At 58.6% G+C, this 139,459-nt stretch overlaps 1 protein-coding gene across 1 annotated transcript; it reads left to right on the top strand.

Annotated features, from left to right (window-relative positions):
• The first annotated feature begins 49,737 nt into the window (after window positions 1-49,737).
• Window positions 49,738-122,172, top strand: TMEM132B (transmembrane protein 132B). The gene is made up of 9 exons (XM_037052597.1): window positions 49,738-49,747; window positions 50,090-50,981; window positions 60,911-61,057; window positions 97,270-97,456; window positions 112,977-113,120; window positions 115,858-116,063; window positions 117,405-117,675; window positions 119,209-119,400; window positions 120,217-122,172. The coding sequence occupies exons 1-9, from the start codon at window positions 49,738-49,740 to the stop codon at window positions 121,363-121,365; spliced, it is 3,198 nt and encodes a 1,065-aa protein (XP_036908492.1). The 3' UTR covers window positions 121,366-122,172.
• Window positions 122,173-139,459: the final 17,287 nt, after the last annotated feature.

Genomic DNA, 139,459 nt, shown 5'->3' with positions numbered 1-139,459 from the left:
ATGGCCAGGGGGCAAGGTCCCACAGAACGAAGGTGGCTCCTGCCCACATCTGGCCAAGCCCATGGGTGGATCCTTCCGGTGACTCCCAGAATGCCACAGGGGTTGAAGGCTCACGTAGCTGCTTTGCAGGATGGCCAGAAGCCCCAGAAGGTGTCCGCACGACTCCACAGAGCTGGCCTCTGTTTCGGGGTGACCTTGGGCCTGCCTCCCACCCAGAGGAGCACCCAGAGGTACGCCTGCCCTCTCTCTTTGTGACCCTTTGTGGCTGAGAGGCAAGGTGAGGGCAAGGTGAGGGCGGGGGGAAGACAGATGGGTCGCAGCCCGCAGAGCTGACTGTGAGTGTGTGCGCACGCCCGCGTGGGTTGGGAGCTGCGCTTGCCCACGGGGGTGGCATGGCTGAGTGGTACGCTCTAGGCCATTACTAGCTCTCCCTCTAATGCTGTTCAAAGTGACTGTCAAAAGCCCACGGAAGGCTCCCCTAATGAGGAGGCAGGGTGGCAGATTCACCCTCCTGCACGCTGACACCTTTTCTTCTTGTCTCCTGGTAACTGTTCCCTGAGGTTCTGTTTCATGGTTTTTAAGGGTCTTTCCTTGTGAGGCAATTAAGTCAAAACAGTCCATGTCATGTGTCCGCTGGGGTCCGGCCATGGGAGTGGGGGCTCTGCCCCCTTCCTTCACCCCCTTTTTGTTTTATTTGGTTTTATCTCAGTGATTTGCTTTTACCCCGCAGGGGCAGTTTGCATGCAGAGGAAATGAGGTCTTCCTGAGAGCAGGTGTGTCTGAGGGGAAAAGAGCAAGTCAGGATGACAGGGTGTGGCCCTGGGAGATCTTGCTCTGGTTGGAGTTGTCACAGTGACTGATGGTGGCCTCGATGAAGCCAGCATCTCCTGCTGGGGGACAATTACGAGAGTCGCCGGCATCCTCTTTCAGGTCCCCGATCACCGCGTTTTAATTCTCTGCTTTTGTGTGTGCGTGTGTGAGCGTGTGCGTGTGTTATGGAAACTGCGGTAGAATCTCTCAGATTGCACAGACGCGATTCTGGGTCATTCGGTTCCTTCCCGGCCTGTCACCTGTCATCAAAGTCCGCAGGCCCCGCCGAAGCTGGAAAACGGTTAGCTGCCGCTGCAGGGAGGTAGAGACTGGCGTTGGGGGTCTGCCGCGCTTTCCTCTGGGGTCAGGTGCAGAAACGGGGAGGTCATTGGGAGATCATAATTGGGTCCCTACAAGAGGCACCTGTCCGTCCCAGGATTCGTGTATTTTTAATACCGCCTCCCCAACGGACAGGGAAACACATAAGCTATGCTTTAGGGAAGGCTGGGCCTGTGGGGTGCGCTGCAGAGCTCCCACGAGCTTGTAGGTTTTACGGCCGGTAAGGTTGGCAGCCCAAAGCCTTGACTTGGAGCTGAGGTTGGCATACTGAGACGCACGAGCCAAATCCGGCCCCCAGCCCGTGTTTGTAAATAAAGTTTTATCAGGACACAGCCACGTCCCTCCACGTACGCATTATTTGCAGCTGCCGTTGGAGCTCCCGAGGAGGAGCTGAATAGATGTGTCACCTGAGACTTATAAGCCAACCTTGTATGCCCGCCCCTGTGGTGGGGACGGTGCTGTATTCCCTTCGCAGACGTGGGGATGAGGAGCGAGGTGACCGGGTCCTGCTCTCGGTTCGTGGCCGCTGCTCGTTTGCTGGGGGGGTGACCCTCCCCTCTCCGAAGGGGAGCAGGTGAGAAGACAGGCTGTTTTTGCGGGACTTTCTGCTTCTCGGCAGCAGTTCTGACAAGACGGCTTTGGGGGCAGAAGTCGGAGATCTTTGTCATCGTCAGGCTTGGGACCGATTAGCCGCTGTAGGCTTTGCTGGTAAAAAATCGGTCAAGTAGAAGCGGTTCCACGTGGTTCATCCTTCTTCTCGTGTGTTTTGTGCCTGGGGCCTCCCCGTTTTTGCCAAAGGTCAGTGGGGGGGGGGGAACGAGCAGCCCAGCCGCCCTGTGTTTGTGCCGTTTAATCTCTGCCCTTGCTTCTCTAAATATGCAGGGATTCCACGCCGCTGGGTTGGCAGCTGGGACCCTGGGGGGGAAGCGGGGGGACTTGCGGTGTGGCCAGGGGCTGGAGCTGCATTCTTGGGCGATGAAGTTGGCTGAATAATTACGTTGGCAGGCTCTGCCGGTGGGAGAGCGGATGGATCCCGGTGGGGATGATTCTTTCTGCCCTGTAGTACCTGGGGCCTCGGCCAGGAAGGCTCGAGGCCGGGGCGGGGGACGCGATGGCTGGGGACAGGAATCACTGAAGACCCTCCACACACACACACTCACATGTCTGGCCCTGGGCTGGGGTGACGTGGAGGCCAAGACTGCCGGTCACAGTATCTTCATTTAGCCCTTTACACGCGACTGGGCTTCCTTACAGCATGGTGGTCTCCAGCTTCAGGCCGCGTGACCTCTGGGGACCCAGCCTCTGAGGTCACACCGTGTCTCCGGTGCTGTTTTCTCCTGGTCACAGCAGACAGAGCCCGCCCAGGAAGGGACCTGGATCCCACCCCTCAGGGGAGGCAATGGCGAGATCCCATGCTCTCTACCACGGGGGCGCGTGGGAGGTGGTATTGCCTGCATGTTTGGGAAATGCTACGGAGGTGGCAGAGCAGAAGAGAGTGTGAGTGGCTGGGATTGGGGGGCTGCTTTGGGTTGTGGGGGTCAGCACAGGCCTCTCTCAAAGTGACACTGAACCCGAATTCCGAATGGGGAGAAGGAGCCAGCCGCAGCAGGGTCTAAGGGAGAGGGGAGACACTCGTGTGCTTAGCCACGCATGGCACGATGCTGACCCACGGGGACGAACACCGTGGCCCTGGAGTGTGTGCCGACTGTGTGCATGACCTAGACCGTGCCTGCCGGGGACGTCCCAGGCAGGGGGAAGGCCAAGGGCAAAGTCCCTGAGACGGCAACGAGCTTAGCTTGCCCGGTCCCCTCTCTGATGGCCGCTGGCTGCCAGCTGCTTTCTTGTCTTGCCAGCACTTACTCACTTCCTGAAAGTCACCCCCTTGCCCATCTGCTGCTGCTTCATCTCTCCCACTAGATGAAGCCCCAGGGGGGAACGGGTCCCAGGGGAGAACGGGCCCGTGCTCGTCTCGGAAGCCCGTGTTCCCGTGTGTGTCGCGTGCCTGGCAGGCACCGCGTGTCTGCTAGCCATCTGCTGGGCGACGGAGGCGTTTCAGCAAGGACCTGCCTCCTCGCCCCGGGGCTGTCCGGCACGGAGGCCCCCCTGGGCTTGGACGAGGGCAGCCTCGGTGATTATCCCGGGACTAAGTATGTGGTCAGGGAAGAGCCGCAGAGTGGCGTCCACCTTCTGGACACTGGGATTCATCACTGGGTGGAGCTGAAGCCTACGGGCCACTGGCCTTTTACATGAAATTCGCTGCCCCTGGACGGAAAACTCCCCCACAACCCGGGAGGGAACCGAGCTTTGGGAGCCCGTGTAAATGGTTTCTGAAAGGAATCCCCCCGGGACCTTTGGCGGTGGCGACAGACAGTGCGGCTGTTACTTATGCACAGAAGTGCCGACAAGTGTGGCCGGACCAGGCGCCGGGAAGGCGCACGTCCCACTTGTTGATGGTGGGGGGCAGGGGGAGAGGGTGCAGCACACGGGGCCTGGTCGCGGTCACCTGGGTTCATTTCGGTCTGTGAGCATCACGCCCTGGGAAGGAGCGGAGATGCAGAATCAGAGGTTACGGGAGGGGGTGGGTGTGTCTCTCTGTCCCTGCGATGGCTTCGTGTTCATGTTCGGCACTCACTGCCCTCGGGAAGCGTTTCTCGTCACCCCAGAAATGGCATGTGGTGTTTCAACGAGCTGTGGATGCCGGCCGGCCTGGTGGAAGCTGTCGTTCTCCACGAGAGACCTGGGCGAACCGGGGCGGAGCTCCGGGAGAGCAGAGTGGACGCGTGGTCTGGGGGCAGGTCTCCCCGGGTCCTTTTGCCATCATGCGTTTCCAGTCCGGCCCGTGTTTGTTGAGTTCCTGCTGCGTGCACGCCACGGCGCTGGGGTGTTTGCCAGCTGTGTCCCCGGTGCGTTCTCCCTGGAACTGGTCCCAGTGGTTCCCAGGCCGCTGTTCCCTCCTCGCCACCTGCCGCCAGGTTCTGACTCTATGAGGGCTTTGGTCTTCCTCGGGACCCTCGCTGTTAAACGCAAGTGCCGGGTCTAGCTTTGCCTGTTGTGAGTCTCCCCAGCCCGTTCACCCTGCTTCGCTGTGCCAGTTATATTTATCGGTAGCCCACGTGAAAATACGTGTGTGTGTGTGCACAAACCATTTCCCTGCCGTCCCAGCCTTGCCTCCCACCTTGGACTGTGCGCTGCGCTTGGAGAAGCAAATGTTTGCTTTGGCTGGGTGTCTGACTTGTTTTGGCGACTCTGGGAAGTTTGTAGCTTCTGCCCGTGGACTCCTGTGACGGTTAGTTTCCCATTGCAACTTGCCTGGGACTCGGGGATGCCCGGAGAGCTGGTGAGAGGGTGTTTCTGGGCGAGCTGTACGGCTCAGTGGGCGAACCGAGTAGAGAAGGTGGCCTCCCCCGGGGCCGGGGGGGCTCGCCCAGTCCGTTGGGGGCCTGGACACAATGGGAGGTGGAGGCAGGGTGAATTTGCTGCCTGCTTGAGCTGGGGCATCCGTTTCTTCTGCCCTCCAGTGCAGACACCCCTGGGTGTCAGGCCTTTGGACTTGGACTAGGACCGCACCGTCACCTTTCCGGGGCTCCAGCTCACAGATGGCAGACGGGGGGTGCCTCTCAGCCTCCATCCGTGCGTGCGCCCATCCCTCACCACAGTCTCTTCCTCTCTGCACCTCCTAGTGGTTCTGTTTTTGGGGGGCCCTGGCTGACTGGTCTCCCCTGAGAGTGGCTTCTGGCTCAGGTGTTTTCGGGCAGTGATAGATTCTGTCTTCAGTTTGGTGGCTGTTTTATTGTCCACTTTTTTCCCCCTGAAAATGGATGTAAGGGCATATACGAGAAAGACTTTCTCAGAACACTGTTGACTGGCTTCCAGGAAATTCGGAGAGCGTCTCCCCAGAGTGGCAGGGCACGCCTCTTGGACCCGAGGTGCACAGACTGCTACAAGCTCTTGCTTCTGTCCCAGTGCCTGGAAGGAGACCGGGCAGTGGCAGCCTCGGCGGCTCCCATGTCACTGTCTGATAGAAAGGTCCCCGGGGGATGGACTTCCATGGGCAGGCGGTCGGAAGGCAGAGGGAGCTGCCGCTCCCTGGTGCCGTCTGGCGACCGGCGAGCTCACATACCCTGTGACCGTGTTCCTGGACCCCAGTTGGAACATGTGACCCAAGTTATCAACACGCAGTGCCCCCTGAGTGCAGGGGACCTGAGCTGTCGTTCGATGTGTGGTTGGCCAGTGCACTTTACTGAAAGAAGGACATGACATGACATGTGACAGTTTCAGAACATCGGACTGCGTGGAGCTTGGAGGGACAGCTTCCCGGACCAGCGGGAGGCCAGGGAGAGCGTTGCCCTCCTGGATGCTGGACTTGGCCTCTGTAACCGGTGGCCCTTATGTCTCCGAAGCAAATGATGCCCCTTGGGCTGGGTCTGGCTCACAGATACATTTTGTTTTGCTTAAGGAATGTCTGAAAAAAGACAAGGGGCCAACATATAAAGAAAACCTGAACATAATCTGGACTTTGGTTCTGCCTTGAAGCAGAGGAAGCTCTGGAGACATCAGCCCCACGTTCAGCCTGGGGAACAGACTCCTGGCTCGGAGCGGACGGGGCACACGCCCACTTTAGACAGGGCGTGGGCTCACCCTTTGCCACAGTCGCCACCACGCCCTCCTGTCTGCTTCGCCACCGAGGCTGTCGGTCGTGCTTCCCGACCCTCCAGGAACGAGAGTGCCTCTCACAGCAGACGGGTGCTTCTCTGTTTGGCAGACTCTGGCAGGAACGAGAGGCCATTCCAGAGGGCCGTCTGCTTCCAGAACAACGGGAGAGAACACCTTCGTCGAAATGAAGATTACTCCTGCCTACTTAGTATGCAAGCCAGTGCGCCGGCCGCCTCTGTCCATTTAACATCGCCGTCTGGTCCCTGCAGGCATTTGACTTTCTGACCCCCGGATCCAGCTAAGGGGTCTGGGAGGGGGCCTGAAAGGCCGGCAGTCTAGTGGGGAGTCCGTTGTAGAGGCTGGTGCCCCCAGATGCAGTAAACAGGCCTCCCAGGCCTTAGACATGGAGTGGATTGGAGTCCGTTTCGTCCTTAATGAATGAATTGAATGGCTCACAGCGGGGGAAGCTTTTACCCAGCAGTTTCCCACTTAGAGCTCCTCTTTCCTTCGCTCTTCGTCTCAGCCGCCGCCGCCGCCGAGTTTGCTCTCGCATGTCGTCCTGTGGTGTCGGGGGTGGCGGTTTTACATTTGCGGGGACATGGACCGCCCCCCGGGTTGAGGTCGGCTTTCCTTGTATCATGTCTGTGTGCCCTGCGACTCACCCAGATGCCGTACGGGCGGGTTGGGTGCTGGGCGTGCGCGTGTCCTTCCCTGCCGCACGGGGAGGAGGGCCGAATGGGAGCACAGTGTTGGTGACGCCGTGCCAGCTGTTGGATGTTTCCGGGCCTCAGTTTCCTCACTGGTGTGGCAGGCCTACTGAGCCTATCCCTGCATCCAGGGCGGGGTGCGGCGACTGGCAGTGACTGGTGTGGCGTGTTTAGGCACCGAGCCCCCGCCCGAGCCGTAACTTCAGCACCTTGGACAGACCTCCGTCCGACGTGTGGGGTCAACAAAACAGTTATTGTGAGGAGTGGTTTCTGAAGGGTTTCTGAGGGCGCTGCACATCAGAGTTACAAGTACAAAGACCCCCCCCCCCCGCAGCCGGAAGTCAGGTCCCTGGTGCGACCGAGGAGTTAGGGGGCCCTCTCGGGTGCAGGAGGGGGCCTGGGACATGCGATGTAGACGTGAAAACCAGGTGTTTGCCGTGGCTGTCTCAGGGGGTGCTGGAGGCGGTTTGCTCCTGAGGTTGGTGCGGGGTGCCAGCAGGTTGGGGCACCTCGGGGCCTGGGTATGTGTCTCCTTGGCCATGGCAACCAATGGCCACAAACGGACACACATTTGTTATCCTGCAGCCTGGAGGTCAGGAGTGGGGATGGGCTTAGGGGCACCATCCAGGTGGGCAGGGCTGTGGGCCTCCTGGAGGCCCCAGGGCAGAGTCTGGCCCGGCCTTTGCAGCCCCTGTAGCCCCTGTGTGTTCCTCCGTCCCGCCCTCCCTCTTCATGGTGCCCCCCGCCAAGCTCTGCGTCCCTCCTCACCTCTCTCAGAGTCCGACCTGCCTACTGTGACGACCCCTGTGACGCCGACTCTGACAACCCTGTTGATCCTGGGGGTTCCCTCCACGCCTCTCCTGGTGCTGTTTCATGCCCCTGGCCACGCTCCCACGCTCCCACGCTGTCGGATTTTGCCTCTAGAGACTGTTCAGGAGGACTGCTGCCGTACCGGCTAGCGAGCTGGAGTGTATTTTGCCGATGGAATTAATTCGGTTCGTTGTAGGAGCTGCTCTTTCCTCTGTCCCGGGAGTAACGGCTCTGAGGCCAGAGCTCTCCCGGCGGCCTCGCCGGCAGGGCCCCCTCTGGTTCTGCCTCCTGTCACTTTGCAGCTCGTTGTGCTCACCTGGGCCTGTGTCCCTGCGTATATGTCACCTTGGCAGCTGCTGGGGGGGCCAGGTGCCGCCGTGTGTTGCTGGAATTCCAGGAACTTGGAGGGGCTCCTTGCCTCTCCACCTTTCTCCAGCGGTGCCAGGAGAAACAGTGGTTTCCTGGCTGCAGAAAGCGGGGTGACAGATGCGGAGCCTTGGTGGGGTGAGGCAGGCAGCCTTCCCGGTTCCTGGCAGAGATGCTGTTTAAGTGACATTTTTTCTTGGAGATGAAAGAGACGTTGGGTGCTGTGCAGGGGCTGGAGCCTGCGGTAACGAGCTCTTTCCCCGTGTCCTGGGGATCCTCAGCTGTGTCGCCTGTAAGAGGAGCTGGGGAGAGGACACATGACGCTCTGACCCGCCGTGGACTGGCTCTCTCTCCGTGTCTGAGCAGAACCAGGAGTCCAGGTGCGTGGGGTTGTACGGACACCGTGAACCTCACATTCGCCTCCTGGGCGGGATTCAGCCTGGGGCATGATCGATAGCTCGTGTTGGCCGTGTCAGACACAGTGTGGGTTTGGCCACAGATAACTGGGGCTTTAAATAACAGTGATTATAACAATAAAATAATCAAAAAGCAAAGCAAAACAGTGGTTTAAGCCAAACAGGAGTATATTTCTCTTGTAGAAGAAAGGCATAAATAAGCAGACCCCCAAGGTTCCAGTTCCTTCCAGCTCACTGAATTCCAGCTCCTCTGGCACCTTCTGCCCCTCACACCTCCCCCCGCCCCCTCGCGCCCAGCCCGAGGGCCCCTCCTGGTCCTCCTTCGGTTTCCCGCTGCACGTTAGATCAGCCAGGCCCTCCCCCGGCAGGCTCCGATGGCACCTGCTTCGGCATTACTTCCTGCTCAGTGGCCTTTCCACTCGAATGCGCGGCGTGCTCCGTGCAGGCAGGGACGGAGCTGTGTCCGTCTGTTTGGCGCTGGGTTTCCAGGCCCTGGCGTGCTGTAGATGCCAGCCAGTGTCTGTGGAGGGCAGGGATGGGCAGACGCACAGCCCGGCTCTGATTCCAGGCCACTGCTTCCCAGTGAATCCCTGCGGTTGCAGGGCCCATGCCCAGGCCCCCGCTGTCCCCCCATGGCTGGGTGCTGTTCCAGCTCGCACTTTGGTGCTGGGAGGCTGACTGACCAGGGGTGCAGCTTTGCTTTCGTCCTGCTCTGCCACCTGGAGCTGAACACGGAGAGCCACAGGAGAGGGAGCTCTGTGCACAAATCGGTGGGCACACTGCCTCCTGCTGGACGTTGGGTGTATTGGAGGCCCAGGCACTTTTCCCAATTCTTACTTTCGATTAAAAATGTTCCCAAACTCACGTTGGTTTCCCCCCAGTACAGAACAAACTTAACGAATGTGGAAAGCTAAATGACAGATCCTCCTGTAAACCCTATGAAAGCATCTCCCCCCTCACCCTGACTCTGAAACTCACGTTAAAAATTTAGAGGGTGCAGGAAAATATAAAAAATAAAAGCTATCCAGGAAGCGTCGCTGACGGTTTACTTTCTCTCAATCTTCGTGTAGTGTGTACGAACGCACGTGCACACACCCTCCCCAAGATGGTTACCCTAAATGTAAAGTTTGTGTCTTGATTTTTATTTCTGTACACGATATTTTGAGCATGTTCTTATGTCTTCAGGCATTCTTCAGGAATGATTTTTTGGGGGGCAAAAGGGGAAAATTTGGGCAACTGTAATAGCATAAACAAATTTCAGTAAATAAATATAACATTTTTAAAAAAAGAATGATTTTTGAAGACTGCATAGTACTTCTGTGCCAGGGCATACCTTTTAAAATTTAACCGATTCCTTGTCCTGGCTGGTGTGGCTCAGTGGAATGAGAGCCAACCTGTGAACTGAGAGGTCACCAGTTCGATTCCCAGTCAGGGCGCATGCCTGGGTTGCAGGCTAGGTCCCCCGTTGGGGGCAGGAGAGAGGTAACTTATCAATGTTTCTTTCCCTCCCTTCCCCTCTCTTTAAAAAATGAAAATCTTTAGAAAAATACAACTTAACCAATCCTTTATATTTCTGAGTGATTTTTTTTACTGTCCTAGGCTTATTGAAATGAATTTTCTTGCATCTCTGATGATTTCTTCCTTTCTTTTGGATCTGCAATTTTGTTTTTAATGATCCTAAGCCTTACGATCACATAACTCACCGCTTACTTCTTATGATTCTTAGGAACACAACCCATGGGTTCAGGACATGTTTGTTTTCCAATCTTTCAATCCATGTTGCCAATTAATTTTTAGAAAGATTATCTGTTGGCATCTCTACCAACAATATGTGAGCTCTTTTTCCTTTTTGCACCTCCAGCAGTTGTGGTTACTATAATTTAGAAATGTCCGTTGCAGAGTCTCCAGATTACTTTCCCAACTTCCAGGACAGGCCAGGTTGCTCCGCAGTTCTGATTCCCCTGCAAACAAGGCGGCCTTCTTCCCTTACGGAAGGGTTCACGTGCTGCCTGTCCCCGAGACTGGACGCGCGGCAGCCACGGCAAGAAACGCAGCCGTGGGCAGAGCAGTCAGAACCAGCTGTTTTCACTTCGCCTTTCGCTCGAGCACTTTTGCGTGTCGGAGGCATTGGCATCTGCGTTGCCGTGGCGGGTGACCGGGCTCATGGGGGAGACTTCCGACCCCGACTGGTGATTGCCGTGGGTGTGGCTGGGCAGAGGGGGCGGGGGCTCGTGCTGCGAGGCGGCTACCCCCGAACTCATGTGGTTTGCACACACAGTTCAGCTTCAAGTGAAAGAAATTTGAGAGATTGGTCAGAGAGAAGTGGTGAGACACCCGCTACTGGAAGTGGCTCAGCGCACCTGGAGCCGTACCTCCCGTCTGCTCTCTGGCTCACCTCCCCTTACATTGCCAGTGGTCTTGAACTGCAGACCTACTACGTGCACAGCTAGCATCTGGAAAATAGACCAGAGCAGATGTCTCTGTCTCCTCCACTCGGATCTCTGTTGTAGAACCTTCAGAATTTTTTTTTTTTTTGCCCCATCTGGGATATTTCTTAGCCATTTTAGATTTAATACATCATTTTTAAATCAGCTCGTTGATTTTACTGAAATACGTTTGTTTTCAAAGCATCTCTGTCACTGTCACAAAGGGAAAGCCCGTGTTGCTCGCCGTACGTGGACAGAGACCTTCAAAATGAAGATGGTGGGGACAAAACAACGCCTTCGCTGCCCCTCGGTTCACGGGGGCGACTCGCCAAGCATTGCGAGGCCGTGAGCACGGAACGCAGGCTTCCTCTCTAGGAGGAGGGGCGCCGGAGAAAAGGTGGGAGTAGCTTTCTCATCGGCCTTCCCCCAAACCTTTGGTCTGCGGCCCTCCCTGCTGGCAGGCGGGCCTGGGGGAGGGCAGGTCTGGGAGGGCACTGACTGCCTGGCCGGAAGCGACCGATGCACATTCTGGGGGTTGGGGGTGGCTGAGGGGCACAGTTCATCCCCACAGCACACTGTATTGATGAACAGAGCTCCCATGTCCCCCAGCGGGATATTTCCGTTTGGGCAAAGGCCTCCCCCTCTGGCCCAGGGTTGGTGGCCTGGGGGACCCACGCCTGCCTTCCCCCAGGTGCAGCGGCGTCCGTTCCCCTGCAGGCGTGCTGTGCCGCTTGTGGGCACAGACAGAACCAAGCCGAGCTGGCACCCCACCCAGGCGGCATGTGGTGCGTGCGCGTGCGGTCGGATTATTTTTATTTATGATCGCTGATTCACAGCCGTCTCCATGGCGATGGGGGAGCTGAAGGCGGAAGGAAGAAGTGCGTGGTGGCAGTATTAAGTGACCCGGCAAAAGGAAAAAGCTCTCAAACACATTAAGGATCAATTTAACATTGTGCCCTTGTCTGGCGGGTCACTCTGCGTCCCTGCTGCCGATGCTGGTGGCACTTCCATTTCCGGGGCCTTCTGAGCAGAGTGGGGCCTGTGTGTGTGTGTGTGTGTGTGTGTGAATGTCATGCCCTGCTCAGACGCAGCCAGGTGCTGAGGGTCAGGAGGGCCACCGGCGACCTCCTGGAGAGGTGCTGTCGGCCACTGAGCACTCAGGAGGACGCTGGTTTCAAGGTCAGTGTGTACCTGTGTGTATGCACATGGATACATGTGTTTATGTACAGATTCTTTTTTTAAAAATTCTTTTTTTAAAGATTTTATTTTTATTTATCTTTAGAGGGTAAGGGAAGGAAGGAGAGAGGGAGAGAAACAGCAATGTATGGTTGCCTCTCGTGTGTCCCCTGCTGGGAACTGGCCTGCAACCCAGGCATGTGCCCTGACTGGGAATCGAACCCTGATCCTCTGGTTCGCAGGCCCGCGCTCAATCCACTGAGCTATGCCAGCCAGGGCAATGTACAGATTCTTAAACAGATACATATGTGTCTTAAGAAACAGAATTGGATATATACAAAATCATATACATAATTACTTTTAATGGACTTGGATGCATAGAAATACATGTGTACCCATATGTGTATTCTTTAACGGACTTGGATACATATGAAATCACCTGGGTGAGTTACACGTTAAGAAATACAGCTGTACAGTGAGCACCCATGTATATACCAACCACACAGGGTCAATGGTGGTCACACAGGGTGACGCCATGTCTTGATTTCCCTGGACAGTCCCAGCTTCCTGTTACCCTGGCAACACCCCCAGTCACACCCTTGTCCTTCTCAGTGGCTCGTCTGGGTTTGGGTGGTCATCTGTGTGTCTGCTTTGCTCTAAAGCCCCTCTGGGTTCGTCCTGCCCCACAGAAGGAGCCTCTCCCCAAAGTGTAGCCCCTTCCCCCTCAGCCGCCCCGTGTTGGTGCCCTGAACGGCACCTGACCTTGGCCTGTGGCTGTGGTCTCTGTGTGAGAGAAGCCGGCCGCCCTCTGAGTGGCCTCGTTGCCGAGCGTTGCGTGGGGAGCTCCAACCCCCCGTTGCTCTGCGCCGCTGCGTGCCGCGTGCTGATCCAGGGGAGGAACGCACGTGCTGTGGCTGGTCCATTCTGCTGCCTGCTGACGTTCGGGGGCTTCTGCAGATGTCTGGGGGCTTCTGCGGTTTGCTGGAACAAGCAGGCTGCTCTGCCCACTGTGTGCATGTCCGGACGCACACCTGTGCGCGCGCTCCGGGCTCTGTGTCCGCAGTTGTCAGGTCACACGTTCCATGTGTCTTCAGCTCCACTGGGCGATGCCAGAGTGTGTTTCCTAAGCCGTGGGACAGGCGCGCGCTCCCACCAGCCGCACGGAGTTGCCCTGGTGGCTCTGCATCCGTGCCGACGCTCATGGGGGACTGTAAATTTCGTTGGTCTGGCGGGCGCCCGAGGCGTGTCACTGCCTCAGACTCCGGCGCTGCCCGGGACCGTGGCCAGCCCGCCGATCCTGGGGTCCAGGGGGCAGACTTGGCCCCCGTAAGTCTGAGCCCGGGCCTGCGCACCAGCGTGGCCACCTGGACGGTAGTCAAGTCGGTGTTGGGATGTACGTCCACCTTGCTTCTTCGTCTGTTTTATTTTATTATTATTAAAAAATCTTTTATAGTTCTCCCCTGAGAATGTGGGCATGGACTTTAGAGAGAGGAAGAGGGGAAGGAAGGTGGGGAGAGAAGGAGAAACATCAGTGGGCTTTCTCCTGTACGTGCCGGGACCCAGGATCGAACCTGCAGCCTTTTGGTGCACTGGTGTTCGGGACAACGCTCCAACCACGGAGCCACCTGGCCGGGGCTTCCTTGTCCACTTGAATTGCTGCCCTCACCTAAGGGTGATGAGAAGGGAAACCCCCCGTTTCCTCCAGATTCTCAAGACTCTCGTTCCACGACGCCCATGACACCCACGGGGCCTTCCTCCCACGGAGCAGCCCCGAGGCATTGGCTGGGTGTCCCACCCATGATGGAACTCAGTTCTCACGAGATTCACCCAGAGCCACTGACTGATCTCACAGGTTAAGGGCTCCATCGCAGGACCGCTCCCACATCAGACGCCAACTGCAGGCCCAGGCCGTCACCTCCTGACCTGCTGCCTGTAAATCAGAGGGTCCCGCGACCCCTCCTCGGGGTGGGTTAATTTGCTGCAACTGCTCACAGGCTCAGGAAAACAGTTGTCTTCCCGGATGGCCGCTGGTTTACCAGGAAAGGACAGACCTTGGGAACAGCCAGAGGGGAGGAACGCGTGGGGCGGGCAGCCCTGTGGCTGCCTCGGGGCACCGTCCCCCAGCCCTCCCCGTGCCCACCAGCCCGGTTGGTGACTGATGCCACCTCAGTCCCTCTCTCCTCCCTGAGGGTCGGGTGTGGGGGTGCTGGAATTTCCAAACCCCTCCCATCCCAGCATTGGTTGCCTTGGCGACCAGGCCTCACTGTGTGGTTTTATGGGGTTTTGACATAAATGCACTCAGCTCACTGCCTCCCTCTGTCCTCTGAGTTCACGGGTTCTCTGTGGGCTCAGCTATCTCCCTCTTCATCCCTGTTCTGTGAACACTCTGGGGGGGGGGGCACGGCCTGCCTCCTCTCCGCCTATCTTACGGTTTCCTCGTCTTCACATGGCCCCTGGGGGTCACGGCAATGTTTGGTCCAGGCCCACCCTTCCAGGACGCGTTGGGTGGAGCCCAGTCTGTGCCAGGCCTGACCGTAGGGGCCAGTGGCCATAGGCAATGACCACAAAGACAGGGGAGTCCAGTTGTTTGCCTTTGCCAGGACAAATGCGGTTTTGAAGTGAGAGAAATAAACCGGAGGGGTGTGGGGTGCATGGGGTGCTTGGCGAGGAGGAGGGTCCAGATGACGAAGGAGGCTTTCTGTGCCCGGAGAAGTGGGGTCACGTTTCCCAGGTGAAAGGGAACTCCCAAGTGGGTTTTGAAGAGTGAGTAGGAGCTGAGCAGGTGGCCAGACAGCTCCAGGGATCTGCATTGGTGAGTCAACCATGTCCTGCTTCCCAGCTTTGAGGAGTATTGTACTTCTGTTATTTGGCATCCTTTGTAACCTGTGACTAGAAAGCTCTTCTAAAGGTAAATATTCATGAATCCTGAAAAACGAATGCAGTGGAAATGAGCGAGAAGGCAGTGCTGCTGGGGTGGGGGCGAGTTTGGCTCCACGCTCCCCTTCTATGCGAATGCCTCATCTGCGTCTGTCGGCTGTTGGAATGAACGAGGGAGGGAGACGGGGCTTGCCGCGCGTAGGGCTGACCGCCTCAGCTTCCGTTCTGACCTTGCTGGGGTCAGATGACTCCAGCTGGTGGCCCCAGCTGTCACTGTGTTCTCCGAGTCTTTCTCCGCTGTTGGATCAGAGGCCGGCCTGCTCGCGGCGGCTGGACCAGCAGTGTCGTTTCGGGCATTTGGCTTAATTAGACGAAGCCATCGCGCGAGATGGACTGTTTGTCCCGGGCTGCTCCAGCCTCATCAGGCAGGGTGTCCGGCGCGCTGGCCCTGGGCCGAGCTGGCTCCCTGGCACCTCAGGGCTGTTTGAGGACATTAGTGCAGGCTGGTGGGTGGATGGGCGTGGGGAGCGAGATGTTTTTCCTCAGTGGGGAAAATTTGTGTGGGTGTGAGTCCCTCACGCCCTGGAGGCGGCCTGTCTGTTAAACAGTGCTTCTTTTGTCCTTGGCCTTGACCTGACCCTCAGTGGTGCTGTCAGTCAGATAGACAGAGGGGCTGGCAACTCCTTGACAGCTGGCGCGGGGATGCCATCAGAGGGCTGGGAGTGGGCGTGCCTCCCGAAAGCACGCGCAGCGTTTTAACCTGAAAAGAGGACCGACTGAGGGATGGGGTTGGAGAGAGGCAGGTCCTCCCGAAGGCCCAGCCTGCGCGCCATGCTGGGGTTTTGTAAAGTGGTCTTTCGTCAGTCTGGCTCACTGCGCAGGCTTTAGTGTCGAGGTCGCGAATGCGAGGACCTGGAGCTGGATTGGTGGGTGTCGTGGGCTGAGTTGCATCCCAGCCCTCGCCCCCGGGACCTGGGACTGCAGTGAGCACAGCCACACACTGAGTCCCCGAGCCTGGAGTGAGTCAGCAAATACAGGGATTGTCTTCCGGATCCGGGGGGCTTGCTGTCAGCTTGATTCCAGCGTTAAAAAAAAAAAAGCGGAACGTGTGTGCCTTGATGGTAGTGGTAACGTTCAAGAGTATCAGTGACGCTCTTGGCAAGTGACAGTCACACGGCGCCCACACGTGCCAGGCACTGGTCTAACCCCTCCCCGCGAGTGAGCCGACCTGACGTCCTCATAACCACCCTCAGGGGCAGGATTCCGTTTACCCCCAGTTCACAGACGAGACTGAGGGAGGCACCGGGAGGCTGAATGGCCTGCAGGTCATCACCCAGCTCGTCGGTGGCAGAGCTGAGCCCGGAGCCCCCAGACTGTGGGTGGCTCCTCCTGGGTCACGGGACTCTTCGTGGCCTGGGGACCGTACCCACACCTTCCGGGTCGCTGGCTGTGGCCCTGAGAGGACCCTTGTCGTCTTGCCCTTCCTGACGAAGCATGTATTTGAGAGATCTAGGTGTGATAAGTCATCTCAGAGTCTCAGTGGCTTAAAACAATGTTTATTCCCCGCTCGGTGTGTTTCCCCATCCTGGGGGCCCTGGCAGAGGAGCCTGGACACTCCAGCCCAGCCGCACCACGGGCCTCCCATTGGCCAGAGGCGTCCCATGGCCCCGCCCCTGGGCGCCAGGAAGGGAACCTGCCCTGGACCCAGAGGGCAGAGAGTGCGAGTGTTCGGGGAACAGCTCATGGAGTACCACAGAGGGGTGGGGGGAGGCTTGCTTTCCTCGACTCCAGGCTTGGGTGGGGATTTGCTCGTGGAAGGGGGAGCGGGCGGGGTGGGGGGGCTTGTTACTGAGGAAGGCAGAAGTGAGAAAATAGGGGGCCAGGCAGTCAGTCCTTTCAGAATTAAGTGATTTCCATGACAACAATTCAATGAGAGAGCGGCAGGAAGTTCTCCCGCACGAGGCAGCGCGGAGGAATTCTGCCACTTGCACCCCAGGCCCAGGCAGCAGGCGATTGGCCAGGGGGGGACAGAGAGTGGCCCAGGGGCACCCCAGCAGTTTGGGGGTGTGGACACGCCCCCTTGGTTGGGAGGCCAGGGGGTGCAGAGGGCGGAGGGAAGGGCTTGTGCCAACCTGAGCAAATGCAGGGGAGGCAGGGAGTGGGCGAGCACCCTACCCCCAGGAAGGTGGGCAGCTGAGGAGGCCTGCGCTTTGCTTTGGGGTGCGTGTGGCTTGGGAACACAGGTCGGCTGGGAGGGCTGGGGAACAGGCGGTGAAATGTCTCCCCGCAGGATCGAAATTCAGACTCGGGGAGAAGAGAACGAGGCCGCAGGGTGCCGTGGGAAGATGCCAGGCCTGGAAGTCACACACGCATGGCTTGGAAGTGCTTTTCCCCCTCAGCTTTCTGTGCTTAAACTTCAGCTCCTGAGCCTTCATTTCTGAACTAGCACCGTGCCCGCCGACAGGGTGATGGGCAGTAGCGGTGTGGCCTCGCCACTGGCACCCAGTAGGCCCTCCCTGTCATGTGTCCACTTTTCCCTCTCTTTGATTCTGGGTGAAGGTGCACCCTGAACCCCGGGCCTGGCTCACAGAGCCTGTGTTAAGCAGGGTTCTGAATCGCAGTGACCGCCTCTGTTACCCCTCCCCACTGAGCCCGACCTCCACACCTTCCCAGGCAGCTGCCACATGGGTGCTTTTGTGGGCAGAGTATGGAATGTGCTTCTTAGGGGCCTGGGTGTGGCAGCCAGAGCTTCTGGCTGGGAGTCCCGGCGGAACTGCGCCGCAGGGCTGTGTGACCTTAGGTGAGCCCCTTGACCTCTCTGGGCCTCGGGTTCCCTGTCTGCTCATGCTCAGAGAGTGACTGGGAGGGCCCAGCGCGGTGACATGCCTTCACGCCAGGTCGAGGCTGCAGTCCGCTGCTCCTCGCTCTGGCCTCGTGTTTCCTTCTGGGCCTTGTTCTCACGTACCCATTCAGGGAGACCTTCCCACCCTTCCCCCGTTGGCCCTCCAGGTGTTGATCGGGCCTCCCTGGGCAGGGAGGGCGGGGTGCAGGGGAGAGAGGGTATCTGTCCACTCAGGGGAAACCCCCGTCGCAGGGCGCGGCCCCACGGTGGCCCCGGTTTGACAAATCCTTCGATGACGCGCGGCCCCCAGATTGTTCTGCTTGGTGAGTTCTGGATTCATGGATGTCAGGTTTCCTTGGAGCAGGGGTCACTTCAGCGGCGGAACCCCCTCCTCCCGTTCCAGCCAAGTTTTTGAGCTTCAGCATCAAAACCGGTATTTATTTCAACGCATTGAATATGTATCATGTTCCAGAAAGATATTTCCAACTCATGAAAATTAAGTGAGAAAACCAGAGTCACCAGGGCTTGTCTTCTGTCCCCGCTCCGCACCGACTCTCGCTGGGCGGCGTCGGCGGGTGCTTGGCTGTCCTTGGTGAAGGAACAGGAGTGGCGAGAGCCAGGGAGACGCTGCGGGTGAATAATCTGGTGGAGGAGATGCATAATTGCCTTGAGTGTCAGTCTTCCTAATGAGGCATCTTGGGGGCCAAAGCCAGAGCATGAATTCCCCCGGGGGAGGGCGAGGCAAAGTCCCAGGAACTGATGGAACCTCTGGGCAGCGCCGGCCGAGGCCCAGGGCTGCGCCGTGGCTCCAGTGAGGGTGCGCTGCCTGGAAGTGACTGGAGACCCCCTCTGCCTGCCCCGCCCCCCTGGAGACACTTGAGAGTTTTAGGGAAGGACTTGAGATCGCTGCCCAGCCCTCCCACTGTACAGATGAGAAAACGGAGGCCCGAGGGAGGGGCCTGGGACTCCCAAAGCCTCCCGGAGAGTCAGTCTGCACCACAGGGCGGTGCCCCGAAACCCACCACCCCACACGCTGCCCTGAGGCGGCAGAACAGAGCCCAGGCCGGGCCACCATCCCTGTTTCCTCAGGGTTGCTGATGTCTAGGGAGAGATGAGAGATTTCTCCTTCTACACGTAGATGGCGTTTTGCCTTATTTATTTTATTTATTTATTTTCCTGAACAAGCGTGCATGTTTGAAATCCGAAAGGATACGCTGAAAGTCACATTGCCCGCCCTCACCACTTCTCTCCAACAAGGGTGCCTTCATCCCCACGGATGGTGCGGGGTGATCCCCCCTCGGGAGAAGAATCCCCACGCAGCTTAATCACAGCTGTAGAGTCCCCTTGGGCAGATGAGGCCGCCTCTTCTCTGGGTTCTGGGGATTAGGACGAGGCCGAGTTTGGGGAGGCGGCTTGCTGTCCCCGCACTACTTGTAAGATGATTCAAATTACTTCCCTGTCAGCCACCTGGGTACCGACTTTTAAATGTAGAGGAGAAATCCAGGTGGGGCCTCCCACTCCCCGCCTGAGTGACCCCAAGGGGCGGCGTTTCTGCGTTTGACATTTAAACAGGGAACACAAGCACTGTTAGTAGAAAGATAAAGGATGCAAACCGGGCNGAGCCCAGGCCGGGCCACCATCCCTGTTTCCTTAGGGTTGCTGATGTCTAGGGAGAGATGAGAGATTTCTCCTTCTACACATAGATGGCGTTTTGCCTTATTTATTTTATTTATTTATTTTCCTGAACAAGCGTGCATGTTTGAAATCCGAAAGGGTACGCTGAAAGTCACATTGCCCGCCCTCACCACTTCTCTCCAACAAGGGTGCCTTCATCCCCACGGATGATGCGGGGTGATCCCCCCTCGGGAGAAGAATCCCCACGCAGCTTAATCACAGCTGTAGAGTCCCCTTGGGCAGATAAGGCCGCCTCTTCTCTGGGTTCTGGGGATTAGGACGAGGCCGAGTTTGGGGAGGCGGCTTGCTGTCCCCGCACTACTTGTAAGATGATTCAAATTACTTCCCTGTCAGCCACCTGGGTACCGACTTTTAAATGTAGCAGGAGAAATCCAGGTGGGGCCTCCCACTCCCCGCCTGAGTGACCCCAAGGGGCGGCGTTTCTGCGTTTGACATTTAAACAGGGAACACAAGCACTGTTAGTAGAAAGATAAAGGATGCAAACCGGGCAGGAAGTTAACACCGTTCCCGCAGCCGCCCGCCCAGCCCCCCCGCCCTCCACGCGTCCCCGAAGGTAATGACTCCGGTGTCTCTGCTTCGTAGCAGAAACCGAGTGCGTAAACCAGAATAAATACATGGTCCTACCCTCCCTTCCAACAGGCACTCACGGCCCAGTGTTTGCACCGCCCCCCCAACCCCGTACGCCTGGCTCCTTCCACACCCTTCGCCCCCTTGGGGATGTTTGGGCCCCGGCAGGCCCTGCATTTCATGGTGGGGACGGAGTGGCCCTCCTTTCTCCGTTTTTGTGGCCGGCCCCTCTTGCTGGTTGCGTGGGTCTCGGCTTGATGTCATCACAGACAGCACTGGGCAGGTCTCCTGGAATATCGCATCCGGAAAAGTGTCTGTGACGGTATCGTTAGCGCCTTGGGGTGCCGGACACTGGGCGGCGTGCGACCCCTAGCGACCCCAGAGTCCGCCCACCTGACGCCAGTTGCCCCTCCCCCCAACTGGGACAACCGAGTCTATCTCCTGATGTTGCCACTGTCCCCTGGGGGGACATCCGTCACTTAGGGAGCCATGCTGTCTTCAGGGCGTGGAGTTTGCTTTATGAACCTTCCCCAAGCGGCTGACTGATGGCAGGTGGCCTGGCTGGTCCCGGCTGAGCTCAAAGGACAGGTGGGGTGTCCACGGTGGGCAGGAAGGCTGAAAAAAAAGCTGGTGGCTGGGAGTTGGCAGGTGGGTGACGCTGAGCATCTAAAGGCTCGTTACCGGGACTTGAGCAGCTACAGGCACGTCGCCTGCTCCTGGAGCGTTTGTCCGGCTTGATCTGGAATGTTCTGTGGGTCCTGCAGACCCAGCTCCTCAATCTCTCCCTTTCCTGGCTTGGCTGAGTCCCCTACTCTCTGCGCTGAGCCTGAAGCATTTGTATCTTATTTACAGAAGAAACGGCCCCAAACAAACACGTAACGTCTGGCCCTTGGAGAGTGCTTTTCCTCTTCTTGGATGAAGGTGGACTAGATCGATCGCCCACAGGAGGGCCCAAGGCACCCTTGTGTGGGCGTAGTTTATGTTACTCTACTTAGGCCTCACAATCTGGCCTGCTGTTCGCATCATCCCCATTTTACAGGGCAGTAAACTGAGGCTCGGCAGGGGCGGGGGGCATGTACCTTGTCCCAGGCCACGTGACCCGTGAGTTTGGGATTTGAGCAGGGCGTCTCTGGCCTCTGGCATCAGTGCCCTTAGTCATTGTGTGAGGGCCACACAATTTCACGACGAAACTCAGATGGCTGACATTGATCTTGGAGGCCACATGCTGGGCTCTGTCCCTGGTCCTGAATGCGGGTTACACCTGCCGCCCTCAGAGCAGCCCCGTGACACAGGCACTTTCTTCACCCATACCTTGCAGCCAGAGTTCAAAGCACAGAGAGATCAAGTAACTCAACTGAGGTCACACAGCTAAGGAGCAGCCAGGCGCGGATCCGAACCCAAGTGGCTCCAGGTGACCTGAGTGCAACCCCCAGGCCACTCTGTGGACGGAGGAGAGTGAGATTTCTAAAGCCACAGCAGCCTCGGCCATCGTCACTTTGGATCGACGCCAAGGAACCTGGCACCAAGGGGCCTGGGACATCTGCCTGCCCATCCCCAGCCCCGTTTCATCCCCCCAAATGGACATACCGCCCCCATTAAAGGGAGTTAAAACGAGCGCTGCTTCCAGGGTGGCCCCCGGGAAACGGCAGCTGGCAGCGAATGTGGCCCCCAGAGCTGGGCCGTCCTCCGTGGAAGCGGTTTCACCGAAGCAGCCCCGCTGGCTGGCTTGGGCCCCACGTGTCACCCGTGATCCAGGGAGGGTGGGGACTCGCCCCGTGTGCCTTCCTCCTGCGAGGCCCTCACGTAGGCCGCAATGCCAGGAGGGAAGGGAAATAGTCTCCACCCAGATTAAAGCTTTTACTTCTCCTCCCCTCCCCCGTTACTTGTATAATTTGTTGCTTAGAAACACTCCCCCCATTTTACCTCCTAAGTGGCTGTGGTCGAATGAATGGGAGGGAGAGGTGGGTGTCGGCTTGAAAGGGTCTGTGAGCTGGAACAAATATGAAATGTTTTTCTCTCTCTCGTGTTGGAACCAGTGGCCTGCAGCAAGGGAAGATTTGTTTTGTTTTTTTAAAATTCAAAAATTTTTTTGACCTGGCTGGGTGGCTCAGTTGGGCTGGAGCGTTGTCCTGGGCACCAAGAGTTTGCCGGTTTGGTCCCCAATTGGGGCGCATACAGGAGGCAACTGATTGATGATTCTCCGTCATGGATGTTTCTCCCTCTCTCTCCCTTCCACTCTTCCTAAAATCAATAAGCATGTCCTCGGTGAGGACTTTAAAAAATTACTTATTTTTACTTTATCGATTGCTGTTGCGTAGAAAGATCAAGATGAAGGAAATGACTGTGATGAGAGCCTTGGTGAGGCAGCTAGGACTCTCCTGTTTGCAAGGGACAGACCCTCCACTCAAAACTGACCTGAGGAAAGACTGGCTCACAAAAGGGAGCAACAGCTTCAGGCATGGCTGGATCCAGGGGCTCCCACGACGCCATCAGGACTTGGTGCCTCCCCATCCCTCAGCTCTCTTTTCCCTCTTTCTGAGGCTGCCTCTTCAAGGCGTAGTCTGTGGCATTCCACATTCACGTCATCCTCTCCGAGGGTGACAGAGAGCTTCCCTTCCCCTGTCAGTTCAGCAGAAGTGACAAGGTGGATTCCCACTGGGTTGTCTGGGGTTATGCACCTGCCCATGCACTCATTACTGTGGCCAGGAGTTTGGACGGTGCTGATTGGCTGGGTTTGGGTCATGTGCCTGACCAAACCTAAGGAAAACCGAGGCGTCATTAATGAATGTCTGGGGAATGGTTTCTGGCATAAGGGCAACGGGTATTTAATTCAGCCAGGAGTCCATAGCCAAGGGTGTGGGCTTGGTTCTCTTGTGGGCTGGAGAGCTCGGTGCTGTGGGGCCGGAACCCTGGCTGAGCCCGCGCATGGCCCAGTGATGGGGATGTGGAGCGGATGGTGGTCAGAGCCTTGGCCCCACTTCCCCACCCCCACTGGCAAGTCCTGCCAGGCCCTGCGCCCTCGGCCTGCCCGTGGTGGGTGAGAGGCTGTGTCCCCTACATTCCCTTACCGAGTCAGCTCCGCGTGGACGGCGTGGTAACAGTGCTAAACCTGGCACCGACTGGTGACGCCCTCCCCCAGAAACACGCGGGGTCTGTGCCCCCTCGCCTTGCATCTGGGTGGACTTGTGACCACTCTGACCTCTGCACACGGTGGAAGTGACACTGTGTGACTTCTAAGGCTCGATCCTTCAAGGCCGTGCCTCTTGTTTCTCTTGGAATGTTCCCCCCTGACATACTCAGAGCCCAGTCACCAAGCCACGTGCTGGACCTGTGGCTGAAAGAGCCTCCTGATGGATGGAGTCCTGAGTCTTAGCGTCAGCCCCAACCTTCCAGTCTCCCCAGCTGAGCTCTCCCTCTGTGCCTGGTCTGAATTCCTGACCCACAGAACCCCCGAGCTGTAACAAAACAGCGTTGGTGCACACCATGAGGCGGAGGGGTAGCTTCCTACTCGGTGAAGCCTGGGATGGGCTCGCTCGCATTGCTGGGGACAGGTGTGGGACAGAGGAGGCCAGAAATGGCAGAGATTTGAGTGGGTTCCTTGTACTACTGGACCTTGTGATTCTACCACTGGACATCTATCAAAACAAAATAATCTCAAATGTGAAATATGGATCACACGTTATGCACAGACATTCGTTACAGTGCCGTCCAGTGCTTATGGGCCGTGTGGCCCCGGGAAGGGCATCTCCTGCCTTCATCGTCTTCCTTTGTAAACTGGGGCTCATTGGTCATGGACGATTTAAATGCATATGCACACCGGTACCTGGTGCCTGGAAAATTGTGTGTATGTGATTGCTTTCTTTTGTTTGTTTTAAAGATTATATTTTATTTATTTTTAGAGAGGGGAAGGGAGGGAGCAAGAAAGGGAGAGGAACACCAACGTGTGGTTGCCCCTCTCAAGTGCCCCCCACTGGGGACCTGGCCTGAAGCCCAGACATGTACCCCGAGTGGGAATTGCTTTATTTTTTTATGCTACACAGTATCCAAAGCCATTTCTCCCATATTGCTCATGCAGACGTAGAACCCTTCAGCACCTCGGACGTCGCTGGAACCCTCAGGCCGAGGCCCAGCAGCGCGGAGGGTTGTGCCCGAGCCTGCCCGTGGGTCTGCTTCGTTTGCCATGCTTACTGATTGGCCTACAGAGAACTGGGGGTGGGGGGTGGGGGGGGAGGAGTNAGCCTGCCCGTGGGTCTGCTTCGTTTGCCATGCTTACTGATTGGCCTACAGAGAACTGGGGTGGGGGGGGGTGGGGGGGGGAGGAGTGAGTTGCCAAACTTTAAAAATAGAGGGGTTTCAAAAAAGAATCTGAATCTCTAGTCTCTGTGGAAAAACCATGATGTTTGAGCCGCCCTGGGCTGATCTCGGCAGCTGGCAGCGGCTGGCTGGGGCGGATGAGCCGCCTGCCCTGAGATGGGCGAGCTGAGCCCTCCAGTCCCCACTCCCTGTGGCCTCACCGCTGGCCCGATTCTCCTGTTTGGCTCACCTGCCCGGCTCCGGGCAGCACCGGAGTCGGGAGTCCCAGGGCTCTTGTTTGCTCCTGAAGGTAGGTCCATGAGTCAGGGGATGCTCCAATGTGGAGGTGGCGTTTGCGGCAGAAACTCGGGGCCTTTGGGGTTGAAGCCACTGGTCGGGGCCGTGTCGGAGCCCATAGGACCGTCCGGGAAGGCGCAGGCTCCCCGGCCCTTAGTGGCCCCACATTCTCATCTCCACTGCTGCGGGTTCCACCGTGCCAAAACAGCGGTGCCACCCCCGCTTATCCAGGCCTTTTGCCCCTCATCCTCGTGGCTGAGCCTTCCGGATGTGCCCGAGCTCTGCTGGGTCCTCCCTCCCACCCCAGCTGGCCGCTTTCATCTCTTGTCCTTGGTCTCGTCTCAGCACCGTAGCCAGGGGGCACGTTTTCGCAACAAAATAAATGAACAGACTTCATTTATTAGAGCAGTCTTAAGTTTACGGAAAAGTGATCGGAAAGCCCAGCGTTTCCCTGTACCCCCACCGCCCCTGCTTCTCGCCTGTTTTGAACAGCCTGCCTGCGTGCGGAACATGTGTCACAGTCGATGAGCCAATGGTGACGCACTATTACTAACAAAAGCCCCAGTTGACGCATTCGAGTTCCTGCTCTGCGCTGTGCTTTCTGTGGGTGCTGGCCAACGCGTCCTGTGGCCCTGCCTGTCTGTCCCTCTAGGCCCCCGCGCTGCTGGCCACGGCCTCCTTACTGGCTCTGACCACAGTCTGGTGTGTTTCAGGCGGTCGCGCAGGCCGCGGCCCTCTCGGACTGGCTCCTTTGACCTGGTGATATGGGTTTAAGGCTCCTCCCTGTCTGTGCACGGCCCAACTCCTTTTCATGGGTAAATAGTACTCCATCGCGGGGGCATATTGCAGTTCGCCCGTTCACCCGCTGAAGGCCGATTTGGTTGCCGCCCCAACTCTGCCCTCTCTGCCTTACTGTTTTCTCTTTGTTGCTTTTGTTCATTGCGGTTTGTTTTCGCCTTCCACTCTCCTCCTGCTTCTCCGGTCTGAGTTAAACATTTTATCTAATTTTAGTGTTTCTCCTCTTATAGAGTATCAGTTATACTTCTCCTACACTTCATTTGCTGGTTGCTCTTCCGTTCGAAGTATACTTTGTAGCAAGTACTCCCAGTCCGAGCCAGCCTTTTATAGCCTGAGTCAGATTTCCTTCTTCTGCCCATGACCCACAGGACTCCGGCAGGAGCCCAAGCCCTTAACGGTGGCCTCCAGGCCTTTCCCGCGGCCCTGGGCCTCTCCCTTGCTTTTCCTCAAACCCACAGGGCCCCTCCTACCTCTGAGCTCTGCACCAGCTCTTCCGAGATATCCAGATACCTGTTTGGCAGCACCCTCACCTCCCTCCAGATCCGCCCCCCGCCGTGGCCTTCAGCGACCTCTGTCTTCACACTGAGGCACGGTCTGACCCTCACGTGCCAATCTGTCCTGCCCCTGCCCTGTTTTCCCGTGACTCACAACCCGTCTAACAAACTCCATCCATGACTTACTTGCTGAGCTCATGGTTTACTATCCGTCCCCCTGATGTGGACATCTGCCCTGAGTGGTCAGGGACCCTGTGCGTCTTGTGCTTGGCCACCCCCAAGTGCCTGCCATGGAGCCTGGTCATTAGCTGGCGCTCGTCACGGCTTGCTGAGTAGACGAGTACATGGGTGTGCTGCCTGCGAGGTGTCTTTTCAGACAGATCCTGTGGCGTGGAGCCAAGAGTCACAGAATCAGGACCGGGCTGTTTACTGGGCCCAAGGCTCCCCAGGGCCCTTGGGCGAAACCAGGGATCAGAGTGGAAGGAGCCGAGGAGAGCAGTTCAGCCGGCCAGGCTGGGCCATTTTTACTGTGCCTCTGCCTCAGGACATTTGCACTTGCTGGTTCCTTTTCCTTCTCCCACCCTCACCTCCTCTGCATTTATGTTGGTGGCTCCTGGTCGGAGAAGGTCCCTGGCCATCACATGTGGCGCTGTGACTGCCCTGTGCTGCTCCCGCCAACCTCCTTACTCCGCCCCATCTCAGTTTTGCTTTGCGGCACTTGGTACCGTCTGGCATACTATGCGCGCTCTTCATCTGTTCTAAGGACCGTCTTTCAGCTCCACGAGGCTGGGGATTTCTTCCCAGCGCCCGGAGAGGGCTCATTTGCAAATGAGCGAATGGGCGGTGTAGGTTCAGGAAGGCTTTGTGTATCATTATTACAGACCCGGGGGTTTATGTGTCATTAAAGTGGCTCCGTCTGTAACAGCGGTTGGTCGTTTTGATTTGGGGGAGCCTCTTGACCTCTCCGTGCCGTGGGGTCCTCCCTGGGAGGCGGGGCTGTGGTTGGGTTGCGCAGATCAGCGTGTGATGGGCACCTGGGACAGTGTCCCGTGAGGAGGAGGCTCCGTATACACATCCGAAGCACCCGTGTCGCTGCTCAGTTATTTATCTGTTTGAGATGAAAGCACCCCAGCTGGTGCCAGAGTCTGCCCCGCCCCGCCCTCTCCTCGGAAGCAGCAGCCACAGTTATTAGACGTTTCCTTGACTTCAGACCTTTCCCGCGCAGTTCAGTATGAATATCTGTACTTGTAAAAAAGTGGGGTACTTGAAAAAATAACCGCCACTCGTCACCAAATTTATTTTGCAGCTCGCTCTTGTTTTCCCTCAACAAGTCCAGCGGGAAGACGGTTCCGCACCAGCTCGTAGATGGCGGCCACTGTTCTCGCTGCCGCCGCCGCACGCTGTGCTGGAGTGTGCGGGGTCTGGCCCGGCCCGCGGGTGGATGGTGGAGCTGTCTCCCCATTTCCGCGACTACAGACGGGCGCCTTTCTCCTGGGGAGCGGCAGGGCGTGATCGCTGACCGGACGGTGGACACTGCCGCCGTTTTAACCACCTTTTGCTCTCAGCAATGGTACCGCCCCTCCCAGGCTCACTGCGGGGGTTTGGGAAGTGTTTCCTTTTTGGGGGGTTATAACTTATTATTTTGAGAAATGAAAAAAATACGTAAAGTACAAAGAATGACTAACAAACATCAGTGTACTCAGCCCCTAGATACGTCGGCTGCTGGCATTTCATCACATCGGCGCAAGTCTTTTGTCCTTTTGTTAAAGAAATACCCGAACGTTACGGAGAAACCTCACATCCTTTTTGGCACAGTCTGTCCCCCTTTCCAGAGGCAATTAGAACCCAGAGTTTAACATGCAACCTTGCAAGCCATTTTTCCATTTTACCTACATGAGCAGCAGTTTGCTTTCATGCATTTGAAACTGTCTTCTAAGAGTGTCGTTTTTGGCAGCTTGCTTTTTCCAGCCGACCACATACTCTGTTGGCACCCGCCCCGTCCTTTTCACCTGCTGTGTAATATTCCACGGGGCCAGGTTGGCGTAGCTCATCTCCACCTGACGGGCACTGAGGCCAACCCCAGCGGCCGACTCGTCCGGCCCGTCCGAGAGGAGCGTCCTCGTCAGCAGACGTTCAGACCTCTCGCCGTGTGTTTTGACAGCTTTTGTTCTGCCTGCTTTCTAGACTAAGATGTTGGCTGTGCTTTCCTCGACGCGGACACAGCCGAGGAAAGAACATCATCGTTTCATCTGCCCTTTCCTGCCTGCCTGGCGGTCGTTCTTGCAGGGGTTGAAAGACCCCGTCTCTTACGGGGATGTTGGTCGGCGGTTCGTTTGTTGGGTTGGTCCCCGCCGTTGCCCGTGCCCCCCCCAAGGTGGGAGGTCTCTGCAGTCCGGGGCCTGACTGTTTGAGAGGGTTTCGTGTGGATGTTCTCACTCACACACCCGACGGTAGCCGAGTGCCAGCTGTGTTCCCTGCTCCGTCCGTGCAGGGAGACCAAGGACTGGGCAGGTCTCAGGGTCCCGCCCACTACGGTCACAGGCCCGTGCAGACTCAAGGGGTGGGGCACTGACCCCTGACCCCGCCCAGGTGGTGTGTTGTCCATGTCCATTGTGAGAAGGGAACTGGGGTGAGTCCCCTGCTGTGACCTTCTCTGGAAAATGCCACCCACCTGAGCCCTGTGCACACATGTAGCCCAACAGGCCGGCGGCCAGGGGCCCGGCGGGGGGTGGCCGGGGCGGAGATGGGCCCAGGGGGCATTGCAGCGCACTGTGGGCAGCTCGGTGCATTGGAAGGCCGTCTCTGCCACCCCCCACCACTCTGCCCTCTGTCCCTCCCAGTTTATAGGCGAGTCTGAGGTCCGTTATCAGAGCTGGAACCCAGGCATGGAGGTTGGACTCCTTCCCTCAGGCTGACGGACCCGCCCTGCCTGGGGGGACGGCCTCTCTGTGTGCTCTGAAAGCGCCCAGACATGGGGAGTCTGTGTGTGGGGCTGCCGGCTGCCTCTCGGTGCCCACTTGATCTGGTTTCCATGGAAACAATGGCCAGCCATGCAGAGAGACACTCTGACCTTTGGGCTCCTGCACCCCCCACTCAGGGTTCCGGCTCTCATCGAACAGTGAGAAGCACCGGGCCCCGTCCGCCGACGGGCTTGCTGGTTTGAGAAACAGTCTCCGATGTGTCCCTGACTCGGGGCAGAGCCCCGTGTCACAACGACGGACTAGGGTGTCATGCCCGTGGGCCATTGCCGAGTCTGGCGCCTGAGACTGGTCGGTTACCCATGCCTGTGTCTAGGGCTTCCCGACTCGCCCGGGAAAGGCCTTCTGGGTGGAAGTTCTCCCGCTGCCCGCTGGGCGGTTTGGGGAAGACGGGATGAGACCCCGTTCGTGTGCTCTCCCTCGTGACGGAGCCCGACAGGAGGTGCGTGCGTGAGCGTCGGGGCGTGCAGGAGAATCCAGGAGCTGGAGGACAATTCCCACGTGGGGATGTTCCCTGCTCAGCACTCAGCCCGGGGGGGCGTCCTCTGTTTATTAGTCACAGGGGGCCCTTAGGATCCGGGTTCTGAGGGGTGGCAGCACCACCTAGGAAGGGCGGTATGAAGTCAAGGTCAATTGGGGCGACCACGGATTGAGATGGACGTGACTGTGCTGCATTCGCCGAGCGCTCCGTGCAGGCAGCTCCGCGCTTCCCGTGCGCTCAGGCTGCGTGCGTCATGTCGGCTCCGGCTTCACACGGCCCGGTCTGACCCCGGCTCCCCTCCACCCAGTCCCAGCGCTGTCCTGGAGTCCATCACGATCCTGCCACCCCTTCTGCTCCCTCTTCACCCTCCACTCTGCCAAGGGCCAGACCGGGCCTTGGAACACGTGCGCCGTGCCACGGCCCCTCTGTGTGAACCCCCAGACAGAGGGGGCCAGAGCAGAGGGCGGGGATGCCGGGGGTAGGTCATGAGGCACCAGATACGGCCTGCCTGGCCGGGGGCTGCTGGAGAAGCAGCCTGGAGCAGCTGGAAGGGTGTCTCCTTTCACTGGTCAAGCCAGGTGGGGCTTCCTGGGACGGCTAGATGCGGGCGTGCCAGGGGAGAAGGGCATTTCCGACCCAAGGGACAGGCTCCTGGTGGGAAGAAGTGAGGCACCCTCTCCCTGGTCAGTAACAGAGTGGGGTGGGGAGTGTGGCAAATGTAGAGACCACGTGCTCTGCCTGTAACGCCTGCCTGGCCCCAGCCCGCCGTCCCAGGAGGATGTGAGTCTGATGCCGCCCGATCCTCCCCCCCCATTTTTTAAAGAGAAGCCAGAGGTCCAGCCTGGCGGCCCCCCGGTTCCCGAGTCATTCGCGTGGATGCTCTGTATCACGGCAGCCCTCCTTCGAGCTGCCTCCTGCGTCCTCTGGCGCGTCCCCGTCGTCTTTGGAGCCCTTCCCACTTTCCTGGCAGCAGCGAGCACAGGTTCATCTGCTCCGTTTCCTTCTCCAGATGCGGAAGGAGCCATCGCTCCCAGGAGCCTGGGCTTCGAGCTCTGTGTTCGGCGGTTGGCGCCGAAGCCCCCCACCCTGTTCAGAAGGAGAGGGCCGCCCCAGCCCGGTCTGTTCCTGGGGAGGCCCTGGGGGACGATGCGTGGGTGCCGTTGGGAGGGTGCTGGGCTGAGTGCCGCAGGGGGCTTGGCCTCGGCTCTCGGGGCCGCTGGGCTGACAAAGGGCACCAGGGATACATGGGGCGGTTGCCTTCCGTGGGGGCTGTCGCCCAGAAGGGTCTGAAATGCGCTTTCCCAGACAGCTGTCCCGACAGGCAGTCTGTCCAGACTCCGGTGTGGACTCAGAGGGACAATCCAGCTACACGTCCCTGCGGTTTTGTCCAGCCCCCAGGAGCTGCGGGGTGGACCCAGGACGGGATGGTGTCTGGGATGGGTCGTCCCCAGTGCAATGACCATAACTGACAGCGAGTCTTCCTTCAGGCCGCTGCCCACGCCCCTGCCAGGCCGGCCACGGGGTGCCGTCTGTGGCCCTCTGGGGGCCGCCCACGCCCAGTCCCCATCAGACACGGACACTGCCTGACCTCTCATCACACCTGTGGCACGAGCTGGGGGTCAAGGGCCTGAACCCTGGCTTGGCCCTGGACCAGGCGGGAACTGTGGGCAAGCGCCCCCTTCCCTGCGCCTCCGTTTCCCCGCCCTAAAGTGGAGGCTGTAGAGCGGCTGCCGTCGAGGGTCGTGGAGAGGGGCTGAGTTAGCTCACGCAGATCCACCGGGTCGGGCCCACGCCCCGCAAGGCGCCGACAGCGCCCACGTTTCCAGTCTGCAGACCTCCGTGTCTGACCGGGCAGGCGCAGCCGGTCACAGGTTGTTAGCAAAGACAGTTCGTTTGTTTTCTGCTTCCTCCCCCCACCTTTTATTTGCTTTTCTTCTTTTTCTTGACTTCCCTCCCTCCCTCCCTCCTGTGGTGTGAACCGCGTGCCCACAGTACCAACGCAGTATTTATCAATACAGTATTTGTTTGTCTTTTCTCTGTCACACCCTGAGCCAACCACTTTCCCCGGCTGGCTGGGGAGGTGCAGGAGAAGGAGCACGCAGGCCAGGCACGGGAGAAGGGGCTGTGGCAGGTGGCGGTGCCTCCTTCACGTGGCGTGGGGGGTGAGGAGGGCCCCCGGCCCCTGGGGGACAAAGGCCCGGAGAGGTCCCGCATCAGAGCGGGGTCCCTGGCGCTGACCAGGGGGAGGCCCTCAAACCCAGTCCCGGTTCCAGCCCCAGAGCCTGCTGTCCCCTGCTGCGGCAGCTGCAGCCCCAGTGAACTTGGCCGCTGTGTCGATGTCCCTGGAACTCGCGGGGCTGCCCAGCTGCGGTCAGCATCTCTGCCCCTTCCAGCAGCACCGTGTGCAGTGCCAGCCGGGCAGCCGAGAGGGGCTGCCGCCCGAGGGGGGCGGAGACGGGCTTGGTGTAGGTGGGCATCGCCAGGGGGTGAGCGGCTGTGGCCGGGTCTGTCTTGAAATTCTTCATGGTTTCTGAGCAACGGCTCCTGTGCTCTCCTTTCACACCAGGACTGCGTGCCGAGTGCCCGGCCTACGCACCTGCCTCGGCGCCCGGCCGCCACCCAGACGGCCCGTGTGAGCGTGTGCGATCCTGCCCAGGAGACTCTGTCGGGGCATGTCGGGGGTAGGGGGCCAGGATTCAATGTCGCTCTGTGTCTCAGAGAGTCTCATTCCGATCTGGGCGTCCAGCGGCCGTCCCAGCCTCCAGTCCTTCGGGTACCAGCCTGGACGAATCCGCGGGTGTCCCAGCCCGTGGAGAAGGCCGCGCTTTTCTGGGACCCGGGATGTCGACGTGGGGGAGGGGCCGTGGCTCCTCTGGAGTCTTTGGTTTTGCTAAGTTTGGTGTCACTTCCCCTGTGGGGGGGAAGTGGGGGGCAGCCTCTGCCCTCTGCCCTGGGGGCGGGGGGGCGCCATGGGACAGGTGGCACCAGACGGCCTGACATCGCCTCCCAGAGGTGGGCAGGGCTGCCTGCACTTCCTGGGGCATCCTGCTCCCCGAGGTAGGCGCCCCCTGCACCCCGGCAGGTGGGAGGGGGAGAGTGGGGGTGGGGCGGGGTCCCGCCACTTCTGCCAGGGAGGCCCCGAACCTGCAAATCGTTTAAGCTGGAAACAGCGAGAGGTCATGAGCCCTGGTGAGCGAGGCACAGAGAAGCACAAAGATCTTTTCTTCCTGCCCAAATTAGTGACATTGCCAGAGGCTGGTTGTCGCTTTTCAGCTCAGACCCAGGGGTTAGGAGTTGGGTCCACTACTCTTTCTTTGGTGCTAATGACCAGGCCGCCTGGCTGTTCTTTCACAGATTACAACCGATGTCGGCCTTCTGTGTGCAGAGCAGCTGCCCTTGGCCTTGTGGCTGCTTGGGGGGCCTGTGCCGCCGGCTGCACCGGGGAAGAGACCAGGTCCGCGGGGATGCGGTGGGCACTGGACGTGCAGGTGGGGTTGGGGCCGTTGCATGGGTCGGGTTACTGGGCGCCTTGCTCTGGGCTCTGCCCTCTCTCTGAGGACGGTGTCCCCCTGCGGCTGCCCGGCAGCGGAGCCCAGGCGGGTATGCACACAGAGGGCGAAATTAGGGCCACAGAGGAGCAGCACAGTCACGTGTCATGGCGGGGACAGTGCGAGTCTGTGTGTCTGGTACTGAGGGCCATCAGCAGGCTCCTTGCCAGGCCCTCCCCTGTGCCCCGCCCACTCGCTGTGCTCTGTGCTGTCTGCCTGTCCAGCTCCGCCTGGGGTTCACGGTTCCTGCGTTCCCGTCACTCGGGGAGTTCTTTTCAGCGGTGAGTCCCACAGCCCCTCCCGGACCAACCGCCTCTCTCAGAGGTCAGTAGGAGCAGGCAACCCACAGCCACCCGGGCTCAAGTTAGGGCTCCACCCCCACAGGTCCTGAGGGGGCCTCCGTGTCCCTATCCGGTGGTGCTGCCCGGGGGAACTGCCTTGTAGGGAGGACGGCACTGGGCTACTACACGGCAGGGCTGGGAAGGGCCCCCGGAACAGGGCGAACGGTGGTTGAATACCAAATCCTGCCGCTTAGATTCAAGCAGGGCTCTCCATCACGTTGGGGCATCCACCTGCCACAGGGCGTCCATGCGTGAAAGCCCTGAGCAGCATGTTCCCGGGTTGTCAGCAGCGCAGACCCGAGACCTGGGCAGCAGCGTTCTCTTCCAGCCTCCTGTCCCCACCTCGTCCTGGCTGGGAGCAAGGCGCTGGGTTGCAGACCTGGTCCTGCTGTTTGCCTGCCCGTGGCCACTGACAGATCCCCGCTGCGGCCGCCAGGGGGCGTGGGTGGGCCTCCCCGCTGCCTGGGGGCTCCCAGCGGGTGTCACCCTGGTGTCCCCGTCTGGGCTTCCCCCGCACGACTCAGACACCCACCCCTAGGTAAGCGGAAGTGCACGCACGAGAATTGTTTCCTGAAATGCGGCGGAAACTTGGACCCTGCCCAGCCCCCAGCAGGAGAGGGTCCGTATGGCATTTCCATACGATGCGCCACCCTGGCACTGCGGCGGAGCGAGGGCCTGATGGACGCGGGTTTTGGGAACAGGACGCAGAGGAGGACTGGCGTGTCATACTGCTCGTAGGAAGTCCGAGGTTCTGGAAATGATGCCAGGTAGCATAGCAGAGGTCGGCACTCCCTGCCCTGGTCAAAGTCAACATGGACGCAGCCATGATGAACCCCGGCCGGGTTCAGGACTCCCAAGTCCAGGAAGGAACCTTGGCGCATCGTTGTATCAAACAGCCTCTATAAATCGTCAGTATCACAAGGTGCACTTAAAATATTTTGTTTGAACAAGACTTTGTGTAGCTAAGATAAGCGGTCTGAAGTGTTCTGGGCTGGGGGTCCTCCCAGCACGGACCCTGTAGGATCCCGAGTGTCCCTGAGGCCATCAGTGGGACCTGGGTCTCCCAGGCAGGTCGGGCGGTTCAGTGGTTAGAGAACCCGGCTGAGGCCGCTGGTTGGTCCCAGTGACCTTGGCTAAGAGCCAGGTCCTCTCTGGGTGCCCGTTTCCTCCACTGTAGACGAGACTGGGGAGAATGTAATCCCTGTGGATAAACTTGACCCTTGAACGACCCTGTGGGGTCAGGGGGACTGACCCCAAATGTGGGCAGAAGTCTACATACAACTTTTGACTCCCCAAACTTAGTTTTCTCTTGGTGTCTTGAGGGCCTGGGCCCAGGACCCCCCCCCCAACCCCGCCCCCGCAAATACCAAAGCCCGGATGTTCAAGTTCCCTAAATGAAACAGCGTGCATCGGAGCGTACAGTCGGGCCTAGATCCTGGGTGTGGTGTTCTCATCGGTGAGACCCTGGTTCCTCCAGCCCCTGAGGAAGCAGAGGCCCCGTTACTGTTGTGGAGGGCCCACTTTTCTACGGAATGCTGAGACATGACTGCTTCAGCAAGGGCATTTTGGTTTCTTTTTCTTTTTAAAGATTTTATTTATTTTTAGAGGGAAAGGGAGGGAGAAAGAGAGGGAGAGAAACATCAATATGTGTTGCCTCTCATGTGCCCCCCTGCTGGGAACTGGCCTGCAACCCAGGCGTGTGCCCTGACTGGGAGTCAAACTAATGACCCTTTGGTTCACAGTCTGGCACTCAGTCCACTGAACTACACCAGCCAGGGCTCATTTTTGGTTTCAAGAGACGGAAAACATTAAACAGAAAAAATTGGAATGTATTGGCTCATGTAATTAAAAAGCAGAGGGATACCTACATCTTCAGGTGTGGCTTGATCCAGCAGCTCAAATAGTGTTGCCAGGACCCAAGATCTATCTACGTCTTTAAAAAAATTTTTTTTATTTACTTATTTTTAGAGAGGGGGTGGGAGAAAGAGAGGGAGAGAAACATTGATCTGTTACCTCTCACATGCCCCTAGCCGGGGATCTGGCCCACAACCCAGGCGTGCGCCCTGACTGGGAATCGAACCTGCAGCCTTTCAGTTTGCAGGATGATGCCCAATGCACTGAGTCACGCCAGCCAGGGGAGGACCCAATATCTCCTCTTGTCTTGGATTTCCCCTGAGGATTGGTTTCACTCTGTGCATCCACATGGGGATGAGATGGCCTCTCCGTCAAGCCCAGAGGGAAGAAAGCATTTTCACCAAATACTTCAAACAGGAACCCTGTGCCTCACCATCGCGGACCTGCACCGGGCCTCTGAGTGGCCGGGCCTGGGCCAAGTACGCATTCCCGGATGTGAGAGTGGGGGCTGCCCGAACCAGGGGCGGAGGGAGGAGGCGGCTCCCACAGGAAAGTTCAAGTGCGGTGACCAGGAGGCAGGGGGTCTCCCGGTGGCCGAATAAGCACATGAGTCACAGTTTCCCACAAGGACCAGGCCCCCCTTTGTGATGCCTCTGAGCCCTGAACTCAGTCTCCAGACTCTGGGGCCTCAGCCCTGCTCCTGGCCCTCCTCCCGGGACCCCTCACCGGAGCCGCATCAGCCGTGGCCCAGCTGGCGGGGGAGGGAGGGGTTGGGGTCTGCCCCGGGGCCTCGGTCACACCGGCACCCGAGACGGGGCCACGGAGCAGAGAAATTGCTGGCTGGCGTGAAATGTAGATTTATTCTGTTGGAGTTAATTGTAATCTTTATTTGCTCCCAAGTGATTCATTCTTACCGTTCTTATTATAGCGGAGAAAATTAATTTTTATTCTACCATAAAGGTGGCGGTAATAATCTGGGTCCAGACAGGGGGCTGTTTCAATAAGCTTTGCCGGGGGGCTTTCACAGAGTCAGCTTTCGTCAGGTCACGGAGCCCGCCTGTTGTGCGGGGGAGGGGGGACTGAGGGGGGTCCCCATGGGCCTGCTGAGTGAGCTGGGCCGGGAAGAGGGGCAGGTGTGTTTGCTCCGCAGTGAGTTCAGGTGTGCTTTCCTCCCATCTGGGAGCGCAGGGGAGGCTCTGAGAGTGGGGGGCTGAGCTCCGCGGCTTTACGTGGAAGCAAATCCATTGAAATGGACCCTGAGTCCGCTCAGCTTGGGGACCCTGGGGACTTGGCAAGCCCACACGTCCATCGTTACAAATCCTGAAACTGCTGTGGGCACACCTGTGGGCTCGTTCGGTGGCAGAAGCTCACCCGGCTTCATGTACCACTTTATCCCGCTCAGGGTGGGTGTGCACAGCACGGCCGCTGGGGCCAGTGACGCGTTTGGTTGAAGGGCCTGGCTCCGCCCCCACGGAAGCTGTGATGCTGTTCGCACTGCACCACCCACCTGAGTCAGGAAAAGGGGAAACCAGGAGCTCTGGAGAAACAGACTTTCCTGGTTTTAGGGAGAGAAACCAGAGCTCCTGATTTTCAGGTGAGATTTCTCAGTTCCTGTAGGTTAGTGATGGATGCAAACTTGCACATTTAATTTTTTGAAGACAGAAGAGATCCCCCAAACGTCATTCGTTATCAGGGGACTCACAGTAAGGTTGCAGTGAGATGCCACTGCCCGACTGTGGGGCAGGGGAAGGACAGAGACGGGGGACGTCCGGGGTGGGCGAGGGCGTGGGGGAGCCGGCTGCCGCCTGCAGGGCTGGTGGGGGCGTAGAACTGTGCTGGGGCCCGGGGGCCAGTTGGGCAGTTTCTTAAAAAAGGCAAACCTTGACCTCCCCGGAGACTCAGCTATTGTGCTCTTAGGAATCTACCTGAAAGAAAGGAAGGACTTGGTTGTAAGTGTTCCCAACGGCCCTATTCATTGTCGCCCCAAATTGGGGACAGTCCAGCTGCCCCTCAGCTAGTGGGTGCGTGAAGACAATGTGTCCATAAAGTACCCAGCCATGCACTGTGAAAAATAGAGACATTATTGAAGAAGATACAAGAAGCATTGTATATACAGGACAGTGACGCCTCTGTCCCCTTCAAAGTCAGTACGTTGGGACCTCACACAGTTCTCCCATCTTTGCCAATTGCAGCCCGCGCCTGTTCAGCGGTCTCAGGTGTTCTGCGTGTTGCAGGCCTTGCAGAACGTCGATCGCTGCTTGGGCCACTGAGTTTACTTTGTGGAGTGACGAATGCGATCGTGTCCCCTGCAGGGTCACCAAACCACATCAGACTCTATAAAAGCCTGGTCGTTCGGGTGTTTGTCAACCAAAGAGGTGAGAGGTGGGCTCTCCCCGAGTTGGGGAATCCCTCTCCCCCGACTTTCGTGGGGCACACACAAAATGCCTGGGGCCTCGTTCCTGCCCCGGGCTCATGGCCACGGACCCATCCCCTGCTGGAAATTCGACGCGGGGAGCAAATCTGGGTCCTTTCTGCTGAGACAGCTGGTGACGAGGGAAGACACGGGAGCCTGAGGCACCGGTCCTGTCACAGCTACGGCTTTTGCAAATCGAGTAAGTCACGCCAGGGGCCTCTCAGGATGCAGCCGCCAATGGCGCGTGTGTCCGCGTCCCGGGAGCACATGGGAAAGGAGAAGACACCGCCGCGTGGAACTCCAAGAAGGGCCGACATCCCAGCTGACAAGAAGCCTTTTGAATTCTCATCAGAGCCGGAGCCTTTTGATGCATTGAGCACGTGGCTGTGAGTCGTGCTTTCAAACCAGGCGGGAGGGGCACGAGGTTCGACGCGCCAGCTCCTGGGAACAGAAGCGGTTTTCTGGCTGAGACCGGCTTGCCTGGTCCCCCTGGTGGGAAGAAGCGGACGCTGGGGAGATGATTAGGACATCGTAATCTGTGTGTCAATAGAGCTATTCATTAAGCATCTGAGACATTGTTATTGGAACGCAGGACGGGGCATCCGGAAAGCCGCCCCTCAGAGAGTTGCCATTTCGCAAAGAATCCCGGACACGTGGGGGCCTCCATCGTCTGGCCTGAAGCTGGCTCACGCGGATGATGGTGCGGGAAAGGCATTGACTCCCCGTGTTCTTTCCCGTGTCCTTTATGGTTCCTGTTTGTCTGTTTAAGGGCCTTTCTGGTGTCTGTTCCCGTCTTTTTCAGATGGAACTTTCTGGCTTCCTGTCTTCTGGCGGGAGTTGCTTTTCTATGCGAAGCCAGGGAGCTTCATGGGGGCTGTGCATCCGTCTCTCGTGTGCCTGGTGGAGTGAGTCGCGTGTGCGCAGGACCTGCAAGTGGCCCCGCGGCTCAGACTGTGTCTCCGAGGGCCTGGGGCCTTCTGGGGAGCCATCCACGCCACTGCAGCCCTGAGCTCCCTGCAGGCAGAGAGCTGCCCCGCTGGTCCGGGGCCCTTGTCCTCACAGCAGCCTGTTCCTGGGACGCGGCACCATCTCTCCGACCAGCCTCTGCGCAGGTCCCGAGGTTTTCTTTTCTGTCCCCCCTATGTCCTGAGTGCCCATCCGTGACCACATCGCCGCCGTCCCCCCTGAAGGGAGAGGAGAGGAGTAGATACGGGGGAGGCAGCTGACAAGGGCCTAATAATGAGAACCAGACTCCTGACTGCCCCGCCCTTGGCCTAGCCCTGCGCTTTTGAACCTGGGGAGAGTTGGCCTGTGCTCTGCTGGTGGCCGAGTCCTCGTCCCTTTCCTGGCCGGTCTGGAGCCCGACCGTCTCTGTTTCGGCGTTTCGCATTCTGCTGAAAAAGCTGCCCGCCCTCCTTGTTGACCTGCTTTCAGTGAAGATGGTACGAGCTCAAAATGGAGCACACGCTGACATCCTGTCGTCATAGCAACCCAGGTGGTAAACATCAGCCCGATGCAGTTTGAAGGGGGCGGCAGGGGTGGGGGGGCTGGGGGATCAGAGTGAGGCTGAAGATTCAGTGCCCTGGTCTCAGATCGGTTCTGCCAGGGACCCCGGCTCTGTGCCCCGCAGGGGACACTGGGAGGGGGTGGGTTCAAGCCGCTGGGAGAGGGTTTGGGGCCAGACCGGGGGTGGGGGGGGGGCAGGTCCCCTGCCTTCTACTCGGATCCTCCCTTTGCGGCTGTGCCTGCTGAAAGGTTGTCCGTGCCCCCTGCCCCCTTTCCTAGCGTGCCACTCTCTCTTCACTGCCATCCATGTGCATCTCGAGTGGCCGCCTCTGCCAACTCGGCCCACGGGGGGCGCTGCTGCAGCTCAGGCTCGGCCCCCACCCTCTCAGAAGTCCCCCAGCACTCCACTGGCCTCTACCCTTCTCTGCAGGCTCCTCGTCACCCCCAGCCCCCTACGCATTAGGCCCTCTCTTTCCACTCCGGATGTTTCCCTCTGGGCCACCTGTTCAGTGACTTCACTCCCTGCCTCCCATCTGACGAGGCCCAAACCTCTCTCCCTCCCTGAGGCCCCACGTCCCTCAGGGCTGAGGCCCTCACCCTGGCCACCCACTGGCCCACTGAGGCGGCTGATTCTTCTCCCACCCAAGCTGCCCCCACCCTTGGGGCTGGGGGCTTTGAGGAAGCAGGGTGCCCTGGTGGGGCCCCAGGGACCCTGGCTGGTTGGAGAGCTGGTGATGGGCTGGTTATTTCTTTGGGGACAGTTCCTGAGAGACATCGGAGAGCTGGGTGACTCTGTCCCCACGTCTCTCTCTGTCGCCACACGGGCTGATTTGTCCCTGTTATGACCAGCTTTTTCCAGTCTGCTCCGTGGCCTCTCTGAGAGGGAAGAGTGGGACAGTGTTGCCTCCCTCGGGCGTGGGGGCGGTTCCGTGGAGAGGACGCAGGGAGGACGGGGAAGAGAAGCCAGTTCACACAGAACCTGCAGAGCTCGCGTGGAAGGAGTGAGTGGTTCCGGCAAAAGCCACCTCTCCCCTGTTTGGAGGTTTCTCAGGGTGGCCTGGGCTGCGGGGGGCGGGGGGCTGGCGAGGCTCTGCAGCCTTCGGGGGCTGTGGGTGGGCAGCCTGGGGCTCTCTGCTCAGGACTGGGCCTTCGGGAACTCCGTGTTCCTCCAGGTCCCAGGGGCGGGGCTGCAGCGTGTCCTGTTGTATGGGTGTGCCGCCACGTGCTTCCAGAGTGTGGGAACCTGGTTGTGGTGGCTGCTTCCCCCGCCGCCCTCCACTGCCTGGGCTGAGAGGTCGTGGGAGGTGACACCGGACCCGGGTGGGGCTTCTGTCCCTTGCCATGAAGAATCTGGCCACATGAAGTCATGCTCAGCCTAATGGTTCTCTGTTGGAAACAGCGGTGGGTTTGAGTTAAAGTCCCGAGATCTCCATAAATTGGCCCCCCAAAGCCCAACAAACCACCTGCTTCTCACGCAGTGATGACCTTGGCCACTAGGTGGCAGTGCTGCTGTGCCCCAGGCCCCTGTTCCTGCAGAGGGGACTGGAGGGGACTGGAGTCAGGGGGCAGCTGGGGGTGAGCCCAGTGCCTGGACCGTGTGTCCCAGGCTGGGTTGGGTGCTCACACTGCAGGGCTGCTAGGGATCTGTCTCCACCTCCCAGAATGCCACCCGCCCTCTGTGTCCCTTTGTCCTCCCGTGCGCTCTGCCCCACCCAAGCTGTTCTACGTGACACTGGGGAGAGAAGGGACAGGTGTCCCCTCAGCTGCTGGCGGTGGGGTTCCTGGAATAGCCCTGGGCTGCACGTCCCTCCCTGTGTCCCCAGCGGGTTGTGTTCCGCAGCTGCTGGTCTGTGTGTTGGCTGGGAGCCACCCTGGAGCCCTCCTTCCCTCTGGGTGACAGAGGTGACGGCGTCTGGGGTGGCTGCTGCCACGTGACCACACACGGGACAGTGGGCAGCAGAAGTGTTATAGGTCAGGGGCCAGCGGAGAGTGGTGGTCAGAGGCTGGACTCTGGAGCCCAGTCCTGGCTCCACCCCTGACACGCTGTGTGACCTTGGGCACGTGTCTTGACATCTCTGTGCCTCCGATTTTTAATCTGTCAAGTGGACATAATAACACTGCCTGTATGATTGTATAGTTATGCAGTGACATTGGTACCACCAATGTGATAACCACGTGAGGGTAGCGTCCCCTCTCTCAGTGCTGCGTGGAGCCACCGGAGTGATGGCGGGCACTCCTGAGGCTGAGCCAATCAGCACAGTCCGTTCCCCTGGCCTCGGTGATTGGTCCAGGGGTGGGCATGTGACCCACGAGAGACCGCAAAGACACACGCGGAGCCTTTGCTCTGCAACTTCGGGAGAGAGACCCTCCTGGAGGGACCTGCTGGGTTCCACGGAAGAAGGTGGGAGCCTTGGTGATGGGAATGTCGCTGAGGCGTAGGGACGGAAGGAGGCCGGCCCCGCTGAGGAGAGCGAGCGGAACACAGGGTGAAAATGCGTCTCGAGGAAAACTCACAAAATGTGCTTTCCCTGCAGCGCACTCTTCTGGGCCCGGGGCTCTTTGAACGCTGGTGACTAGGGTCGTGTGGCTCGCGCAGCAGTCGGGGGCTCCCCCACGCTCCCCGCTCCCCCCCTCATACTTTTGGTTGGAACATTCATGGTCGAACCTTCTGCTGCCCCTCGTCCCTGGCAGTGCCCTGTCTGCTGCGAGTGCCTCCGAGTTTGGTTTCTCTGGAACGTCACAGATGCGTGATCGTCCCGGTTTGCCTTCATTCAGCCAGCGTGACATGGCTGAGGTCCATCCACGGGGCTGTAGGGTCCTTCACTGCTTAGCAACGTTCCACTCACGGACACACCACCGAGTGCTTGGCCACCCACGGGTGAAGGACGCCGGCCCAACGCAAAATGAGAGATTTCCCGAAAACCTGATGAGATATTTTTGCGATGCTGTGTCACAATGTATTTAACGTGTGGCCCAGAGACGCCCAAAGGTTGGACACCCCCGGCCACGCTCCGGCCCTGCTGGCTGTCACAGCCCGGTTTGGTTCAGGGTTTCCCGAGACCCGGAAGGGTCATCTCTGGTCTCAGCAATGACACGGGAAGGGAAGGCTGGTCTGGCTCCATGGGGCGCCCAAGGACACGCTCTCCACCTGTGACTCTGCTGTCACTGGGTTCCCTCAGGCGGTGCCCCTGATGGGTGGTCAGGGCTGACCCTGTTGGACACTGGTGGGAGTGGACTCTCGGGCGGATGTGGCCACCTGTCTCCGTCCATAAGCTGAGCTGATGGCCGACCCGGGATGCTGCCCAGGGGTCCCGAGCCTCTTGTCACCGAGGCCAGCTCCCAGTCGGGTGGAGGCCGAGTCGTCCGTCAGGGTTACTCAGTGAGTTCCCCTCTCTATTTAAATGGCCTCCGGGGGGTCCGATTTAGAATAAAAATAAGTGGAAATCAGAACAGGGCCATCAGCGAGCGTCTCCTGCGGTGGAGCAGCCGCCGTGCCCAGGGGGGTCAGAACCGCTGTCACTAACGTCTGCACAATCCATGTAACATGCGCCAAACTTTCTGCGCTGAGCGCCCCCGGCAACCATTCGTCACCCATCGGCCCTCGCTCCTGTGATCCCCGGTGACTCAGCCCACACGCAGGATGGCAGTGCCGTCTGTTTTGACTCTTGGGTGGGAAGAGGGTCCCAGCTGTCCGAGGGGTCGGCCCGCTCACCCTCGCCTTCGCAGGGGTCACCGGCCAAGGTCGTGGGCAGGGACTTCCACACTGAGAGAAGGTTCCCGCTCAGGTCCGTGTGCATGCCACTGGTGTTCATGTTCGCAGGCACCCCTCCTCCGGGTGGAGACTCGGGGCCCCGACTCCTCCCCAGGTGGGACTCTGCCGAGTCCCGGGGGCCTCGGGGTGCCCTGCCCTCGTGGCGGGAAGCGAGGGTGGCGGTGTTTGCTTCCCAGGGACAGGCGATGCTTCTGCGTCTGCTGGCCAGACCTTGTCACACGGCCACACCTGCGGCAGGCGAGGCTGGGACAGTCCCCGGCCCAGCAGCTGTGTGCGGCCCTCTGGGTGGGAAGGCCCTGTTGTATTTCGGCCACGTGTCCCCCCGACCCAGCGCCTTCTTGTCTGGACCCTGTTGCTGCCCCTCATCCTGCGCGCAGGTTCCTGACACCCTGCTCAGGGCCGCCCCCTGGGCGTGGCTAGTTTTGAGTTTGGGCAAAGTGCACTCACCCCCACCATGATACGGGAGTCCCGAGAAAATGACAGGGGACACAGGAGGGGACTGTCACAGAAAGGCGGGCGCCTTCTGCCCCATCGCCAGCCCCGCCCAGCGGCTCCTGCGTTTAGTTCTCCTGGGGCTCCTTTCTAGAACCCTTCCTACGATGCCCGTCTCCACTTTTGGAGTCAACACCTTCAGACAGCGGTGCTTTCTGTCGGGAAGGTGGGGATCGAGTTAATTTATACGCCTTCTAAGTTTCCATCAGTGCCGGTTGCCATTGCGTCTCGCGCGGCAGGCCACAGAGGGCGACATCAGGGCTCAGGGGCCGAGGCTGGCAGGAGCCTCTTTTATTTTATTTATTCTCTAATCCCATCGTGGATAGCTCCTTTGGACTTCCTGCATCCCTTTCTCCGGGTGTGACTTGGGTCGCCATGGTTACACAGTGGCTGTCCCATGTCCATTGTCTCCAGGGTTAAGTCAAGCTCCTCAAGGAGAGTTGAGTTTTGGTGGGGCACAGATAGCAAGCGCTCTGCCTTTTACTCAGTGTGGAGACACAAGGAGGAGGCCTGCCTGGAGGAAGCGTCCCACCTACAGAATCTAGTCACCCCATGGCTTTCAGCCCTACTTTTCACTCCTGTCCTCCCTGGATGTGCCAGCATTGAGTTGAGCCCCTTTGGGGTCCCTGTGGGCAGGGCAGCCCCGGACCCCCTCTGTCTGGCGCAGACGGAATGTTCTAGCCTGAGGTTTCCTCTGCGTCTTACCCATCAGCACACTTTCATGCCCGTTTTCTTCCGTAAACATGTCGAGGCATTTTCTCCTCCATTTCCTTGGATTATAGCTTTATTCCTTTCTGTGCCTCATGCTTTTATTTCCTCGGGGTTCAGCAGGGACGGGAGGAAACTGCATGTACTCCGTCTGCCACTTAAAATCGGATTCCGTGTCTTCCTTCCTAAGGGAAAAGTGCCAGTATTTCTCTTAGACCAAATAAGCCAGACGTGTTTATTCTGGGGAAGCTGAAAACACGTAGGAAACTAGAGCAGAAAGTGGGGAGGCACCTGGAACCTTCGTCCCCAGCGAAGAGTCCAGCTGGGGTTCGGCGCCGTGGGCGACCTGACAAGATGACCGTAAGGCCCACCTGAAGACCAGCAAGGCAACGCGGACAGAGCTCTGACAACAAACGATGGCCTTTCCACGTCAGTTTGCGAGGGTCACGGAGTCCGCAGACAGGGCGACTTCAGCCACAGGGACGTGCTGGCCCATGGTTCCGGAGGCCGGGTGTCCGGGATCCGGGGGCCATTGGTCAGTGTCTCTGGGGGCCTCTCTCCTTGACTTGTGAGTGGCCATCTCCTTCTGTGTCGTCTGTCACAGGGCTGCCCCTGGGTGTGTGTCTGTGTCCTAATCTCTTCTTATAGGGACAGCAGCCACACTGGGTCGGGGCCCACCCCGGCGCCCTCATTTTTGGGTAACCACGTCTTTAAAGACGGTCCCCCAGTACGGTCACGTTTTCTTTCAATAAAAAGTGCCCTAGACTGTGAAGTCAAATAAACCCGTTTTCGCTCCCTGGGGGATGCAGGGTGCCGCCGCGTCATACACCAAAAGAGACCCCAGATGGGTTTAAGAATCCAGGGTGACACTTGAAGTTTGCTAAGAAGGTCTAGTGTTCTCGCTCTGGGAAAAAAAGATCAAGTTTAATTTGCACGGAGTTAATTCGACCGTGAGACCGTTTCACTGTGTGTACGTGTGTCAATCCACACAATTGTCAGTTGTCTAGATACTGAAATGAAAAAGGCGCTCGTGTATCTGGTCTCGGGGTGTTGGGGGAGGACTTTCCCGGCGTGGAAGCAGTGGCGGAGCAGGAGACGGAAGGGCGAGGCTGTTCCGCACGTTTTAAATCCGGGCCTTGGCCTGGGTCGTCCGTGGAGAGCGCCGGGAGCCCCGTCTGGCCGGGGGTCCCCGTCTCCCGAGCTCTCCCTTCAGCTCTGCCTGAGGCCGTGGCTGGTTCCGTGGGAAAGTGCACTGTGTTCGTGGAGGGGGCGTGGGGGCTGCGTTGTATTTCTGTATCTGGCTAGACCTTTCAGTGCCGCCGGCCGCCTGGGCCCACTCTCCTTTGTCCTTATTAGCAGGATGCGCTCGCCGGTTCCTTGTTGCCGCCCGTCCCGCCTTGCAGGGTGGGTGCCCAGGAAGCAGGCCGCCGTGCCCCCCAGGGCCCTGCAGGAGTGCTCACCAGAGGACCCTCCGTCCGAGGCAGGACAAGGGTCTGCATCTAGCATTCGTCTCGTGGACGCTGTCCAGCTGGGGAGCTCACCCTGTGCTTGCAGAGCGGGCCATTCCGAGGCACGTCTGCCCGTGCCTTTGGTCACTGCCGGAGCCCTTACAATAGAGGCTGTGCTGGCGGAGTTTCCCTCCGGCGGCGGTGCCCGCAGCCTGGGGCTGCGCTGCTTGGCTGGAACTCCACACTCGCCTCCTACGAGCCACGGGGTCTGAGGCCATTGCTGAGCCTCCCTGGGCCTGAGTTCATGCCCATCTATGAGTGGTGATGACAGTCAAATCCTCAGAGTCGAGAACAGTGTGGAGATAGAAGAGCTAATACCTACGAAGTGCTTAAAACAGAGCTTGGTGTTCGGGAGGGCTGTACGAGTGACGACGATGAGGGTGGTGATGGAGGTGGCGACGGCGACGGTCCTGTTCTTTCCGTATGTATCACGGCTGGAGAGTGTGGATCACTGGCTGTTTTGGCGGGAGCCGGGCTGAGATGCCCTGGGCCAGCCCTGCCCGATTCCTGGGCCTGTGTGGGAGAGCAGGCGGCACCTGGGCTGGGAGACATGGTCCCCTGTGACCAAAGTGCCGTGGGGACCCTGCTGTCTGCCCCCAGGCTGTGCCTGTAAACCTGGCCCGGGGAGCCTGGAGCTCGCTCCTTGGCCTCCTCGCAGAGCCGTCAGGCCAGCTGGCCTCAGGGGCGCGAAGAGCATGGAGGCTTTGGACCCGCCGGTCTGAACGCTCCCTCGGGCTGTGTTCACATCAGTCAACTTCTCTGCGCCTCCGTTTCACTGTTTTTGGAAAGGGGTGAGGATGGCCCCTCTCACAACTGCTGAACTAACCAGCTGATGCCACCGGGTCACATGCCCAGGTGTGTGACGCCTGGCAGGTGGCTGTGGGTGGTGCACTTCTCCCGGAAGTGGCCTTTCCCCGTCCGGAGCTGGAAGTGCAGCTGTCCCTGGGCAAAGCCACCGCCAGCCAGGGACCGAAGTGATGTGGTGTTTGAGGAGCACGTGAACTGAGCGGTAATGGGATGGGCCTGTGACTTGTTAATATCAATGGCATCTGTGAACAACCCTGGGAGGAAGCCAGAGGAAGACGGACAAGGACCACGGAGAGAGTCATTCTCTGCAGCACAAACCCCGGGCGGTCGGAATGGATGCGCACTTACGCAGCTGATGTTTATAGGGTGTCTTCCCTGGCCCCGGGGGCTTCAGCACTAAACTAGACACGGGGTCTCCGCTCTCACGGACCTGGCACGTTGGTGGAGAAGATGGCCAGTAAGTAAGCAAGCACGTGGAAACACAGAGGCTCCATCTGGCTGGCGACGGTGGCTTTCAGGACGCGTCGCAGGGGTGAAGTGAGTGGTGGCTTGCGTGGATCGAGCCTCAGTCAGTAAGACAGAAGTCGCTTCAGCTGTTCCAGCCGAAGGCATTGAATAGAGGGGCACAGTTCCTGAGGGGGTGGGAGACCGGAGCAGCCAAACTGGGCAGGCCAAGGACCATCGGGCACGGGCGAGTGTTCCAGAAATGAATAAGCAGGATGTGGTTGCCACTTCTTAGGCCAGAGGGACCGAGGAGGGAGGGGACGATGAGGACTCAGATGCTAGAGCTGCTGCCGATGGGGAGCTGTGTCCTTGGTGGGGGACCCCAGAAGAGACAGGGCCTCTATCCTGGTTTTCCCCCTCTTCCCGCCCTCGGGCTTCCACTAGGGCCTCCCTGCCGAGCAAGCAGGGAGTGTGGGGAGCGGAGTTCCCCGTGATGCAGCCAATGGGGGCAGAGCCAGAGGGCCAGGCCAGGACGCCCTCCCTGAGCTGAGGAATTCTGACAGGGGCATCTGTTCTGCGCCCCAGCAAGTGCAAAGGACAAGGAGGAAGACCCCAGGATGGCACTGAGTGACACCGTGGAGACGGATGGGAAAACTCAGTGGTAGAGAGTGTGAACCCCCCCCCCACCCAGTGTATTCCTCCGCCCCAGAGACAACCCCCACCTCATCATCCGGAACGGATCTGAGAGCTGGCCAGGGGCTCCTCCTGGCTCCCGGCCACCGTGACCATGACCTCAGGAGGCGGGCCCAGGTGGTGGTGATTTATTGGCTATTCGTGAGGGTCACACTTGGACAGGACCAGCCAGGAGTTGCTCTTGCTGGTGGCTTTTGAAGACCTGGCCGCCCGGCCCCGTGCAAAGGAGCCTTCCACGCCCAGCTGTGCACACCCGCACTGTCCCCTGTGGGCTAGAAAACGGGCTCAGCTGGGATGTCACTGAAGAGGTTGCCGACTCTGCGGGTGGTGCCAGGCTCAAGGTGACCCACCTTGGAGTTCAGGGCTGCAGGTGCCATGAGTCCCGACCTGGACACCTGCCTGGGAGTGTGTTTTGTGTGCCAAGCACAGCAGGGCTGTCCGTCTGGGCACTGCGGGGCCCAGGGTCCCCGCCAGCACGCTCAGCGCCCCGTGAGTGGTTTCCTTCCGGGAGGTGGTCCGTCCCCCACGAAGCAGCCATTTTTCAGCTGCAGAGCATCTCTCTGGCATGCTCAGGGCTCTTGGGGAACCTCTACCTCGATTTCCTCCCTGGCTCATCGGGAGGTCGGCAGGGAGGAGAAGCCCCCCCAGCTGAGCCTCCCCTGGCCCCTCATTTCCTGCCTCAGGACCCATCTCGCTCAGTCTGGGGGTGAAAAGCCCTTCAGGAAACCAGCCGACTGAGCAGAGTCTCATTTCACATTCACAACTCCGGCCACCTGGTCCACCTGCCAGTGGGGGCGGGTGGAGGGGAGAACGGGGCCGCTTGGTGAGTTTTGCAGACTGAGCCGGGGGTGTGAGCTTCCCAGGCCACGGACACAGTTCTGGAGATGCAGCCTCACGGCTTCATACAATGCGTCTCGGCTCGGATGTCGTATTTTGCCGCAATGTGGTTTGAAGGCAGAATGAGGCCCCGGCCACTGAGATTGACGGCTTCCCATATACGCTCTCAGGCAGAATCTGCACTGCTCTTCACTTGAGTTATGCAGGGACCGGCCGCGAGCCTCACTGTGAGGCCGGGGCCACGGGAAAGGAGAAAGCAGTCGCAGCTCTGAATTTCTCCTAAATCAATTTCCGAGCGGTACAAAGGATCAACGCCAATGATGAGAAAAAATCCGTAATGAAAACAGCACATTACACTCTGCAGTTATTTTAATTTCCTCTTCCGCACCTGTAAATAAGTCAGAACTTAAACCTGGCCTTGGGCTTCCTGTGGACTTTATGAGTAGGTGAACTTGAACTTGTCACTCCCCGGCCTGGCCGGCTGTGGGCCTGCGCCCAGGAGCCGTTTCCCCCGCTGCCGGCTCACCTGGGTCTGGACTGCCTGGTGTGGAGAAGGGGAACAGACCCGACAGGAAAACTAATTTAAGTTCACTCCGGAACAGGGCCTCTGCGTGGCTCGGCTTTGTCAAACGGATCCTCGGTGGCAGCGTGACAGCTAACCCTTTTCTGGGCTGAGGCTAATCCCTCAAAGTCATTTCCCCCTCTGCTGCTGGGAAGTTAATCCTGTACCGTCTGCAGGGTCCATTTGGAAGGAGCCAGGTCCCTGTCAGGAGAGCGAGTCTGTCGTCTGTGTGCTCGTTTGCAGGTGGCACGTGTGTGTCCTACACAGATTGGGGATCGTCCAAGGTCCGAGTCTGTCTTTCACTTGGCGAGTGGCAAGGGTGCCCCCCATGGCCTGATTGTCCAAGTGGGGGTGTGGGCAGCCGCGTGGTCTCCGTCACACAGGACAGCATTCGTCCCTTCTGTCATCGTCTCCCTCTCGATGGGACCGGGGCTTGCCGCCAGTGTGGGGCGTCATAAATCACGCTTTGGCTGTGACGCACATCCTTGGCTGTTAATCTCCTTCCCGGTCTCTTGATTATTTCCTTGGCACAGAACCCCACACTCAGCCTCCTGGGCCTTTTTTGGGGTCTCAACACTCCATTTTGTGATGGCTGAGTGGTGTCATCTTCTCCTTGTGGGGCAAAAGATGCCCCTACATCCTTTTTTTTCTTCTGCTTTATCGAGGTATCATTGCCACCCAGGAGGTGTACACCTACCCATAAGGGGTACAGTGGGTGTGTGGGTATAGACGCACAGTGAAGTGACCGGCACAACCATGCCAGTGAACAGGGTTGTCACCTCCTGTTCGTGGGTGACTTCCGGCAGTGCTGGGTTTGGCCTCCCTGCTCCTTGTCTCTTTCTTGGAGGTTGTCGGTGTGTGGTCATCTGTGTCTCGTCACCCCAGCTGCGGAAGGGCCGTCTGTTTCCGGCCAATGGTCGCCTCCGTGCGGACACACTCCGGAATCACTGCCGTCTTTACATGCCCCTCCGTGCTTCCGTCTGTCCCTAGTCCTTCCTTCCTTCCTTCCTCCCTCGGCGATCTGCTCGTGCGCTTGTCTGCGGTTCAGAGCCGCTGCCGCCAACGATGCGGCCCTGTGTGCTCTCCCTTGTCTGTCTTTCGGAAGCAGAAATGTCTGGAAGGGGGGATGTGAGCCGTGGCTTCCCCCGTTGCAGGAAGGATTGTGGAGAGGCCCCTGTGTCTGAGTAGATGGGACACAGGAGGGACAGGAAGAGGCACATGTCAGTGATGGCGTCGGGTGCGTCCTGTACTGTGGGGCAGTGCGGCTGTCTGGGGGCTGGGTGGCGTGCCAGGTGCTCCGAGCCCTCACAGCAGTGCCCCTCAGCGGGCCTGATCCTTGGGCTCCGGGCCTTGCGAGCACGGGAGGCGGTGGTGTGTCCCCTCTAGGGTGACAGTGGTCCAGCCACAGGCCCTTTGGGTCAGTGGTGAGCGGGGCTCCTGCCCGCTGCCCTTTCCGTCCTGGGGGGATGTGCACTGTGCTGAGACTGGGTGGGGGGCGGTGGGGGATGTGGCCTCACTTGTACCCCACGCCTCTCAGGGCATGGCTTTCATTCTTCCTTTGCTGTCCCTTGTCCCGCAGTGGTGGAGAGCCGCGGAGTGGCCGACAGCCTGCAGAGGTTCTCCTCGCTGCCTGCCTACCTCCCTGCGAGGCTCGACGTCGAAGACGCGGATGCGTCCTTTTTCCTCAAAGAAGCCGACCAGGACGTCACCAGGAACGCCAGCCTGCAGGCCCGCGTGGAACCCTTTTTCGTATACCGGGCCAGGGCGGCCCCGGTGGTCAACACCAGCTACGGCCCGTTCTCGGCCGAGAAGGCCATCCCCGAGGAGCTGCTGCTGACCTCCGCGGCCTTCGCGGGCGTGGAAGCATTCCCGTTCAACTGGAAGCTGAAGTCCCACCTGCTGGACAGCGCCATCTACTCCAACAGGCCCAAGGTGCAGACGCTGTTCTACGTCGCGGGCATGGCCTGGGACGACAGTGACCCTGTGGGGAACCTGCCCTGCGTCAAGATGTTCGCCTTCCCGGAGGCCCGGGAGGTGGCGGCCAGCTGCCGCCTGCGAGGGGCCCCGGGGCTGTGTGTGGCCGAGCTGGAGCTGCTGCCTGAGTGGTTCAGCTCGGGGCTGGACCTGGAGCCGGAGGAGGTGACCCCCGCGCTGCTGGGGGGCACGGCCATGGAGCTGTTTTTCAGCCTCTTCCCGGCGGACCCCGCCGGCCGGTGTTCCCTGGAGGAGGACAGCAAGTGGGCCAACAACATCCACGCGGGCCCGGAGGGGCTGCCGCCGGCGTCGCCGGCCCGGGAGCGCATCGGCAGCGTGGTGGTCTACCCGACCCAGGACGACCTCCGGTGGTCCCTGCTGAGCCTGGATGAGAATGTCGTCGTCTCCGTGCCCCTAAACCTGGTCCGTGAAGGGGACGTGGCCACCTTCTTGGTGTCCCTGACCAGTGGCTCTGTGGCAGAACACTTCACGCTCAGGTGAGCGGCTCCGAGGGCTGGGCCGGGGGAGGACCGAGGTTGTCCGTCCGTGCACAGTCAGCCACCAAGTGGGTGCTGGTGGTGCATGAGTCCAGGGTCGAAGGACATGTACAGATGTGGACTAGAGACCACACGAGACAGCCAGCCAGACACGGCCAGGCAGCCAGTTCGGGGGTGGGCGTCTGTGCCGTCTTAGCCCACAGAGGACCTTCTGTACATGCGCACAGTTACGGTTTGCACTTATTGCATGGGTTTGCCCAGTGGGAGGCGGTAGTGAGCCACTGCAGGTGGGGAAGGATTAGAGAAACCAAGGGAAGCCCCTTCCTCCTGTTCTGCTTCCAGACATGTCACTGGCGGAGGCCACACTTCCTCCTGTGGGAAGCACGTCCCCTCGAGGTGGCTTTGCCAGGCTCTCAGCCCCCATGGGCAGCTCAGTGCTGGACGTTTGCTGCCACCCCTCCTCCCGGCCCTCGTCCCTAGGGGTGGGGGTCGCTTCTTGCTGTTGCTAAGGTCTGGTAGCATCGCCGTCCCCTGCGGAGGCCTCACTTCCGTGCCCTGCGTCAGCGGTCCCCAACATTTCGGCACCAGGGACCAGTTTTATGGAAGACAGTTTTGCCACAGACTGGGGCGGGGTGATGGTTTCGGGACCATCCAAGCGCAGTGCGTTCGAGTTCACCTCCTGCCGTGCGGCCCGGGGCCTGACAGGACGGGACCGGTGCCGGTGCGCAGCCTGGAGACTGGGGACCTTGTCCTGTGTAACCAGTTCTCCGTGTCACGTTCCCTCTGTTGGGGCATAAAGATCGGCTTCTGTGTCCCCGGCTGGCCCCTGTTGCACAGGCTACAGACCTCACCCCCGTCTTGGACGTGCTGGCTTTGTGGCGCCTGTGGGCATTGGATGGGGAGGGGGCCGGGCCGCTGGAGACGGCGTGGGTTGGAAACCCAGAGGTCCAGGCGAGGGTCTTTGGCAGCTTGATGTAACAACCGAAGCCTTGGGAAGGATGGTGTTTCTCGGTAAAAGTCACGCAAAGAAAAGAGGGCCTGTGGGAAGTCTCAGAGCACCCGCGTGGCATTTAACTGCCGGTAAACGGCAGAGGTGAGCGGGGGCAGGGCCGTGAGCCGGGGGAGGACCCAGGAGAACATCGTGACGCCGACGGAGAGAAGAGGCGGGAGAGGCGGAGGCAGAGAGTGCAGTGCCGCTGGGAGGCCAGGCAGGGGGTGCAAATCAGCCCGTCCAGGGTTATGTGGGGGGGCCACGTGCAACTCTTACAAGATGCTTCGCGGGTTTCTGGGGGTAAAAGCCACGATGAAGGGGTTTGGGGGTGAGTGATCTGTAAGGTATACTCGTTAGGGAATTCAGTTCAGCTGCCTGTAGCCAAAGCACCAAGAACACTGGCCTCACCAAGACAGGGGCAGAGTCAGGGAAATGTAAGACTGTCCATAGGTGGGAACTGGGCTGGTGGATCGAGGCTGTCACAGCATCAGGGTTATGTGATTCCATGGGCTCTTCCCTCATCGACACAAGGGGGCTGCTGAGTGGTGGTCATCACGTCTACGTTTCACTTGGAAGGAAAGAGAGAGGCAGAAAGTCACGTGCACCTGTGTCTGCCCCCCTTTAAGGAGCCCTCCCAGAGCGTCCCCCAACGTCTTCCGATGCACGTCCAGTGTTTGGAGCTTTGTCGTGATCAAGTCCACCCAGAGGGAGCGAGCAGGGAGTCACAGGTGTCCCACTGGGCACCGTGCCAAGTCTCCTCGCTCCAGACCAGGGTCCTCGATGAGGAAGAAACGGAGGACACACCTTGTCTGCCACCCTCGATTCGACGGACACGGGGAGGACAGTGCCTCTTGCCGCTCCCACGGGCGGACGGAGAGGAAACTGGGGCGCGAGGTACCAGGAGGGCTCTTTCCTCTAGAGCTGAGGGGGCCTGTGCATGTTCAAATGCCAAAGCAAGTTCAAAGTCCCAGTGGCAGTGTGCGCGGGATTTCCCAGGCCCAAAAGGGCCCCTGCGTGCCCCTCATGGTTTTTTAACACTCATTCTCAGTGCCCACACGGGAGTGGCAGAAACTTTCAGTGAGTGGTCGTGTACACAGTGGGTCTGCCCCCTGGGCTCCATCCATGCAGCGATGGCTCACTTTGCTCTTCCAGGTGTCTGCGGTGACTTGGGCAGGGAGACAGTCTGAGTGAGACTCAAAGGCCAGCGCTGGTCAGAGCTGTGAGCCGCAGACCTGCTGATGGGCGGGGCATTGTTTGTTGCGTGTCAGTTTCACTGGATCTCTGGCAGGAGTGCCGCGTGCCGTGCAGCTCCGCCGGCCCCGTGTGCGGTGGTAACAGGTTCTCCGTCTCCGTTGTGGTCAGACGGACCGTCACTCTCTGTCGTGTGGGCGCATGTCCAGAAGGGAAGACAATAACACCTTGTGTCTTGGAGTGTCGTGACCTATCATTTTAAGGTTAGATAGAGTTTTTAGTTGCGTCTCCTTCTTTCGGGGGGTCTAAATCCACAGACCTTTTTGCAAGAAATTCAACGTCTCCCCCCTCCGTTGTGAGGGTGCTAGGTTCAAACTTCTGGTCCCGCCAGCTTGTTACAAGGCCCGGAATGCGTGCCAGTGTCTTTGGTCTGGAGCCCCTGCCCACGGGGACTGCAGGTTTGGCGGTGTCTGCGTTCTCAGCGAGGACTGGCAGACTATTGGAGCTCATGGAGTCTCTCTGGCGTGGAATTAAATCTGAAAGCCAGAGTAGAAAACTTGCCACCTACCACTCTGCCCAAACAGTGATTTTTCTTCGGTTGCTGCAACAATGTTGCTCCTGCTACTTAATGAGTCTGCCGGCCCTTTCCCCGTCAGCCGGCCATCGGCTCCTTTCCCGGAACGGCTGCCCACTGGGGGTAGCCGGAGGGGCTCTCTGCTTGTCCACTGTGGGGGACCCCTGCATCGACCACTTTCCCAGAGGGACTGGGTTGGCCTGAGGACGCCCGCTCAGCACGGGCTGGGCTCGAAGCTGTGGGGACACACTGTATCCACAGTGTTCTGACTGGGATTCTGACTGGGTCGGAGGTGGCAGCAAGGCAGCTGGAAGGGAGAAGGTCCCTTTGCTGTTGCCGCACATCTGCCATGACCCTGACTGTGACCCAGGGGCAAGGGCATGACACAGGGACACCTAGCCTGGCTCCCGCCTTGTGTCCCTGACACTGCCCTTTGCTCGCCTCGCCTGACGCACCTTTGGACTTCAGCGAGGTCGCTGACGCCCGTGTCCTGCAGACCCTGTGTGGACACTCCCCCTGCCCCCAACACTTCAGAGTGTGGCCTTTATGGGGTCTTTTAAAGAGGCACACAGCAGCGTGGACTCGCGTCCACTGTGACTGGTGGCTTTACAAGAGGAGCAGATGCGGTCCCCGACGCGGTCCCTGACACATCCGGAGGAGGACACCACGTGCGCCCACAGGGCCACGGCGGCCGCCAACCAGCCGAGAGGTCTCCGCAGAAACGCTTTCAGAGCGTGGCTGGCAGTTCTGTCGTTTCTTACTGTCCCCAGCCCTGTCCTCTCCTTTCAGGACTCCCGTTCTCCCTCCTGTTTCAGTTCGAGACCCCCGAGCCCGCAGGTTCTGGTGTTTGGAACGGTGCGGTTCCCTGGGGCCACCGCTCTGCGCATGGACGGTCCACGCGGCTCTTGCTCGGGACTCGGGGGCAGAGAACGGTGCTGGTGTGACAGGAGCGGTGTCGCTGCGACCTTGCTCCTGGAGGCTCCTGCTTCCCGTCTCCTTGGCAAACTCGGGAGGTTCAAGGCCTTCTGCCGGGTTCTCATGAGAGTTTGCACAGTGGTGCCAACTGGCTCCCTCGCTCGCAAACACCAGTCTCCTTGAGATTAGGAGGTGGCAGGTTTTAACCAGTCATCGGTCAGTCCCTGGAGGTGCAGATGGTTCTTGCCAGGGTTGAACTTGACTCCCGCAGGTGCATGGAAGGTCTCCTTCGGGTGTCTCTGGGGCTTCAGCCAAGTCTCCCTAACACCCCCCGTCTATCTCAGACACCCCTGCACCCCTCACCACCCAGGTTCCCCTTCCTTCCTCCCGGGCCCAGGAGCCAGGCCTCCTGCCCAGCCATCGCCCATGTCCGTGAACTTGCACTTGTCGGCGCTTGCCAGCTAATGGCAATGACGTGCCGTCAGAAAAACTGGAGAGAAGAGAGAGGCCACTGTGGTGTGAACGAGATGCCAGAGGGATGGATGTTTCCGACGCTGCATACAGAGGAGGCTCAATTTCCGTAGGTTCACGTGGCGGAAAAATGTCGAGAGCTGAATTTCATTTTGCGGCGGGGCTGCCGTGCGCAGCCAAAACCCATAGGATCGGATAGGACGTTTCCATCCCAGAGCAGGTTAATAAAGCCCCTAATAGGATTTGCGGACCGTCAGAGCCGCGGCCCGAGTGGCAGGGCGCCTTTATTGATTCGCCATCTGTATGTAAATTTTGCCATTATGGAAATTGTGTCACATAGCGGATGGCGGCTGGAGAACACTTGTGTATTGTAGGGTTCGGGCTGAGGTACGCGAGGAGGAGGAGGAAAGCCGCCTCAGTGGGTGTCCGAGCGCGTAGCCGAGCCAGCTCACTGGGGCTTTCTGGAAGACGTTCAGCCTCGGAATCTAACCTGCGGCCACAGTGGGTGGGCTCATTTACATATTTAAATATACAGCAGTCACTCAAAGACGAGAGGCGGGGCCGAGCTGTCCCGGGAAAAGGCAAGCCCACGCCTCGTCGTATTATTAGCTCCCGAATCCGAGGCCAGTCTGTCCTTTCATAGCTCCTTGGGTGACTGACTATAAAGAGACCGTTTCTTGGCTAAAGGACAAATATTCTTGGAGTTAATTATAGCTAGTCAGGGATGAGAGGAACACCTCTTTGCTTTTGATCCTGAAAGAAACTTGGCTGGCACAGAGGAATTAAATGGGGACTCGGGAGTGTGGACGCAGCAACCCGGGCGTCCTGGGGTGGACGAGCAAGTGACTGACAGTGGCCATCTGTCAGGGGCATGCAGTGCCCTCTGGGACACGCCTGGTGAGAAAGTGTGACTGGCCCCCACTCCACGCCATGTTCCCACGGTGATGTATTAGCGTCCGGAGACCGGCTTTGGGGAGCCCTGCACACACAGGCAGTCGCCTTCTCTGTCCCGGCCAGTTGGGTCTCCGGTCACTTTTGCCTTTAAACTTACCTCAGACTCTACGCAGCCGCGGTCTGCGCCTTGCACTTTGGGAGTGACCAGTGTGTGTGTGTGTGTGTGTGGGGGGGGTGGATATGATTTCCCATAACAGTAGCACTCACCTGGAGCCTGGCAATGACACCCCTTTATTTCTCGCAGTTCTCTGGGTCAGGAGCCCTGGCACGGCGTGGCTGGGTCCTCTGCTCGAGGATCCACTGGTTCCCCTCTGTTCCCACCCGACACCTGACCGGGGACGAACGTGCTTCCAGACTCTCCTGTGTACCTGGCGGCCCTTCGCTTGCTGTCGCAGGACTGAGAGCCCTGGGCTGTCGCTGGCTGCTGGCTGGAGGGGCCCTGAGCTCCCGGAGGCCACTGGCAGCGCCCCCCTGCCCCATACGGCCTCGCTACTCACGCCTTCAGAGGAGCCAGGGAGGGGCGGTGTCTGGAGGGGGTCTGCTCTCCGGGTGGAGTCCTGCCAGAGGCGCTGCAACCGCGGAGGGACATCCGGTCACCGTTACCACATCCCGTGGGTGCCGTGCATGTCACAGGTCCTACCCACACTCGGGGAAGTGAGGGTAGGGGCTGTGTGATCACCAGGAGGCGAGTCGTCGTGGACTGTCCTCGAGTGTGTCCGGAGTCAGGGGAAGAGGTTGCGTGGGGAATCCATCCTTTGGTGAGGGGACAACACAGTGACCGTCTCACGGAGGCCCGGGGACAGCAGGCTGGGGACCAGACCAGCATCCTGGGCTGAATGGGGGCTCCCCGCAGAGGGGCACCCGCTGGCAGGTCCGCGCTCAGAGCTGCGCTGGCCCAAGTGGAGAGGAAATTTCTAGAGTTGGAGTAGAAACAACCTCAAAGCTTATTCTTCTCTGTGGCTTCCTGGGGCCTCAAGGGCCCCCTAACTTTGCAAGTAACTCTGCCGTGACTGGCAGTCCCCAGGGCATCAGAACCACGTGCAAACAGCAGCAAGCCCCAGCTGGGCCGGAAACATGGCCGTAACTAGAATGATTTCTTGGTGAAAACATTGAACTTCCGATTTGTCAAAGCGACCCATACAGTCACTGACTTCCTTAGGTAAAGAGGGGACAAGAGGGGCTGGTAGTCCCACAGGACACGGCACATGTTGCTTCCGGAAAGTTCTTCCTTTGTAGAGAAACTCCGGCACGGGCTGCCTGTTCTCGTGGCTCCTGCTCTCTCCGGACTCAGAGACCAAACCGTGTGTCCCCAGTGCCCGGCTCTTCAGCCACCTGGGTGGCAGGGGACCCCCCGTGGCCTCTCGCATGCAGGTCCAGTGCGCCGGCCCCTCTCCGACGCTCCCCTGCCCTGTAACCCCTGACAGTTTCAGTCCCGGTCCGAGGCCGCTCCCAATGCACCTGTTGGTAACTCGCTCTCCCCCGTCCAGTGCAGTGACACAGTTTCCATCTCTCACTCGGTGTTGCCAGTGGGGGCCCCCAAAGGACCAATTTAGCAGAAACGCTTCAGGGCCTCCCCAGCTTCCCAAGGGCCCCCTTAGACTTTGCTCTCCACACCCCTGTCGGCAAGTCCCCGTTCATTGTCAAAAAACCCCTCCCGAGGGCTGGGGTGGCGGTGGAGCCCAGCCGAGTCCCCTTCCTCAGCAGCCTAACTGGCATTTGTCAGCTCTCCCGGGTGACAAGGTTGGCACTGCCCCTGGTAACAGACTTGCACCGCATTCGCGCCATGCTTCCAGCCTGCCAACCCCAACGGCAGAGACGCTGGTGGTGAGTGTGGGGTCGGCCCGGCCGTTGTCCAAGGCCAAGTGTGCGCGGGGAGTCACTTCCAAATGGTCCGTTCACCAACGAGTATTTCTTATTCACACCGGCTGTCTGCCAACGGACCCTGATCTCTGTTCCCCAAACCCCAAGACTTAAGGCAACAAATATTAGCATAATGAAGACCCCATGGGATGATAAGTGTAAGGTCTGTGTGTGTGACTATCAGGAAGTAGTTGTCACGTCAAGGGACCAAAGGTGGCCTGAGTATGTGGCCCCCTCGTCCTTCCCCGCAGGTGGTGCCTGTTAGCTCAGAGGCCCGCCGGTGCCAAACTTAACTTGCTACACATCGGATTGTTCTAATCAGGCCCTCTTTGCACGCTGGGAAATCCGTGCCCAGCTTTTTCAGCCGGGGTGAGGTGCACCCCAGGCTCCAAGGCACCCCCACAGCTGCACTCCGGAGCCCTCTGACCCCCGAGACCGCCCGCTGTGTTGCCGGGTGACAGCTTCCAGACACCGAAGGCCCCCCGGTCCTCTTCTTCCCTGGGGCTCCCTCCCCCTCTGGGTGGTGATCCCCCTTGCCCTACTGTGTGGGGGTCTTACTCCCAGAGGGACTAAGCCAGGGCGCGGAACTATCCAGTCGTCGCTTAGACCGAGCTGGTTGTGGGCCACCGCCACCTCGCGGTCACCTCTCTTTGCTTGACCGGCCCCCCGGGTCCCTCCAGCGCCTCCCAGTGCTGGGACTGTCGGCCGTCTCCACAGAGTTTCAGATGGCAGGGCTTCCAAATAACACGCAGCGAGAATATCACCAGGCCTAAAAATACCTCCCTAAAACACACAATGAATATTCAAGGCATGGATTTTTCTGGGCTTAAATTGTTCTAGCAAATGTGTTCTAAAATTGGGAAGGATTTGGCCAAAGAGCTGGAGTTTAGGAAGAGACTGATTGGGCTTGGTCACGTGGGCACAGCCAACCGCCCCCTCGGCTGACCTCGGGGTCCAGGCCCTGCAGGGGCCAAGTCAGGGCTGCGTGGCCTGAGGCGCCTGGGGGAGCGGGCCCTCCCATCGGCCAGCTCGCTCTGGGGCCTCAGAGGTTGGCTCCCAAGAGCTGAGGGCGGAGACGGAAGTTCTCTTTGTACAAGATGAACCCCTTTCCACGCACCCAACGAGCCAGCAGCGGAACAAACCAGACCCCACGGAGAGGACAGGTTTAGTTCCAAGATGGACAGTAAGGAGTAGAAGACGCGAAGACTCAGGTGCACTGGCCTGGTGCATTTTCTCGTGCCCAGCGAGGCGGTGGCCGCGTGGGTCTGGGAAGACAGCGGGGAACGAGGCGGGGCCTCTGGGGGTCGCTGCCTGGTCTCTGGTCCCCAGCTGCCGGGGGCCAGCCGGCGTCCAGGGCTCTTCCTCGCCGCTCATCCGCGCAGCTGGAACGTCACCTGGTCCGACCGGGAGCGGGGCCCGTCTAGCAGCTCAGCAGCCAGTGGACGAGCGTTGGTGATGTCCGGGGTCCGCAATCCCATCCGAGGGACGCCCTGCGAGGCCTTGGTCTGTCCCCGCCTCGGTTCCTGGGACCGGGCAGGAGGCTGCCATACTGGAGAATGGTGACCCCTGCTGGTTACAGGTCACTGTCCTGAGTCCGTCTCCACCCTCCCAGGGATCCCGGGTCTCTCTCGGATCAGCGAGTACAATGGCAGCGGCGGGCACTCTGGGTGACCTCCTGGCCTGCTCAGGCCCTGTCCCTGCTGTTCAGTGCTTGGCTGTCACTCCCGCTGGTCACCTGGTTCTGAAGCTCCAGGCCGAGCTCACCTGCGATGCTCTCTGGTGGGAAAGACAATGCACAGCAAGGGGGGTACGGGGGCGACTGTGCCCGTCGCCTCAGGAATCGGGGTGGAGAGGCTGCCTGACAGAGTCCCCGAGGATGAGGGGCCTGGCCCGTATCGTCACTGGGGGGAGAGGGTGGGTAGTGAGGGCTCAGTCAGGGAGCTGAGCACGGAGACCTCGGTCGGAGACGTCACCCCTGAGTGTTTGCCGGGCAGCGAACGACGCGAGCGCGGCTCACGAGGAGGCTCTGCGTGGGGAGGGGAGGGCGCGGGTTGGCTCCTGGTCCTGGCTCTGCAGTGACCAGCTCTGTGACCTCCAGCTGGCCACTCGCTGATGGGGCGGGAGGGTCGCGGTTGGTGCAGCTGGATGTTGAGGACCACGGCGACAGCCCTGACCTCGGGCCGCCGATGAAAGCCCTCTGTGAGCAGTCGTGCGGACAGGAAAGCATGTGACAAGATGCTCAAGCAGCAGGTGCGGAGCGCGGTGAGGCCGCGCGGTCCCCGGGGCGGGAGGACTCTGCTCGTCGAGATGTGGGCTCCGAAACTTCTCGCCAAGGGGCCCGTGTGGCAGGCAGCAGGGTGGGATGGCCGAAAGCCGGGGGAGAGGGGGTGCCTGTCTTTGTGATTGGAGTGAGTGAGCTCCTGGGACGTCACGGTGGCGGGCCTGACAGCTTCGAGGAGAAGCAAATGTCGTCGGCAGAACTTCGCAGGAGGGGAGAGCGAGTCGGGGCGAAGGAGGCATCGGGAGTCTCCGGAGGGAGGTCCCGTGGGGGCGGCATCTTCCTCCTCAGTCCCCGGGCCGGGCAGCCTCCTGGGCTCCGGCAACCCCCACGTCCCCCGAGCCTCTTTCCTCCCCCCAGGGACCTCTCTCTGCCTCGGGGGAAGTGCAGGCCCCGCCCAGCCTCTCCATTCCCACCCAAACAATCTTCCCTTCCCGTCATGGGGTCCCTGAAGCAGAACACGCCCGCTTCCCCGCCTGCTGCCCACGGATAGCTACCGCATGTGGCAGGTCTGGCCTCCTGCTCTGGGCACGTGGGAAACTCACAGGACACTTGACTCTCAGAGTAAAGCCGCTTACGGTTAGCGCCCCGGGCGTCTCCCGGAGGTGAGGGCACGTCCGTCCTGGGGGTGTGTTCTTGCTGCTCGTTTCAAACTACAGTGGCTCTGTGTCTCCCCCCCTCTCCTACCCCCACAGGATCAAGGCGGCGGCAGGCGTGAGAATCTCGGCGGTGAGGGTGAGCAGCGAAGACCGCTGGGCCATCCAGGAGGAGATCGACAATGACGGCGTTCAGACCACGGCCGCCCTCACCTGTGTGGGCCAGCGCCTGGACCCCCAGAGCAGGTAGGCACTGAGGGCCTGTTGGGGCCTTGGCAGCGGGTACAGGGGTGGCTGTGGACGCTGACAGCAGATGAACGTGTGTGTGAGTACAGCGGAGGCGCCCCGCCCTCCGGCCGATGTGCGCTCTTGAGCTCAGCCCTCAACCCTGGGTGGCTCTGCGAGGGGTGGACGCCCCGGGGGGCCCTCATTCTTCTTGCGCTCTGTCCTGCCAGGGCCTGATTGGCTTGGCGGCCTCAGACGTGACCTGGGCTCACCTTTGTCACGGTGCGGGGTCTGACAGCCTGCTTTAAGAATCTTGTTATTATTATTGTTATTTGCAGTGGAGAGTCGGAGAACAGAATGGGCAGAATAGAACACCTTCGGCGGCGAGGGGAGACGTCCCTGTTGATGGGCACACTGACGCCGCGGTGGCTGCCGAGGGGCCATCCTGCCAGGACCACACCCGGGTGTCAGCAGGGGGCTTCAGAAAGTTAGCTTGGGGAACGTGGCGTTGATAGCGTGGGCTCCGACTCCAGCCCGGGCTTTATGGGCTGAGCTGGCCGGGGGCGGAGGGAGGGCGGTGCCGATCGCTGTGGGCCAGGGCACCCAACGGGCAGAGAGCTCTCTCACCCTGTGGTGTCTTTGCCTCTTCTGCCAGTTGTCACAACGAGTGGTCTCTTCTTTCTTTTCTGGTATTCACACCCTTTGAGGTCTACCACACTCTTAGCCACAGTAGGAATGAATGAATGAGTGAGTGAACGAATGACTGAGGGAGAGGCCGGGTGGGTGGGAGCATGAGAAGGCAGGAGAGACTGGGTAGGGCTCAGCTTTCCCAGCGGGGTCCCTGCTGGGTGCTGTCCCTAACACGGGGACCCCAGCCTCAGCCAGAAGTCTGTCTGCCTGCTGTCTACGGTCTCGCTCCAGGGGAGGGAAGGGACTCGGGCTGAGCGGCCCAGAGCCTCCCATTGTGGGCAGTGATCAGCGAGGTCGGTGCCCCTCGCTGCAGACTCGGCGTTCCGGTCAGCGCCCTGTGTGCCTCCTGACAGGGGTTTCAGCCTGCACCCGCCTGACCCGCGGTTTCCCCGGGCATCTGCCGGCCGAGCACCTCTCCCACACCCTGGGTGGTCCCAGAGGCAGGCAGCCTCGGACATTTACACGTGCTCTCCACTGCCAGGAGTGGAGCGCCCACCACGAGTGGCTGCCACAGTAGGGGTTGCTATCCTCTCACCAGGCGGGAAATTTAGAGGGAGGGGTTGTGGGGTCAGCGCGTCACCAGGCGGGTTCTGCCTGTCCACTCTGTGGTGCCCAGTTCACTGGCTGTCATCCGCCAGCGTCTTCCCTCATGGTGGCAAGACGGCTGCAGCAGGTCCAGCCATCACAGACTCACCCAGCTGTAGACAAAGACTGGAAGGGAGGGTGGCTTCTCCTCATGGATCTCTTTCTACAGGGGGAAGACCTCTTCCGCTATGCCCCTGGGAGTCTTTTGGGGTCTCATCAGTGAACAGGGGGTTCTGCGCTGTTGCCCATCAAAGCAGGGTTGGCCAGGGAAAATGACCATCTGGTATTGATTCTGGGCTTTGTAGTCGGGGGAGGGGTGGCCTGCTGTCAGGGGAGAAAGGTAAGAACAGTGCTCGGTGGCTGGATTTTGCCACACTCTTCAGAGATGGTCTGTCACAGGTGGAGGATTGATCTCCGTTCTGCGCTGGGACGTGTGGGATGCTGTCCCCACCGGGAGACATCCTCCCGGTGGCCGGGGCGCCCATCAGGCTGGCTTCATCCAGGGGATGCCGTTAGGTCTGTACTCGTGAAGTCCAAGCAGCGAGGGGACCCAGGGTCCTTGGGTACGTGGGAGAGTTGAGGGGTGTCTGGGCCCAGGTGCTCACACAGCACCTCAGCGGCCTGTCTCTCGTCTTTCCTCTGGGTTGGCTTCCCCTCTGGCAGGCTCCTCTTCCAGGTGGCAGGTGGCCCCCCCCACCCCCAGGGCCCCTCATTTCCCTCGGGAGTGAGCTGCCTCTCCCTGTTGGGGCCGCCCCGGGTCACTGCATCTCTGTTCGGTGCAGTGTGGATCTCAAACCCCAGACCGGTCTCTGCAGCCAGCCCTGGGAGCAGGGGCTGTTGGACCCACCTGATAACGCGGGCTTCGAGTGTGGGAGAGGGTCCTGCGGGGGGTGGGTGCAGGGCAGGGGCACAGGGGTGGCCGGCCAGTCGCCCTAGCCTCCTGTTGTGCCGGGGGCGTCCACATGGGCCTCTCGGGGTCATGTCCGTGGACGCCATGGGCCAGGTGCGGTGGCAGTTCCACAGGCCGTGCGCAGTGCAGGAGCTGTGCGGAAACTTTGGACCGACCTGCTGGTGATGTTTGAAGTTCAAGGACGAACACGGGCTGTGGAAATCACTTCTGGTTTTGTGAGCATCGGTTTTGCCTTCTTAGGAGGGACGAAAGGTTACAAGAGCAGAAACGTCGTTACGTGAGCGGCCACATCACCGCCCGACAGCTCACCTTCCAGCGCTTTCTCTGTCCCCTCCGGAGCCCGACCTCTCCGGGCGGAGGGAGTGCACCCAGCTCGTCACCTGTCCCGAGAAAACCCGCTCCCCAACCACAATAAGTACTTGCTCCTGTTTGTACTTTTTGGTGGAATCATGGTACCAAACGAGGTGTGAAATGCAGGCTCACGGGCGTGTTTGCCCGCTAACAAAGGAAACAGGGGAATGTATCAGTAACCGAACCTCCCACGGGAAGCTGCAGTCTCTGAATTGTGACAACCTTGAGTGGAACAGAGTTTCTAATAGAATATAATGTACAAACTGCCTGGAAGTCGGTGATAAGAACTGGACGTGTGTTGTGTGGGCAGAGCCGAGGCACTCAGCCGGCGAGGCTGGGAAGGTCTTCATTTGAAATGTTTTAATGAGCCCTCATTGTGGGGGGGTGTGCGGAGCGTAGATGGAAACCAGCAGATAAAGGCTGGTGCAGAGGAGAAAAGAGATTAGACAAATCAGCACATTTGAAAGCGTTCAGCACAGATAACTCGGGGCCAAAGGGAACGAAAGCGTGGTGATAGGCGGTTCGTTGGAAACCGTGCCAGGCTGGAGGGCTCGAGACGAGGGCGGACCGTGAAGGGTTTGTCCCTGGCCGGTGGGACCCGGACCTCAGAAAGAGGCTGCCACTGCAGATGCCCTCGGCGTCGTCCTCGACACGGAGCTGGCGCGCATGGGAAAACTGGAGCAGAGGTGGGGAGAGGCCGGGTGGCGCCTATGGACGGAGCTCCAGCTTCCCCATCGCCAGAAGGGCTCCTGGGACCTTAATCACGCTTCTCTACAGACGCAGAACAGCCTGCTTCACGGTGGCCCGACTCAAGGTGAAGTCAAGGTCAAAGTCAAATGTTGACCATGCTAGGCAGTCTGGAGCCTAGTACAGGAGCCCAGAAGCTAGGACCCACTGAGCAGAGGAGTTCGTTGTGACCAGCTCGGCTGCCTCGTCGATCACCCTTTCCTGTGAAACAGGCTCTAAGTGACAGTGTGACCGGAAGGAAGTCACTGTGTGGATTTGTGAACCATGAACCAGGCTACGTCTATCGTTGCACTTAAGGATTCTCATTTCAGATAAAAACAAGAATGAAAGAAAGGACCTACTTATCCATAGACACGTGTACACGCAATGGAATATTACTTGGCAACAGAAAGAATGGAACCTTGCCACTTGTGATGGCGCGGATGGACCTAGAGGCCTTGTGCTCAGTGAAATGAGTGGGATGGAGAAAGACAAATGCCCCATGTCTTCACTGGGATGGTACGTGGGATCTAAAAAGAAGAAAACCCAAAGTCTAGACAAGACAAAGTCGAAGCAAAATCAGAGGGGAGGGTTGGGCGAAGGGGCGTAAACAGTGGCAGGGCACAAAAAATTCATAAAGACTTCCTGTGATTGGGGAAAAGAAGGAATGAGGACAGCGTGGTGATTGTAACGGCTGCCTCTCTGTTCCTGCGAAAAGTCGTGTTTTCCTGCCAGACTCAATGTCTGTCTGGATTCTTCCCTTCCATGATAAAAGCTCCTGTTGAGAGGTGAAAAAATACCTGGAATGTTTTTATGTGACTTTGAGGGGGATTTTCTGGGATTCTGTTGTTTTTCCCTTATTTTCTTTTGGAAAAACCACGTAATGCTTATTACATGCTCGACACATCGATAAACCTTTTAGGAACGTGAACTTTAAAAATCAGAAGGGTGAGAACCCCGTCAGGCAGAGAGCTGTCACCATCCCCATTTAACAGGAGTGCACACCGAGGCACAGTTCCCGTGGCTTCCCCACGGCGCTGGACCAGGTGGAGCCAAAGCAACCTGCTTTCAGAGCCCGCGCTAAGCCACTCCCCTAGACTGGCCCCCAGGTGCCAGGAGATGCCTGGAGGAGATGTTTACTGATGAGAGAGAGAGAGAGGCAGAGGGAGAGAGAGAAGCCGATTGGTCACTTCCCATATGTGCTGGGACTGGGGATTGAACCCTCAACCGAGGTACAAGGCCCTGACCGGGAACTGAACCCAGGAGTCTTTGGTGAACAAGTCAGTGCTCTAACTAACTCAGCCACCTGGCCAGGGCTGTAATTAAGAGACTTGAGTTGAGCCCACCCTGGATGATCCAGTGGCCCCTCCATCCGATAAGGTGACCTTGCGAGACAGACGTGCAGAGGAGACGGCACGGCAGAGCCGGAAGCGGAGGTGGGAGGGATGCTGCTCGAGCCAGTGGATGCGGAAGCTGCCCACCGAGAGCACCAAAGGCAGCGGAGGTACCTGCCCCTGAGCCCCAGGAGGGAGCGTGGGACTCTGGCTTCCAGAGCTGCAAAGCAGAAGCCTGTCTTGTTTCAAGCCATCGAGTGTGTGGTACTTGTCACGGCACCCCTAGGCAGCTGCTCCAGGGACACAGGGACTGCTTGCTGACCGAGTCAAGGCTTCGAAGTGGCAGGTGTGTGTCCACACAGCTGGCCGGGGAGGCTTACCAAGTGAAGTGCGCTGTCCTCAGGGTGCGAGGCCTCAGCGATTCAGAGAAAACTCCACAGGTGATCTGGGCCGGCAGCCAGAGTTGAGAATCCCAGATACAGGAACAAATGAAGTACTGATGAGTTTAAACACTGCCAGGAGACACAGGTGTTTCATTCTGAACAGTTTCAGGATCTGAAAGTGATGGATTTAGACTCACGCAGTGCCCGGTTCTGCAGGGGCATCGGCCGGGGGTGCTCCTGAGCACCGTTGGTGACACAGTGGTCTGGCACCGGGATCCCAGGCAGAAAAGCACAGTGCGCCTGAACTGGTCTGTGATTTCCGCCGGAACATGGTGCCCGAGTCCGCCTGCGGGAAATGGAGCATTCCCCTCCCCACGCTCCAAAACAGGCTCAGGCCAGCTGAAGGAAAGAAAAAAAGAAATGTTTTAAAAGCACTCCACCTCTTTTTCTACCCAGCGGGAACCCCTCTGTGCGTGTGTGCTGCTGGCCAGTGTGAAAAGGCTTCTCACTTCAGAAGTAACAGCCGGCCCGCAGTGGGACGTTTACAAAACAGAGCTGAGTGAAATGAAGGGTGAAAGTCACCCCCAAACCCATGCGTGATTCAGGGGTAGGCATGGGTCACCTGTGGATGCGTGTATTTGGGCACATGTATGTGTACATACACCATCATGCTGTTTTTGTCCGTCGTAGAATTGGTTTAGCTGTGGAAACTGTTTTCCGTAATCAGGTGGGATAAATACATGACACTGTTGAACTATAACAATAAATCCCACCCCTTTTGAAAAAACTGATACAAAGTGGCGGGCCTCTTCCTCTTAAAATACACACATGCATGGGGAAGTAATTCTTTCCAACAGTTTCAGGACTCCTGGGGCCTTGCAATGAACCTGTCACTTTAAATGTCACGCTTAAGAGCAGTGTAACATTCTGTCGAAACTGTAGCTGGATTGTCTGTTCATTCCCGTTTCATCTCCGCCCTCTTTGAAACATTCCTGCTGGCTATTGTTATGATGTTTCAATTTCCCCCGTTTAAACATTCTTTCTTTCCTTTTTTTAAAGCATACAATATCAGTTAAATATTCCTGTAGGTAATCTGTAGGAGAGAATGCAAGCAGCGAATAGGTCAAAAGACGCGATGAAGTTTTTGATGCCTTTGTGACATTTTCCTGCCAGTTCGGTCCGCCAGCTCCGCGTGAGACGCCAGCTCTCGAGACAGCAACAACCCACCGCTCTTTTCACTGTCTGTTCAGTTTCGCCTTTGTGCGTGTCAGGGAGCTGAAAGTAGACAGTGTGGACAGTCTTCTCTTCCGATTGGATCCTTCCGCCGAGTCTGTGCACTCAGGTTTCTCCAGGTGTTTTCACGACGAGATCGCTCATTTTTTTCCGTACTGAATCATCACCCGCTCTCTGGATGGACCGCCGCTTACTCACCCATCCCCTGCCGAAGGACATCCTGTCTGCTCCCAAGCTTGGGTAATGATGCATAGAGCTGCCGTAAACTCTGTGCACGTTTTTTTTTTTTTTATGGACAGAAGTTTTCAGCTCCTTCGGGTGAATGCCGAGAGGTGTGGTTGCTGGATTGTATGCTGAAGAGTATGTCGAGTTTTGCACGAAGCTGCCGCACCGTCGTACTCAGTAGCTGCGCCACCTTGCCCTCCCACCAGCAGTGAGCGAGCTTTCCTGTCACTGGGCATCCTCACCAGGATTTGGCTGTCAGTGTTGGGATTTGAGCTATTCTAATGGGCGTGGAGTGGCATCTCATTGTTTTACTTCGCAACACCATGATGACATGTTTTTAAAAAAGAGTTTATTTATTACCTTTAGAGAAAGAGAGGGAGAGAAACATCAGTGTGTGGTTGCTTCTCATGGGGCCCCTCCACTGGGGACCTGGCCCACAAGCCAGGCATGTGCCCCGACTGGGAATCGAACTGGCGACCCTGTGGTTCGCAGGCTGGCGCTCAATCCACTGAGCCACACCAGCCAGGGCTCCCTAACGACATACTATCGGGAGCATCTTCTGTGTGGTTATTTTCCATCCGTGTATTCTCTTGGGTGAGGCGTCTGTTCAGACCTTTGTCCCTTTCATCTCGGGCTGTATGTCTGCTTGTTGTGGAGCTGGGAGCTCTCGTGTGTTTTAGACGCTGGTCGGTGGTTGGCTGTGTGATCTGCAAACACTTTCTCCCAGTCTGGGGCTTGTCTGTTGATTCCCTTAACCAGACACACCTTGCTGAGTCGCGATGCCCTCTCTGGAAGGTTTCAAAGCAGCTACACGGTAGCAGCTAAGAGGTTTTCTAGTTCTCAAGATGGATAGTTTGGAGAAAAATAAACCCATGTTTGGGTGTTGTGGTGTCATTGGTAAAAAAAAAAAAGCAATCATGCCTCGACTTACGCCTCGGAGCCCGCTGACCAGGGAGGCCTCAGGGGCTGAGTGCTGTGTCCTGGTGACAGGTCACTCCTGGAATGTCCCTGGGGCTGCCTCCTGGCCTCGGGCTGTGGTCTTTCCCCTGGAATCCCTCCTGCTACCAGTGGCCAGGCTGATCTTAAAACACTGCCTTCATCATGACCTGGTGGCTCCCCGTCCCCTGTGTCAGCAGGTCGGAACAATTGGCTGGACTTTTTCAGCCTTTTTCCAAAGCAGGGCTCACACTCTCTCCTAAGATGCTCAGAACGCTGGTCCAAGAGACAGAGGCTGAGGTGGAGGAGCTCAGCCAGCAGGGGGCGCTCTGCACAGTTCTAGGACAAGAGACCAAGGAATGAGCAGCAACCAAGAGGGTGCAGTGTTCTGTAGGGATGAATCCAGAAAGGCATCTCGGAGGTGGTGACGTTCGACCTGATCCTTAAAGGGTGAGCAGGAGTTTTAAAGGTGCTTAAAAAGAAACATTTCTGGGAAGACGGCCTGTGTAGCTACTCTCTATATAATACGGACACTGAATGGCATTAGTCTTCCGGAATGCTGTCTGAGGCAGACACTGGGGAGTGGCTGGGGTCCCGGCACATAAAGCAGCTGTGTGTGTGTGTGTGTGTGTGTGTGTGCAGGGGGGTTGGCCCTGGGTGGGACCACTTGGAGTCTGGGGGACACACTGATGTGGGAGGGGCTATCTTACTGGGAGCAGAGCCTACGAACTGCAGCACCAACTGAGCACCTACTATGGGCCAGGGCCTAGGCTGTGCATTGTCCTCCTGTATCATCAGCATATCCCTGTGAAGAGGACAGCCCCACTTACAGGTGGGGACAGTGGGGCTCACGGAGCTGTGACTGGGAGCCTGGGACCCGAGCGCAGACGAAGGTTCTAGAACAGTGCCGGGCGCGTAGTAGGCACTCGGCAAATAGGTGGCAGATAATTCTCGGCCCCAGGCTCCTTTCTCAGCCCCGGCGTCGCCTCAGACAGAGAAGAGCGTCACGCCGAAGCAAAACCCTGCCCGAGGTCAGCGACGCTTTGGCAGGGTTGTGGAGCCTTCCCAAGGCCTCAGCTGAAGCTTTGTCACGGTTGCTCAGGGCTCTGGGAGGCCGGGCCTGGACCGCCACCTTGCCGATCCCAGGCATTGCCGGGTTTGTGAAACGGAAATACTAACACAGTAGTTTCTCTGAAACTCCCAGTGATGCTGGACTCTGATGCACCCCAGTCCCCTTACGGCCTGGGGACTCTAGGTCTCCCGTGGGGCCTGGCGTTCGTAGCCCCTGAGCAGGCAGAGCGGGGTGGTCAGAGGAGAAGGGGGGCTCTCTCTCCAACGACCTGCCAGCGTGGGGGTTTGAAACTGGAGGCTTTGTGGTGAATTTCTGATGCTGGTGGGGTGGGAGGTTAACGAAACCGACGGAGGGGGACTTGCAAAGTCGGCACCGATGGGAAGCCTCTTCATTTGGTCTTTAACGTTGTTACTTGTTTATTGGGAACCCAGCCGCTCCTAAATCACTTTATTTTCACGTCATTGTTTCCACATATTTATTTGCCTTTTGGGGGTACATCATATTTATTATCATGACATTGTCACCACTGACAANGCCGGGTTTGTGAAACGGAAATACTAACACAGTAGTTTCTCTGAAACTCCCAGTGATGCTGGACTCTGATGCACCCCAGTCCCCTTACGGCCTGGGGACTCTAGGTCTCCCGTGGGGCCTGGCGTTCGTAGCCCCTGAGCAGGCAGAGCGGGGTGGTCAGAGGAGAAGGGGGGCTCTCTCTCCAACGACCTGCCAGCGTGGGGGTTTGAAACTGGAGGCTTTGTGGTGAATTTCTGATGCTGGTGGGGTGGGAGGTTAACGAAACCGACGGAGGGGGACTTGCAAAGTCGGCACCGATGGGAAGCCTCTTCATTTGGTCTTCAACGTTGTTACTTGTTTATTGGGAACCCAGCCGCTCCTAAATCACTTTATTTTCACGTCATTGTTTCCACATATTTATTTGCCTTTTGGGGGTACATCATGTTTATTATCATGACATTGTCACCACTGACCAAATCAGCCACTGAATTCACGAAACCTTCCTCTGTGAATCCAGAGTCAGCCTTCCACTGAAGCGGTCAGATGCACCTTTGCTTGGGTGCCTCCCCCGCGTCCCGCCCTCGGGGCTCGCAGCTTCCTGGAGGACGTTCTCCGTGACCCCTGCCTGCCTGCAGGGGAGACTCAGTGCCCCCAGGAGCCGTGAGACCAACGTGAAAGGCTCCCGCTCTCATTCCCTTTCTGCCTGAGAAGAAACCTCTGTGTCTCCTGAAAGGACACTTCATTTGGTTTTATCCAGTTCCACGGCCAGTGTCCTGTCTTCCTCTCTCTAGGTGGCAGCTCAACGTGGCTGTGCCTTCCAGGACCGAGAGCCTGTACCCGGGCCGGCGCTTTCGGCAGCGGGACCCTGTGTGGGCAGGAGGGGTGTGCGGCCCCCCACTGCCGGCAGTGCCCCCCTGTCTGACCAGAGGGTCACATAGAAAAAAACGAGTGGACTTTAATGTTCAGGGCAGTTTTAGGGTTCCAGAAACATCGAGCAGACAGTGCAGAGATTCTGCACGGAAACCGCCCCTCACGCCCTGCTCACTCCCACCGGCAGGGACGCGTTACGTCTGTGGAGCGCATTTGTCACAGTCAGCGGCTCCATGTGGGTGCTAAGCTCCGTCACGCTGTGTTCAGATTCCTTCAGTTTTCCCCGAACACCCTCTTCTCCGCCCCAGGGTCCCGCCCGGGACCCAGTGCTACATGGAGGTGTCATGTCTCCTTCGGTCCCACTTGGCTGTGCCCATTTCTCAGCCTTCCCTTGTTTCTGATGAGCTGGGCCATTTTGGGGGCACTAGTCAGGGGTTGTGGCTTGTCCCCCTACTGTGACTTGCCGGATTCCCCGCCCCCGCCCCCTTGACTAGATGGGGTTATAGATTTCGGGAGGCAAAGTGCCATTTTTTCCCCATCATGTCAGCGGTACATCTGTCAGTGTGGTTCTCTCTGTCGACTTTGACCTTGACCACCTCTCTGAGCGACTAACCTGTGAACCATTCCGGCGAACTTTAAAACAGAGACTGTCCTCACAGACACCCGTCTGTCTGCCCCCTAGCTTTGTCCCAGGTGAGCATCTCCCCAAATTTGCTGCCGAGTTTGAAGCAACAGCAGCGAGGAGCAACCCTGTCCCCATCACCTCCGTCTCCCCCGAGAGCGACCGCCGTCCTGGGTTGTGTGTTTGTCCCCTTTGGAATGTTGACTGGACTTCACCCCATTGGTGCTGCTGTGGTCTGTATGTTCGTGCCCTGCTCCCCCAACTCACAGGCTGAACCCTAACTCCAAGGTGATGGTGTTGGAGGTGGAGGCTTTGGGAGGTGGCTGCCCCGATCGTTGGGACCCCCGGGAATTTCCGCTCCCTCCCCCCACGTGAGGACCCAGGAAAGGCGGCCCCTGTGAACCAGGAATCGAGTGTCCCCAGGCACCTTGACCATGGATGTCCAGCCTCCAGACTGCAAGAGCCGCCTTCCCCGCCCCCATCTGCGGGGTCTGTTCCCACAGCCCAGACCAAGGTGCTTCCCACAGAGGCCTAGTTGGCCTCTCCTCAACCTGCAAAACTGGCGCTGCGCTGGAGGACTCGTTCCGGAACCTGCTTCCTGGCTCCCTGCGGCAGTTCCTGAATTAAGTCCTGTCCATACATGGAGTTCCAGATTTTGTTGCCCCGATGAGTAGTACCCTGTATGACACATAGTTCATCGTTTATTTCCTCATTCTCCTGTTGATGGATAACCAGTATTTGAAATTTTGACTCCCATGGACTGCAGTGCCCATTTGCATACGTACAGTCCTGCTGACTTGCTGGTGCCCTGGGGTCGTGTGTTTCCATGGAAGCCGCAGACCACTAATGAGTCAGCAGGAGTAAAGCAGGGAGAGGGGTGGATGGTCGAGGACTAGGAAAGACCAGAGTCCCCGGCGCATGATGGGAAACCCGTCCGGGACACTTCGGTGTGCTCGGTGCGTGTGGCTCTTCTGAGTTGCCACGCCAACTTCTTGCCGAGGGCTGGCGTGACCCACGGGGAGGCCCAGGCTCTGGGGTCTGTCGTCACAGTGGGTCCCTGTGTGCTCGGGGGAACCGTGTCTTCAGCTTCGTCTCTGTTGCCAAATCCCCCGTGGAAACGCCTGTCCTGACGGGCGGCTGTGTGTGAGGTCCCAGACGTGAGCGGTGGCAGGCCACCTTTGGGGACGATGGTCCTCGGCCTGGATGCTGCGGGCCACCTGTTCGAGGCCAGTCGGGAGAGCTCGCGCCTTCAACACCGCCGTTTCATTTCCCTGCGATCAGGAGGCGGAATTGAGTCGTCCCCCACCTTAGAAGAACGGCTGAAGGGGGAAGGCATGCACGCGGAGGGCTGCGGTTAAACGGCAGCAGACGAGCTGATGGATCACCTGTCACTTGGGTCGGGCTAGAAAGGAAAGAAAATGATGTTTAATCCTTTTAAAAAAATACAAGCAGCGATGATGGATTGGAGGCATTCCGACGCTGAGCGATTCATCGGGGGCGCGCTCGGGTTCCCCGGGAGAACCCGAGAGAGGGCCCGCCCCGCCCCCTCCGTAGAGGGGGCCGCTGGGCCATGGCAGGGGAGTTGCCAGCCGGCCCTGAGCCAGAGGCAGCCCCTGTGTCCAGGTGGCATATTAGTAGTCCACAGGCCTGTTTCGTGTGACTCGTGTATTTCCCCCTTCAATTTGGGCCAGTAATGAACACATCGGGAGATTTGACTTAAAAACACACGTTTCAGGCACCTCTGGAGAATGCGGAGCGGGAGCTGATGGTGGGCAGTTTAAGTTAGAAGTGGTCCCACTCTCGCTTGCCGCAGTCCTCTCCACTCCCTCCTGCCCCTCCAAACTGGGGGAAAATGCTGACCCCGATTCCAGTGTGTCTGTGTGTGGTATCCCCACGGCTCACATGCTCGCTGGGCATTCCTCTCCCCAAATCTACACGTGGGGTCCACTCTGGGGCCTGCGAGGGGGGTCTCTTGTGGCCCTTCGGGTGTCAGGTGTCCAGTCCTAGTCTATCCTGTAAGTCAAGTCGCGTTTCAGACGCGTAGAAATGCCGGTGTTTGGGAGGCATCTCCTGCTGCTAATTTCGACTGAGGTGCCAAATGAAGATGGTCTGGGGGTCAGAGTTGGCCCCTGGCCTCCACCTGCCAACTCTCCGACGCCAGCCGGTCCCTGTGAGTTGTCAGAGAGTGGACCGTGTGGTGGCAGCGGCCCCGGGGGTCCAAATCCGGGGGTGCATTCGATGCTCACACATCACCACGACCCTCTGATGCGCAGGTCAGCACCTGAGGGTCCTGGGGACCCTCCCTGCCGAGAGGTCACGCTGAGAACTGGGGTCTCTGAGCCGCATTCCAGGGAACTCTGTCGGAGGGGCTTCTAGAACGTTCCTTCTCCAAGGTGCAGAGTGGGCTTCTGTTGCTTTTGCTTTCCCTTGGCTGTGGCTGTGTTGTGGGGCTCAGGCAACGGCTGGATGTGCTCTTTGTCTCGTGTGGGAGGGGACGGCAGGTGGCGGTCCCCTCTGTGAACCTGCCGAGGATGGGGCGGCATGGGCTGCTTGGTCTTCTGTCACACCCGCAGGCCCCCCGGAGACCCCTGAGCGGGAGCCCTGCTGGGAAGAACGCGCCAGGTTCCACTCTGAGCGCGTCCCAGGCAGCGGGTACCAGTCACGGCTGGGGACGCTCCCCCCCACTCTGCTCCTTGCTAACGGTCCTTCCTTGGGGTGGGGGCGGGGGAGTGAATTTACCTGAAATCGAAACGGAAGCCGTAGAATGGAGCATTTTCCACCAACGCATGTGCCACTGACGCTAACCAGCCCATTGAAACAGTAAAAAAAATGTCTGGGCTTTTGTTGTTTGTTTTCTTAAAACATCTGTGAACAAGATAGGCTTGTCTCTAGTTGTCGTCCCGACGCCTGAGTGACGATGATGCAGGCGAGAGCCGCGCACCGTGAAATGGAGCGGAGCCGGGCGGGGCAGAGCCGGGGGACTGTATTTTTTCCAGTAGCAACTTATTAGGGTTGGCCTCCCCCGGTCGGGAGAAGTCAGGCCTGTTTGGGGCGCGGCCGGCTGGAGCGAAGTGTGATTCCTCCACTGTCCACCCTCTCCCTTGTCTTAAAGGGGAGACCGATGGGCCTTTGCCCCCCTTTGCTTGTAAAAGACGCCGGGTCCCTGATGGGACATGGCCTTCCCATTTGCCGGCACGAGGCCTCACTTTGACACGCGCTTTGTAGTTTGCACACGGCAGCTCTCCTGACTTCACTTTGCACACTTGAGGGAGGAATGTGAGGTCATCGTTGGAAAATGGCAAACGGGGTGTAAAGAACCCTGATGTTTCCAGGTGCAGTTGCTGTTCTGCTCCCCGACTTCAGTACGTTCTCTCCTTTCGGGGGCTTCATTTTCTATCGCGGGCATTTACGGGGGGGCACAGTCTCTCTGTGAGCCTCTCAGGGGCTCCTCCCTGTCTCTTCAGAGGGATGTCACAGCGTTTACTCGATTTCCCTGTTGGGGCCAGGTAGGCAATTTCTAAATATTTTGCTGTTCCAAGTGGCACTTAAATATTCCCCTATTACGTGATTTTCTTGGGTGCATTTCCAGAAGTGATGGTGCTGGTGGTGGCTGTTTTAAAAGGCGTATCGCACGCTTCGCAGAGTTGCGTCTCCAAGTGTTCCGGCTCACGCCCGTGGGGGTCATCTGGTTCTGCCCCCTGTGTGCCCACCTGCCCGCCCAGCCCTCCTCTACCTGGGACACTCGACTCCTATGGCCCCAGGTGCTGACGCCTCGCACCCCACACCTGGCGCTGCCCTGCTGGTGTGTGGGCTCCAGACCAGCTGATCAGCCCTGCGTGCCCACGGGCCTCTAGGTGTGCCTGCCAGCCTGGCGATGAGCCGGGCCACCCAGGGAAGTCTGCCTCCAGGGGCTACAGCCTCGCGGGCACTGACTCAGTTGGGCCCGAGCCTGTGTGGACTCCTCCAGCCCTGGCCCAGGGGTCCCGTGTTGGGGCCAGCTCCGTACACGTTCTTTGATCCCTCATTTTACTTTGATACCTGTCCCCGCTGAGGCTGATCATCCTTTGTAGCGAGCTGTGTTTGTGCAAATGACTGGTGCCTTCCCTCGCAGAGTGGCTGACCCGGCTGGCCTGGGAGGAGTGAGCCCTCGGTAGCTGTCATGGTTGCTGATGTTGCGTGTGTTTTTGTCTGCGGTCGTACTGTGTGGTTTCCCTGTACTGTTCCCTCTAAACGGTCGTTCTTTCAGATTGGTCAGGGAAGGGATGACCATAGATGCATTCTCAGTTAGCTGTGAAGTTAGGGCCGCTCTAGAGAGTTCCGCATTCCACTGTTGGTTATTGAAGCCTAGTGGTATTCGGTAACTGTGCCGTGTTTCCGGGCAGTCCCTGACCGTGCTCAATGCCCTTGACCCCTTTCCCTCACCACGTGCCGTTGTTAGGGCGCAGATCAATACTCCATCAGTGTTATTTTGCACGGTCAATATTCGCTTGGTACCCGTGTTTGCCTTTCCCTCTGCCCTTTGATTCCCTTCTGCACGTCTCCTCCTCCTCCATCTGGGACCGCTCTTGCTCTGCCGTCTTCAGTAGTTTGTGGAACCGTGTTTGCTGTCAGTGAGCATCGTCAGTGGTTGCTGAAAGTGCCTTTGCTGCGTTGCTGAGTTGGAGGAACGCTCTGCCTGGGAGTAGAGATGGAAGCTGGTGCTTCTTTTCTCAGCGCTCTGAATAGATCATTACACCGTCTTCCGGCTCATAGGGTTTGTGTCAAGCCGTTGCCGACAGTGTAACTATTTTTTCTTCCAAGGTCGTCTTTTTTTCCCTATGGCTGCTTTTTAAAAAATCAGAAGTTCTCGAGGTATCATTCGGGTACAGTAAAGCACATCCCCTTTCGATGCGCATCGGATGTGTTTTGACACAGGTGTGCACCTGACTAATCAACACCACCAGGGAGATGCACACCGTCGCCATGACAACCGGAGGTGTTCCCAGTCCACCTCCCCACCCCTGTTCCCAGGCAACCGCTGACCTACTTTCCATCTCTGTGGAGCAGATGGACTCATTCTAGAGTGTAACGGAGCCGGAAAGGTGTCTGGCAGCTCGCACTCGGCGTGCTGCTCTGGGGCGTCTCTGCGACGCCGTGTGCATCCGCACGGCACGGCGCTCTGCCGCGCAGACGCAATGTGTTACCTGTCTGTCTGTCCACGGATGTTTCGCTCGGTTCCAGTTCTGTGCCACTGTGAAGGAAGTTGCCACAAACGTTCCTATCCAGGTCCTTGTGTGGAGGTACGTTAACGTTTCCTGTGGTTAAGTATTCAGGGGCAAGTCACGGGGCGTGTGTGTTTCCATGTGTAAGAAACTCACAGATTGTGTTTCAGAGTGATGGCATCATTGTGTACTGTCGGCGGGGTCGGGGCGGGGGGTGGAGTGGGGAGTTTCAGTTGCTCCTCACCCTTGTCAACTTTTGACATTGTCTGTCTTTAATTGTAGCCATTCTAGTGAACATGTGGACTCTACACTGTGGTTTATTTATATTTCCCTAGTAACTAAATATTTTGAGCATCTTTTTTTGTGCTTATTTGCCATTCATATATCTTCTTTGTGGATATGTCTGTTCAAATCTTTTGTCCACTTAAAACAATCTGGTTGACTGTGCTCTGATTATTAGATTGTAAGAGTTTTTTAAAAAAGCAATTTTATTTATATATTTACTAGATTTTATTTATCTTTAGAAGGGAAGGGGAAGAGAGAGGGAGAGAAATATCAATGTATGGTTGCCTCTCATGCGCCCCCCTCTGGGAACGGGCCTGCAACCCAGGCATGTGCCCTGACTGGGAATTGAACTGTGATCCTTTGGTTCGCAAGCCTGTGCTCAATTCACTGAGCTACACCAGCCAGGGCCTGTAAGAGTTGTTTTTATATTCTGGGCACTAGACTCTTATTAGGTAAATATTTGGAAACATTTTCTTCTGGTCTGGCTTCCTCTTTACTTTTATTTCCTTTTTTATTTTTTGCCTTTTGAGGAACTAAAGTTTTACATTTAGATAGGGTACTCTACCGCATCACCATTTAATTTAAACTTAGTAAGTTTATCGATTTTTAATTTTGTGGTTTGTGATCTTTGAGTCTTATTTTTTTTACCCTACCCAGAGTCATAAAGATTTTGGACTGTATTTCCTTGTAGGAGTTTTATGGTTTTAGATCTTATGCTTAGGGCTATAATGCCCCCCCTACCCCCTGCTTTGTGTGCGCATGTGCGGCAGGAGGTAAGGATCCGGGTCCTCGGCTCTCCTTCTTTTCCCTGTTTTTGGTTCCCTCTCCCTCCTTGGTTTCATCCTTCTCTCCTCTCTGTCCCTTCCTCCCTTCTTTCCCGTGGCTCTTTTTTTTTTTTTTTACCAAGTTCCCAGCACAGTTGTTGAGAACCCATCCCCCACTGAAGTGCCGTGGGGCCCTTGTTGAAAATCTGTCAGCTACGTGGATGTCTGGACTCTGGGCTCTCTGCTCCGTTCCAGGTAGGGATATGTCTGTTGGGCCACGTCATCTTAATTATTTTGAGACCAGGTGTTACACCTTCTTCAGATTTTGTCTTCTGTTTCAAAGCTGGTTTGCTGTTCTAAGTCTTTTGAATTTCAAAATAAGTTTCGGGTTCAGCTTATCAATTTCTAGGGGAAAACAAGCCTTCTGGGATTTTGACTGAGATTCCATTGCATCCAGAGATCAACACTTGCAACCAGCGAGTGTTCTGATCCATGAATTGGTGATAACTATCAGTTCGTGTGGGTCTCTTCAAACTTCGCTGAGCGACATCTTCTGGTTTCTAGTGTAGGGATATTGCAAATACTTTGTTGAATTTATCTCTGTTTCCTGCTTTTCGATGCTATCGCCACTGGTATTCTTGTTTATAATTTTAATCTCCAACTATTAATTTAGAAATATAATTGGCTTTTTACATTGATGTTATATTCCACGACTTTACTAATCTCAGTAGCTCTGAAAATGGTTTTTTTTGGTGGGTCTACGAGCACTCTCTGGGTGGATGCCCACTGGTTATGTACCTGATAACAGACAGTTTACTTCTTTTCCGTTTAGAGAGCTGTTCTTTCTCTTATCTTACGCTGTTGTCGAGACCTTGATCTCGGGAGAAAGCCTTCAGTCTTCCCCCACTTACTATCCTGTTAGCCGTAGTGTTTATTTTTTGCGAATGTATTTTATAAGATTGAGGTAGTTTTATTTCTACTTTGTGGTGAGGACTTATCATATTGTATTGTGTTAAACTGTCTTTGTTCATCTAATGAAATCATCGTACTTCTTTCTGGAGAAATTGTTTACTTTGGTGAAGTACGTTGATTGGTTTTCAAATGCTAAGTCGGAGAGAGAGAGAGCATGTGCATACTTGAGAGAGAGCAAGCACCAACGCAAATAATAGAGCAAATAGACTCGAGTGGGAATGGGTGAATCTGGGGAAAAAGCAAAAAAAAAAAGGAGCAAGTGAAAGGGAACCTGGGTAGTCTTCCTAATATTCTCATTCATGTAGTTTTTCTCTAAATTGGAGTTTCCCCCCCAATAAAGTGATAAGACGTTAAAAAGTGACCGAAGCCTCTGCCCGAGAGCGCTGTGTCGCCCCCGACCCTCCCCGAGGGTCCGTGGTCTGCTGTTCGGATGGTCCGGGTCCGACAGCCCACACGCCCCGTCTCCCCAGGTGTCTGGTTAGGGTCGGTTGTGTGCTTGGCGCTGTGGTTGCAGAAATGTGGTCCCCTTTCTCCAAATGGACTTGGATGTGCTCTGCAGGGGCCCCGGCATTGGCGGTCTAGGACACCAGAGTCGACTCAGGTCACCCTGCTAACACGTTCAGGGACTGACTTGATTCGGTTGGAAAAACTCAGAGCGGTGGCCCGTGTCCGGTTTTCCCTTATCCCCATGCGGTGGCCCTGGGGCTCCCAAACAAGAGTGTGCGTGCATGTGCCTGTGTGCACGTGGGTGTCGATGCACGAGTCTCGTTTTCCCAGGCTTCTCTTGTGCCCTGGAGCCTGGCTCAGCAATTCTTCGCCTTTTTGGTCTGTTTTTCCGATGCCTTCAGTAAACCATCTTTATGTTTTGGCCAGCTCTTCTCGAGACCTGGCTGGGATTGTCCAGGCAACCGTCGCCGAAAGCAGGGGTCTCCCAACTTGACTTTAAAAAAGGTGAAGATACAGCTGACATGCAGTGTTACATTGGTTTCACGTGAACACGTACAGTGTCATGATTCGCTCTCTTTCTCTACCGCGAAATGACCGCCACGCCCAGTCTAGGGAACATGCGTCACCGCCCGTAGTCCCAGAAGAGTTTATTCTCCTGAGGGGGACTTTCAAGGTCTGCGTTCTTAGCGACACGCACAACACACTCCTAACCGCAGCCACACGCCCCACTTCCCATCCCCGTGACTTGTTTATTTTGTGGCTGGGAGTTCGCGCCTTCTGACCCCCTGTGCGCACTTTGCCTACCCTCTGACCCCGCAGCCAGCAACCACCCATCTGCTCCTGGTGTCCGTGACATCGGCTGGCTTGTCTGTCTCCAGCTCCTCACGTAAGCAAGCTCCACGGCACCTCCTTTCTCACCGGCTTAGCTCACTCAGCGCGATGCCCTCGGCGTCCGCCCACACTGTCGCAACGGCAGGACTCCCGCTTCCTCATGGGCGAGGCGTGTCCCGCCGCACAGCCGGCCCAGCTGTCACCTGCCCGCCGGCGTGGGCACGCAGGCTGCTCCCATGTCCGGGCTGCCGTAAACGACACCGCAGTGGGCACGGGCCGGTTGGGTGACACATTTGTACTCTTTTCTGTGGGGCAGGTTCACCGTGCTCACGTGTCACCTTGAGGACACACGTGTGTAAGTGCTTTTCTAGAAAAGTCTGAGGCAGTGGGAGTGCCCAGGCCCCAGGGTTGGCATGTCTGGGGCATTTCGAAGCAGTAAGTTGTTTTCCGGAGTGGCTTCCCTGGCCCACCCCTCCTGGTGGTGGGGGCGAGGTCTCACCTCTGCATTCTTCCAGGGGCTGGACGTCGTCCCCCGCGTCCCCGCAGTCGGTTTGCCGAGCGGCGCTGATATTTCCTTCCTCTTCCGATTTTCACGTCAGCGACTGTTAGCGACTTCGAACATCTGTCCCTATGTTTATCGGCCATTTGTATTTTCTTCTCTGCGGAAACCCTTTGCATGTCATTTGGCTACGGACTGATATTTCTTTACTGCTGTAGAGATGCTCTTTGTGTGTTTTGGGCATGAATATTTTATCTCTGTATCAGATAGTCTTTCGTTGGCCCCTTCCCTCCCCTTTGCATGGGGCCTTGCGTCTGCTGTGTGTGGGAAAGTGTGCAGAGGCCCCGCGACGGAGCTGCTGTGCTCTGAGTCGGAGTGTCCGCTCCGACCCAAAATCCTTCCTAAACTGTGTCTCCTGTGACCTCTCTAGGAACCTCATTTATTGCTTTTGCATCACAGCGACTTGCGTAGATAGCCCAGCATTAGATTTTTTTTTCTTTTTAGTTCACGCACATTATGTGAGCATGGCAACTTGCATTTCATTTTCAAATTGAGTGCGATGCATTTTAAATGAGTGCACTCGGCGACCTTTTTGTAGACGGTAGAAGGAGCTGCTTTTCTGGTCATATCCCTTCTCTGTCTTCCTAGTTTTCCCCTAATGGCGACAGGAAGAAGCCTCAGCCTGGCCTGGTGGCCCCGGGTCCAGCCCTGGGGGGCGGCGGGGGACACCCCAGCTGCAATCAGACACGTTCCTCCTCGGGCCAGTTTCCTCAGCCTCGAAATGAGAGCCTTTATTTGCCGCCTCTACGAGTTTTTTCCGGTGCTCATGTTTTTATAATACTATTATGATGAAATTTAATCTTTTAAAAGGTTCATATCAGTGTTGCTGAAGACCTTTGCCCCGAGAGTAAATTATACATCAGACACCAGGGGCAAAAACGAAGTTATTGGAAAGCTCTCCAGCAGGGAGCTGTCTCCCATCGGCCGCACGCAGAGGATTTGTCCCTTTAGAGACTTTCTGTGAAGCAGCCGAAAGCCTGGGTGGCCAGTTGGGTCTGGAAGCTCCTTCGTACTGTGCCCTCCACTCCGTCTGCTCTTGGAGACACCGAGTGCACGTGAGCTCCTTAAACCCTGCAGGTCGGCGGGGGCAGGTGACGGTCCCCCAGCCCCAGAGGATGCAGCCAGCCCCGCTTGTTGCCGTGCCACGGCCAATCACGCGGCCCTTTTGGGTCGTCCCTGTCGTGTTCATGGCTGTCGGGGCAGCGTGTCCTCGTCGCCTGCCCCGGGAACAGGGCCAGGACTGACAGAAGACACCGCTTGTCCTCACTGAATTCACTGTTGTCTGGCGGCTGCACATGGCTCCGCGGAGCTGAATGGCGCTTTCAAGTGGGGCTCGTCGGACACAGAACGCGGGGGCCCTGGCGGCCGCCCACCTCTGCCGGCGCGGCCCACTCACCCGCGCCAGGTTTCCGTTCTCAGAAACAAGCAGCCGAGTGTTGAGGACGGCGTTCCAGTTGGAAAGCACCACTGCACCACCGTGCACTGGCGTCTAAAATAAAATAATTGGTGGGGGAAGGGTCCCGATGTGGAGTTCGTGGCCTCCCTCTCCCCGGCTCAGTGTCCCCCCAGGAGTCTGTCCGTGCAGCAGAGAGCAGAGGGTGGGAGGAGGGGACGCCTGCATGGGCCAGCCCCCTGCGTCTGTGCGTGCACACGTGTGTCTCTGTGCATGTGCCTGTGATGCACCCGGTCACTCCCAGCAGCCCACGGGATGGGAAAGGTGACCGAGACACATCCCCGCCTGTTTGGAAACCAAGTGCCGGCCGAGAGCTTGGCCTGTGGGCAAGAGCTGGCCTCTCCCGAGGGCATCCGCAAATCCGGAGCCATGGAAGCAAACCTAGTACCTCCGGCGTGAAAAAGGAAACATTCCGGTTCTCCAGAACGTTCCCAGAATTTGGAAGACACTCCAAATTCTGGGAACGCTGCTTTACCTCTCGGGAGCACACTTATAAACAGAGACTCCAGGGGGCAGAGACCACACGTCCTGGGCGATCTTGTCCGTCGCCCCTCTCCATTTCCGCTAAGCCTGTACCCGTGTCCTTGGCCACTTTTCTCCCGAACCTGGGGACCTGGCATCTCCTTGGAGGCTTATTTCCAACCCGGCAGCAACTGCAAACCGTCTCTAGGTTGAGAAGCGAGGTTGTAAATGCTCAGTGCTGATCCGTTTTCCCCCCATCTGTGAAGCGAACAAGAGAACTTGTAATTGTAGAGCTTAACACGAGTCTACACTGAATTGGACTCATTAAAAACTTGAAACTCCCCTCGCCAGGCAGGGCCCTCCGGCCACTTGGACAGAATGTGCTCTATGTATTAAAGCAGGAATAAGCCCTTTGCGTTCAATAGAATGCAACAAACGGCCATTGATGGGGGCCTGTAGTGACTCCTAATTGGGGGCGGGGGGTGGAGCGGCGGAGGCACGGCGCAGGAGTGGGGGGTCGTCCAAGGAAACTGAAAGGGTGGAAGGAGCGAGACTAAGGACCCAGGTGCCGAGGGGGAGAGGACGGGAAGGGGAGCACGTTAAGAACCAGAAAATACAAGCGGTAACTGCTATCTTGGGGATGGAGGGGGCTCAGCTCCGAGCCAAGCACAGAGGCCTGCTCCCTGTCCCTGCGGGACACTTGTGGAAATCTCCGCCTGCACTCAGCCACTAAAATACATCCGATCTGCAGCGATGCCCAGCCCAGGAAGGCTCGGGGAGCTCCCGGGTGGTCGCTGTTTTCGGCTTTTCCGGCCGGGCACTCGTGGGACCGCATACATGCTCACGTGCCCTTGTCGGTGGCAGTGTGGGCTGGCTTTCCGTATGTCTGCGAACGTCCCATGGATGCTCACTGTGACCATGGCATGGCTGTCTTCTCTCTGGAGGAGAACATGGCCGCCTGCAGTCAGGGCCTGTAACCATCAGGTCTGCACGGTGATGCTTTTCTCCAGTGGGTCTTGCTTTTCTGTTCGTTGGCTTGTCCGCGGCGAGCAGCCCACGCCACCTCCTGCCTGGGTCACGAGGACCTGTGGTAACCAGCCGGGGAGCAAGACCAGGCACGGGGCCAGGGCTCCACACACAAGAAAGAGTTTGGCGCACGTCATTCCCGGTTGGCCTGGATCTGGCGTCCCACCACTGTGAGGCCCACTGGCCCAGGAGTCCCACCTGGGTGGACAGACTGGCCCTTAGGCCCGTTTCCACTGGCCACTCACTGCCCTTCATGTATGGTTGTAATGCTCTCAGGTTAGTGGCCCAGCAGGTCACCACCCCAGAGGGGCATCTGGTCGACCTGTGAATCCGGCCACCTGGTCAACCCAGCTTCCACACAATGGTTCATCTTCATTGTTGTGTGTTCTTGGTGTCCTCTGAAATGTCAAAGCCGTAACCTTGGCCCCAGGTCCAGGCTTTAGTGCCACCCGAAGGGCTCTTCCCTCCCGATGGCCCCATTTGCATGCACATGTCGGCACCACCGGGGCTCCAGCGTGGCTCTGACAGGCTTGTTTGTTCAGGCCGATGTCTGTCTGGTGTTTGGAAACCACCCAGAGGGTCCGTATGTGGAGACACGTGGCTTCCACTTCCTGGGTGTCTGGTCCGGGGCAGCTCCGTTTCTTCCTGTGTTTCTTTCTTCCTTCACTTACGTGTGCGTCCCTCCTTTCCGAGCGCCCAGAACGGGCTTCAGGTTCCCCATCAGAAATGCAGCTCTGTGCTGATTTTAATCATGCGCACGCCAACAGTGATGGGATGCTCTGGACGCTGCATTCAGGTCTCGGCACCGCTGGCCCCTGGCAGTCCCCAGGTCTCTGCTCAGACGTCACCTTCAGAGAGAGACAACAATGACTTCCCGCCCACAACTTGACAGTTGTCCTCCTTGCCACTCACTCTCAGGGCCCCCTGTGTTCATTCCCCTCTGGCAGTTACATTTGGAAGTGATGTTGCCGCATGTTTTTAAATTTATTTTTAGAGAGGGGGAAGGGAGGGAGAAAGAGAGGGAGAGAAACATTGATGTGTGGTTGCCTCTTGCCACGCCCCCTACTGGGGACCTGGCCCACAACCCAGGCACGTGCCCTGACTGGGAATCGAACCAGCCACCCTTTGAGTTGCAGGCTCGGTGCCCCGAGCCCCACCAGCCAGGGCTGCCATGTACTTGTTTTCACTGGTCTCGCTGTTCTGGAATGTCAGCTCCCGGGGCCAGGGGTCTGGTTGGCTGTTTCACTGCCGTGGTATCCCCAGCCCCTGGAGGGCAGGCTGGCGCACACAATAGTTGTTCTTTAAATTTTGTTGACTGAATGAAGGACCCTACCCAAGAGGGTCAGTGTGAGGGTCAAGGGTTCATGGCGATGTGTTATTTCTCCTCAAGCTCTTTGTGTAAAGAAAAGGAAAGCACTCGGAGACCCTCAGCACCGCAAGGTCTGGGGCAGCCACCCTTGTGACAGTCACAGTGGGACGTGCCTCACTGGACTGTCGTACATTCGATGGGAGACAGTCCCCGCCCCCGCCCCCCGGCTTCCAGCCCAGCGTCCTTCACCCTCAGAATGGTGAGCTGCCGGGTTTCATTCTGAGCCATTTCAGGGGAAACGCTCGGGCACAACTGCGTATTGAAGCAGCTGTCTGGCAGCCGGGGCGCAGGCTCAGCCATAAAGGGGAAGCCCCCTCCCCCCATTGCCCGAAAAGTCGGGTGCCCAGGGCGCTGGCCTGCAGAGTCGCGGCTGCTCCCTGTGCCGCAGGGGCGGGCCTTCCTCCTTGCCCCCCAGAAGGTTCTCCCGGGGGTGGGAAGGCAGATTTGCTCCAGGAAATGTCGCCCAACAGCGGCCCTAGCCCAGGCAGGGTGGCGGTCTTGATCCCCCAACATTACAATGTGATTTATTTTGCTTTCCAGCGATTATTTTTGATGGGTGTGCGCAGGTTGAAAATCCCATTTGCTGGTTATGGCTGGGGTCACCCATGCGGAACTGGACTCCTGTGTTATGGATTGTCCACGGGGGTCTGTGACAGCGTGGAGGGCAGTGTGGGACGGCCTCCAGGGGTTACCGCCCTCGGGGGCCCTGCAGCAGCTGCCTGGCTGGGTGGGGGCCACTCTCTTCCCAGGCAGCCGCTGGCCAGCCGACGGGACCACAGGGATGCTGGCGCCTGGCCTTCCCCCGCCAAGGCCCACTCATCCCCTGGGTGTCTTTGCCCCAGAGCCCCGCGCCGGGCAGGGGGGTGCTTTTCCGGGTCTGCCTTGTGATCCGAGTGTCTCTCTGTCCAGTCCTCTCTCCCTCCCACTGGTACCAGCCTCCACGGGTCACTCGCCGTCCCTGCTCCATTTTCCTGTCCGCCTCTTGGAGGATCTAAAACCACTTGGGGCCAGGCGCTGCCCCGTTCACACCCTCCTGCCCTGTGCTCCTGAACCCTGGGCACCCCGTGTTTGCCTGTGTAGTCACCATGCCCACCTGCAGGAGTCGCTCCATGAAACCGCTGATTCACCACGAGTGTGTGGCTTCTCCCAGGCCCCGGCAGAATTCTTGGGTGGGGGTAGGGGGCGCAGGGAGGCTCCGGCAGCGTGTCCGAGGGTCTCCCGTGGGGAAGCGTGCCGAGCCACACCTGGGCAGGGCTGCGGGTGGGGTCAGCCCAAGCTGGGTGGGTTATGAGGAGATTGAAACTCAAAGCCGATCTTATCATTATTAAAAAACAACTAATCAGGGGAAAATGGGGCCACTCAGACAGCCCAGTGACGCGGGGACTCAGTTCTGGGGCGCAGCCTCTGGTCTTGCCCCGTTCACGCTGCTCCTTAGGGCTAAGCTGGTTCGCTCGTGGTTCACCTGATTGCTCTTTGCTCAGGGAAATCTCTCTCTCTCTCTCTTATTTTTCCTTTACCAAGGGCCTAAATCTTATCTCTTCCCACTCTGAGGCAAAATTGTTGTGTTTTTGGTGTTGAGATTCTTCTATTTCTTTCAACTTCAACTACTGGTTGGTGTGCCTAGCTGCCGGCAGTCCTCGTCGTCCTGTTTTTTGATGGACTTCATGTCTTCATTGGAGTTGGTGGCCAGCTTTCCTCTGAGGGGGCCAGTGTCTTCGCTCTGCTGTCCTCCTGGCCGAAGGTAAGAGCATCGCAGGGGAGCCGGAGAAGCTACGGACCCCCGAGAAGGGGCGCGACCCCGATGAGCCTTCTCCTATGTCCCCCTCACTGTCTGGTCGCGGCTCTTTTAAAATTCACGCGGAGACTCGGGCAGCCTGCGTCCTGTTAGCCGGGCCGCCAGAAAGCTTCAGGCTGCTCTTACCTTGGACTCTGAGATGCTCCTTAGCGCGTCTTTCCTGGCCCCGTTTATTCGCCCACCTTCATCCAGGTGGGTGGTTACGACAGGTGTGTTGCTCTTCACGGGAGGTGCCACGAGGCTCCTCCTTCCTAGGCTCCTCCTTCCTGGGCTCCAGGGCGGAGGCCGTCTCTGCCGGTGGGGAGTCCGAGCTGGGATGGCGGGCCTGTGAACCCGGCCCCGAGGGAGCCATGGCGCCGTTCCCATCCTTGGATCCTTTGGGCTATACCCTGTCTAGCTCTTCGTGATAATTAGGATAATTAAAGTTAGCTGCTGTAACAAATAACCTCGTCTCTTACAGCCAAATGCCGTCCGACAGGCCTGGAGGGGGTCTCTGAGCCGTGGCCAGGTCCCGGCAGTGGGCCGTGGCCTGGCAGCCCTGCCTGCTCCCCTGCCATCTGGACACTTTGCCTGGGGCCCTGCCAGCCTTGAGGTTGCCATGGAAACCCTGGGTTTTCAGAGCTAAGCCTGGACCCGGCTTACCTGGCTGCTCTGAACAATCGGCTGGGCAGTGCCCGGAGACGTGGCCTCGGGAGGTCAGTGAACGGAGCCTCCCCACGCCCAGGAGGAAGACACCAGAGGCGGCACGCACTCACCGAGCCCCGGTGCCCTGTCTTCTGGCTCCACCCTCGCCGACATGCTCGTTTCCCACTGTTTAGTTTTGAAAAGGCCACGCTCACCTTCTCCTCCGAACTTCTGTTGAACTTGGACTCCTCCCTGTCCTATTCCTCACCGGCCACGTCTTCTGTGCCTCAGCCTGGTCTCTTCCACGCTAAGCTGTCTGACACATTCCCAAAGTGGTCTTCTGGGAGAAGCTGTCCTTGTGTCCGCCTGGCAGGGGCTGCCTGGTGCTTACGGAGTGAGAGCGATTTCCTGTTTAGCTCTCAGTTGACGCTACTGTCTCAGCACAGAGGAAATGGAAGGGGACTTGTGACTGGGTCGGACAGCAGCTTTCAGAACTCCCCAGTAAACGCTGTGTTCCCCAGGAAATCCAGAGAAGGGCAGGGGGCGGGGCAGGGCGCTAGGCCACCCCTGTGACCCGGGACCAGCATCCAGCCCAGACCGCAGACACGGGAAAGAGGCACGTCGTCGGGAGGACCCATCAGCTGCTGCTGCAGAGTGAGCCGGCCGAAGACCGAGTCCGTGGAGGTGACAGCTGCCTGCTCGGTCCACGGTCACCTGTGTCTGCGGTGCTGGCCAGGCTCGGCCGGGTGGTCCTCCTCCGGGACTTCACGGGGCCACGTCCGCGGCTGTGGAGCTTGGGCACTTCTCTGGGTGTCAAAGGTGTCTCGGGAAACGTGGAGAGAAGCCTGTCTCCAAGTGTTCACAATCTAGTAGACAGAACAGCCCGTGGGAAAGGGGAACAGATAAAACACAGGGAGTCCGGAGGGGTTCAGAGCCGTGGAGACCAAGCTGGGAGGGAACCGAGACGGATGGTGCTGGGGACGGGACTTTCTGTAGTGGTGTCCGGAAGGCCTTGCCCAGGAGGCAGCGTCGCAGGGGGGTCCTGCAGGTGAGGGGGCAGAGGTGCAGGTGTGGTGGGGCAGGAGGTCCAGGTGGTCCAGGTGGAAGGGACAGCTGGGGCGAGGACCTGAAGCCTAGTCCGGGGGCCCGTGCGGCTGGAGCGGAGTGACCGGGGACAGTGGTTGCCAAGGTGTTGAGGGAGTGGCGGGCAGTGGGCCAAAAGGGCTGCTTGCACAGGGCCGACGGGGTCTCCGTGAGGACTTCGGCTTTTCTGAGAATGAGATGAGGACCCCCCAAGGGCTTTGAACATCAGAGCGGAAGCACCTGATTTCCAGTCTCCCAGGACTTGGCTGCTGTGGAGGGAAAACGGAGCAGGGGGCAGGGGTGGGTGGCAGTGAGCGGTCATTCAGGAGGGGCTGCAGCAATCCAGGGACAGGGGACACTGGCTCGGTCCAGAGTCACGCAGTGGATGTGGTGGGGGCCAGGGGGTGAAATAATTTAAAAAGCGTGTGTTTCCCAGCTGGAACCGGCGGGCTTTCTGGACAGCCTGACGTGGACCACGAGGGCAGGAGGAGGGCTCGGGACCCCCGAGGCTTTGACCCAAGTGAGGACGGAGGGAGCCGCCTGTGTGCTGAAGGGGGGAGATGCACGGTGGGTGGTGGTCTCGGGGTGGGGCAGAAGTTCAATGTCCCACTTGAGAGGAACATTGAGAGGGACACTTAACTGGGGCTGTTGAATAGCAGTTGGGTAAGTCTGAAATTTGGGAGAAAACTCATAATTCTTGCCCCTTCTGAACAGTGAACAGCGAGCTTTCTAGTCCCTGCAGAGGTCTGAGGTCTTTCTATTTCACGCCGGGTGGACATGGGCGTTCCTGTGACCTGTGCTCTGTGGGCAGCTCACCTGCTGGGTCAAGCGCAGACTCAGCCCCACCCCCTGGGTGTCTCGGCCCCCTGACCGGCAGACCTGCCACTCCTGGGCAAGGGTTTTGCTCCTGCTCTCAGCAGGGAGACACCGGGATGGGGAATAAATTGGTGCTGATGGCAGGTGTCAGCTGGCCCCTGGTGACCCAAGTGGCCTGCAAGCAGCTGTGACCATCTGGAGGAGCCCTGCTGACTGGCACACATAGGGCGAGACCCTGGGACCATGGCATCATTAGCGGCTGCTCTCACCAGGGGGCCGGGCCACCTGTGAGGCTGTGGCAGGACCCCGTTTAATGAGGCCCCGGCCCCAGAGGGCAAGAGAGCAGGTTTCCGTGAGAAGCAGACTCTGAAAAGTAGTGTGAGTTTGCTGTGTGGGACTCTGCCCCCCACTTCCCCATGGGATGTGTCCCTGGGCCCCTCACGGAGCTGGGGACACAGCCCTCTCTCCACGAGCGTCCCGGCACGAAGGAGTGTGACATTGTGTCTCTAGCATCAGCTCTGAGTCAGACAGGGTGGCTCCTGGCGGCCCCTCCACCGCCGGGGTGGCCAGCCCCAGCCTGGGTTCCCCTGTGCTTCGGTCACCGGCCTCCGTCTCAGGTGCCCTCTGGGTGTCGGCCCGTGAGCCCCGGGGAGAGCTGACAAGATCCCAGCCCTCACCCCGCGGTGGCTTCACTTCTCCTGTCTGTCAGCAGGGCTTTGTCTTTCCTCTTTAGGGCCAGCCAGCGGCAGTGGAGTCCGTGGTCCTTTTACAGAGCAAGGGTTCTCCTCTCGGTTGGTGGCGGGGCAGACACAGAGAGGGGGCGCCCCGAGAATGACACCGAGGGTGTGGGCACAAGGCCATTTCCCGGAAGAGCCTTTGGGATGAAGCCGGAAAGACAGAGGCAGACGGGCCAAGCAGGTAGTTGTGGCAGCTGCCTCAGCCGTCGCCAGGACTCAAGGTTAAGCTGGGAGGGCGGGCCAGCCGTGCACGTAGGACGCAGGGGTGGGCGCGGCCGCTGAGCGAGTGGAGGCGCCTGACGCTCTCCCTCCTTACTGAGGCTTACTGTTTTCGGCTCCGGGAAAGCGCCGGTAAGTGGAAATAAGGTCACGCGTACCCCTGGGCACGGTGCTTGAAAAGTCTAAAAACGGAAAGAGAAGATGATCACATCCCTGTGGCCGGGAAGAGGGGCAGTGGGCCAGCGGCCCCTCCCCAGCCAGTTCAGGCGCAGACGGGAGCTTCCTGGAGACTCGGTCTCGGAGAAAGGCGTTTCCGATTTAAGTGGAGGGAGAAGAAACCAGCCCGGAGAGGCCCGGCAGTGGTAGCTTCCTACTTTTCAGGAAAATGTTTCCTGACTCGAAAAACCTGTGAAATACGAAAAATAATCCGACCCACATTCATTCACGCCCCCCCCCCCAACTTTAACTCCTAATATCTGGCTGTATTTCCATCAAATTAAAAAGAAACCCCAGGTCGCATTGGAGCCGGTCCATGCCCTGTGCTGGCTTCGTCCTCTGTCGCCCTCTGAGGTCAACTCTATCGTCCCCACTCCCGTGTCTATAATTTCATATCAATTGTACACAGAGCGACTGCCCCTGTGCTTACCATTTTTATAAAAGGATCACACTGTGCGTATCCTTTTCATATTGAAAAATTGAGACAAAATTACCGCACCATAAAATTCATTCCGTGAAAGTGTTTTTTCGCCTGTTCATAAAGTCGTGGAATCGTGCCCACTCTCGAATGTCAGCAACTCCGTGCCCACGGCCAGTGGCTCCCCCCCCCCCCCCCCCCACCGCCACCCTGGGCACCCGCAGGCCTGCCTTCCGTCTCTGTGGGTTTCCCTGCTGCGGACTTCTCCTGTACACAGAGTGGAGTTGTGTGTTACGTGGTCCTTTGTGCCTGGCGTCCCGCACGTAGCCTCGTGGCTCCGAGACTCAGCTGTGTGCTCGGCGCTTCATTTGGTTCACAGCAGATGACGTCCCTGTGTGCAGAAGCGCCGTGTGTCCGTGCCGCCCGGACGTGTGCGTTGCCCCGACTCTTTGGCTGTGATGAACCGCGCTGCCGTGGGCATTTGTGCACAGCTTCCCATGTGGACACAGGCTTCCGTGTCCCCGAGGGACATTGCTGGGCCGCACTGCAGCCTGTGTTTCATGTTCCACCCGCTGTTCTCCCGGTGAGCCGTGCCCGTTTCAATTCTCACCAGCGGCGCCTGAGGGGCACAGTTTCTTCCTCAACAATGTATTTACTTTTGAAAAAAATTATAGCCATCCTAATGTTTTCAAGTGGCATTTCATTGTGGTCTAGGTGTGCCTTTCCTTAAGGTCTATTCAGATACTTTGCCTACTTTTAATTGTTGAATTGTAAAAGTTCTTTACATATTCTGGATACTCATCTTTTTTTTAAAAAAGATGTTATTTATTTTTAGAGAGAGGAAGGGAAGGAGAAAGAGAGGGAGAGAAGCATCAATGTGTAGTGGCCTCTCGCATGCTCCCTACTGGGGACCTGGCTTACAACCCAGGCCTGTGCCCTGACTGGGAATCGAACTGGTGACCCTTTGGTTTGCAGGCCTGCGCTCCATCCACTGAGCCATACCAGCCAGGGCTGGATATTCGTCTTTTATTGGACATACAGTTTGCAAACACTTTCTTCTATTCCGTGGTTTGTCTTTTTTATGTGATTGCTGCTTTCCTTTGGGGCACCACCATTTTTTATTTCGCCGGAGTCCTGTTTCTTATTGGTGCATGTGCTTGTGGTGGTGGGTGTGCGAGACCGTCGCCTGACCCAAGGCCGCGGAGATTCCCGCTGCGTTTTTCCGAAGACCTGGACAGTTCTAGCGCCCAGAGGTCTTCAGCCCAGTTAGGGGGGGGTGTTTGAGGGGGGTGTGAGGTGGGCTCCCGAAGCCACTCTTTTTCTGGGGGGCATCCAGTGACTCCCCCTCCGTTGATTGAAAAGACCGTTTCCCCCATAGAATGGCCCGGGCGTCCTTGTTGAGAACCAATGGATCGTAAACGTCAGGGCCGTGTTCCGGGCTCTCCCTTCTCCCCCTTCGGCCCCCGGAGGCCCCAGTTTCTTTGCCTTCCCCGCCCCGGGCCGCAGCTGCCCGGCCTCCCTGAGCACGTGCTCGCCTGGGACCTTGATCACACTGTTGTCGGATGTTCCCTGACTCACTCGACACCGGTTTAATGAGCACAGCTGTGACCTGGACAGTGTTGTGAGTGCCGGGCACGCGCTTGTGAGCTAAGCAGGTGTGCTCTTTGCCTCCTGCATGGAGAGACGGGGAGGGGGGGCGTGAGAGGGAAGGAGGATCACTGTCATCACTCACTCAGCAGGTTAGGGGGAGAAAGCTCTGGAACCCTGGAGTGGGATGGTGGGATCAGAGTGGCTGGCGTGGGGGGTGTGTGTGTGGGGGGGACTTCTCGGTGGGGAGGATGGAGACACTCTGGCGAGCAGGCGCTGTTTGAGCCGAGGCCTGCTGGGCGTTCTTTCTGATCGTGCTGGTGGCCTGGGGTGCACTTTCCCTGTGTTTTTTCCCCCATGTTTTTTTTAAGCTTCAAGTAGGTGGACGCGTTTCGTCCCCAGAAGTTGGCTGAGGACGGGCTGGGCGGCTGCCACTCCAGGCCTGGGCCCCGACGTCAGCCCGCCGCAGCAGCCCGCCCTGAGGCCCCTTTCCTTGTCTCCATGGTAACTCGTGTCCTATTTTAAACCAGCAATGACGATTTGAAACTTGACATACATTTTTTTTACTTTTTAAAAATTGGAAAAGTTTGTTTAGCTTTTGAAAGAGAAATGGAATTCCGCAATTTTACGTGCAGGGGAGTGGGCCCTTGGCCAGGGCCTACCTTAGTTATTCACCTGACTCATCGGAGGGGCGTCTCCTCTCTGGCGTCTGCTCACGAATCCTCTGTGCCCAGCACGCAGCGAGCGCCTGGTAAATGCCACCAGGTAACCACACCTGCCGGGTGTGACCACGGTGACCATGGTGTTCAATGGCTCTTGGCCTTCGAAGACCTTAGGTTCAGGTATTTACCCATCATGCTCCTTGGTATTTGCCTGAAGGCATTGAAGACTTATTTCCACAAACCAAGAGGTCCTCCCGCGGGTGGTGGATAAATATGCCGCAGCCCCTGCTGACCGTGGGACGTCCGTTACTCAGCGCTGGGAGGCAGTGGGCCCCCAGGCTGTGAGGTGCGTGAGGAGCCATAAACACACATCACTTGTGGAAAGAACCCGCCTGAACAGGCTGCGTGCTGCAGGGTGCCAGCCACGTGACCGTCCGGAAAGGGTGAACTAAGGAGCCGGTGAAAAGATAGCGGGGCGTGGCCAGCGCTGGGAGGGGGTGAGGAGGGAGGGTCCGGCAGAGCATCCTCTGGATGAGACCGTCGTGACAGGCCCCCGTCCTTAGCCGTCTGTCCAGCCCACAGGGCGCGCAGAGCAGCAGTGAGCCCCGCGCCCACTGTGGGCTCCCTGTGACCATGGCGGATGCATGTGGGCTCCTCGGTCGGGCCACCTGCACTGCCTGGTTGGGATGCTGACGGCGGGGCGCTGTGTGCGGGGTGGGGGGCCAGGGGGACACGGGACACCTCTGTACCTTCCGATCAGTCCTGCTTCGAACCTAAAACTGCTCTGAAAGATGAAGCCTTTGCAGTCAGGAAAGGAGGCCCCTCTGGGAGTGGGGGCAGGAGTGTCCTCAGAGCAGGGAGTGGGTGCGGGTGTTCGGCAGCCAGACTGAAGAGTGGGGCTTGGCACTCAGCTGACGGGAGGCTCCTTGTCTCCCAGAATGTGGGCGACACCCCCAGAATTTTACGGGTGCCCTGCTAGCCCTTCCAGGCGGGCTCAGTGAGTTCGGCAAATGCGTACCACGCCCCGGCATTTCTCCAGCTCCATGCAGGCGCGGCACCGTCCTCCCCGTGAGCAGCGCAGGGGGCGCGTGGCGGTTCGACTTCTTGTGCTCGCCGTGGGCCACCAGCAGTCCCGTCCTGGGCATTTGCTTATTGTCATCTGCGTCCAGGGTTCACCTTACAAGTAATGCCCAACAATAGGCTCCTGAGAAGTAAAAGAGAGGCCCTGAGACCAGAGATGGCCTCTCTCGCTCTGTCCATTTCCAGAAAACACCTGTGTGTGTGTGGCTTCTGGAAGTCTGGAGGTGGCAATAACCTCCATACTTGGCACAGCCTCCAGAGGCAAGTTCCAGCTTTGAAACTCTCTCTGCTCCTTTCTTCCTGATTTCCCCCTCCCCCTCCCCCCGCTCCCTGTCCATCTCACCACCCCCCCCAGCCCTAGGAACAACTACTGTGCCCAGGACCAGCCAAGAAGCGGCCACGTGGGGCTCCCAGGGAGGGCGCTGCCAGGCCTCCCTTCCGATGGGAAACGCGTCTGAGCAGTTTCAGCCCCACGTCAAGGGCTCGGGGCCTGGGGTGGAGGCTCAGTTTGTATTGAGGGGCGGGGGGGCTGGGGAGCCGGCCCTTGGGGAGGAGTGCACGCTCCAGCAGAGGGAAGAAGCAGACACACACATGCACACACGTGTACATGCATGCCTCTCTCCACCTTGGGGAAGCGTGTCTGACAACGGTGTGTACCTCCCGGCCCAACGCTGACCCTCTCTCGGTCTTTGTTAAACTGAGAGCATGAGGCGCTTTTCTGAAATTGAAAGGCATATCAGGAACAAGTAAAATTAATGGTTATAAACCCATTTCCGTAGAAATGGACTCATTAGCCAGCATGACAGCCGCCTCTGTGGACAAGGCCCCGCCCCCAGTTTGAGAGAAATGACTTGAGATAAGAACCTGCCCATGGAAGTGACTCCAGCTTGAGGGCCATTCCGCCCGTCACCGCGCTTGGGCGAGAGCCGGAGGAGGCTGGGCTCTGGGCCTGGGTGGTCGGAGGGGAGGAGCCTCACACCAGGCCCGCCCCCTCTGCTCAAGATCTCTCGCCCAAGGCCCGAGTGCGCATGCGCAGGAGCAGACCGCTGATACCAGAGAGCATGCCCTCCTTTCTCTGTCCGTGCCCGCGGGACATCCAAGGCCTGATCTGAGAAGAAAGAGTGTCTTTTGGAGGGGACTCAGCAGACGGAGGTGTGGGGGACCCCTGAGACCACGCAGGGGACTTTAGAGGGGGACAGATGGGAAATAAGGTGATGGAAATTGAGAACTCAGTGCCCACGTTCCTGAAATGCCTCCCGAAATTCAAACTTCAGCCCTTAATCTCATCTTTGCCTTTTTGGTGAAGGTGCCCAGGCACACAGGGGTCCTGGGTGGGGGGTCCCACCTGCGCCCACCTGCCCCGTGGTGAGGCCAGGACCTTCTCCAACACACATGCTCTCCACTTGCCAAGTGGCCTCACAGGTGGATCCATGGGGACTCCAGGCTCCAGGTCCCCACACCCGGGTCGGCTCCCCCGGTGGGCCCCGGCTGGGTTTGCCCGTGGGAGTCCGTGGACTGTTCCAGAACCGTGTCTTCGATGGTTTTGGCACCGTCACAGTCTGAGTCCACAGTTCTCCGAGACGTGCAGAGCAAGTTCACATCTGGTCCCTCGCTGTACCCTCACCACTGTCCTGAGGGCAGGCAGGTGACCTCCCGCCTGTTTCCCAGTGAGCAGACCGAGACGGGAAAGATGGGAACGACTGGCCCTGTCCAGGCGGCAGCCACGGCCGCGTGCGGCTCTTCAGCGCCTGGAGTGGGGCTGCCGTCAGGGAGGAACTGAAGTGTCGCTTTGGTTCACTTCGTAGGAAACTTCATTTGCGTGTGAATAGCTGTGTGTGGCTCAGGGCCATCGGACTGGGTGGCTCCCGAGTCTCTCAAAGCTCCTCTGAGCGGGCGGAGGTCGGACCTGGCCGATTCTGTGTGGAGTCCAGTGCGGGCGAGTGTGCGGAGGATTCTGTCCTGGGGCGGCCGGCTGTGCCAGCACCGCTGCCGTGTGTGGACATGGCCTGGGGCACCTCTGGCGTAGGCGAGGCTGGCATCCTGCCCTGGGCGTCCGCCTGCTCTACGACCCCTCGGAAGGGGTGTCATCTGGGGTCAGGCCCTGCTATCGAGCAGGTTGCAGGTTCCCCAAACTCTTTCCTCGCTGGCTGAGAACTGGGGGGCAGAACTACAGACCCTGACCAGACCCCGAAAGGCAGGGCAGGGGCTTCCTAGTCCCTGTTGACCCGGCAGGCCCACTGGGGGTAAGGACACAGGTTGGCCAGTGTGACTCAGGTTCCCGGGAGCTGTGACTGACTTGGTCAATCTGCAGTCACAGTCCTCAGACTGGGGTGAGGCTGGATTCGGGGTGCTGGGAACCAGTGACCACACACGGTCACTGCAAGTCCCTGCTGGGGGGGGGGGCGTTTGTTTCACCCCTCTGCCCCCTCTCTGCCCTGTGACGTCTCCTGTGCAGGCATAGCCTCAGCTTCCACGTCCATGTCAGTGACAGGGGCTCCTGTGTGCACAGACACTGGGGTGACACTTGTCTGTTTCACCTGTGCGTGCCTCGTCCACCTTGTTTCCCCTCCAAGCACACCTGCGAGGTTGTCACTGCAGGTGGGTCTCTTACCACTTCGATTGAGGGTGACGAGATGAGGAACCGACTGCTCCCCGTCATCCTGTCACTCGTCGTTTATGGAGTCCCTGGGTCTCCTGGGTCTCCTGGTGCCCACGAGGTCAGCACTGTTCTCTCCAGACCCAGAGGCTCAGAGGCTCTGACCCAGGCGCCCATCGGCCGGCAGCCCCAGCAGAGGCAGGAAGGGGCTGGGGCCCAGGCTGGGCCTCACGGCCGGGGTGATGGCGCAAGTGGAGGAAGGCTTAGGGACAGCTCTGGTGCCTGCGTGCGTGGGGCCGGGGGCAGCTCTGTGGGCGTGGGGTGTACACGGAGGGGAGGTGCCGTTTGTGGAAGGCCGGCTGCTTCCCGCAGGGCCCCAACGGTGGCTTGTCACCGCTCTGAGTTCGGGCCAGCAGTGGGCAGCCTGGGAACCGGTCTCCGTCGGCGCTGCCATGGGACTCGTGGAGCCTGGCGACCCTTCTTCTGATTGACCACGAGGAGTGTGGCAGTTTCATGGTGCTCTTGACCTTCTGCTGAGGCTCGGGTGTGAAGTTATCCTTGAACGTGTGTTTGTTTTCTAGAGTGAACGGCTCCTTCTCCGAGATCTTGCAAGTGGACTTCGGAGTGGACAACAGCAGCGACCTGGCCGGGGCCCAGGCGGTCACGTGGCAAGTGGAGTACCCGGCAGAGGAGTCCATGAGCGAGCCGGCCGTCTCCGAGATCTTCGTCAGCCAGACCAGCTTCGTGGGCATCGTCCCTCTTGCCATGGTGAGGAGTTCGGGCTTCCGGAAAAGGGTTGCAGAGAAGTCTTCTCCGAGTGCGTGTGAGGCCCCACAGAAATGCCCCACAGAAATTTTATCACCCGCTCCTTCCCGAGCGCCTGGTACTTGGTGTTTGAACAAGGAAAAGACACCTAGGTTGCACTGATTAGTTACTTTCTGTGCGCCTTCCTGGAAACTGCTTAGAGTCTAGGGTATCAATCCCCTTTTCTTTGTGGACCTCGCTGAACTGGTCCCCGGGAGGTCCTCTTCTTACTGTTTTAATCTGTGTGCGCGCCGGGTCAGGTACGGCACTGAGCGGAGATGGTTTCATTGGAAGGGGCTCGGGGTGGGTGTGCATGGTGGGGACGGTGGCTCCTGTGCTGAGTGACCACCTCCGGTCAGCCAGCTCTGCCCCCGAAGTTCCCAGGTAGCGTGGGATCCGCACGGTTTAAAATGCAGGTGGACCCAAAGAGTCTTGTTGGGTCCTAGGCAGCAGGACCTGTATAGGGCCCCAGCATCCGTCAAACCCTCTCGCGTCTTTGTTTCATTGGCCTGGAGGGGACCAGACATCTGGTAGGAGCTTGGGGCCAAAGCCCTATTCGTGACCAGGCTCAAGAGCCGCATCTGAGAGCAAGACGGCGTTTTGAACATGGAAAGGAGGGTGCCGGTGGGTCACCAGGGGGTGGCATGTTTGCATGACAAGTCCCTGGGGATGGCAGGTTTCTGGTGCCCTTTTCTACACTGGAAATATCCAAATATATATTCAATTCGGTACTGTTTCCACCCACCCAGATACCCCTAGGCCATCTGCGGTGCTTTTGTCGGCACCCTCAGGTGGGTGCCAGGGTTAAGATCATTGCAAATGAAACCCTGTACCCTGCAACCACGTATCCTGCTTCTCCAGGAGGCAGGTCCTGTGTGTCCTGCACACGGCAGGCCTCTGGCTGTCAGGGTCTCCGGAGTGGGCTGATCTCCACTTGGGGGTGGTTTCTTGCATTTGGCTTTAATTCCCATTGGCTAGAAAGTGCCGGGTGGATGGTTGAGTGGGGTAGTGTATTACAAGGTAACTCTTGGATCTGTTGAGTGGGGTTGTGTATTACAATGTAACTCTTGGATCTGTTGAGTGGGGGGTCATGTGTTACAATGTGACGCTCGGATTGGCTGAGTAAAGCAGTGTGTTACAAGGTAAGTCTTCGGACATGGGGAAGAGAGACTCTGAAATGGCTCAAAGGGACCTGAGCTGTTAGTAGACTTTGTGGTGGTACCAAAGTTGGTAGTTTATCTCTATTTAATCAGCCATTATAGCTTCTTTTCAAACCTGTAACTGCCGAAGGGCGGCCTTTAGGGGGGAACTGTGTCCTGTGCTTAGAGTTGAGGTGCCCTTTTTGAAATTCCTACCCCCCTTTCCCCCTTCCCAGTGGCAGTGAACCCCAGGCAACATCTGCGTGAGGTGAGGGTGCTACTGTCCTTGCCCAGAGAATGCCTCCCCCCCCACACAAAGTGGGTCCTGTTATCCTGGGGATTCACCCCAGGCCTGTGATTTGAACTTGGCTGCCAAGCTGTGTGACCTTGGCCTGGGTCGAATGCTGCTGATCCCTCTTGGGGAGCAAACCAACCTCCACTTTGTGAGGGTCGATATGCAGCTTTGGGGAGATGCCTGGTAGCACTGCGGAAAGGCCCCAGGCGCGGGAGCTAATGCAGTGGACTAGGCAGGAGGGCCACGGTCATGTCCCCATCTGTCCATCCATTCATCCATCCGTCCGTCCACCCACCCATCTGGTCAGTCGCTATGAAACGGACATTTAGCACATTTTGTGCTGGATTCGTTACTTTTTTGGGAATGGAAAGGCGACAAGTGGAACTGGTGGAAATTTGGGGGTGGAATTGCCAGGCCTGGGAAACCACTTGTGTCCGATATTTCCATTTCTAGCTGGCAGCGCAGATGGCGAAAACTTCAAAACCACCACCTCGCAAAGGGCAGCCGATCGCTAGGGGCGTCACGTCCCAGGGCGACAACGCTGTGTTCTGCGTCGTCTCTAAAGTCTGACCCCGGCCAGGTGGCTCAGTTGGTCGGAGTGCCGTCCTGTCCACAGGAGGGTTGGGGTCTGGTCCCTGGTCGGTCAGGGCCTCTGTTCGGGAGGCAGCCATGATGCTTCTCTCCTGTACCGATGCTCCTCCTCCCCCCCCCCCCCCCACCGCCTCTTCTCTCTGAAATCCACACGCCTGTCCTCAGGTGAGGATGAAAACCTCACGTTTACAAGTGCTCTTTGTGCTGCCCTCCACGGCCGGGAAATACTGACCGTTGTGTCCCGTCTGTCCCTGTCGTCTCCTCGTTTTCCTGTGAAAGCATGTGGTTTCCCGTCTCTCCCCTGCCTCGTGTCCCTTCCATCCCTGCCTCTTCTCTTGGGCTTTCTGTGTGACGACCCAGTTTTGAGCTTGGAGATAATAATCTCCATGGGTGGCTCGGAGTTTAGGCCGCAGCCCGTCACTCGGCACCGGGCTTCAGACTCAGTCCCAGCACATTAAACACACTTTGTCTCTCCACGAGGGAGGAGTCAGCGGATGAGCCGGCTTGACAGGTTTCGAGGCGACAGGGAGCGGGGGGCTCAGCTTGGGAGGAAGCAGGAGGCGGCGAGAGCCCTCTGTGGTCCCCTGACCTGAAGCGTGATGGCGAGGCCTGGGCGCCTCCGGACGGGTCTCCCTTCTCCATCTCCTTGCAAGCGCCGAGGAAGCTGACCTGGTGACACTGTTCCCTGTGTGTTGGTGCTGTGACACTGTGTCCTCACTTGCTCTAGGTGTCCAGGCTGTGGGTCCGAGGTGGCTGGAAGTCACCCCCTCTGTCACAGGGAAACTCCTGAGTGCGCTGGGGGCCCTTATGTCCTGGGATGATGGTGCCTCATGGCCGAACCAACAGTGCACTTGACCTTGAGAAACTCCGGCTTCCTGTCAGCGGGGCTCCCTCCCCCCCCCACCCCCCGGGTGGCACCTGTCCTTCTTTCNGTCCAGGCTGTGGGTCCGAGGTGGCTGGAAGTCACCCCCTCTGTCACAGGGAAACTCCTGAGTGCGCTGGGGGCCCTTATGTCCTGGGATGATGGTGCCTCATGGCCGAACCAACAGTGCACTTGACCTTGAGAAACTCTGGCTTCCTGTCAGCGGGGCTCCCTCCCCCCCCACCCCCCGGGTGGCACCTGTCCTTCATTCACTTGCTTTGAGTGCGGCTGGGCCGTGGTGGCCTTCACCCTGGGGGCCCTCAGCTCTGACCAAGATGAAGGAAGGAGCGTCCAGCAGGTGTCTCTTGGGCCCCTGCGTCTGTCCCCGTATGCAGGAGGGCTCCTCAGAAGGATGGAAGGCTCGGGAATGAGCCGTTCTGGGAGCAGGGCTGCACACGGCAGCCATGGGGACAGCCGTCAGCTGGCGGCCTGTCCTGGGCGCTGGTGTGATATACTGGGGCTGCCAACCCATGGCCCCGACCGGGAGGCTGAGAGCAGCAGGAACGTGCCCTCTCCCGGCTCTGGAGGCCGGAAGTTGGAGGTCAGGGTGTTGGCAGGGCCACACTCCTTCCAGAGGATTCTGGACTCAACGTCCCTCCTGCCCCTTCCAGCCGCCGGGGCCCCCCCCCGGCATCCCTTCATTTGTGGCCCGCTCCCTCTAGTCTGTACCTCTGTCCTCACAGGGGTGTGTCTGTCCATCTCTGTGTCCTTTCTTTGTGAGGACGCCAGTCACTGGACTCAGAACCCACCCTCATCCAGCGGGACCTCTGGTAACTAGTTCTGTGCACGGAGACGCCGAGGTCCTGGTGGACGTGGGTGGGGGTGTGGGTGGGGGTGGGGGGCGCACTGTTCAACCCACTTCGGGTGCAGGAAGCAGGAGTTGGCCACACCTGGGACAGGCACTTGTCACCTTTGACCCGGACGGGGTTCGGGCGGTTCAGTCCCTCGCCCTCAGCATCTCCCGGGGACACCAACGCGGCGGAGGTGACGACGAGCTGGTAGGCCTTCAGGCGCCTCAGCTACAAGACCCGTGTGCAGCGCCGGCGGGGCTCCTCCGGGACCGGAAGAGGCTCTGGGGTCTCTGGAGGGGTTTTCAGGGGAAATCTGACTTCGCGGGTCTGTCCAGGGGCCCATGGGCCCGTCTTTCCATCCAAACGCACGTGCCGGCACAGCTGTCTGTCTGGGACTGCCCGCGGCCCCCGGCAGCAGGGTCCCCAGCAGCCCGGACACAGCCCTGCCTCCCAGGTCCTCTCACACCCGGGAAAGAGCCCAACGTGCCTCGCACGCTGTTTCCTTGGTTACGCGCACACGGCTGCACCTGGCTGACCCCACCGCTCACCACTGAAAGGAGCAATTTGAAGCTGTCAAGAATGCTGTCCAGCAGGCACACTTCACAAGTGACCAGAAAGAACCGTCCTTGTCGATCGAGATTAAAGCCGCGCACTTTGTGAGCGCCGCTGGGCAGAGGAGGGGTTCCAGCCTGCGGGCGGCGGGCGGCCACCCAGCACCCAGCGCTCACCCTGTCCATGGCGCCTGTGAAGACAGTCCCCAGCCCGTCACCGCCATGGCCCTGGGCCTGGACTCAGATGTTAGGTCATTTCCCAACTTACCCTTGAAATGTTGCACTGTGAAAAGAATTGCTCTTGGGCGGGGGGAGCCCCAGCCAGCTAGGTGGAAAAGGAAGAGAGAAAACCCATGAAAGTGTTTGGTTCCGCTGCCCTGTGTCCTCTGCTGACGCCTGATTTCTGATGATGAACGGGATGGGCAGACCTGTAAACGGGCTCCTGAGGGACGCTGGTGGCTGCCAGGCACAGGAGCCGGGGACAGGGTCCCAGGGTTTCTGTGGCAGCAGAGACGTGCCAGGGTGGGTTTCTAAGGCTCTGCAAACACTGTGGGTACTTAGGGCCCGTCTCACACAAACGTCCATCAGAGGCCCTGCTCGAGAACCGTCCACGATACGGGGTGATGGCCTGAGTGAAGACGTGGCACCATGGCGCGTGACCACCCGAAGGTTTGACGTTCCTCTCTCGCATGCCCGCAGACAGCACACCCGGTGGCAGCCTGCGCTCTCAGAAGGTCGCTGTCTGTCCCGCTCGGAAGCCTTTCTGGCACCAGGTCATCGGCTGTGGATGCTAAGACCCTCTGGCTCCTCCTCCCGCAGAACCTCCTGTCTGGAAGTGACAGCTGGTGTCCTTGGGGGTGCAGTGACCTTGTCACCTGTGTTCTGCTCAGGAAAGGGACAGCGGTGTGCCTAAGGGAGGCCACCACCGGGCTCCTGTGGGCCTGCCCGTCCCGCCAGCTCTGCCCTCTGCCCATGGCTGATGGTCTGTGAGGAGGGGCCGTCCGGTTCCATGGGAATGGCCTGCCCGAGATCTCGGGAGGGTGAAGGATGCCGCGGGCACAGCGCTGGTCACACGGGACGTGGGTGATTCACGTCAGCAGCTGGTGAGCTGGGCAGGGAGAAGGCGGAGAGCAGGGGTGGACTCCAAGCTGTTCCATCGCAGGTGGTCCCCGTGCAGTTGGGACCTGTGCGGCCCGTCCGTCACCATTGTCCCCTGTCCCATCACAGCAGCTGTGCACCAGCCCCGCTGAGAGACGCGCAGGAAGTGGCAGGAAGTGGCAGGATGCCCCTGCCTTTGTGGAGCTCCCTGCGGCCTGCACGACTTTCTCTGACCAGCTGTAGCGTTTGCTACAGGTGGAGATGCAGTTTCGTATGGGTCTGAACTTCCTTTTCCCCTGAAAGGGGACTCATGGGCAACAGTCCCCCGGGGTGACCACTAGATGGCGCTCACACACCAGCTTGTGGCTCCCCTCCCCCAGCAGTTCCCTGGACACCTGCCCCAGGCCCATCCACGCCCCAGTTAAGGGACTGCTCCTTGAATGGCTCTTTATTCACCTGGGACCCCCAATGTCCCCACGTGTGAGAAATGGAGGCCCCCTCCTGCAGCCCCGCCCAGCGCCCAGTGCAGCCCCCGGCTGGCTGGAGAGGGGTTGCCCCCTCGGCCCACACCAAGGCCCGCCCTGTGGCTGGATGGACGCCTGAGAGTGGCTTTTTTTTTATGTCCTTGAAAGGCTTTGTCATTCCCGTTTCAAAGGCTGCATGCTCATGATAGTGTGTTAAACAGCCTAGAGAATTGTAACCCCCCCACCCCCCCACCACAGGTGGATCTGTGTGGCGTTCTGGAGACATCATTCAATGTAACGGTTCTGAGCCTCGTGGACGCGTGAGAGACAGGTGGACAGGCGGCGGCCAGACGGGCCTCGGGCTCCGTGATGACGAGGTCCCACCCTGCACGCGGCTTTGCAGGCGCTCTGTCCTCCTCGTCACTGTCACTAAGAGAAGACGAAGTTCTAGCGTGAAATTGCTGAGCTTCAAGAAACAGAAGTCACAACAAGAGCCACCTAACCCTCCTCGCCACGACTGGGGGAAGTTTTATGGTGGAAACAAGTCACAGTTCTGGCCGGGCTTTTGTCTTTACTATGACCGATGTCACGTGGTTGCCACAGCCGAGGCGTCCAGTCTTTCAAGGCCTGCGCTTTATGTGCGTAGACCATCTTTCTTTAAAAAAATTAAGTTTTCATTGATTTAAAACTGTTTTTCAGCTTTATGGGGGTGTGAATACAGACAGGCAGAATGGTCTGTATTTAGGGTGAGCGATGTGGTGTTTTAATGGGCACACAGGTTGGGAGGTGGTTCAGCGAGTCAGCGTGTCTGTCACCCCACGCGGCTGCCGTTTCTGCGCGCAGGGGCGGGGGGTGTGCGAATGCTGGCTGACCCCGTCCACACGTCTCAACTGCGCAGTAGTGTCGCTGGCCGTGGCCACCTCCCCGAACGTTAGACCCCCAGGGCTCATCTACCCTGCAAGACGGGCACTCTCCCTGCCCCGCCCCGCCGCCCTTGGCCCGTGTGGGTCAGACGCTTCTCGATTCCACTTCTGAAAGAGATCGCACTGGCGTCCCTGTGTCTGGACGACTTCACGGGCACCGTGTCCTCCGGGTGCGCCCGGGTCCTGCCAACGGCAGCGCTTTCTCCTTTCAAACTGAGTTTTCTTGTCCGCTCAGGTGCTGATGCGTCCGGGTGTTTCCGTTAGTGATCGTGCGTGAACAGGTTTTCTCAGGATAGTGTCAGGCGAGCATGAACATGTTCCTAGAAGTAGCGATACCCCCCCACCCCTTTCTGTGATAATTTAGACGAGGGAGTCTCACTCCTTAGTTTCGGAATCATGAGGGGGCTGGTTGACAATGTGGATTCCTGGGCCTCGCCGCTAGGTGCCGAGTCCCGCGCTCTCATTTACCACGAAATGGCCCTCCCGTGCACCCTGCCGCGCCCTGGCGTCCGCCTGTCCCCGCCCTGCCCCCACCTCGCTGCTCTGCGGCTCAGGGGTCTCTGAGGGCAGACGCGCAGCGCCAGAGCCCCCCTGGCCCGAGGGGTGGGGGGCCCCGCCTGTTCCTCCACACCAGTGGTGGGGACGGGGACCCAGGCGAGCGGTTCTGTTGTTCCAGATGTTCGCTGTCTGGACAGCGTGTCCCTTCAACACAGACGTCGATAGAGACGAAAACCAAAGCAGCCTTTCCTTCTCCGCCGGGAGACCTGCTTTGGCTCCTTCGCTTGCAGGTTCTCTTCTCCGTGTCTCGTTTGAACAGCCTGACGGTCCTGTTTGACTTCTTAACCTTTCGCCTTTTCATTTCATAGCTGAGCTGGTCGGCTGCCGCAGCGTCAAGCCACAGGCGTTTGTGATCACAGGTGCGGTGGCTGGGCAGCTGGTCCGGGGGCTCCTCCGGGTGGCCAAGCCACCGTGCGCCTCGGGGCCACCTGGCTCTCTTCCTTCTCCTGAGACCAGGAGTCCAGCCTGGCGGGTTTAGGAATGACGAGGAGACAAGCAGGGATGTGGGCTTGTCGAAGCCTGCGGCTGAGAACGGCAACACTGTTTCTGCCTTCTCCTTGCGCGGGAAGACCCTTGGTTTCCTATGCTGTCTCCCTCCCTCCCCCGGCCTCCTGCCTGCGAAGGAGGAATAAGCTCGCCCCCCCCCCCATTTTCTCTCAGCCATAGCTCCTGTCACGGAACATCCCGTGTGAACACTCAGGCTCCCTGGAAACTCCATCTGATGAGATCGCCCTGCGTAATTTTGTCAGCAGATGACAGGGGGGAAAGTAACAACCTTATCAGGTGACAACACGAGATTTGACACCAGCTGTGGGCTCCGGATGAAGGTTTCAAATGTCCAGTTCCCACAGAAATGGGAGTGGGGGAGAGAATCCCGCCCGAGACAGGCCACCGGGTCCCCACAGGTCCATCGCTGCCCCAGGGGCGACGGGCGGCTGGAAGTGTTCTCAGCAGGGATGGAATCAGGGCCTCAGGGCTGAGGCTGCCCTTGCCCTTGCCCCATTTTCGAGCTCTCCGTGCCCCAGAGCTGCGATCCAGACAGGGCAGTGTCGCCCGGCCACCAGGAGCTTGGCCTCGATGTCATCCCACTGACAGAAAAGCTGATGCCAGGTGTCCCCCCTTCCCCAACGAGCCGGCCCCTCCTGGGCTGCTCTTACAATGCCCCTCTTCCTCCTCCCTGAGAGCCCCTGTACCTGCTTTGTGGACAGCGTTTCAGCCTTAGGATGGGAATAAACTTCTGGACGGTGGTCTCATCGCCTTATTTAATTATTTTTGTTGTATCTTAAAGTTTCACTCGAAATCCCTTCCTGGGGTGGGAGAGTCCCCGGGGATCGGTAGGCGATGCCACTGATCACCTATGGCGATCACCCCTGCGGCGGAGGCCAGGGGAGGGGCGCGCGACCAGCCAGGCTGTGCTCCTGGCTGAGCCCCTGGGGACTGCCGAGTAAGGTCGTTGGGCTGTGGCCGCCCCCAGTGACACAGTTCACACCCAGACACTGCAGACCCGGGAGTGTGCACAGGACGGTGGTGGAGCAGATGGCAGGCCAGCGCCTCATCCGCACAGAACCGACAACGTCCACAGTCTTCCGAGCGATGGGAGAGGCCCCTTTTTCTGATTTGGACTCACAGAAGCTTTTCCGCACTGGCTATTTGGGGGGGGTGCATTATTTCCCACAGTATTCCAGAGAAGTAATTCATTTGACAACAGTGACAAATGTGTACTGAGCGCCCATGCCTCCCAGCCACAGGGCCCGCCCGTGGCGTGCAGTGGCAGGGACAAGGGACAAGGAGCCTGGTCCCTCCATGCGAACAGGGCTGTCGGATGAGGAACAACCAAGGGCGCACTTGCGCAGGTGGCCACGGTGGTGGCGCGTGCCCAGATGGGCCAGTCTGGGGTGTCACGGGAGCCTCTGATGGGGATGGGAGCCGGTCCCTGGGGGCCTGTGGCCGGTTCAGAGGGTGATGAGGACCAGAGGGCAGGGGAGGCAGGCTGATGGTGGCCTGTAGGAGGAACCCGCGGACACGGAGGGTCTCCTGGGCAGAGGAGACATGCACCTGCAGAACGGTGAGTTTGCCTAGAGCAGGGACAGTGCGTGAATAAACTGCGTTATGGAGAGAGAGAAAGAGAGAGAGAGAGAGAGACTGAGAGACTGAGACTTCCTTGGAACCCTTCTCAGTCTTTCTGGTTACGTCACGAACGGAGGCCCACCTGGGTCTGCCGTGTCCTGAACGACTGTGTAATGTGTGTTTCAACAGAGAGACTGTGGGCCTTTTGCCAAAGCTTTGGACGGCAACAGTGTCCAAATGTGACTTAGGCACTTTGCCTCGTTTCAATCCCAGGTGGCCCTCGCTCTGCGTGGTGACGCAGGACCGCTCCACCCATGCACGCGGCAGAAGCCACGGCTACGTCAACAGCCTACGGGAAAATTGGGTTTTGTCTGCGAATGTCAGAAAGTCTTGTAGGAACAGTAGAGCCCTCTTCCTGTGGGTTACAAATGCTCGGGGAGGTGACAGACTCGCACAGGCGGGGTCTACCTCTCAGCGCACTGTCATGCAAAACATCCACCGCTCTGAGAACGGAAACAATTGCAGTCGTCCAGGCCGGTGCCCTGACTCCGTCATCCTCTTTCTGTTTGCTTTTATTCCTTGGGACTCCCTCTAAGGACGAAGCTTCCCCCGTTGTTTCTATGAGCGTGGACTCAGAAGCTGATTATATATGCATCGTAGGTGTGATAGGCACCGTGTAATTGACAAGCCCACATACAAAGCAGACTATGCGATACATTGTTACCCCAGGCCGCAGCAGCTGCTTGCAGGACTGTTCCGTCCTCCCAGGTGGGCTAGTGGCAGCTGCTTCGACCTGGCTCCTGGGGCCTCGGAACATTTTCCCGAGCGTGTGGTCACCTTCTGGCTCACGGTCCACTGTGGGCTCCTCGCCCTGTGCGGCCTGCGGTGGGCCTTGGCCTGGGCCGTGTCCCCCAGGGGCTGTGCCCTGCCCCGGGGGCGGGGTGTAGATTCATACCTGGCTCTAGCTCCACCGAGTGCTCACAGCGTCATTGTATCTTGGCCCTCTGAGTGACCGGAACGAGGGACGGCGCTGTGCACACCCACAGCCACGTTCGCCTGCACACACAGGTCAACGCGTGCCTGCAGGTTCGAGCCAGACCCAGAGGCCGCCGATCTGGCGGTCAGGAGCCTGGCGCTCTTGCTCAGCATGCGTAATTTGCCAAAACCTAGAATCAACCAGAGTATTTTTGGGTTTGCTGACCCCATACCACTGTGGAAGGCAAGTGTAGCGAGAACTCAGTCAGTATGCTTCCAGATATTTTTATCTTTAGCCTGAGATGCACAATCAAAATAATATGTGGGAATGTTACATGCAGCTCCTTTTAATAGCTTAAGTAGCTTTTAAGGGTTTAGAACCATGGAGGCTTGTCTGTGCTTGCCCTGCGTGTCTGACGCGGGTAGCTGGGGTGCTTCATGCCTGCTGCGGCTGGACTCTGGGGCCCGGGGTGACGCATGGGACCCACTCAGCAGCCTTGGTCACTGGGAGGGAAAAGGGAGAGCTTGGGGTCTTGTGATGCTAGAGCTTCCGCATCTCCCAGATCCTGGAGGTGAGCAGGTCATTGCACTCACGTTTCATTGGCCAAGTCATGTCACATGGCCACACCCAAGTTCAAGGGGACAGTGAAATGCAACCGAATGAGGTGTCTCCAAAGAGGACCTCTCTTATTTGTCTGATGGCATCCTTATAAATTCTTCGAGCCCTGGCTGGTGTGGCTCAGTGGGTTGTGCGCAGGCCTGTCAACCAAAGAGTCACAGGTTTGATTCCCAATCGGGGCACGTGCCTGGGTTTCAGTCTGGTGCCCAGCAGGGGGTGCGCAAGAGGCAACCACACATTGCTATTTCTCTCCCTCTCTCTCCTTCCCTTCCCCTCTCTCTAAAAGTAAATAAACTCTTTAAAAAGAAAATAAAATAAATTCTTTGAAAAACATTTCTGCTAATACAGGCAAGGAGACTGACGCACTCTCCCCTGTGGACCGTTGTACAGGTCCAATTTATAGTGTTACCTGTTGCATAGTATTTTGTGCAGCGTGTGTACCAGCCGCTCTCTGCCTGCCCCTCCCCTCCAGCCCCTCAGAACCACTGGTCTCTGTCCGGCGTCTGTGGGTTTGCCCGCCCTGGACATGGCTGGGGATGGAGTCCCACAACACCAGGCCCCTTTGCGACTGGGTTCCTCTCCGCAGCGTCATGTTTCCAGGGTTCATTTACGTTGTAACAGGTGTCAGAACGCCATTCCTTGTTATAGTCGAAGAATGTTTCATTGTAGGGCCACACCCACGTTTCGTTTGTTCATCTAGCAGCCGATGGACTTTGGGCCGTTTCCACCGTGGCTGTGATGGGTAATGATGCTGTAAAAGTAGGTGTGTGGGCATGTGCCTCCCCTTCTCTGGAAGACACACACACACGCACGCACACACACACACACACACATGGGCGCGCGCGCGCACAGGGAAACCCACACAGGAGTGCACCTGTGGGCCACGTGATAAGTAATTGCTTTCAACAAGTGCCTCTAGGGAAACAAATTCCACGTAGGGTGACTCAGGGTCAGGTTCCTGCTGACAGCCTTGAGTGTGGGGTCTTCGAGGACCCGCCAGGAGAGTCATGTAACGGCAGTCCTTTGGGGACGCAGCTTTGAAAGGCCCCTGGATGCGATCTGCCCTCTCCGGGGGCTGAATGCGGGCCGTCATTTTTCAAAGCTACTGCAGAGCTGGACAGTTGGACTAGGGGTGAGGCAAGTTAAAATGCCACAGAGTTCTCTGTTTTTTACCAAGATGGAGCCATTTTTCTTGACTAAATGCTCTCTTGCTTGTACAAGCCTTTGTTTTATTTCCAGAATTCTGCAAAAGTCTATCTTGACTTTTTTGGTGCCAGTTTTGTCCTTGTCTTTACGGGGAAGAGGATTTTGGACGTCCTCACCCTGCTGGTGTCCATGACACCACCCTGTGTCCCACATCGGTGGGTACTCATCTCATTGTCACAAAGAGATGTAACTACACCTTTGAGATGAAACCCAGCACTGGCACAGACAAGGGCCAGGTGAACATGTCTGTATGGTGACAGGTGGTGAATTTTTAGCAGTCTCTGGCACCAGGGGATGATTGAAATGTAATATTTAATGTGATAAACTGCTTTCTTGCTGTGCCAGAGGCAGGTAGAAATTGCCTTTGGGGATTTTTGAGAGGCTGTGGATGGACACTAGAAAATACAGTTGCAAATGTCCCAGCCACACGTGGAAACATAGTTGCGAACCCCCCCAGCCACACGTGGAAACATAGTTGTGAACCCCCCCCCCCAGCCACACTTGGAAACAGTTGCAAGCATCCCAGCCGCACATGGAGGGATGGCTAAAAAGGTATTTGAAATAGAAGCACAAGTCTGGATTCTTTGTGAGTTGTTGTTATGGAAAATGAAGTCACCTGTCTGGAAACTCCATTTGGGGAAGTTCTTGTAATGTCTCCTTTGAAGACTGTGAACTTCCACAGGGTAGAGACTGATGTTCACTTTCGGCTTTTCGCTTTCTCTGGAGCCTAGCAGGTTGCCTAATCTCGCACATATTCGTCTAGACTTTCCATGGCAAGTGACAAAAAAAACCACACATTGAAACTGGCTTAAGTAAAACTGTGTATTCTATATACCCAAGTTTCCAAAGATGACAGACACAGATGTAGCTGGATTTAAGAACCTAGAAAACTTCCCCGGGACTCTGTCTTTCTCCTGTTCCTGTCTCCGGTTTCCTCTGTTTGGGCTTCGCCTGAGTCGGTCACTGTGGACATGGGGCTGGGGGGCCTTGGTGGGCACCTTGGGTTCATGTGCTGTAAAGCCTGGTTCGGGGGCCCGGGCTCAGCACCGTTCACTGGTGGCAGAGCGGGACGGCACCCCGAGGAAAACGATGTCATTCAAAGGGCAGGAAGGGTGGCGTTGCACATCCCCGGGGCTCGCCCGGCGGAATTGCCGCCCGCCCGCCGTCAGGAAGTGCCTGCGCTATGCGCTGAACTCAGCAAGTTGGCCTGGGGTCGTGGGGCGAAGTCTGTGCTCTGTGCGCACTCTGATCGCCTCCACACCCCCTGCCATTGGGGGAGCCCGCGCCCCAACCTCCACAGCGCTCTCCGCCCCCTCTCCTTGCCTCCGATGCACAGTGTGCATGTTTCACCCCCCCGCGAGAACAGGGCGCTCACGACGGGCACTCTAGTTCTGTTCTTTTGGATTCATCTCCCCGAGGAAAGGACATATTTAAAAAAAAAAACTTAAAAAACCCTTTTTATATTGGGTTGTCATCGTTTTCAAAGATACACTACAAAGTTGATGTTTTCTATTGACGATATCTATTGTTTTCAGGTTTAGTATCAATGAAACACAGTCTGTGAACTGGGAACGATACTAGCAGCTGCTTTGGGAGGGGTTTAGAGGGAACCGAAGGGCGATTAATTGTTAGTACAAGTGAAGTGCCTAGAACTCCTCCTCCTACTCCCCTTCTCGTTGTTTTTAAAAAGATTTTATTTATTTATTTTTAGAGAGAGGGGATAGGAAGGAGAGAGAGAAGCATCAATGTGTGGTTGCCTCTTGCACGCCTCCTACTGGGGACCTGGCCCGCACACCCGGGCATGTGCCCTGACTGGGGATCGAACCAGTGACCCTATGGTTTGCAGGCCCACGCTCAATCCAGTGAGTTACACCAGCCAGGGTGGCGGCAGTGGCGGCGGCGGCGGCGGCTTCTTCTTCTTCTTCTTATTTGACTCCGTCTCTTACCCTTTTTCAGGCCTGGGGTGGAGAGTGAGGGGCTGCCTCACAAAGCCGAATGTGGTGCTCCCTTGGAGCTTGGCCTGGGACAAGGGACTGAACTGTGAAAGGGTCACTTGGAATAACTTGCTTTGGTCAGTTCTGGGGGCGCCAGTAAGGAGTGTTTGGTGGCGCTCACTGTTGAGCTGGGCTGCCCAGTTGTCTGCCCGCTGTGGGTGACTTCCTCTTCAGCCAGGCGTGGGCATGGCGTCTCCTTCCAGTGCCCGAGGGCACCATGTGGCGGTTCTTTAACTCCTCCAGCCAGTGTGTGAAAGCCTCCGCCATGATGGCTGTGCTCTCCGACTCTTGTCCTTCCCTGGGTCCCGACTCTGTTCTCAGCTCTCCACGCAGGTCGATCCGCTACACTCACAGGGTTCACATGTAGCAAGTACTCGTAGGAGCCCCTAGTCTAGCCCAGGGACCCTGGTGCAGGGAGAGGTGACTTGTGGTAGATGCTGGTAATGGACTAGAAAAGGTATTTACGCCCCCTACTCCACTGCCAGCTCTGTTCCAGGGGCCACATTCCCAGCCTGCTTTGCAGGTGGCACGGCCGTGTCGTGGGGCATGGACATCCTGTGAAAAGAAGCAGGTGCAGCAGGCATGCTCCCCCCACCTCAGCCTCCCCACTGCTTAGACAGTGGGAGAGATGGCTGGCGTGACGGGTGCCGTTTTGCGACCCTGAGTTCGCTAAGTGCCTGGACCAGCCTCTTCCAGGCTCCTGGTTATACGAGAAGCCCACACACCTTTGTGGGTTACCTCACTGGCCTCGGGTTTCCGTGGCTAAGGCTCCACACGGCCGCCCCGAGTCAGGGTCCGAGCCCGCCTGGGACCCAGGCAGTGGTCCGAGTCAGCACTCTCCCTCAGTGAGCAGGTGGCGGCGAGAATGGGCAGGTTGGAGATCATTCTGGAGACAGCACCTGTAGAACGCTGAGGGGCCATCAGGGGAAGAGAGGGACCACCCTGACGTCAGTGTCTCACAACCCGCCAGCCAGTGGGCGCATCTCGGGGGTCCCTGGAGGTTTGGGGGTGGGGGGTGCTGGCACTCTGCTCATGGGGCAGGGAGGGAATGGCATGGAGGTTTTTGTGTGCGTGGTGCAATTAATAAGCCCTGAAAATAGGTCACTGCTGGCCCGGTGGCCATGGGCCATGGCATGACAGAGCTCGGGAGGGGCTCTCCTGCTGCATGGAACATAGGCTTGTAGGACACTCAGCCTGCTGGGTGCAGCAGAGTAAGACCTCGGGTCGGCCCCCGCTCCCGGCCCTCGCAGGGCGTGCCCAGCGCTGACCCGAGCCCCTCTCTCCTGTGCAGGACACGGAGATCCTGAACACGGCCGTCCTCACCGGGAAGGCGGTCTCGGTCCCCGTCAAGGTGGTGGCCGTCCAGGAGGACGGCTCTGTGGTGGACGTCTCAGAGCCTGTGGAGTGCGCGTCCGCGGATGAAGACGTTGTGAAGGTACAGTGGCTGCACCCGGTCCTTCTGGGCCCCTGCTTCTGTCCCCGGCTCTGGTCCTGACTGAGCGGCCTCCCCGGCCCCAAGGGGCTGCAGCTGGGGTGTCCCCAGTGAGAGCGGGTGACCGAGCGCACAGCCCCAGGGGTGGCTGCTCCCCACCCGCCACCCTGATCTGTAGCGGAAGCGATTTTTGTCCCCTCCTGTTAGCCACCCGCACTCCGTGCTCACGGGCGTTGCCGCGCAGAACAGCGGCGGTGAGTGTGTGAGGTCATCAGCCATGCATGCCGGGGGCTGGGGGAGGAGCCCAGGGCGCCACCAAGGTGGTCTCCACGCGAGCTCTGTCCTCAGGGGCTCACAGCGCAGCTGCTGAGAGTTAGTAGTCACCATTTATTGAAAGCTTCTGACGTGTCAGGCACTGTCATAAGGACATTGGAAATACTGACTCATTCCGTCTTCACCACACGCCTTGAAGCAGAGAAGGGGGGGCGCAGAGTCCCCCCCACACCCTGCCCTGCAGCGGGCTGATGGCACCTCTGTGCTTCCCGAGGTGTCATTGCCTAAGGTCGGGTAGGGCAGGGGGTGAGGGGTCTTCGGAGCCAGGAGCAAGGTAGCTGCGCTTCCCGTCTGGGAGCCCTCGGGCGACAGGCTTTGTACAGGCTTTGTCTGGATTTGTGGAGGGCTTTGTGTCTGCCGCTGTCGCCTGGAAGGCACGCGTTTCGCTGGCAGTTGTCACATCGCCTCGGGCTTGGCCTAAAGGAGCACAGCCACGGTCAGGCAGGCCTGGTGGCAGGAGCCCAGCGTGGGCGGCAGGGCCGCTTGCCCTCCGGGGGCCCCAGGGGCACTGGTTCTCGGCCTTTCCCACGTTCCGGGGGCCCCTCACCCCCTGCCTCTCTCCAGTGAGGACCTCATGGCTGCATGGGGCAACTGGTTAGCTAACCCAGGGCAACCCCTTGGTCCCCAGACCCTTACCCCCATGACGTCCGTGTGGGTGACGGTTCCCTAGGGGCACCTCTGCCATAACTTGCCGCATGCTCAGTGGTTCAACACGACCAACACCCATTAGCCCCCGGTCTGGAGGCCGGACGCCTGCCGTCAGGGCGCTGGCCCCTGCCGCCTCTGAAGCTCAAGGGGGGCCCTTCCTGCTGCCTCCAGCCTCTGGGGGCTGTGGGCGGTCCTCGGCCGGTGGCCACGCCCCTCCGATCTTCGATCTTCGCCTCGTCTTCACACAGTCTCACCCATGTGTCTCTGTGTGTCCTTCTTGTCTTACAAGGACACTTGTGACTGGCTGTAGGGCCACCCTCATTCAAAATGACATCATCTCAAGTCCCTCCTTAACTTCCATACACCTGAGAGGCTCTGCTCCCAGAGGAGGTCATGTTCCCGGGCTCCGGCCACTCAGGAAATTTGATTTTGTTCAGTTTTGAGTCTTAAGTTCTTGCGTCCTAAGTTTTGAGTCTTAGGCCCCAGGAGGACGGCCACCTAATTTCTTCAGGGACCCTAGGAGCCAAGTGTCGGGCATTGGTGCGGGACTAGCGGGTTGTTCAGTTCAGGCTGAGAACTCGGAGGAAACCTGTGTCTGCTCAGCACCCACTCTGGCCGATCTGCCCGCCTGGGGCCGGTTCAGAGCAGATGAGGCCGCGTGGGGGGCCAGTCTGTTCGCCGTGGTCGTGCCTGTCGACAGCCAGGCTGTCGGGGAGAGATGTGTTGTTTCCTAGCTGCAACAGGCATTATGCAGAATGACTTCTGTAGACCACCTCACTTAATACTTATGACCTGGTGGCGCTCTGGGGGCTGGTGGGGCCCAGAGGGGCCCCCCGATGCGGGGTGTCCGCCCCATTACTGGCCTCGGGTTCGTCATCTTGCAGTTAGTTTGTGGTTCTTTGGTGAACTGACTGCCGACTTGGAGTCTCTTGTGCATTAAGTGACCCTTGGTGCCCCCCACCCCCGCCCACTGCCCTACAACCCCCACACACAAGATACATAAGGGACATTTTCCTGACGGTCCCGGAGAGGAAGTCATCAATATTTGAGTTGCTCATTTGGAAAGTGTGAAGTGAACGGAGGAGGAGATTGTCTCACAAGTGACTAGCTGATCAAGGACCCCCCTCCCCATTAAAGGGACCCCTCCCTGGCCCCGCCCAGGTGCTGAGCTCTGGGCAGGCGCAGAGCGCACCCCCCTCAATTCTATTCCTAGCCTTGAATGGGGCAGAAATAATCGTGTCCACGTCTCAGGGCGTTTTGGGAGTGTTTTCCTACCAGGATTTTAATCTGATGCAAAGTTCTCTTGGTTTTTTCAAACCAGACCCTTTTTATGGCTTGAATAAAGGGAGCGTGTGTTTTAGTGATAATACGTGGTTACTTTATGCTGCCTCAGACACAGTGCGGAGGGAAATACGCCGCACCTGGGGTTTGATCAGTGGCAGTCTGGGTACATAAAAAAGTATAGGGTAATGAAAGAAACACAAAGATAGGCAACGGAGGTTATGTAACGCCGTTAAATTACGTTTACGGTTTCGCTTGTCGGTATTTCGTAAGGCGAAGCCGTCTTCCTGAGGTGCCTGCATCAGAGTTTGTCACTGGCTGCTGCCTGCAAATCACCTCTGGTTCAGATCCCGCCCTTGTGGGCGTCTGGGCGGCTCCTCGGTCGCTCAGGGCCAGCTCGGCTCCGGGACTCGCACCTCTGGCCTCCGCTGCTGCATTGCCTGCTGACGCACCCCTCGGTTCCCGCCCCTCCCCCAAGGTGTCCGACCGCTGTGACTCCGTGTTCGTGAACGGCAAGGAGATGAAGGGCAGAGTGGGCACGACCGTGAGCTTCACCCACCAGCATTTCACCGCCCAGCTGGAGGTCACTGTCTGGGCGCCCCGGCTGCCCCTGCAGATCGAGGTCTCGGACACGGAGCTGAGCCAAGTCAAAGGCTGGCGGGTCCCCGTGTCCCCCAACAGAAGGTGAGGCGCTGGGGAGGGAGGGCGGCTGCCAGGGAGGACGTGGGCCTGGGGCCCTGGGCGGACCTCGGTGGGAGACACATGGGCCCCACGGGGCCGTTCCAGGTGGCAGAGTCAGAGGGTTGGAAAATAAAATGGGGACCATTTTTGGATGCATCGTTCAGTGTTTGCAATCCTATGTCCCTTTGTCCCCACAAATCATGCTGTGAGGACAGTCACCGCTCACTTTGGGAGACGCACATCGCCCCGTTACAGCACTGCGGACGTTGGCTGTGGCTTTCACCGTGGTTCTTAGACATTCTCTTAACCCCACCGAGCCTGCCCCGGGTCCGCTCGCTACCAGCTGCCCCGAGCCCTGGCTTCCCCGGTGGAAGTAGGGACCCATCTCTGGGCCGCCGTGACTCTCAGAGGAGTCAGCTCCAAACCCAGGACAGGGGCCTGGGTCTCTCGGTGACCAGCTGTGTGGCTGGGACCAAGTTGCCGCTACTCTCTGCCTCGATTTCCCCACCGGGAGGCCAGGATAATAAAGTGCCCTCACTCCTCAGGCTTCTGTGGGTTCTGTGGGGACTGAAAGAGTCTAATACACGGCTGGCCCATGGTGCGTGGCTGCCCTGGGTCACTGCTCATTGCCACCTGGGCACGTAGGGCTGAGGCAGCGCACAGTAGGTCTAACTAACTCCGAGCCAGTGAGTGGCTGCCCCTTTCTGTCTGGACACAAATCCCCATCCATGGGTGGTCCTGGGCTGGTCAGCAGCCACCCAGCAAGGTCCTCTTATAAAAGGACAAGGAATAGGTTGGTCTTGAGGGGAATGTTCTGGAATTGCAGAGCCAGAGAGGACGGGCGAGAGAAGTCTTCCCACCGTGACTGACCTGAGTCTCAGGCACCCCTGGGGGAGGGAAGGGGCAGCCGTGTATTAGACTCTTTCCCACTTGCAGCCGAGGAGCCCGGCCCACCTGGGGAGAAGCCCACGGCCAACAGGGAGCACTGGAAAGAGGTCCCTGAACTTCCCACCCAGGGCTCCTGTCCCCCACGCTGACCAGAGGCCTGCATCCTTCCTGACCGGGGGTAGTTTTGAAATGACAGGGTTCCAGGACACGGGCAGAGAGAAGCCTTCCCCTCTGTGTGTGGGGGAGGGGAGCAGGGACAGCGTTCCCCTCCTGTGTTCCACTCGGGGGCCCAAAGGACGATCCCCGGCACAGGCGGATGAATGTGGGCGGCGCCTGAGCGGCCCTGGCGGGAGGAAGCCGGATCCCATCCCTGTAACCTCAGGGACCCATAATTCGAGGCGTGCGGCCCGCCTCCTGGCGGGGATGGTGACGCACATGTGGTTTATCTGCGCCCAGGCCCACTCGGGAGAGCGAGGACGAGGAGGACGAGGAGCGGCGGGGCCGCGGGTGCGCCCTGCAGTACCAGCGCGCCACGGTGCGCGTGCTGGCGCAGTTCGTGGCTGAGGCGCCTGGCGCGGGCCCGCCCAGCTACCTGCTGGGCCCCGATTGGCAGCTGGACATCACCGACCTCGTGGTGGAGTTCATGACCGTGGAGGACCCGAGAGTCGCTCAGTTAGAGGCCGGCAGGATCCTGGTGGGCCGGGAGCCCGGCATCACCACCATCCAGGTACCGCTCACTGGGGCCCCTCCACCTTCGGTGTGGGTGTGCTGGGCGGATGGGGGGGGGGCGGAGCTCTGGGAGTCTCGGGCTGCACCTGCTGAGACGCCACTGTTGATCACCAAAACCCAAACCCATTTTTTGCATTTTAGAGAGATTTCGGGAAAATGCCAAAGCTCTTTGACCCAAGCTAAATCATGGGTACAGTGCGAGCAGCCTCTTCTTGAGCTACCCTACTTTCAGAGCGTGGCTGGCTCTGGGGGGGGAGGGGATGGGCGGCCACCGTGAGAGCCACTTCCGTTCTCCTAATCCCGGGGGTTGGCCGTCTCCCCGCATTGTACCTTGACTAGTAGGCAGAAATGTTTTTTACAAAGCGTGTATTTGCATTAAAAATAATTTAAGCATCTGCCGTTAAGTGGTGCCTACTATAGCGATGGTAAAGCTGTCTTTCAGCCAGCGTGGACAGGGTCAGTGGGCAGAGATGGTGCCGCACTGTTTCAACAACTTAAAATGTTACCACTCGTAGCTGAGTCGTTTCAGGTGTTACTACCCAAGGTAAATGTTGACAAAGCTGAATTACACGTGTTACGTTTTGTATCACTTTTCTGTTGCTGTGCAACAAGCCACCAGGAGGTCAGCAGCTTCCAACACTGCTGGTGACAGCGGTCCAGGTGGCTGGCCTGTCCAGCCCTGGGCTGTGAGCTCAGGGGGCCACGAGGTCTGACCCGTGGGGGTGGCCTGGCTGGTGGGGACTTTGGAGAAGGGTTCCTCCGTGATCAGCTCTGGTTACAGGCAGAGCGCCCCTCATCTGGTGTAGGATCGATGGGCCTGTTTCCTGGTTGCCTGTCAGCCCAGATGTCTCTCTGCTCCTCGGGGCCACCTGTGCCCTCCTCACCTGGCCCCTGCTTTGCCAGCCATGCCCCTGAGTCTTCCTGACACTGTGAGCATCTCTGGCGTCCAACCACAGCCAGGGAGAGCCCCCCGCCTTCACGGGCTCCCGCGCCTGCACTAGACCTGCGTGGAGAACCCCGGGCAGTGCCCTGGTATGAGGGCCGCCTCTGCCATGTGAATATAACACGAACCCGAGAGTGGTCCCATGTCCCAGTCACAGGTGTGAGGGACGAGGCGGGCCACCCACCGCTGGGAGCTACGGTGCCCGGAGCTCTGCCTGCTGGGTGGTTGGCTCCCTTGGTTTGTCAGCCCGGTTCCAAACCCGGTGGGGAAGGAAGAGTGAGGACTCCCCCACACCGTGGGCAGCTAAGTGCCTGAGAAGCCATGTGTGCAGGAGAACACCCCTGTTGAGTGTGGGGCACGGAGGTGGGCAGCGTGTAGGTGTCGCCTGTGTATTCCATCAAGCTCTCGGGGAGCTCACCGCCGCCGTCATCGCGGTGTGAGTCCCCGGGAGGGGAGTGGCCACAGGTGGGCGCTAGGCCGCGCATGCGCCCTGCGCACGCGCCCTCAGGGAGCAGCACACTGGGAGGGCCCTGCGGAGCTTACAGTGGTGTGCGGGGCGGAGACCGGAGCGTCTTGCTTGCTTTGAAGGTCCTGTCGCCTCTCTCGGACACCATCCTGGCTGAGAAGACGGTGACTGTCCTGGAGGACCGCGTCACCATCGCTGACCTGGGCGTGCAGCTCGTGGCCGGCCTATCTCTCTCCCTGCAGCCGCACAGGGCGGACAGAAGGGCCGTGGTCTCCACGGTGATTGCCCAGGAAGTCCTCCAGGCCCCACGGCAGGTAGGACCTCAGGCTCCTGGTGCATGGCCCCCTGAGGCCAGTTCGCTCTCTGACGTGCTGCCAAGGGGGCGCATGGAGTCCCCGAGCCGGGGGTGGTGGGTGGTCCTGGAAGCTTCTTCCGCATCTCATCCGGGCAGCTCCGCCTCCCAGTGCTCAGGGGCTGAGAGACAGTCCTCGCATGTTTCTGTCCGCCAACCCCGTGCCCATGGGCCGTCTGCTGCTGGCCCACGGCCACAGGGTCACACGTTTCTCTTTTGCCAAAGCACATGCTTTTTGAGACTGGGAAGTTCCACGGTAGCGTGGCTACCAGGCACCGGGTGGCTACTACTTATTATGTCTTCATGGTCATTGCTTAAACTCTCCTCCACTTTAAACTGTCACGCGTCATCGTGAGGACAGCAGGCCTCTGTGACATTGTGAGGCCTCCTCCCCGGGCCCTTCCGGCCGGTGCCCGTCTGTCGCTCCATCAGCGTGGACATTTGAGGAAGGGCTCCCAGGGATGCCGTGTGCCACCCACGGCTGGTAGTCGCCTCTGGACTGGATTCAGATGAATTGCCTGGTGTTTCAGAGTGTTTTCAGGGGGGCAAAGTCAGGTTCTGCTGCATGGGGCCCAGTGCGTTAATGTGTCCTCGGCGCGTCTGTCTCTCGCGTCGGAGGGCCAGCTCCGGGCAGGCAGGGGCCGTTCAGAGCGGCAAGACGTGGACGCTGGCTTGTCTTCCTGCTTGTGTGGAGGGGTTTGAGGCAGGAAGCCACGCATGCGTTGGCAAGTTTGAAGAACCCGATTGTAACGTGACGTTTTGGTTTCGTTTCTCTCAGGAAGCAATAGTCAGCTCTTGGATTCTGTTCAGCGACGGCTCGGTGACGCCCTTGGACATTTACGACCCTGAGGACTTTTCCCTGTCGGTCTCCTCGCTGGACGAAATGGTGGTATCTGTCCAGGCCAACCTGCAGCCCAGATGGCCAGTGGTGGCTGCGGAGGGCGAGGGGCAGGGGCCCCTGATCAAGCTGGAGGTGATGATCAGCGAGTCTTGTCAGAAGGGCAAGAGGAAGAGTGTCCTTGCCACGGGGAGAGGACACGTCAGGGTCAAGTTTGACCCAAGCATCGACCGGCACCAGGGAGGCACCAACGACATTGAGGGCATAAGTCGGGACTACGCGGACCCCCTCAGCAACGCCATAGAGCGTGAGGGCCACCAGGAGAGGGCGGCGCAGGAATGGCAGCCGCGCGGGGCCGCCGTGGGCCCGGAGGAAAGGACCAATAGCAGCGGGGCCCCGCCGCCCCCCGTCGTGAGGAAGGACAAGGGGCTCCTGAGGAGCGGCGGTCCAGACGCCTTCACCAGCTTCCCCACTCGAGGGAAGTCCCGGGAACCCAAGCAGTCCAGGGACCTGACCGTGGCCTCCCGGGGGCTGAGCGACCTGGAGATCGGCATGTACGCGCTGCTGGGCGTCTTCTGCCTGGCCATCCTGGTCTTCCTCTCCAACTGCGTGGCCTTCGCCTGGAAGTACAGGCACAAACGCTTCGCGGTGAGCGAGCAGGGCCCCGTCCCCCACTCCCACGACTGGGTCTGGCTGGGGAACGAGGTGGAGCTCCTGGAGAGCTCGGCGGACGCCACACTGCCCTCGGAGGAGTGCACGACCGTCATCGACAGGGGGCTGCCCTTCGAGGAGCACGACTTCCTGCTCAGCGGTGGCGCCCAGAAGCCTTTCCACAGCCACCTGCTCGGGCCCGCGGACTATGTCTACGAGAAGGACATGCAGAACGAGCCCGGCACGCCGTCGGGCCCCAAGAGGAAGCGGGTCAAGTTCACGTCCTACACCACCATCCTGCCGGAGGACGGCGGCCCCTACACCAACTCCATCCTGTTTGACAGCGATGACAGCATTAAGTGGGTGTGCCAGGACGTGGGGCTGGGCGGCGCCCCCGGTTTCCGAGACTACCTGGGGCGGCTGCAGGACCAGCTGTGAGCCCCCCGCACATTTGTATTCACCTTTATGCCTTCTGGTTTCGCAGCGGTGGAGCGGCGAGGTTGGGGAGCAATAGGGGGTGACGTTGCGGCGCTGCGGTCGTGGAGGCTGGCGGGGGGGCTGGGCGGGGGCCCGGTCCTCGGCCGGCTCGGGGCCTGGAGAGCTGGCGTGGCCGGCTGGCTGGCTAAGCCGGGGAACATCTCCAGAGCAGCCCCGCGCGCGGGCCCCGGATGCACCCTCACCCCTGTCCAGTCTGTGGCCTGGTCCCAGCCCCATCCCAGCGGGACAGCCCCAACCCCACGGACACCGCTAGTCACCTCGCGACATGGGGCCGTGCGGAGTGGGAAGAGACTCGGTGTTGATGTTCCTATCCCTCGACCTTCTAAAGCACAGTGGGCACGTCTCGCCTTTGGCCCGAGACTGGACCACGTGGAAGATGCTGAATGTAGCCGCCCCTCGGGACGATGCTGCGCGTCGGTTTTTTATATGCTTGCCCCTGCTTCCCTCGGCCTCCGCGGCCCTTTTGGAAACGAGGACAGGCCGTGTCCTCCTCCTCCTCTCTGAGCTGTTCGATGTCTGTGTGTTTAGTCACGTCATGTTCTTCCCCGCGGGGTGGACGCGAGGTTCGCCGCGTCCTTTCTGGGGTGTCCACCCAGGAAGTCCGGTTCCCTGCAGTTCACATGCTTCACCCTTTGGGGGCGACATTCCAGAAGCTTCCCTTCACTCGTCTCCCCTCCTCTTTGTGGTCCGACTCTCTCGTGTCAGGCGGGGACATGGGATTTTACTGAAACCGTGGACATGCTGTGAGGGGGGCGGGGTGGGGGGGCATTTCTTCACTTTTTCTACGTGAAGCTTCACCACCGGGGGGCGACGCTGGGGCCCCCCAGCAGCTGTTTCTCCTTCCGCGTGTGGGAGGTTGGTGGGGGCCCCGGGAATGCGTTTCTGGGGCAAAAGGTCCCAGAACAGCTGTATTTATACAAGTGCTTTTTGGTCAGCTCGGCTCATCATCCAACCTGAAGTCCAACCGTAAACAAGTCACGCGCGCAGAGAGGAAACTGCGTCGTAGGAAGTAGCTTCCAGCTCGACCCCCCATCTCACCAGAACAGAACCCCGTTTTTTGAAATAGACGGATGTTTCAACTTAGCAATAGGTACAAATCACCTGTACAATCACCCCCCCCCCCAAAAAAACAAAAACAACATCTCCCCGCCGTGACTCTGGCAGGGATGAAACCCGCCTGGGACGTGGCCGGGCCGAGAAGGGCGAGGGATTTTCAGCCCCAAATCTGTTAAAGTAGGTGGGTGCCTCAGAGCCCCCGGAGCAGCTTCATGGAGACCCAGCGTTGTTGGAAAATCAAAGGGACGAGAGAGAGAGAGCAGCAGGGTTCCTACAGAATTTTTAGATGCAAGTATTTTTCAGAGAGCAGCGTGAATTGTGTGAAGCAGACCGAGACTTTGAACTTGAGAGGGCGTGACGGCAACTTTATTTATGGCAGTGGTGGGGGCGGGGGGGATGCTGGACCCAGAAGCCTCATTCCGAGCTTCCCCAGGGCCATTTGCATCCTGGACAAATGTCATTGGAAAGGCCCAAGAAGGTGAGTGCCGACCTGCAGGAGGTCACTGGAGCAGGTCCCGGACCCCAACCGGCTGGTCACCGGCCGGTCAGTCACCAGAGTGCCCCCGGAGAGGGGTACCCTCCACCAGGAGAGGCCACAGAGCGCTCCCTCGGAGACTCATGCACACGGGAAGGTGACCGCCCAGCCTCGTGCACTGTGACGGGGCAGCCCCCAGTTCCTGCCTGTGTCCGGCCCACGGAACTGGCCTGGTGCAGACCTGACCAGTGGTGCAGGCTGTGTTCCCGGGGCCGGCGACCTCCCGTTAAATGGGGGGGCGAGGAGCTGAAGCTGGGGACTCCAGTGCTGGCTGTTTGTGAAGGGACGGCTGACACCTTGCAGGACGAGTTGCTCCTCGGGGGCTGGGTGGGTAGACCCCGTGCTGGCGGAAACCTCCGGAGCCCTGTTCGCTGTGGGGCAGTTCGGTTTTCTCTCCGGGGCACGTTCAACACTCCAGGAGCAGTGGGGGCCTTGTGTTGGGGGCTGGGGCATCTGGAGAGGAGCCCCCTGCAGCTCAGAGGGCCAGCTGTGGCCCAGGGGCTAACGGGAGGCCAGAGCTGCCAGTGGTTCTGCGGCTGAACTAGGAGCAGACAGCCACCGGGAGGTGTCCCCTGTGGGTCCACGAGCGCCACCCCGGGTGACACGGGCTCCATACAATCGCCTTCTTGGTTTGTGTTGAAACTCAGTGCCAACTCAATGTCAAGTGCAAGATCCTAGAGTAGGGGCCCCGTCGCCACACAACTCTCCATATCTGCACACAGACACATGTGTACCCGCGTGTGGGTGCGTGGACAGCGAGGAGCCACAGAGCGCAGTGCTTAGTGACGGTCAGTTGGCAGTGACCATCTGCTGGCTCGGGCACCGTTTGCCTCGACAGTTTCGCGGCAGGTCTTTCTGCGCCGAACACTGACCGGAAACCAGGGGTCACGTCTGCTTGATTTCCCTCTGCTCCATTGGAGACACGTAGGACTACGACACCCCAGAACACGTAAGCAAGGGTGGGGGAGCGACATGAAATACGGTGTCCCGGGGGCTGTGCATTTGCCTGGAATTTGCAGGTTTTCACCCCTGAGGAGCCCACAGCATCGGGGTTGATGATGGAAAAACACCGCCGACAGAGTCCCTTCCACGCCCACGAGATGCCGCCCCGCCCCGCGACTCTGGACAGACACCAGCATGCTGCGGGGGGCCACCAGGCTCCCGACACCAAGTCATGGTGGCGGGGTGGGGGGGCAGGCACTCTGATGGCCCCAGGGACCTGGACAGCACGGGACTGTGGCGTGGGAGAGAGAGCGAGAAGAAGAGACACCGGAAGCTTCTCCTGGAACCTTCCCTGGAAAGAACAGCCCCTAGCAAACCTGAGAAAGCTGCGTGTGCCCCCACGGGGGAGCTCGTGGCCGCCTGGCTGTTGTGTCTCACGCCCTGGCCAGTGCGGGTTCCCAGGTGGTAATGGCCCTCAGGGCGGGGTTTCTAGCGTCCACAGGGGCACAGGGAAGGTGGGCCGGCATCCGTCCCCGCAGCCACATCTGTAGACAGTGTCTTGCATGTTTTGGTCAGCAGTCTCGTCCACCGTTCCAGAGCGGCACCTTCATGGTCCAGCCTCTGTCCGTCATCCACGGCCACAGCAAGTGGGTCCCTCTGCTCCCCCATGTCCTGGGCCCCCCGCTGGGCTTCCTGCTCTGTTCATCTCAAAAGTGGCCCCCATTCTCCATCGCAGTCTGCGTCGGCGACATCACTTGGGTCACGCCCCCGGCAGCTGTCCCCTCCATCAGAAACTCACGTGTGTGATGTAACCGTCGTGTGGAGGGACCGTGGTGGCAAGGTCAAGCCAACGTGCGGGTAACAGCTATTTTTGTATGTAAAATAGGCAATATACTAGGACACCGAGCTGTGCATTGCGACAAATACACTTTTTAAAATAAAAGCATGCGTCCGTAGCGTTCAGTGTACAGACCCCCCACTCCGCGCCCCACCCGACGATGGGAGACCTGGGACCCGACACCGTGAGGAGTGCTGACCCGGGGTGGGGGGGTGGGGGGGCGTGGTTCGCCCTGGGACTGTACCTGGAACCTGCCAGAACATTTTAATCTCACTTGTCATTACTTTTGGATTCCCTCCCCCACCTTTTTCTTTCTTTTTTTTCCTGGAAATATTTCAGAAACAAAGTGACTTCATTTTCCAGCATAAAAGTATATTCTAACCACAGGGTAGCGTGTCCTTTTTAACCTGGAAATAAACATTTAAACCTCCTTCGCTTGTTTCATTGTTTCACCCACGTGTTCCCTTTCCACCTTCGGCATCTGGGGGACTCGACTGTGTGTGGCGCGAGGCCCCCCAGCACTGGGGCACTGCCTCCCGATGGCCCAGGAGGCGGCCTGTGGGACCACGCCCCTGCCCACGGTCGGTTGGGCGGGGCCCAGCGCTGGGGTGCGGGGCCTGGTGGGCCTGGCCTCTGTCTCCCTGCTGGTCCTTCCTTGGTGGGGACCCACCCGTGAGTCTCTTGTCGGGCCAGGGGCTGGGGAGGGTCAGGCCTGAGCGCCGTGGGTCTTCTGGTTTGGGGGCACCTCGGATGCTGGGGGCCTCCTCTTGGGCCTTCGGGCAAATGCCGCCCTTGCTTTCAGGATGAAAAGGGCAACACTTGCCACGTCACAGTGTGTCCCCCACCCCAGCCTGGCCTCTCACAGGGCCTGTCACATCACTGGAGAGAGTGGGTGGGGACAACGGCTCGGCCATGACGTTGAACGTGGGGGGAGCAGCCCCAGAGGGGCCTGGGTGCCCTCTCCCAGCTGTGCAGGCCCCCGTCGGGGGAGGGGGCGCTGTCGCATCTTTTGTTTGGTTTGTTTCCCATTTTAATCAATGAATTCTTCAGTGATTTATTATTTGCTTGTGTTTGTCAAAAGCGGATTAAAACCCTGGTGGGGTGCGTTGCACACTGGGAAGGTGCTGGCGTGGAGCCCTCTCTCGGTGCTGTCTCAGGTGCGCAGAGCACCGTCGGGGTTTGGGGGGGGGATGGAGGGAGCGACGCAGGGGCGGCTGGGGACGGGGACGCCCTGCTGCGGTCTCAGAGCAGCCCCTTCCCTGTGGCCCCGGCCCATCGTCCCCTGTGCAGGAACAGGGGCCTGCGGGAGGCGAGCGCTGGGGGCCGCTCAGCCCGGAGACCGAGCGAGGTGGCGAGGCACGTGCTCCGTAGGGGTCCGTCCTGCCTCCTGTGGCCCCAAACGGGAAGGCGACCTTCTCACGGAAACCGAAGAGCACCTGCCATTTCTGCTTTTGAAAAGATTTAAAGAATTAAATGGTTTTTTTGGAGAGAGGGGAGGAGGAGGAGGAAGAGAGGGGGACAAACGCGGATGTGAGAGAGACATGTGGATGGGTCCCCTCTTGTCTGTACCCCACCCCCCACCCTGGAGCCAAACCTGCAGCCCCGGCGCCTGCCCTGACCGGGACTCGTGACCTTACAGGACGATACCCAGCCAGTGGGCCCCACCGGTCAGGCCTGTTCCTCCTGCTTGGACTCTTGTTTGTAGCAGCCGCTCTGAGACATAACCCGCTTCCTGCACAAGCCACGTCTTTAAAGCGCACCGTTCGGTGCCCTGGAGTCAACGCTCTGTCATCGGGATCAGGGTCCGAGTGTGGCCCTGGGCGGAGCTGCAGAAGCCAGTGCCGGTTCGTGGAGCTTCCGGAGGACTTGAACCAGTCCCTCTGTCCCTTGGGAGCCGGGGGCCAGGGCTGCTGATCAGACTAAACACGAAAATTATTTTTAGGAGGGGAGAACGGGAGCCCAGAGATTTTTTGCACATGCTAAAATATATGGTAACATTCATAGCAGACACAGCTCGGGGGCACCTGAGGGCCCCTGGGGTGGAAGCTGCGGCTTTGGGCTTGGTGGAGACCCTTGCTGGATGGGTCTGTCCTGCTGCGGATGGAGTGACCCTCCCCAGGGGACGGCCACAGAGCCCTCGGACTGCCTGTTGTGACTGTCTGTGGCTCCCCTTCCAGAGAGTGGACACCCTCCTACACCGACACCCTTGGTCTCAGGTGAGCAAAGCCCCCCAAAGAGCTGCAGACCTTCGTAGATGAGACAGGACAGCTTCCCATGTCACCGGGGGCAGTTTGGGTAAAGTGCCACCTTCAGGAAGGTGCCTGGGCTCGAAGGGGGCTGGGGGGCTGGGGATAAGAGAGAAGGCTGCGGTTGGATGGAAAACAGTGCAGGGAATGGGCCCCGGGAGTCTCCCAGAGAGACCTGCGGGGCAGGGAGAGGGTGCCGCTGTCCAAGATGCCACGTGGCGAGTGATTGACCTTGTAGAGGGAGTGGGGACCAGGAGACCCCGGCACCGTCACGTCCACGCTGCTTTGTAGGAACCAACCCATGCCACTGGCTCAGTCAAGGGCGGGGAGAAGTCCATCAGCCCCTGGAAGAAAACCAAACAAACAGCATCCGATTCAACTCCCCAAACTGAGCTCGCATCTCTGCCGTCAGGAGACGCAGCCGGAAAGCGAACGTTTCGTGCTGCGGTAGAAACATTAAAACACAGCGTGGGAGGCGACTCCACGGAAAACTACACAAGAAAGATGAACCGCTGGGGACCCAGGAGAACGCCCCCAAAGCACGTGGAATGGACCCCGTCGGGCTGTCAACAGTGGAAGAATCGCGACAGGAGCGCTCTCTGCGACCGCCGGCTGCCTCGGGAAGCCGGCAGGCGCCCCGGGAGGAGGCCCTGAACAGGGGGAGAACAGGTGTACGCGGCCCCCAGGAATCGGCGGCGGTGGCTTTGAAATCCAAGCCTTTGTCAAGCGGTTTCTGCGCCCCTGCTGCTCCCAACACTGCCTGGAGAGCGAGCGGCGGTGAAATGAACGACTGCATTTATTTCCTCTCTCTGCTGCCCACGGTCAATGGGAAAATAGCATCTTGAATGAAAGTAATTTGTAGACTTATTTGGTGCCTTTTCTTTTTTATTTGATGTGGCGGTGGGGGGCGGGGAAAATGAACATCGTAAGAGCCGCAGGCTCACCTGTGTTTAGGGGTCGTCTCCACGGCGAGGCCTCCGCCCCGCGAGGCTCCTGAATGGAGGTGGGCAGGCGGTTTCGGGGGGACGCCCTGGGCTGCTGTCCGGGGGGCCGGGCACCTGCTCCGGCCCAGCCGGCGCCATCAGCCACTCACCCTGCGGTCAGACGAGGGACACCAAATAGGCCAGGCACAGGAAGGGAAGAAACGAACAAACCAAAAAACAGCCACAAAACCTATTCGCTTTAACAAACGGACACTCTGTTCTCCTCTGGGAAAAAAAGCAGGAAGCCTGCACTAAATGAGCCAGTGATTCCCGAAACAGGAAACACAGCCGTCACCCCAGGGTTTCAGGACGCACGTAAAGAGGGGGCATGCAAGCACCCCGACTCCGCTCATGGCACCCCTGGTCTCCGAGTGCGGTGGCTCACAGAGTGACTGGTGCCGCCTCACGCAGCATCGAGTGTCATTCTCATCGGTTGAGGATGCTGTGATGTTCATGTTTTATCTCGAATGTAGATGGCTCTGCCTGAGGGTGATTCACTCATCTCATCCAGTCGGTGGGCCCTCCGGCCCAGAAAGGCTCAGGGGCAGGGGGCTCAGCGGTGAATGTCAGATAGCCCACATGGACCCTGGCTCCCAGCGGGGCTGCGTTTACAGAGGGCCGGCCGGGCCCTCTCACGCCTCTGCCCCGGATTTCTTTAATACGAATAAAGTCAACATGGCGTTTCCAAGTCCGGGGCATAGTTTCAGTGCTCGCACCTGAATGAGCAAACGAGTTTCACTGTGGAGTTCACGGGGAGCTTCCAGGGCTGGGCACAGTGCTCCCATGGTGGTGCAGGAAATGGGGGTGCATGGAGGTCTGTCTTGCTCAATCCAACCAGTGTGGCTGTCCTGGACACATGTTACTTTCTTGAGACAAAACCTTCATTTTTTAAAAAATTTTATTTATTATTAGAGGAGGGGAATGGAGTGAGATAGAGGGGAGAGAAACATCAATGTGTGGTTGCCTCTTGTGCATCCCCCTCCGGGGACCTGGCCCGCAACCCAGGCATGTGCCCTGACTGGGAATCGAACCAGTGACTTTTTGGTTGCAGGCTGGTGCTCAATCCACTGAGCCACACCAGCTGGGGCTTGGGAGGAACCTTTAAAAGCACAAGTGAACACTGTTAAGGACTCGGGGCCTGAGCCCACCTGTGTTTGCTGTTACCCCCCTGCACACCCATGAAGACAGCCTGGTGGAGCTTTGGCTTCGGTCCTGGGCCGCACCCGGGCAGGTTGTGCGGGCGCGCAAGGAGCAGCACCTGGGCCCACGTGGGGTTGGCGGCCCATGTGTCCTGCACCAGGAAGGGTCATGAGGGTCTAACCAGGCCCGTGGCTGCTTCGTGGGCTCTGTCACGTGGGGCTGGATCTGCCCTTCCAGCCGCCCCCAAGGAGGTGCCAGGACTGACCCCCACGTGCGGGGCGATGCACCCCCCACCCTCGCTCAGGTTTTCTGCGGGGTGAGACGCTCGGCCTCCGAAAGCGGCACCTCTTGCCTAGCGAGTGCCGGTCCCGGGAAGCCCTGGTGGCCTTCTTGCCAGTGGGAATCATTTCTTCTCTGGAGCCCCAAGGAAAACATCCCGAGAGACCCAGGCATGGGAGGGAGGTAGCCCCAGGTTCTCCATGTCTCGTCTCGGTCCCTCCCGCCACGGAAAAAGTCCAGTCTTTTCCTCGTCAGGCCCAGAAATAGGCCAGCGCCCTGACATTTTGGGCCATCGGTTCAGTACCTGTCTGTCTCTATCTGGCTCAGGGCGGCGTGCCCGCCACAGGCCGCAGGTGGCCACCGGGGCCTCATGGCCACTGCAGAGAGACAGTGAGGCAAGCGTGTGTTACCAGGAACGGGGGTGGGGGGGGGAGATTGATTCTTTGTTAAACTGGGATCATGTTACCTCGGGCTTGGGAAGTACCAGGTGCTTCTTCAAAACAACCAGTCGCCTTCCCACGCTTTTGCCGGCTCTACCCCACCCTCGAATCCATTCCTAGACCTTCCTGGGTTTGCCCCTTTCAGACCCGGTCCTCTCCCCAGGCCAGACTGACGGGCCTCTTTGGCTGCCACTGCACATGTGCTCGCCCCCAACACCCCCCACCCGTGGGTCTGTCCCTCCCCCAGTGGTCTGTGGCGGGGAGTGGACCAGTGCCGGTGGGTGAAGCTGTCCTTCCTGGAGAAGCAAACTCGCGCCCCCTAGTGGACGGTGCACAGACGTCTGATTCCCTTTGCTCCCTTTATGAACAACTCGCTACCTGTGCTGACAGCACTTGGGGGAAATCCGCTCACGCCTCTGCTCACCCCCCCCCCCCCTGCCACGAGTGGAGCTGAGTCTCTGCCAGCTCCACTGGCACAGCCAACACTGTCCTCTCCTGGCACCTGCAGCCCGCTGCTGGCCTGGGCTGTGTATTCAGGACAGTGACCTCAAGTGGCCTCTCAGAGTTGCTGGGCTTCAAAACGAAATGGGACAGTGAGTGGAGAGTGTCTAGATGGTGAGAGGTGCCCCCCCCCCAGGGTGAGTTGGGGACAGCCCTGCACAGTGCAAAGTCAGGAGGTAGCAGGCGCCGTGTCTGAGGGACACAGGCTCCCAGAGTGGCCTCGGGGGGGATGTTTTACCTGTCATATTGGGACTGAGTGCATGTCCTAACCCCGAGCACAGGGCATCCTGCTATTTCACTGGGAGCAGAAACACATGGGCCCTGCCGGACTCTTTCAACAGGGCCCAGGAGAAAATGCCCAGTGAGCCCATTTGAAAGGGGAAGTTCACGGCGCTGCACTGCCTCACGCCCTTGCTCTTGGGCGGCAGGATGGGCACCATCCCTTTATGTCACAGGCAAAACTGCTGTCCCAGCACCAGGCGTGGCCGGAGTTCTGGGGCAGAGCTCCACCCTCTGACCCCTGGGGCCTGGGGCCCAGGGGGTGACCAGCTGCCAGTGGGGGGGGGGCGGGCAGGAGGGTCAGCTGAGAGCTGTGGGGCCGAGGACAGCGGGTAGTTTGGCATCTCCTCTGTGCCCTTCCTGGAACACGCCGGCTGGAGGCCGGCCGGGGGGTCATTTCCAAACTAATGAAGGAAAATCTCAGACACCTGGAGCCCAGCGCCTCCCCGAGCAGCTGGAAGCTTATGCAAAGCCAGCCCTTTCTACCCCACAGGGGCCCTGGGGAGGCCCTGGGGTGGGAGGGGGTTTCTATGTTGTATCTGGTGCTGAAACCACAGAATCAAACCGCTATCCAGCCCTCATCGATCCTCCCCCCGCCCCTCTGCGTTTACGTGGCCCACGGGAGGGAGGGGGAAGGCCCACCCAGGCCCACCCAGGCCGTTATCCCGGGGAGTGGGACAGCACGTTGTGAGAGAGTTTAAACGTCATTTGAATAATGTGCGCAGGCTAGTTATCTGACTGGAGCTTCTTTGAGATGAGCCATGCGGCTCCCTCCCTGCTGACCGCCACCAGGTACTTGGGGGGGGGGGGAGGTGCTATTTTTAACTCCGTGTTGCTGGGGGAGTGGCACGCAGACCGTTTTTGGGGGTGGGTGGCAGTGCTCTCTGATGATCAGCTGGGGAACGGCCTCCCTGGGGTTGTCCCGACAACGTTCTCCACTCATTTTGACACACCCATGGCCGTGAGACAGTGTAGGCGCTTGGACCCGGCCCACTGAACCTCCCCAACTCAGCTGCAGTGATGGGCTCACACAGTCTCTGCTGCAATCAGCCGGGGGCGCCCAGACGGGCCATTGGCCGGGGCAGACGGCTGGGCCCGGGGGTGGACTCGGACAGTGTCCGCGGCTGAATGCCAGCCTGGCTCTGAGGAGGGGCGGGTGTTTCTGAGCCGAAGAGCCATTGTGTGCATTCACAGCTGGCAACTGGGGCTGGGACCTCTTCGCGGGGCCACCGTCTGGGCTGACAACAGGCACCTTCATGTGAATGCTTTCCTTGCAAACTCCCGACCAAGGCGGGTGTGAGGGCGGCCGCACTTCTCACGGGGCAGGGGGCGACGTTGGCTGGATTCCTGCACCCCTGGAACTAAATTCCACGTGTGGGGCTTGGGCTGCGCCTGGCTGTCTTTGGCATGGAGACTGTGAGCCCCAGAAATCCAGGTCAGAGCTCAGAGCTGTGGGTGAAAGCATCAGAGGTGTGTGTCCACTCTCATGAGTGGGTCGTTGTTAGCACAGGCGGCTAGAGATTCACAACAGAGAAGAGGGCGAAACTGGGTGATCTGAATTAGGTCGGGAGCTACAGTTTCCCACGGCCCCGGGGACCTAGTTCCCGAGGGGCAGGAAGGGTCTGTTACCAGCCGTCCCCTGAGATGGCCAAGGGAGGAATACAAACGACAAGGGGAAGTTCGACACTGGGTGCGGGTGTGGCGGGAGCCACAGGGGCCACGGTCTGTCTGGTGGGGGGGGGAAGGATCGGATTGGATGACAGGCATGGGGGGCGGGGCCTGGAAGGTGTAGGACTAGACTGGCTAGGGGGAGGGGCCAGCGCAAGCCCGGGAAGGACAGGAATTGGTTGGTTCATTTGAAAGAGCTCCGGGCCTTCCCAAGCCTGAGATGATGTAATCTGAGCCCGCAAAGGCATGCCCGCGGGCTCTCTGACACGTGTGCGTTCACGTGCGCGCGTGTGCATTCTCTCTCAATGTAGCAGCCACAGGGGCCAAGCAGTCACGTGGGCTCCCAGCCCAGGCTCCTAGCGCGAGCCTGGGTACAGACGGGACAGGGCCAGGGACAGAGACTGTGCCAGCTGGATGGGGAAGAGGCCTGGCAGGACTGAGCTTTGACAGGGCTGAACCAGGATTCCCGGACCCTGGGCCTCTCCCACGGTGGGACAGATGGAGACGAGGCGCCACAGCTGAACCGGGAGCAGCCCTCCTGTTCGCCCCAGCTTCAGGAAGTCTTACCTCTGACCCTCAGCCTCCCGTGTGTGGCTCCTGGCATGCTCTTCTCCTGACACCGCCAGGACCCCATTTCCACCGGCAAAACCGTGCAGACCCACATGGGCACCAGCACAGGCTGGCAGAGGCAGGGAACAGCATTGGGACTCCCCTGGAACAGACAAGGCGGCGTGCTCCAGTGAGTTCCAACCTTAAAAAACCTACGCGGGGCTGTGCGTTTTGTACGGTGAGAGCTTTGGGGAGGGACACTCCATACCAGGAAACACTCTTCAGACACTCGTCACGGGGCTTGGAACTTCACAACAAGCTCCCCTGTTTCTTTGGGGTTCGAAATTGACCCTGGGTCGTGGCGACCTCCGATGCTGGCCCAGAGGACGTTGAGCGAGATGGGGCATCGTCACTGCCACCATGCAATCCTGGCGGTGGCTCCGTGTCCCTCAACATGCCTCGTGGAAAACCCTCTTCGTGGCGTCGCTGCAGCTGGCCTGCCCGTGAGGACCCCCGGGGGCCAACGGTCCTGGGCCCTGACCTTCAGAGTCACGGTCGTTGGAACCGGGCCAGCTGGAAGTCCATTAAGAAGATGTCTGGTGAGAGAGAGAAAGCGCCCAAGTTAACATCATCACTGTACGTAGTGAGCAGGGTCATCGCAAACTCAAAAAACAAAACAAAAACACACAAAACCCAGTGACAACGCCCTCAGGCCCACATTTACGGGGGTCAGCCCCGGACGAACAATCCTTTACTCTATGTAAATTGGCCGAGCTGGCTGTTTCGATTTAAATTCTTCTCCATGTGGATCAGACGGCAATAACATTATGTTTCTCTTTCACACTTCTCATCCTTGAAACTTTTTAATGAGTGTAGACTCGGTGTTAGGATTGAAGAGGTTTCGATGTTTCTCTCCTCTGAGGTCTGACAGTTTCCTTTGAAAGGAGAAAATGAATATTCACAAAACAGGAAGTCGGAACTGGCTTTCACAAGTTGGCACTTGGGTTCCTCTCCCCGGGTCTGTCATCTTTTTCAGGAGAGCCTGTCCTTACTTCTCCTTCTGCTTAAAAACTTGGCTCTTGGATCTAAGAACTCCTCAGAAGAAGTTGTCCGGACCGATTGGTGAGGATGCGCCGTGCCCTGATCTGGCTGCCGAACACGCACCTCATTGGTGATCCCCTCCGAGTGTTCCTTGTGCGCTCCCGATGCAGAGGGTGGGGCGGTGCTTCGTAGACCAAAGAGGGGCTCTGTGGAGCCGGGAGAGGTGAGGTCAGTACACCTGCTACACAGCCCGCCTTGGCCCCGGGCTCTGCTTGGCCGGCCTGGACCCCGCCCAGCTCCCCGCCCAGCTCCCCGCCCAGCTCCCCGCCCAGCTCCCCGCCCTGCCTTGGTGCTCCGCCCTCCCCAGGTGCCCAAGATTCCAGCCTCATCCCCGTGACAGGTTCGAAATCCACCCACCCCTGCACACCGGCTCACACTGATTTGGGCAAGTTGGCATTTTTCTTGAACTCTAAACACATCATTTGAAGACAAAGCACATATCACATAAATATATCAGCGAGCGGCTCCCTCTGTCATTATAATTCTAAATTTCGGGGCACACATCGAAGCATACTGATTCATGACCTTGTGTACTTCAACTTGTCTTCAGGAATGACTGGAACGGTGACAGTGATTGATGGTAAGTGCCACCGTGGCATTCGGTGGTGGTGAAGCCACAGGTGACTGTCCTCACACAGACCCCAGCCAGGGACCGGCCGCCCTGTGGGCGGAGGGTGCTGGTTGGAGGGGAAGGAAGCGGATCTCAGGGGTCCGCTCTCGGTTGGCAGCCTATGGAAGTGACAAAGGACGCCCGTTCCGGTTCATCCCATTGACCTGCTCGTTGGTTACCTGGTCTCAGACCCACGGCTGCCTGTGCCTCCCAGCTTCCCACCACGGGGCCGGTCCCTACCGGCTGCCTTTCTTGCTCCTGTGGCCACGGGCTTTGGGGTAACCCTGACTCCCGACAGGAGTCACGTGAGGCCGAGGCCTGGGCAACCCCGCTCTCTGGTTCGGGCTGTACTCTGGCCTTCCCTGTGTCTTCTCCGTGCTTCCAGCTCTCCCCTGCTGTCCCTCGTGCCCGGGCCCCATGTCCCTGCCTCTGTGGGGCGTTTTACTAACTATCATAAAGGCGCAGTCACTGAAAGAGGACGAGATTAATTGTTCCCGGGAAGGGCTGCGCTCCCAGCAGGCTCCCATCGCCGGGCCAGGGTCCGGGCAGCAGACAAAGCCGTGCAGATGCTGGACCACCTGGACCCAGGGCCACAGGGCCACATCCACTCAGGTGTCCTGGGGCGTCCCCGAGACAGGGAGGCTTGAGGCCGCCGTGGCAGGAGGGTTCCTGTTTCAGTTGAAGGCAGGGTCTCTGCTGCCACCTGTGTGCGCACTGCCATGGGGACCTTCATCCCTCTCTCTGTCCCGGGGTTCCTCCCGCTGAGCCACCTGCTGGCGTTCAGCACCAGAGGGAAGAGACCTGTCCCCGCGTGAGCTGGCGCCCAAACGCGCCTCCTCCCGTCCTGAGACCCCTGCACTTCCGGTGCCCCCCGAGCCCGAGGGCCCGCCTGCCCTTTGGGGTGTCCCCTGTCGCCCCTCTGACTTCATGTCCCCGTGGCCACCGTTCTCTTCCTGGTCCAGGCTGTGAGTAACGGTCACGCGATGCTTCGTTCCTGCTCTGTGTGGGCAGAGAGACACGGCTGGGCAGGCGTCGTTAAAAGGCTTTTAATCCGTGAGAGCAGAGCCAGCCCGAGGGGGTGGAAAGCGCGGCAGCTCCCTCTCCACAGGCGCGCGCGGCGGCCTGATCTGATGGCCGACGTTTGCTGTGATGAGGACATGGGATCAAAGCCGTGTATCAAAATGTGTGTTTTTTTAAAAAAAAAATCTGTTCCTGCCGATCGCCCTGGGCAGTCGCAGCTGGCTAGCTGCTTTCTCCTCTCTGAGAGCTGTGGGAGGGAGTGTGCTGGTTCCCCCGCCCCCCAGCACTCGGATTGAATCCTCTCTTTTTTCCTCCACAAATCAGGGCACATTTAGCCTGATCCCACAGGACGGCTGAGGGCTTTGTGGGAGGAAGGAGGCCTGGTCTCCGAGTTCTTTTGTGTGTCCAGAGGACGCCGCTGCAAGGACGGCCGGCTTTGCATGCGGTGCGTTTTCTTACCCGTTTGTCTGCGGAAAAATGACATCGAGCAATTTTACAGGCATTTTCCTTTCCAGGAGGGAGGTTTTCATGCCGCTCCAGGCTCCCTAGCTTTGCAGAAAGGGGCTCCCGTACGCACTTTCCGAAATAATGGAAAAATAATCATAACAAATGCCTATTGTGCATCTGACCTTGTGCTGAGAGCTTGCAAATCCGTTCAGGTTCAAATGCGCACACCTAGTAGAAACACAGCTACCACTTACGAAACCACGAGCCAGGCAGGGCCTGAAAAGAGCACTGAAAGTGTGTCTCCCCCTTTGGGGGCCCGAGGGCTGGTGATGTACAGTGGAAGCAGGGGGCTGTCTGGTTACCAGACGGTGCCTTTGTCCCTGGACACTGAGCTCAGTGACATTCTCAGCGTCCCTAGACCGAGTTCTGGCCAATGGCATGTGTACATCTCCTAATCCTGACCCTTTCCCAGGAGACGGAAGCTCTGGAAGCTTTGCAAATGTGGCTCTTACGGAGCCCCGAATCCTGGTAAAGCCCCATCTTCCGAGGGAGGTGGGAGCTGGGTCCTCAGGGAGGGTCACCTGTTTGGGGTCATTTTGTCGCTGGACCCCAGACGAGGCCCGAGAAAATCCAATCCACACTAACCGTTTCAGAAATGTGGTTGCTAGAATATCGGTTTAGAACTCGGACTTGTTTATCAAAGTCCACTGGTCTGTGAAATTCACTCTCCAGCTAACGTTACTTAATTGACTTTTTCCAAAAATTTTAAAGGTGGTTCCACAGCACCCTGGGAGAGACAGCTAAGCCTAACAGAACATTTTATTTTAATAAATAATACCGTCTGACTAGCAGTACATGCTCCCGAGTTTATGAAATGTATCCGTTTGGCCTCTTACATTTGCAAGTAATAGAAAAGCCCACTCAAGTCAGCTTAAGCAAACACGGGAACAGTGACATTCTCCGTAGCTCAAGTGTCCGGGGCAGACAGGCTGCAGGTCTGGTGGAATCCAGGGTTTGTCGGAACACTCTCTCAACCTCGTTTCCTGTCTCCCGCGCTGTGATGTTTATGGCTCCTAGGGGGTCTCGGGATTCCTCCCCGAGCAGGGGGCACGGTGGGGGCTCCTCTTGTCCAAGACCCACGGTCACTGTCGTCCCTCGTGTCCTTTGTGTCCCTCCACCATCCCAGCTGGCCAAGCCTGGCTCTGTGGCTGACTTTCTTTTTAAACAATATTTACTTATTTTTAGAGACGGGAAGGGTTGGAGAAAAAGAGGGAGAGGAACATCCCACCGGTTGCCTCTAGCACACCCCCTACTGGGGACCTGGTCTGCAACCCAGGCATGTGCCCTGACTGGGAATCGAACCAGCGAGCCTTTGATTAATAGGCTGGCACCCAGTCCACTGAGGTACACCGGCCAGGGCTGGGGCTGGCTCTCTCGAACATCATCCCCATGGTGGCTGACGTCAGAGCCATCGTAAAGGGGGCCCCTGCACACATGTTTTTGTAACAACAATATCGTCAGCCTTTCCAGTCCCCTCCTGCTCAAACCTGCCCAGGTCCCGAGGCATCTGCTCTGTCCTTTGTATGGCCTTGCCGATCAGTGACGGACCCTGGCCTGTAGCCCAAGGTTTGCTAGAACCACCTCTCTGCTCGGAACCGAACCCCCCCCCCCCCCAAGGAGAGGAGGAAGCCACATAGAGGTTCCTCAGACAGATCCCTAGGAGCCAGCAGCTGGGACCACAGTCACGGGAGTTTGTCAATCTGCAGCAAAGGAGTTTTTTGCTTTCGGACCCACCTCCCTCCTCAGGGTTGGCTGGGTCCCGACGTCTGCGGTCACTAATCACCCCCGGCTCCCCCTCTCCCCTGACATAAAAGAAGCCCGCATTCTGTCCTGTCTCAAGGTGGTTCTTGAGGACACTGGTCGGTGCCACCCTCCTGGCTTGACTGGCATCCAGAATAAAGCTGCCTCCCCCTGCCCCGCCTTCCTGTCACTCAGCACAGCGGCTCTTGCGCAGCCCGCGGTTGGAGCCTTCACGCCATCACACGCTCTCGGTCTCCTCTGAGACAACGCTCCCATTTGGGACAGAAACTAAGCCGTGACGAGCCTACGCCAAACCACTGCATGGCTGTTCTAACGCGTCTCTGCAGGGCCCTGCAGCGCGGGCAGGAGCCCGTGGGCCTGGCCTCCCGCTTGAACAATTCCCAGTGAACATCATCTCTGAGTTCCGGTGTTCCGGGAGGCCGTGTCCCAGACGACTCCCACGGGGACGGGGCGCCCGTCGGTCCAGACGAGGGCGGCTTATTGGAGAAGGGCCACCAGCTCTCCCTCCCCTTTCTGCGCGGCTCATTTTCCGTCGCTGCGACGGGGGCATTGTAGCATTTGAAACCTTTGGTGACTGGGTTTGTCCAACTGGGCAGATCAACGGGTCACACGCTTTTAATCTTAGAGCAAACCTGTGGTGAACTTCACCTTGCATGAAGCCCAGAGAAGCCACCTAAGGCGGTGGGGGGGGCGATGAGAGGAAGGGATGGCATACTTGGGGGTGTCTCCTGCCCGGCCTGATTCAGAGGGTTGTGCAGGTGGCTCGCCCCCCTAATCGGGAAGACGCTTCCCACCAGAACCCACGTTGCGGTCAGCTTGGGCACTTGCGCAGGGTTGGCCGTGTGGCCAGACGAGGGGGCCAAACCCTTCCGAACAAGAAGACCGTGAGGTCTCCTCCCGTAGCTCACTCTTGTCCTTGCTGGTCCCCCCCCCTCCACCTCTGAAGTCCTTTGTGGGCAGTGCCATGTGGCTGCCCGCCCATCACAGCCCCTTAAACACCTCCTCTCAGCAGGGCCGGTGTCCTCTCCCGGTGATTAGCCAGCGCAGACGGGACCGCGGGGAGTGGGGGTTTGGTTTGGAGAGGGAGCCAGTACCGGGGCTGGCGTGCCCTCCGTGCACCCGGGACGCCACATTATTCCTTCCACATTGTCGGGAGGAAGTCGGGAGGAAGATTTTGTAATTCCGTTCATTTTAGCAGGGAAACAATTTGCGTTCAGGCTCTTAATATTATGATGGAAATGGGCCTGGCTCCTCGCTCGGGGCTGTATTACCACCATCACTAAGAGGAGGCCGTCCTACACCATTTTGCCTGCCAGGAATCTGACGATTTCTTTGGTCCAATGCAATTTTGCCACTGTGGAAATCTTGTAAAACCGTGAACGTGCCGAAGGCACTGAAACTTCCCCAAATGTCCCCTTGTCCTCCCCAAATCCCTGTCCTTTTGAAAACGCAGAGCGGGCCCCAGAAGCACTTTGACGAAGTGCCGAAGACTCCATCCCACGAAGGGGGTCTGCCTTTTGTTTTCTCTGCGAATTCCGTTCCTTGAGACGGGGAACATGGAACCCTGCACAGGGATATC

This window comes from Sturnira hondurensis, unplaced genomic scaffold (assembly GCF_014824575.4).
Source record: "Sturnira hondurensis isolate 20B ecotype Veracruz unplaced genomic scaffold, ASM1482457v3 Scaffold0007406, whole genome shotgun sequence".
NCBI lineage: Eukaryota > Metazoa > Chordata > Mammalia > Chiroptera > Phyllostomidae > Sturnira > Sturnira hondurensis.
Note: the sequence above shows the minus strand (reverse complement) of the source record. Positions and strands in the feature narration are given on the sequence as shown.

What these genes read in the sequence shown, in the direction of transcription:
- TMEM132B (XM_037052597.1), top strand. An exon ending in GCATCGTCCCTCTTGCCATG is followed by an intron (nt 97,457 to 112,976) that starts GTGAGGAGTTCG and finishes TCTCCTGTGCAG; the next exon opens with GACACGGAGATCCTGAACAC. An exon ending in TCCTCCAGGCCCCACGGCAG is followed by an intron (nt 119,401 to 120,216) that starts GTAGGACCTCAG and finishes CGTTTCTCTCAG; the next exon opens with GAAGCAATAGTCAGCTCTTG.